Source organism: Acanthaster planci, linkage group LG20, assembly GCF_054643075.1.
Source record: "Acanthaster planci isolate LZ-2023a linkage group LG20, COTS_SCS, whole genome shotgun sequence".
Classification (NCBI taxonomy): Eukaryota; Metazoa; Echinodermata; class Asteroidea; order Valvatida; family Acanthasteridae; genus Acanthaster; species Acanthaster planci.
In genome coordinates, this window is record NC_141796.1 from 7,859,246 (window position 1) to 7,986,308 (window position 127,063).

The 127,063-nt window shown below is 42.5% G+C and overlaps 5 protein-coding genes and 9 non-coding genes across 16 annotated transcripts in view; 6 read left to right on the forward strand and 8 right to left on the reverse strand.

The window, feature by feature from the left end:
- Positions 1-5,515: 5,515 nt before the first annotated feature.
- Positions 5,516-15,151, forward strand: LOC110974886 (uncharacterized). The gene is made up of 6 exons (XM_022226818.2): positions 5,516-6,043; positions 6,967-7,709; positions 11,219-11,719; positions 12,201-12,382; positions 12,686-12,814; positions 13,753-15,151. The coding sequence occupies exons 2-6, from the start codon at positions 6,983-6,985 to the stop codon at positions 14,023-14,025; spliced, it is 1,812 nt and encodes a 603-aa protein (XP_022082510.2). The 5' UTR covers positions 5,516-6,043; positions 6,967-6,982; the 3' UTR covers positions 14,026-15,151.
- On the reverse strand, positions 14,517-14,588 carry Trnaq-cug (transfer RNA glutamine (anticodon CUG)). The gene has a single exon. It is a non-coding gene; the product is annotated as a tRNA-Gln (tRNA).
- On the reverse strand, positions 14,955-15,026 carry Trnaq-uug (transfer RNA glutamine (anticodon UUG)). The gene has a single exon. It is a non-coding gene; the product is annotated as a tRNA-Gln (tRNA).
- A 732-nt stretch (positions 15,152-15,883) lies between the features above and the next one.
- Positions 15,884-15,956, forward strand: Trnar-ucg (transfer RNA arginine (anticodon UCG)). The gene has a single exon. It is a non-coding gene; the product is annotated as a tRNA-Arg (tRNA).
- A 1,162-nt stretch (positions 15,957-17,118) lies between these two features.
- On the forward strand, positions 17,119-17,191 carry Trnar-ucg (transfer RNA arginine (anticodon UCG)). The gene has a single exon. It is a non-coding gene; the product is annotated as a tRNA-Arg (tRNA).
- Positions 17,192-17,719: 528 nt separating this feature from the next.
- On the reverse strand, positions 17,720-17,791 carry Trnaq-cug (transfer RNA glutamine (anticodon CUG)). The gene has a single exon. It is a non-coding gene; the product is annotated as a tRNA-Gln (tRNA).
- A 584-nt stretch (positions 17,792-18,375) lies between these two features.
- Positions 18,376-18,447, reverse strand: Trnaq-uug (transfer RNA glutamine (anticodon UUG)). Its single transcript has one exon. It is a non-coding gene; the product is annotated as a tRNA-Gln (tRNA).
- Positions 18,448-19,028: 581 nt separating this feature from the next.
- Positions 19,029-19,100, reverse strand: Trnaq-cug (transfer RNA glutamine (anticodon CUG)). The gene has a single exon. It is a non-coding gene; the product is annotated as a tRNA-Gln (tRNA).
- Positions 19,101-20,055: 955 nt separating this feature from the next.
- Trnar-ucg (transfer RNA arginine (anticodon UCG)) lies at positions 20,056-20,128 on the forward strand. Its single transcript has one exon. It is a non-coding gene; the product is annotated as a tRNA-Arg (tRNA).
- A 401-nt stretch (positions 20,129-20,529) lies between these two features.
- On the reverse strand, positions 20,530-20,601 carry Trnaq-cug (transfer RNA glutamine (anticodon CUG)). Its single transcript has one exon. It is a non-coding gene; the product is annotated as a tRNA-Gln (tRNA).
- A 2,162-nt stretch (positions 20,602-22,763) lies between these two features.
- Positions 22,764-54,163, forward strand: hps5 (HPS5 biogenesis of lysosomal organelles complex 2 subunit 2). Of its 2 annotated transcripts, XM_022226852.2 has the most exons (28): positions 22,764-22,857; positions 24,718-24,856; positions 25,222-25,332; positions 30,904-30,965; positions 31,262-31,445; positions 31,689-31,819; positions 32,229-32,261; positions 33,043-33,133; positions 33,461-33,543; positions 34,449-34,532; positions 35,383-35,474; positions 36,357-37,273; positions 37,816-37,839; positions 39,920-40,508; positions 41,512-41,709; positions 42,024-42,408; positions 43,209-43,589; positions 43,708-44,564; positions 44,755-44,863; positions 45,666-45,833; positions 46,324-46,446; positions 46,617-46,724; positions 47,689-47,792; positions 48,076-48,517; positions 49,152-49,305; positions 49,875-49,963; positions 50,352-50,428; positions 50,603-54,163. In XM_022226852.2, exons 2-28 carry the CDS (start codon positions 24,734-24,736, stop codon positions 50,680-50,682), a joined length of 5,799 nt encoding a protein of 1,932 aa, XP_022082544.2. In that variant the 5' UTR covers positions 22,764-22,857; positions 24,718-24,733; the 3' UTR covers positions 50,683-54,163. The 2 variants fall into 2 exon arrangements, with proteins under 2 accessions (XP_022082544.2, XP_086986333.1); XM_087130207.1 differs by lacking the exon at positions 37,816-37,839.
- A 123-nt stretch (positions 54,164-54,286) lies between these two features.
- Positions 54,287-61,175, reverse strand: pdhx (pyruvate dehydrogenase complex component X). The gene is made up of 11 exons (XM_022226947.2): positions 61,016-61,175; positions 60,111-60,194; positions 59,724-59,824; positions 59,212-59,417; positions 58,612-58,710; positions 58,229-58,370; positions 57,627-57,695; positions 57,020-57,157; positions 56,586-56,744; positions 56,291-56,355; positions 54,287-55,692 (listed from the first exon to the last, which is right to left on the reverse strand). Exons 1-11 carry the CDS (start codon positions 61,146-61,148, stop codon positions 55,452-55,454), a joined length of 1,437 nt encoding a protein of 478 aa, XP_022082639.2. The 5' UTR covers positions 61,149-61,175; the 3' UTR covers positions 54,287-55,451.
- A 70-nt stretch (positions 61,176-61,245) lies between these two features.
- LOC110974911 (methylthioribulose-1-phosphate dehydratase-like) lies at positions 61,246-94,344 on the forward strand. 2 transcript variants are annotated; one of them, XM_087130208.1, is made up of 10 exons: positions 61,248-61,403; positions 61,572-61,739; positions 63,439-63,533; positions 65,725-65,773; positions 67,284-67,401; positions 67,804-67,939; positions 82,775-82,835; positions 84,717-84,823; positions 90,962-91,092; positions 93,040-94,344. In XM_087130208.1, the coding sequence occupies exons 2-9, from the start codon at positions 61,719-61,721 to the stop codon at positions 91,065-91,067; spliced, it is 693 nt and encodes a 230-aa protein (XP_086986334.1). In that variant the 5' UTR covers positions 61,248-61,403; positions 61,572-61,718; the 3' UTR covers positions 91,068-91,092; positions 93,040-94,344. The 2 variants fall into 2 exon arrangements, with proteins under 2 accessions (XP_022082564.2, XP_086986334.1); XM_022226872.2 differs by lacking the exon at positions 90,962-91,092 and having other exon boundaries at positions 61,246-61,403.
- Positions 94,345-108,580: 14,236 nt separating this feature from the next.
- Positions 108,581-127,063, reverse strand: part of LOC110974938 (uncharacterized) — a 22,977-nt gene continuing 4,494 nt past the window's right edge. The window contains exon 2 of the mRNA XM_022226927.2: positions 108,581-111,519. The gene's annotated coding sequence lies outside the window, so the exon portion shown is untranslated. The remainder of the gene's footprint in view (positions 111,520-127,063) is intronic.

The window sequence follows — 127,063 nt, forward strand, 5'->3', positions numbered from 1 at the left end:
CATTGGTCGACAGATTTCGCGCGCTGTGATTGGCCAACGCGTTGCAAACTCTTGGTGGCGCACTATATTGTGAAACATTGCACAGTTACATGTTGCTCTCTTGGAAATTTCCCTTTACTTAATGACTTGTTTTTCAAATATCGCACCGCAAAAGTAATAGTTGAATGTTTAATGAAAGTTTAATGTTTGATTAAAGCAACCTTTTTAAACAGGATATTGACTGAATGGGATCACATGCCCAAAATGGCAGCTTTGCGAAATAAAGGTACAGATTTCAAAAACGCACCAGCTTATACAGTGCAAATGTGCGTGATTGAGTAACGTGTCACCTGTCCAACTGTCGAGTTCACCGTTTTACCTGTGCCGTGTTTGTTAATAGTAAGTCTGTTAATTAGAGATACACCGGTATGCGCAAATTTGTAGATTCTAACCGGGGGCAACGGATGCAAGAAGTACATGTAGGTCCAGAAATCCTGCTCCTTCTCTATTTTTCTCATTTGTTATCAAGTGGTTATTTGATGATTCTGTAGAAAACAAGATTACCGTGATGTGCTTGTAAGTTTGCGTTCTACCCCCCCCCCCGTCCGTACATGACAAATCACTTAATCTCCTTCTGGATCAATGCTAAATCTGCCACTGACGTGATTACGTCTACTAAGAGACAGATGTGGACCCAAAGAGAGACTGTACGTCATGCCTGAACTTTCAAAACGCCTCTGCGCATGTGAATTTCAAACGCGGCGCACGCCCGTAGCCGGGCATGTGCCTTTGCCTACATTCAAAGACAGCACAGATTGGCATCTTCAAAAATAGCACCATGACATTTCCCTGTCGCAATTTACTCACCGTTTCTGTTAGGCTAAACACACCGGATACTCCTATCTGCCGAATCGCACATGTCTATTTGAAGTAGGCCTATATATTTAGATTCATGTGTAACTGTAAGTATCGGCCCAATACCGTATGATTAAATAGGCTTGTAATATCGCGCAGTGTAATCGTTATTTGTAACAACGTTGTCAATATGATTATTATCCGCAGTGACGAAAGGCTGCTGTGTTTTTTCGATTTTTTTCAACGGTAATTGACTCAGATGGGAAACGTGTAAGTCAGTGGAAGGAATGCTGCAGTAATTTTTTTATACCCTTTATTCAGCAAATCTTGTAAAATCACCGCCAAAAAATGGTGTAACCTCTCTTTAAGATTAATGTGCTTGACGGCAAATCAATTAGGAGGGAGGACGCGGACTAGAGGGACAGCACAAGCAGGTAACAAACTGACACCATTGTTGCTTCTGGTTTTTAATACTTATTATGCATTCAATGGTTACTGCCATGCATGACATTCGTTTTATTGAAGTACTATTGTGATGTAGGCGTACACTGAAGACGGGGGTTGCCTTTCATCTACTGCATGGTAAGTTGTTTACAAGAAACGATCTCACGCACCTAGAGTTTGGAACGGAACTTTTTGGGGTGCGTTCGCGCGGTTACCCCTTTAACACCAGTAGGATGCGTGTGTATTACCGTAACTCGGGTCGGCAGGGGACTATACTCTTCCTCTAGCGAGAGCGACTATCTCGTTGACCCGCCGGTCCGTACTTCAGCCGTTCGAGCGCTCAGGAGTATACTCGTATTTACACGAGTAGCTGGCTCGAACGCCGACGGGTAATCACCCTACAGTTATGGGGGAACAATACGACAAAGAACACAATGTAGCCATATCGCTGCCAACGCAGCCGATCGAGAAAGGCTTGCATTCGGCCTGTTTTGTTTCACGCGGATCCGGACCCCGATCAGTGATGTGTTTCCCTGACACTAGAACCCGCTAAAAAAATGGCGAGAACCAGCTCTACAGGATCACTGATCGCGACCCATGCAGGCCGTGTGAAACAATCAGGTCCATTTGAAGAACGCCCACACAAGCACGCTTTGAGATCAACACAAGTAGGTTAGAAATCCATTCTTACGCCAGGCATCCAGTGTTCAATTCATCTTGTACTCGAAGCACTAAAGGAGGATATCAAATATTGGATCCAGAAGATGTTTGGAATGGCAAACCTAATTAACAATAGGACTTGTTTTCAACTTACTATCCCAAGCTTCCCTTCCTATAAAAAAAGGTCCTTTCTGAACTCAATCCAGTATCCCAATCACCATCCACAACAGTCTTAGATCTACCACAAGATGCTACTTCCAACGCACCTCCTTTTTTGTATCTTATTTGAAAACTACTGTCAGTTTTGACAATTTATTCCAAAGCTCCTTTTTTCACCCCGTTCTATACTCGCTGTATACGAGGATGAAAAGCAAAACAATATAATCAGAAAATGCCGATCGTGTAAATTAACATAAAAGCTTCCTCAATGTGAACAAGAACAAAAGTTTCATTTTTGAGAAACGTGGGCGAAGTAACATAGACTTTGAGCAATTTTGAAAAGTCTGCCAATTTCTGCATCTTGAACACTGCGCACGCTGTACGTCCATCACCTATTCACAGAGAGAGCTTTTGAATACATTATTAGGCCTATCCATATCTGTGGATTCTTTTGTCTCGCCGGTACGATGTTTTTGAAAGTCATTTTCCAAAACACAAACTGTTATTGCTTGGCCGCCGAAGGGTGCAGACGATATGCCCTTATGAAGTGCTCAACCGGGCTAATTCTCATTAATAAACCCCAACTTTATTGCCAATGCGAGAACATTTTAGTGTGCACAGCGCTCTAATGGCGAATTCTTCTGTTATTAAAAAACGCTGATATTTAATAACTGCGATATCGCCGGCTCGACCATGCCCGGCCGGCTCAAATTGGTGCCCGTAGCGTATCCTTTAATGAGCGTCCTGAAGTACACGCATCAAATTAAAAGTCAATTGCTTGTAGATTGGTATCAGTTGAATGTGTGCATAGGTCGAGCGGGATCCCATTCATTGTTGTTGTAACATGCAGCTGGTGGTCGTCGTCAAAAAAATCAAGTACCGATGTTCATCGCATATAACACATAACATGACACATAAAAAATATACGCGTATTATCATATGCTTCAAGATGGTTCAATCTCAAAACTCCTTTCTCAAAATGGGGTCTAAAAGCCTTTCTACCTTGAAATAACAGCAGCGTTAACAAGCAAGAGGAAGGCCGGCCAAAATGGATACAAGAAGTTTCAAATACTTCAGTGGCGAGTGAGGAAATTAAAGTGTTGTCAATGAGTAACTTTATTCCATCATTTCGCTCTGCTCACACCACAGTTGGCAATGAGACACCCTTATGACAGGTCCAGGGATGGGGCAAATGAAACGTTTGCCTCCTTCACAGGAACAGAAGGTGGAGTTAGGGCTATTTTATTGTCTTTTCCCCAAATTATGTAAGAAAGTCTAAATTAGTTCAGCCCGTAGAGATTACATAAATATCATCTAACTTTTGCTTCCCCCCCCAAAAAAAAGGTTCTGGGTCCGTCCTGTTTGTATCTAAGTTGAAGAGATGAAAAACGTAAAAACTTGTTAAAGAAATAATAAAACGTAAAGTTGTTTATTACCGTATCACACAAGTGCGAGTGGTAGAGTACCGAAGTGAATGCATGTACTTCACGCGCACAATTAGTGTGTAAAAGGCATTAGCGCGAGAACCAGCGCGTGAACCAACACGCGCGCGTACTCGATTCGTTTGCACTGCACTTTCTGGTTCACAGTGACGTCACACTTCGGTACTCTATACGGGACACAGACGCACAACATTAGTCTGTGTTCTACGAGCGCGATCGTGATAACGAATTTGTCCTCAAACAAACTTGACGCGCAGTAAAGATGTAATTTTTGCAGATGTGCGTTTTGCTTTTAGCGTAGAAATAGCGCAATGCGTTGAGTTCGAACAGCCCATTACGCGGGGTATGATATGAACAGTGCAATACAGTGTCACACTGTTGAGTTGCCATGGATCGACCAATCAGATCTGAGAATTCAAATTTGCCTGAAGAAGATGAAAGTGTGTATGCATATATTTTGATATGGTACATGGACGAAAATGCAAAAGTTTATCCTTACTCAACAAAGACTTAGAATAACTCGTGAGATGATTCGTAAGAATTCAAGCAGTTGTTTTCCCCTCTATACCTTTTTGGAAACGATATTTCACGTCCCACCTCCCAGGGATTTCACAGCTGTGGAGAACAACCGGCACGTAACGTCGTTTCCACCAATCTGCTCTTCGTCCTTTAAAACATCGGCTTTGTGGTCCCGTAACTCGAAAAAAACCTCTTTCCCCCTGTTACGAGGTCAAACTCCGTCGAATCAGGGCAAATGCACGGACTTCAAAAGCACCACCGACTTCATGCGGACGACTTTAATGATGTGCCAAACAGGGACGCACATAGATCAATATTTGTCCTGCGGATCGCGATCCCTAATACATAGCTAAGCGATACACACATGGCGCTGTACCGCTACCCAGCTGTGTGGTTCATTAATGTAATTGAAGACAATACGGAGTCTATTTCATTCATCAAGTATCACGCGCAACGAGACTAATTAGGAATTTATTAAATCCGGTCTAGTAATTAATTTTTGGTCAGGGGAACGACGGGCATCGACAGGAACATTGTAACATTTTCAAGGGCGCATAATAACTTAGACGAGTTTGGATGGCAACTCATGCGGGGGGGGACACGAGGAAGCAGTAACCCTGACCCAGTGCGCAGATGACTCAGTGCACATGTCAATGGAATAAATGAGGCTTACACTCTAAACCCCCCGGGTCAGATTGACCCAGAATTGGGTCCCATTCGGCGTGACTCTTTTCTCAGTAAAAATATGATCCTCTTTCCGATCATATTTGACCCTTTCTGGGTCATTTTTAACCCTTTCTGGGTCACATTTGATCCGTTCTGTGTCATATTTGACCTGGAAAAGGGTCATGCCGAATGGGACTCAATTCTGGATCAATCTGACACGGGGACTTTTCAGAGTGTATAATCCATAAGGCATAAAGAGTCAAGATTTCATGGGGGGGGTCACAGTTTCATAAGACACCGACTTTTCTAGGGTTTCGGCTGCGGGGAGTTGCTATTGGGACATCTTGGCAAACCTTTTTTTTCGCGTTACACCGAAACCTTAATTCGTATTTTAGATATATATAGGGGTGGAGATTTCGTATCGAACGTGAAAATAATCGATGGGATGAACCACAAGATCGCATGCAACATAAAGTATCAAGACAAAAATTGCACTGTCGCTCAGCCATCGTCCCTGGTTCGACGTGAAGTGCCGCGCGCCATTCTAAACGCTCTCCCTTTTTGAAAATATTTTCCCGTTAAAATATAAGCAATGAATATGTTTTCTCTGAAGCAAGAAAGGGTTGAGCAGGCTCCAAATATATAAACAACGCTGCTTCTCACCTTTCAGTCCAGTTTCCCTCTTCAGACTTGAGGAAAAAAAACAGAAGCGATATTTTCAACGGCTAGACGTCAGCGTTGCTACTCCGAGCCAATGGAATTCCCGATAACGCACCCTCTTTTCAATCACGCGCTATCGCCTCGTCGTGTTTGCACAGCTCGTTATAAGCCTCTCTCCTATTGGCTTACTCACCCTCCTTCTTATCGCCGCTTGTTCGTTAAGTCACTTACATCGAGCTACTTTATTACTAGTTTACATAAAGCAAACATTGTTTCCGCTGCACTCGTTTGCTGCTATCATGCCGTGTTGTTTGAAGACAAGCACCCCGCATTTATGGTGCGGTGGTCGCAATAAAAATTGGCAATTTCTTTTGTCCATAAAAACGGGGTAACACTTGAGATTTGAAAGTGCCTTTTGGAGGAAGGTGATTTAGTATTTAACCCGCTGTCTGTGTTGACTGGTCCGCACAAAACCACACGTGCAGCGCTGGTAGGTCCGTACGCACCGCTGTACACCGTACCTGAAAGCGTACGGAATAATTATACCAAGATAATAAAGCTGAAATAAATTGTAACTTCGACGTTAGAGTTCAGCATCTTTTGAGAGGTCAGCTCATTGTTTGGCAACATTAAACTACCTCTGATTAAAGACAAACCAGGTGAGATTTTCGTTATTTCTTTTTTCTCAACAAAATAATGTGTACCGCAGTCAACTGTTCAAAGAATAGACGAGATTATTAGTTATGGAGACCTGTGTGTCGCCCGCCTCGCAGTTTTACTAGGTCGCAGAACGGAAGACGAAGAGATGACAGCGGCAGCCCTGCTGAAAGTTTGGCAACTGGAAGAGGTTACTGAGAGTCGGCAAGGAATGATCAATGATGGCTTTTAAGCCGTTTCTAACTTCACGTGGAAACGCGCAGTGTGCTGTACGCCTCATGGTCGTAAGGCAATCGAAGAAATCACGATGCCGGTGTGTCCGAAAGTAACAGAAGTGCCGTAAATACTGGCCACTCTTGCATCTTTTGAAAAAGCTTAATAACTCAGTGCGTAAACACCTAAACTAGTATGTAAGAACAACGTGGTCGTACCAAGTCAATGCTGTCGATGGTACACGCTGAATTTCATCCATACATCTGCTCTACAGTTTATCGTGGGTTAACGATATTTACTTTGGTGTCATTAACGCACGTCATTTCATCGACCATTAAAGAAAATTAAAAACACATGGCTTGATACACTTTCTTGGGTGGTTTACCCCCCAAGTGTCAGTGACCAACTGGTGATGGTAGCGGGGGAGTCCCTTCCCTCTCCCTAAAGTAAACAAAGTCCGCTATGCCCCGTAATCAGAAAGTGGGTGTATTTAAGTTGCGAACCGCATGCACCTTAATCACACTCCTTCCGAAATTTTTATTTGGTGTCATTTTGATGCCAGACCGAAATTTTAAAATTAAAGTTCTGAAAATCAGCCATCTATTCCGCATTTAACACAACACACAGCGTACAAAGTGTCTCTTTGAATAACCAACAAGAATTTTATTGAGCTTACTTTTCCAGCATTTATCGTTTGGTATATTAATTTCAGGTATCTGCCTGCCCTCATGGCGACCACCTGTTGCACGTGGTGCGTCCAATCGCCGCTTCTCAAACACTCCATTCGATCGATCCTTGGGGACAGCTTTTCTGGACCTGAGGGCTCCAAAGCTATCGAAAAATCTTTGACTGCTACAGATTCTGAGGAGAGAAAATACGCCACGGGGCCTTACGAAGGTCCTCCGTCCGCGTGTGTGAATCCGCCCCACACTGCCAGTAGTAGGCATATGAGCCAAGTCGGCAATCCGTCAACTCCTGATGAGGAGTCTGCGCTAAATTACCACGGACAGTCCGCTGCTCACCGTGGCGAGAGCGACGACCCCGCGGAGGACGGGGCAGTTAGCCAGGCCGAGCCCACCGAGGGGGCGTCTGCTCACCCGTCCGCCCCAGCGGGTGAAAACCAACCCTGTAAGGCGTCGTCAGTCCCGGGCGTTGAGCTCGGCTTGCTTGTTGATAAGGTCCCAATCGCCCACCTCCCGGGACCGTGCCGCCAACAACCCGTGTTTCTGAGAGATTTCTCCGGGTGGTATCGGCACTTTGGGCCCGTCCCACTCGCCACTGGCGGCTGGTCCTCGCTAGTGCACCCCGGACATGGGTGCGTAACACCTGCCTATCAATCGTTGGGTCTGACCGGACGGTGCGTCAGGCCAGGCGGGGAAATCCTGATTCATCCGGAAGCCTTCATTGCCGACAGACGGGTTGACTTTGCGCAAACGGAGGGAATCCGAGATTCAGGTAAGTTTATTCTTTTAATTTTCCATTTAAATTAATCAAAGTAAAAAAGGCTTTACACGGGAGAAGCAGGAACGAAGATGATTATAACTTATTCGAAAAATGAAACTTTCCACTTTCTGGACAAAATCCTTTTGAAAACGATTCATGATTCACACTTTTACATTAAACATTGATGTTAGAAAATCTCAAAAATAATATTTCCCCTTGTTTAACAGTTTCAGCATTGAATTGATGGAGGTTTAGAAAGCCACAATTTGATTTAAGAAAAAAGAACGATTGTTTTAATCGCTAAAATTAATAAGTAATTCAGCGTGTACCCGGTAATTGCGTGTTATTTATCACAGTGAAGCATCTTGAACAATTTTTGTCGAATTTATCTTTGTCAACTCTGTCATCTTTCAATCAATCCAGGGTTTTTTGCGCGACTTTCCACAGAAGGCCCCAACATTAATCTTTCGATTTATCCCAACTGCGAATTTGATGTGCATCCGTTTCCAGAACAAATGATGCTCCCTCAATTGCCAGGTAGTAATTACATTGCCCTTGGACGTTCGAGAGTAAAGACCACAATTAGTCTGTTCCCAAGCCTTTCTGCTTGAAGTGCATGCATATTGCCACTTGGAGTACCTTGGCTACACGGCGCGCCCACGCTATCACTACTTAGTCTCGACATCAGCTCATACTCACTGATAGCATTGACTTTTAATAACGGCAAGATGAAGGATTAGCCTCGACGATTTTGCCATGTTTCAAACTACTTGAGCGCAGCGTTGAACAGCGTCTACTTGATACCACTCTTGAAAGATACTAATATACCATAATATCATAAAAGGCATAGAATCGTTGCTACCCTGAAAAAAGTGAAATACTTCAGAATGTACTCTTTTTTGGTCTTCAAAACATTGTTAGTCTTCAAAACGTTGTTTTCATTAAGTATGTACATTAAAAAGGTTGATTTAATTATTAATACTCTCGAAGAGGAACAGGACGCGGCTATGACTCGTCAATTGAAATTAAATAAGTATATAATTTGTGGGCCATTTTCGATCAAAATGTTTCAAAGAGGGCATTAAAGACACGGAATATTTGAATTAATGATGCAAATTAGCACTGCGCGGAAAAAATAAATGGTTCAATGTTTCCTTCTCACTGGCAGTGGGTAAGGGCAGTGTGAGACAACAAACATGAAGGTATTGCTTCTTTAAAAGGCCCCAGAAACAGTGACCGGTTCGTAGGTCACATCTTTTTGCTTCCCGCTTGAATAAGTAACATACTGACGTTAGTGCGGGTGCAGAGGGCCAAACATGGCCCGGGAAATTGGTTTCTTCTAAGAGATTGGTGCAGCTATTGAATCATCTCCCCATACTTAGCAAAATTAAGACAGGTTGTGAAGAATTTTCCGGACTTCCCAACCACCAATATGTATTCAATAACACTCACAAGGGGGAATAATCAAAAACAAGCAATAAATACATCTGTATGAACATCGCCCCTACATAGTGCCACATGGTGTCAGCACCCCCCCCCCCCTATTAAATTTGCATGGCTGTACAAGTCAACCCCCCCCCCCAAGTCCCTAACTGCACCCCCATTTCCTGCTCAAAATATACGCCACTGGCTTCCAGACGTAGTCTTTTTCTTAGGGTTTCATCCAAAATCACGTTCGATCCGCAGCAATTGGTACCCACGCATGATATGTTTTTCTGCCCTTGTAACCAGGGAAAATCTATCAGTACTATAGCCACTGATCGATTTTGAGTTTGACCAAAGTCGTAGCGAAACCTCTAAACTTGAACGGAAAGTGCGAGATGACGAATCCTCCTTTGTGTTGGCAGGTGTCGTTTCTGTGACCCAATGGCCACCACGGTCAATCACAAGAGCGTTAACTTCTCATGAAAAAGAAATATTTTTTAAAACATTAAATCAATGCCTACGGCTTCGGGAGTTTTGCGCGAAGCCAGCAATCCTTACACCGACAACCGGCATGACGCTATCGCTGCAGGTGTCTTTTCGCGTGAGTACCGATTTGTTTGCTCAGCGGAGTTTACAAGCTTTTCCCATAGCCTTCTAAGCCCCATTGACACATCGAAAATACCAACACAAAAAAGCAAGGCCGCCTTTATTGACTCGCTCTTCTTTACGCGGTTTGTTTTATAATTCTGACACTTAGCGCTTATTAGTTTATAGCGGTATTTCCATTCGCGGGCAGGTTGTAAACTGAATTGTTGGAAAATGTAAACAAGATCACGAATTACCCCAATGGGGTGATGTCTCCCGGGCGTAGATCGACCTGTTTTTAAGAGGAGAATAAAGTGGTAGATGTACAGTTGGTGGTACATGTATAGACGCTTTGTGTGGTAGCCATCTTGCAGGGCAGTTGTTTTGTTCCACAGGGCGACCTCCTTTGTGTATTCCACATGGAACAACAGCACTGGCCTGCAAGATGGCAGCCATGGAAACCCCCCCCCAAGGCAACGAAAGAAAAGTGTGTTTTCATTGAAAATTGAATACGCTTGTGATGGGTATAAATAGAGAATTCAAATGATTGAAACTTCACAGCACTGCAGAGGGGCACGATGGTCCAACTTAGAGTTAATGCTGGAATCGGTTATTCCCGGGACGGAAACAGTTTCTTTATTGGCCAGGGTCAAACATTGTAGGGAGGCTTGAATTCACCGGAAAGGGAGCAACGTCGTCCGATATATTCTACCTTGATTGCCACAGCTACCTAGCAACATTAATGGCCGCGCTCTCTATTGGCGGTCAATGGGGGGAAATTGTGCCGAGTCAATAAGGGTCCATGCTGGGGACCAGCGAATCCATCAAAGTCGGCGCCTCATAATTGCAGCAAACATGGAAGATGTTTCACCAAGGTAACCAGGTGAGGCCGTCAATTTACTGCCGGCTGTAACAGCGCTGTAAAAAAAGTTTCCCTCGGCTCTCGCCGTCCAAATTACATCCAGTCTGTGGCTCGCCTGATCGGCTAATACGCTTCCACCCCCTTTTAGGAGGAATGACATGGTTTATTGTTTTATAACTGTGCCGTAATTATGCCAGCCGCTAAGTCGATAAATGGCGTATAAAGTAATTAAACTGGGCCATAAATAACTGGGGCTAATAATAAGTCAGGGGCGGCAGCTTTGGGCCACTCCAACCTCGCCCTAGCAACCAGTTTTTCTCTTTAATGTCAACTGAAATTCTCCAACCAGCCCGGCTGTGGACATAGTTGGTGGTCGCTCATGAGTTGTAAACGTTTTGCGCCTATCGTGCGCACTGAATTAATTGGGGTTGTTTGCAGTGATAAATTGATCTGCCGTCAAAAAAACAGCTACAAAGGAACATGCCAGTCAGTAGTTTAATTAATTTGTCAAGATAACCATGTAAATAAATACTGTGTTCTTCGCTGATTTCTATGTGTCCGAGTACTTTGCTAGGCACGACGTTTGGGTGGAAAGGAAACTTTAGGGGAAAGTCTTACGTCAATGGGCTCTTTGTTTTGTTGACCTTAGATCAGAGCAAGAAGATGGCACTTTGCTCAGAATCAGCGACACGTGTACCGTCTCGATCACCCAAAGTACCAAGGCATTCACGACGCCCTTGCCCCAAACGTAAAGCGACGAGGGCACCCCCGACTGGCCAGACGCCACCTTCTTCTCCACGGTCGCCCCCCTTGACTGGCACCGCCCCTCGGTCCGCAAAAGTTTGGAGTCCAGGTAAAGGAAACGACACTGTTGGCCGCGACGTTTCCCAGCCACAGGAACTTCGCAGTCACGAGGACCGCCAGGCTTCTCACGGAGGCCGTCCTGACCACCACCTGGTCGAAGGGAAAACACGTGATGAGTCGCAATGGAAACGGGGCGTAAGAATCGACGACGTGAAGAAGGAAACCAGCGTTGCAGGAGAGCTTGCACCGCGCGACGATGGCTGTTTAGTGTCGAAAAATCAACGGAACCTGGAAGTTACAGCTAGAAAGCGGGGTGGCAGCGACTCCGTCCGTCTCAGCTCACCAGGTAAGTAAACAGCATCGACATCATTATGACTAATACCAACATTAACACTCCAACAGTACTATTACCAGTACTATTTCCACGAAGGCCCCCATAAATCTGAGCATACACCACGGGCGTCGTATAAAAACATCTACCAGACTCGCAATGCCTTTGAACCGACTGAAGCCCCCGGCGGCCATTTTACTGTGCCGAATTCAAAGTTGGTTGACTCACTTGCAGTTGATACTGTTGATGTTATGAACGAATTTGGTTAAGAATCAGCGAGCAAACCTTTGTATTACCTCTGTATTCGACACGGTCAGATGTCCGTTTATTTTAAACGCGCTGGTTTACGGACACCAAAGGTCGCCTAATGGATGGTGTGAGCCAGCGTTAGGATCACTGATCAAAATCCAGACTCTGCGAAACAAGCATGCCTTGATAACGGATCCCGATTTTTTTAATATGAAGTCCGTGGCGCATGGTATACGCCCGTTTTCAGTTTCAGACGAGTCCCCGTCGGACGAGAAGAGCCCCACCAAGCGACAGCGCAGGATCCGCACCACCTTCACCCCGGAGCAGCTGCGGGAGCTCGAGTGCGTTTTCCAGATGACGCATTACCCGGATGTTCAAACACGGGACATTTTAGCCGCCAAAACCTGCCTTGGAGAGCAGAGAATCCAGGTGAGGAATATTACTGCACATCTTGGAGTCCCGTGCATCGTGAGTGAACGCCTTGTGTACCGACTATTCCTTCAGAACTATCATTTCTTTGACCACAATTTTGAGTAACTGAGAATATTATGGTTGTCTTGACCATATTCAACTTAATAACTGACGTCAATCTCTCCAGAAATCGCGTGAGGTGATCCCTTCCATTTTTGCTTTTTGGTTTAGCATTGTCCCACAAAATATTAACTGTTGAAGCAACCACGCCAGCCTGTTATTATTACTGTTATTATTTCTCTTGCTTTCTACCTCAAACAGATCTGGTTTCAGAACAGACGTGCCAAATGGCGGAAGTACGAGCGACTGGGCAACTTTGGTGGGCTGCAAGACCTCAAGATTACGCACATTGTCCCAGCACCCAAATCTCTACCACGCATCGACTTTGCGGTACGTGTCTAGTTCCTTAACGAGTCGAACTGGTGGGTACGGAGCTCTGGAAGTGCCATCCGGCTTGTAGAGATCGTGACACATTTTTCTCGGGATGACAACATAATAAAGGCAAGATGTCGACATCCTAAAAGTTGGATAATGACATCCTGAGATAATCATTAGCTCATGATGTCATCATCCAGAGACATCCACCAAGTGTGATGTCTACTTCATTACTCGTAACAGGTGATGAGACATCATGACGTGTTATCATTCTAATTAAAATCATGAATGGCAACAGGAGAACAGTGCTTTGAAAAACACTACCAACTCAGACCACCTGTTTTCACGGTGGTTTGTCACGGCAGCCATTGACAAATAATGTCATCATACCACTTCTACGTCATCCCATTACAAATTAACTCAGGATGTCGTCATCCAACTTTTAGGACATCGTCATCCCATGATAAATTAATTATATCGGGTTGTTGTCATCTCCATTCCAGGCTGTCTTCATCTTGTGATAAGACATCTCATGATGTCGCTACATTGCCCGTAATATGTCGTCATCCTGAGATAAAATATGTCAGGATCTTGACAAGTAGGATGGCACTTCCAGAGCTCCGTAGGAAGGTCCTTGTCCTCGGAATTGTATCTCCACCGGGATGTGCTAATGCCTTTTACATTTGTTTGTGTAGAAAGTAAAGACGAAGCAAGCATTGTGGGGTCGCTACAATTCAGTGCATGTAGATTCAGCGAGCACATGTAATGTGCATAAGAGTGTTGATTTGTTTCGTTCCGACAAATCTGTTTGGTGAAGCTCGAAAAAATATATAGGTCACAAAATTGCACGTTCCTATCATCATGTCGGTGGGAATGAGTGAATCAAGGGGGGCTTGGAGCGCACAGAAACCTCTGTGACGGTTTTCTGTCTGTGGTACCACTCTCTATTTCAGAAACGTGACCCAAGTGTCCACTCATTTGCCGAGTGCTCATTAGCCGGCGAATTCTCCTCCATCAGTGGACTGCCAACGTCACCTTTTCCAATTCTCCAATCAGCGGCCGGCATCGCCATACCGGCCCCGCCCATCATCCCCTCTCTGTCGCCCATTGGTCCGATGCCTGGCCTCAATCCAAAGATCACGGGAGAGGATCGGAAGTGCTCGAGCATAGCGAGTCTACGGCTCAAGGCCCAACGGCACGGAATGGAGTCCGTGGTCTCCTACTGAAATTAAAGGACTGGATGAACCGCAGAAACTATTACACCTCTTGAATCAGCTGGCTTTACTTAGTCCACCAAGTACCACTTACCGTACTCCACTATCGTTGGAGTGGGGGGGGAGTATTGAGAAACGCATTGATTTCGCACACTCCCGATTTACCCCACCCGCTACATTTTCTCCGATATCATTACAGTATATGATAAAATTATTAGATCATGCCGAGCCTTGAGTTTTCCACAGATTTCTTGTGGTCATATTGAAATACAATTGTATGAAACTCGGACGCAGTTATTTTGTCCTCGGAACATATCCGTTTTTTCCAAGACACGACGGCCCACTGAAAGCAAAAACCTATGTCTAACGAAACTGACTTTGTAGTGGTTGTCTCTTCGTTCATGCCAAGTCTCACGAGGATTGCAGCTACGGCAGTGGTCAGAGCGCCTCAAGAGCAAAAGTCATTATCAGTTGGTCAAAAAAAGAATGTAGAAATGCAATCTAGGTCCCACCGAGATTTGAACTCGGATCGCGAGATTCAGAGTCTCGAGTGCTAACCATTACACCATGGGACCCTCGTTGATGTTCTAAAAAATTAATGCATTTTGTAACGTTTGCTTGCTCTCGCCACTGATGTAAATACTGAATGAAAGAGTTGTACATCCGTCCAGTAACTGTGTATTTTGTCTTTGTTTGAATAAATAAATAAAAGAAATTTTACCAAGGTGTCGCTCATCCTGTAGCCGGCATGGTCACTGTAGCAAAACTGGACTAATCTGTGTATGTCTCGTTTCGTTATTTTTCTGTGAATGTACAAATAAAATGTTCCGAATGGGAATAATACGGACCTCAAATGGTACGGAAAAAAATGTGAATAAACAATTCATTCATGTCCCATCACATTCGGATATTTCGCATTATAGATGAAGAAAAAAAAAACCAGGTCCCACCGAGATTTGAACTCGGATCGCGAGATTCAAAGTCTCGAGTGCTAACCATTACACCATGGGACCTTCTGATTGATGAGAATTTGCTCTAAACCTCGGGAGTAATTCATGTATTTAATTTTGGAAATTGATTTGACATACATTTAGGATTTAAAGTTTATTTCTAAATTAAAACTAAAAAAACTGAACAATGCAGTATGAGGTATCTGCTGGTGTAACGTGTCTCTGTGATAGAAACACCCCCCCCCGCCAACAAGTCATCAGTATTTACACCAACATGATATCCCCATTGACTGGTTAGCCGCAATCTAGGAAGCAGAGAAATATAGCAGACAGCATCAGGCAGAAACGAAGTTGGAAAACAGTTTAAGATAAAGTGTGATGGAATGCCAATATGCATGTTTACAACTCTGATTAGCCCCAGTAGGCCGATGGGGGATACGTCGCTGTCGCTCAAAGTCTTAGCATAAGACAGCGTTAATGACGACAAAGCTTGCATTTCACAAACATCGCATTTAAGTAGATCTCTTCAATTAGGTCAGGTAGGTTCTTCGGTGAAAAATCGATCGTTTCCTCAAATTCTGGTGTGCCAGAAATATTGAAAACAACATCGAAAAAAAGAGGTCCCACCTAGGTATGAACTTGGACTTCAGAATTCAGATTCTCAAGTGCTGACCATATGGGACCGTCGCCGACAATGAAAAATTTCTACTAGTCATCATGCCAAATCATTCTGTTTTGACAAGACAAAAATATGACATGGATTTCTGATATCCTACCTTTCAGCAATTAGCAGATAAATTTATGGACCACAGCGATGGAACTCCTGGCACAGTATTGTACCTTACAAAGTTACAATGAAGTCAGTTGAAAGCCGATGGTGCTCACGCACGTTTTCCATTTTCAAATGAAAATTGCTTGTCGGCCGCGTGGCCTAATGGATAAGGCGTCCGACTTCGGATCGGAAGATTGAGGGTTCGAATCCCTTCGTGGTCACCTTACTTTTTGTAAAAGACGGGTAACTCAAAAATCCAGGAACATAGGCAGCCCACATGCCCGAATATGGAGAGACTATTGTTGCGATTATTAGTAAATAACACTGCTTTTTCAATGTAAAAAAAAATTGGGATTGATAAGCATCAGCGTTTTAGGTCTCGAGACCTGGTCTCCGTCTCGAGACCATTTTTGTGGTCTCGATCTGAATAATAATAATGATGATAACAATTGAAAATTTATAATGCGCCGTTTCCATAAAAATGATCAACGGCACAGTACAAGTTAACTTAAAAATAAGTAATTTAAGAAATGAAAGGATAAGGATAAATGAATGAATGTCACCGCGCTCGTTCCCAAACCTCAGTATGGGGATACGTCTGCCCCGTCAACAGGGAGAACCTAACCCTGCTGGCATCGGTGATGTCTCGATCTTTTCCGGGGACAGACGCCTCTAACCCTACCTACGATAACATAAAAGTAATTATACCAGACACGGTGACACTAAAATAATTAAGTCTCGGTCTTGGAAGGGTTCGTCTCCGTCTTGAAAGTGCTGGTCTCGGTCTTTGTCTCGGATGTCAAAGTCTAGGGCCTCCCCATCGAGACCTGTCGAGACCACAGCAAAATGTTCCCCTAGCTACCACTCATGAACGCACTCGCCAGCTGTCATATATTTCTGTTGAAATTAAATGAAAATAGGCTGGGGAATTCATGGTTATAGGCCTAAGTAAACCATACGCCTGATATTGGTATTGAAATATCAAAGTCTGCAGCTCATCGCAACTAGGAGAGAAAGAGAAAGTGTCAAGTCTCGAAGAAATATTTAATCTATTATGTTTGGTGTGTAACATGTATTATTTTTTCATTTCACATGATCAGTATAATTATGTACCTTTTCCTTGTTTACCTTCGTATAAAAAGTATACATTTCTAAAGATTGGTCTCGGTCTCGGTCTCGACCTGCAAAAGTCTCGCTCCAGAAGTCTTGGTCTCGGTCTTGAAGGACTGTGTCTCGGTCTTGGTTTCGAATGCCTTTGTCTCGGACCTCGAGGTCATGCCTGTTAACTCTAGGGTGTTCAAAAAAGGAAAGCGGATCTCATTGAGATCTGAACTTGGACCACTATACCACAAATCGAGGCAACTCCGTCCATACTTCGTCCGAGACCGCGTGGCCTAATGGATAAGGCGTCCGACTTCGGATCGGAAGATTGAGGGTTCGAATCCCTTCGTGGTCGAATGATTTCAAGATGTATTTTTTTTTGTCACTCTCTTGTTATCAGTGATCGAAGTTTTTACCTATTGTGCCGTGTGGATAATACAATAAATTGTAAAATCAAGTGGACACTAATGCGTTGCGCCAGTGAAATCATCAAAACGTTCAATCGAAGCGTGGCACCTTACTTTTCCCCGCATTATGAGGAAATATTATATACCGTGCTTTTATATGATAAAATGTAGACAAATAAACATTCACGACAGGTAATAAATGTGGTTGAATAGATGAAGCAAAGGCAGCAGAAGATTTGCGTGGTAGCCATTTTGTAGGGCATTTCTTTTGTTCCAGATAGAAACCCTCCTTTGTGCATTCCCTGTAGAACAAAAGCACTGGCCTGCAAGATGGCAGCTCCGCAAACCTCTCATACTGTAAACTACAGACATATTGCGCGTAAAATAACTTACCCAGTGTAAATTATTGTCAGAGTTATACCTCAAAAGCGAAAGTCATTATCACTAGGTCAAAAAAGAAAATAAAAATGCGAGTCAGGTCCCACCGAGATTTGAACTCGGATCGCGAGATTCAGAGTCTCGAGTGCTAACCATTACACCATGGGACCTTCGTTTACGTTCTTACAAATTAATGGATTTTGTGACAATTGCTTGTTTTGATTACTAAATACCGAAGAAAAAGAGCTCATATCCGTTCAGTAACGGTTTTATTTTTGCGTTTGTTTGAAAACAATAACATGAAAACAAAGGTGTCGGTCGGCCTTATGTTGTCTGCTTCGTAACTGTAGCAACAAATAAATAAATAAACTGAAATGCGCCTGTCTCGTTTCATAATTTTCAGTGGATGCAACGTTAACCATCAAATCTTCCATCCGGGAATAAAATAATATTGATTAAAACTAGCACTGGAACAGAAAGTTTAAAACACATATCCATGTTATAATTTCGCATAAGGCGTACTCAAAAGATGAAACAAAACTATAGGTCCCACCGAGATTTGAACGAGATTTGAGTAGCAAAACTGGACTAATCTGTGTATGTCTCGTTTCGTTATTTTTCTGTGAATGTACAAATAAAATGTTCCGAATGGGAATAATACGGACCTCAAATGGTACGGAAAAAATGTGAATAAAAAATTCATTCATGTCCCATCACATTCGGATATTTCGCATTATAGATGAAGAAAAAAAAAAGGTCCCACCGAGATTTGAACTCGGATCGCGAGATTCAAAGTCTCGAGTGCTAACCATTACACCATGGGACCCTCCGAGGGGTTATAATTTGCATAAAATTTTAGATTATTATTTGACAGGAGAAATGAATTGACACACATTTGGGATTTATTTTTTTATTTCTAAAACCCAAAACGGCACAATTCATTTTATAAGGTATTTTTATAGACAAAATTAAAAATTATAAAATTTATAAGGTGCCTGGGAAGTGTAAAGTGTCTCTCTGATAAAAGACAACCCGCTCCGCCAACATCAATATTAACACCAACATGATATCCCCACTGACTGGTCAGCCGTCATCTAGAAAGCAGAGAAACTTTGCAGATAGCATTGAGGCAGAAACGAAGTTGGAAAACGGTTTCAGATGCAGTCCGATGGAATGTCCAAGTTGACACCTCCTAGGAAGCGGATGGGGAACAGGTTAATATCGCTCAAGGTCTTAGCAAAAGAAAAGGTGAAGTGCGACAGAGCTCGTGCATCTCGTACACATTGCATTCAGGTAGATCTCTTGTCCGGCAGTTGTTTTTTTTTTTTATGAAACACTGGATTAAAAAAGCAATCATGCATTCACGATCTGTTAATGCAAAAACATTTTTAAGTACACACAAAAAAGAGGTCCCACCGAGATTTGAACTCGGATTGCGAGATTCAGAGTCTCGAGTGCTAACCATTACACCATGGGACCGTCGGTTATATTGAACAATTTTCTTGGTCATCATGCAAAAATCGTACTATTTTGATAAGACAAAAATATGATGAGGCTTTCTGATATACTACCTTTTAAAAATTAGCAGATAAATTATGGAACCAACAATGGAATTCCTTGCACAATATTGAACCTTATAAAGAAGTCAGTGAAAATCCTGCAGTGCTCACGCACCTTCTCAGTTCTTAAAGGGTGAGTGGTTGTCGGACGCGTGCCTAATAGATAAGGCGTCGGAGTCCGGATCGGAGGATTGAGGGTAAGTATGACGACTTTCGTGGTCGTCTTACTTTTTTAAAGTGGTAACTCACAAATCCAGGAACATATTGAAAGCAGCCCCCATAGGCCCTAATAAGGAGAAGCCATTGTGGCGATTACTGGTTACCACTGCTTTCTCTATGTATATAAAATAGATTGATACGCATTGGCTGTTAGAAGTGAAAGATCTTTTGACATGGACAGCAGTGTTCTTGATCGAGGAGCCGTCATCGACCAGTCAAATGAGGGTTTGCATGGCTGCCATCTTTAATACGCGCCAGTGCTTTTGTTTCACAATGTACGCACAAAGAACTAGGAGGTTTCTCTGTGGAATAAGAGAACTACCCTGCGAAATGGCTACCACGCAAGGCCTCTATTGCAAGTAGCTGTCAGAATGCGTCCGCCCCTCAGATTTAATACATTTCACACGTACTCTTCCATCGTTCAAAACTGTCGTGTGCTTAGAGTGCACAACACAAATAAAAAATTACAATAATATTCATGAAATTAAACGCACTGTATTTGAAGTCTGTTCATTTTAGAAAGCTTTTTTTGTCAAACACAACAATTCATTCATTTTAACTCTAGGGTGTTCAAAACAGGAAAGCAGGTCGCATCGAGGTCTGAACTTGGACCACTATACCACAGATGGAGGCAACTCCGTCCGTAGGTCGTCGGAGACCGCGTGGCCTAATGGATAAGGCGTCCGACTTCGGATCGGAAGATTGAGGGTTCGAATCCCTTCGTGGTCGATGGTTTCAAGATTTTTTTGCCCCCCTCTTGATATCAGCCATCAAAGTTGCCACTGTTGTGCCGTGTGGATAATACAATAAGTTAAAAAACAAATAAACATTCACGACAGGTAATAAATATGGTGGAATAGATGAAGCAAGGGCAGCAGAAGATTTGCGTGGTAGCCATTTTGTAGGGCATTTCTTTTGTTCCAGAGAGAAACCCTCCTTTGTGCATTCCCTGTGGAGCAAAAGCACTGGCCTGCAAGATGGCAGCTCCGCAAACCTCTTATACTGTAAACTACATACATATTGCGCGTAAAATAACATACCCAGACTACAGTGCAAATTATTGTAAACGTTTTACCTCAAAAGAAAAAGTCATTATCAGTTGGTCAAAAAAGAAAATAAAAATGCAAGCCAGGTCCCACCGAGATTTGAACTCGGATCGCGAGATTCAGAGTCTCGAGTGCTAACCATTACACCATGGGACCCTGGTTTACGTTCTTACAAATTGATGGATTTGTGACATTATGCTTGTTCCGGTCACTAAATACTGAATGAGAAAGAGTTGTATATCCACCCAGTGATTGCGAATGTTCCCTTTGTTAAAAAAGAAACAATGAAATTAAATCGAGGTGTCGGTCGGCTCTATGATAGTCTATTTGATAAGTTTGGCAAGAGAAACTGAATTTAAACGTGTCTGTCTCGTTTCATTAGTTTTCCATGAAATTTCCAACATCAAATGTTCCAAATGGGAATAAAATAATAATCATGGATTCCAAATGGAACTGAAAAAGAAAAAAATCAGAGTCTTGAAAGCTAACCGTTACATCATGGGACCCTTTTCCATGCAAGTCTCGTGTCAAAGTCGCGGTACAGTAGCAGGAAAAGCTGATGTATCTTTCTTGATATCCTAACTTCTAAAAATTAGCTCATTACCCAAGCAACGGAATTCACTGTAGTGTTTTCAACCGTACAACGAAGTCAACCGAGAGCCTGTGTGTTAAGACGGACGTTACCCTCAGTGCATTCTCAAATGAAAATCAAGCTTTGGATCGGGAGATTCAGGTTTGAATCCCTTCGCAGTCGAATGATTTTGAGAAGTATTTTTGTTTTTCCCTGTCGATTTCAGCAATCAAAGCTGTTACCTATTATGTCGTTGCAATATCAAGCAAACACCTGCGCTGCAACAATTTAGTCTTCAACAACCAATACCTTGAATTGAGGCGTGGCAGTTTATTTTTTCCGCGTTTAAAACCAGTTGTCGCTGGATGACGTGTAAACACACACACAAATTGTCCTTATTTGTTCCACGGAGGACGCGTAGGCCTACACTTCTTTAAGAATTCCTTTTTTTCATGTTTGTGTTTGACGTATTAACGCGTTGTTTTTGGTTGGGCCAAAAGTGCAGAAGACAATCCTACACGCGGAGTTTTTAAAGACCTCCATTTTTTTGGGGGGGGGGCGATTTGCTAGGGAGCCAAACCACACTTACAAAAGAGATAAAAACTAGGTAGGTTTGCGGTAGCACCATGGATATATCTCTTTTTTGAGTATGAAAAAAAAAACGGTGGCACTCAACGTTTCGGACAGTATGCTCTGTCCATCGTCAGGAGACTGCAGAGGGTCCAGTGATGAGGGCAGTGAAGTGTGGAGAGGATGTTAACTCAGGATGCAACTGGTGGCTTGGGGGGGGGGAGTGTGGGGGAAGGTAGCCAAGGGTGTAGGGGACCAATAGCCTGGAAATGTCCTGTAGGTATAGGGGACGCATTGGACTTGGATGTGAGGATGGGACGCCAGATGTCGCTGATGTGGAAACCGATGTCTTACAAGTGTGAGTATGTTGTTCTCAGTGATTTCGATACTTCTCTGATGCGGCGTGGGTACCAGTGCTTGATGCTGGTGAGGAGTTCGGCTTTGCTCCAGTCGATCTTGTGATCTTCGATGTGGGACTGCTTGATGATGGCAGACTTGTCGTATTCTCCTTTTTTGCAATGGGCTTTGCATTCATTGAGTCTGGTAGGGAGGTCCTCGCCGGTGGGAACGTCTGGACACGCGCCACAACTTTTACTAGAGCATTTGAAAAACGGCTGAACGTAAAAACTCGGGGGGGGGGGAGAATGAAAATCCTGTTGCCTAAACTCAAGAGTTGTGCTTCCCTAAACATTTTATGGGCACCGGAAATAAAAGTTGAAGAATATGCGCAAAAAACCCACCCCAGCTGCTTTTTTTCGGGGAAGAAAACCCAACCGTTAACTGGCCAGCCCAGACGTTATATACATAAATGACAGAATGCACGCAAATAAACATTGGCACAAGCAATAATTATTTATGCGGTTGAATACATGAAGCAAGGGCAATATAGGCTTTGTGTGGAGTGGTAGTCATTTTGAAGGGCATTTCCTTTAGTTCCACTGGGAATCCTCCTTTGTGATACCCTGTAGAACAAATGAACAGCTGGGCCTGCAAGATGGCAGCCATGCAAACCCTCCATCGTTCCTTTCAAAACTAACCGTCAGTTCTCTGCGCCTGAAATGACGGTTAGTAAAAGTGGTACGTGCCTAGGCTTAATCGTACGCTGGCGGCTTCAGCCCGATAATTAATTTGATTGGCGGTGTGCCGTCAAAAGAGGGCGTGCTTCGGTACATCATGTGATTATCAGTTAGTATGGTACACTCAACCAGTCAACACCCGAACTCCTCGTGAGGCGTCGAAAGATGTTGACGAAAAATCGTCTTTTTCGCAAGGTTTGTTCTTAGTTTTCAGTCAGCTGAATATGTTTTGACATGTTTTAGGAGAGTTGGCTAATTCAGGGACAGTCGCACAGTGATCGGCGTGATTGGTGAACTTCGAGTACAGGCCTAAACTAAACAAATGGAGGTGGGCGTACGTACACGTACGGTAGGCCTGGCTCAGCCCCAAACGCATCTACATGTACGCAAAACATGCTGGCCTAGGCTGTGTATTCTGTGTACTGAGCGGAGCGGTAGTATATCTCTTTTCGAATTTTGTACTGGATCATGACCGCTCCAGAACAAAATTCGAAAGAGTGCAGCCCAGCTGCTTTGTACGGTACATGTTGTACCTGTACAGTGTAGGTTATGTATGTGTTGTTGACTTGACTGGTGGTACGCACAACTTGTTTTCTTGACTGGTCATCAGGGATCGTGCAAAGATCAGCCGATTGCGCCCAGTATGGCGTAATCGGTTGATCTTTGCATGATCAGTCCATCTTACTGCACGATCATGACGATCCTCAACAGTAGTTGTGAAAGACTAGGCCTAGGCCCTAGATTGTTTCCGAAAATGGAAGTACATGTAGGCCTACATCATGGGGGTACATGTACATGTAGGTCTAGGCCCAAAGTCTAAAAATCTAACCTCCGTGGCTTGTGAATTTGCAGTTGCAAGGTCCTTAATTTCACCACTTACTGTGAAAGTCTGGTTGGTTTTCACAGTAAATGGTGAAAGTTCAGGACCTGGCTGTTTTTAGTTTGAGGTACTTCCATGTTCCCGTTCCAGAACTGTAATGTTTATACAAACCTTTTAGATAGCAATGTACAAATGTGCTTCAACACAGTTTTGGCTGTTTCGATTGTGCCAACTTACTCTGCCGTCACAGCTTCAGTATTTGAGCAACTAAATTTCATACATCCCTTTTTGGTGAGGTTAGATGTCTGCTTGGGAGGTTTATTCACCTTATTGCAATAATGAAAGTTGTATTTTGCCCATCCACACCACAGAAAATCAGCAGCATGTACATGTACATTGCAACACAGCTCCTGTCTTTTCCTTGTTTCCTGTCACCCTCTTGATGAAAGCTGCGCTATGAATAGAAGCAAATTGGGTCAATTAAAGCTGGTGCTTTACGGTATACCTTACCTTACTTTTCTGGAAGTAGAAATGTAGTTACTACATGTAGGTCTACAGCACAGTGTTGACCAAAAGCACATCACGATTGGGCGATCATGCAGACCGATCGGGCCCATCGTGTAAATACATGTACACTGTATGCTGTACCCATGGAAGTAATGCTGTCGTCAGATGGACCAACTCATCAGGCCTACCGTACACACTCTGCTCATGCGTGTAATTTGAGTTCGCTTACATGTACAGTACATACATGTATGCTTCAACCCAATCAGTCGATCAGTATAATGGATTATCAGTGTCTGCAATCAATTCTAGATTGATCTCAGTTCCGACCGACCCCTTATTTTTGGCTCCAAACAAGGAAAAAACCCTTTCTTATTGACACCAACCCTGCCTGAAATTTCTCACCGAGAAACAAAGATCTGAGCTTTAGAACATCTTGGAACGAGCAAATCATTTTTTTAACCTCCCTTTTTCCCCCAACCGACCAAACCTCCCTCAAGGTAAAAAAAGGAAAGAAATCTTCTGATTTCTGAAAAGTCAGAAGACTGCCCTGCTTGTAGCTGTGAAAATAATTTGAGTGTAAAGTCTGAAAGTGTATGTGAGTACATACATGTATATAGGCTTTGAAAAGTTTAAAACCAAGAGCGAGTGAAATGAACTAATGTTCTTGTACCGGTAGGTGTCTTATTGTAATAATTGATGCCCTTGTATTTGTCATTCCCCGTTGACAGATGAAGCTGTGCTGACATGACTGAGCATTTGCCCGGTGCAAGTGGCACCATGGCCCATCCGGATGGGTTCCACATTCTGGCCGAGCTGACGTCAGCCGAAAGCTTGACCGCGCCTATCAAAGCGTCCGGCCGAATCAAGGTGAGGAGTGTTTGCCGTCAAGCCGCAGATCATTTTCCGCAATCCAGAGGCAGTTTTAGGGGCCATGGGCCATTTCCTCGAAATCAAAGTACATTCAGGTTCAAAGTGTACTTAACCTTGAACGATGGCTTGACGACATCATGCAACGTCACCAGGACACACCGAAAGTGACAGTGGTTTAACAATTAAACCGACCGAACGGCTGAACCATTGTTGATGTTCGACTCGATGCTGATGTCAACACTTTGCTCACTAAACTGCCGGTATCTAAAATGTCCCCCCCCCCGAAAAAAAGGCAGCAAAGACATTGTTGCAGACTGTCAGTTAACAGGTTAAAATTTTGTAAATCCTTTTTTTCTGCACAGTACACTTGCATAGCTGTGTCCAAGAATTACATCGGTCTGGGCGCTTCGTCGGGGAGTCTTTACATCTTCCATCGCAGCTCATTCAAGTACCTTCAGGTTTTTTCCAACACGGTGAGCCACATTTCACGCTGAGAATGTGCCATGTTGTATAGGACCAACCATTTTTCTGTCTGTGGAGTAGAGAAATTCGCATGCTCCAGCTTGGTAAAAAAAAAAAAGTCCAGGGCATTGAAATTGACTTGAAATCCGGAAGCAAAGTCTGCATTGTGTGAACAAAAAAGAAACAAAACCTCAACTAGGTCATCCTTTTAACATGTTTAAAGACAAATTTGGATGGTGTCACTGAAGTACTATACATGTACGTTAAAAAACAAAGCTTGAGTGATTTGACTTTCCCTTTTCAGTTGTGACGAACAACAATGACAGTGTATGCAAAATTTGTGAAACTGAAAGAAACTTGAAAAGAAAAATCTCTTTTTGGAAATGAAGGCGTGCTTAGCAAAAACAGCTTGGGAAAGTCACGGGTAACACGAATGAGCAGTTAAACACAGATTCTTTGTTTTTTGGTTTGCAATTCCAGAAATTAGGGGTCCAAAAATGTGACCTGTTTGCGTCCCGGTTACATCTGACCTCTGTTATTTGACATGGAAATATCACTGGAATTGATTTCAAACTAGTACTCTTTGTTTGGCAGGTACTTTGCATTGATTCATCACTCTTGGAAATTAGAAAATGTGTTCTGAACTTACAAAATCATATGTCAGATGTGACAGGGACACAAAAAGAACATGGACCCCTAATTTCTGGAATTCCCCCTACATGTATGTGCCTTCTCTTCATGGTCATTGTGGGGACAAGTGCATTTGTATTCAGTTGGAGATTTTGAGTATTATCTTAAGCACAGTTTTAAGTTTTAATTAATGTGGAAACGGATGTATCACAACTTGTTTATCGTTTTTATTTTATTCAATAGGATTATTTATTGATTGGTGCCATAAATTGTCTTTCCAAATATACGAATCCCCAAAACACCCTCTAATGTAATTGACAAATTTGAAACCAGTGCCAGAAACTGTCATAATGGACTGAAGAAATGGTACTTGCAGAATGTGGCAAATTTTAGTCCAATTCCCTGCACAATCATTCATTGCAATACAGAAAAAAACATACCAACAAACAAACAAACAACCCAACACACTAACAAACAAAGTTAATTAGTTTACATTCTTGATCATGACTAAGCATGATGCAGAGAAGTTTGGAACTACAACCCTATTTGTTAAATCTCTTCTGATGTACCGTACACATGCATTGGAGCCCATTGCTCTTTACTGTTAAATTCGTGAGAAACCACAGTGGCAAATGGTACATGTAACCATTGTGTTAAAAACACACTGATTAGTAGGCTTATTGAAGTAACTCCTGACCTTTTCAAGCAGAAAACCCAATGTACAGGTACTTGTAGTGTACAGTCTGATTTTTCCTGATCTCCTTAGTGTCTGTATTGTCTTTATCTTTGTGCAATGTGTGGAGGCCAGAGTCCAGCTCTCCCAATAGAAACATGACTTGAAACAGCAACTAGGCCGTCTGATATTATGCTGTTATAAAGAGATAAGCAGAATTAAACACAGACACAGTAAAGGGGGCCATGCAGGTTAGCTGTGTTGACAGGGTTGAGTCTGTGGTTGTAAATTTCTGGAAATGTTTCAACACCCACAGACATTTTACACAAGTTTGTGAATAAGCATGCAAGCTCTAGTCTGAGTGGTACAGTAGGTCATTTTACTAGAATGAATTTTCTTACAAGGTTTTTGTTGCCGTTCGCAGTAAAAAAAAATAAAAATGACAGGCCAGATTGACCAACTGGTTTACCAAAATGATGCTTGAGTTGAATTTTGAAACAGAAATCGCTCTCCAGTCTCAAGCCAGTTACAGCTTCTGCATCCATACACACAGAGAATATCACAGAAGCCTCAAGGCATGACAAAAAAGTCAGACTTATCAAGGAAATCCTGCTGATGTGATGGTACAATGTGCAGCTTACTGGCCCCTTTTTGCTGTGTTTCGTGACATTTATGTCTTGCAATCAGTTTCCCTTCGGAATCAATACTACATGTAGATGAGTCCAAAATTTCTGAGAAAAAATGTGGGTCATTCTACATGTTCTATAAATTTGAGGTCCAGAGTGTGACATTTTTCCGTCCCTGTTACCTCTGACATGTACATGTATACCATCTGACATGTTTGACAAAGGATATACATGTATCACTGAAAATGATTTCAAACTACATGTATTTGTATTTGTTTGGCAGGTAATTTGCAGTACTTATTTAGTTTTTGAAATTAAAGAATGGGTTCTAAACACTAAAAGAAAATCACATGCCAAACGTAACAGAGATGGGAAAGTGGACCCCAAATTTATAGAATGACCCATGTCATTGGGATATTCATGTGTATCTTTGTCCATTCCCTATTTGTTTAAATGATGCACGGTACGTGTACAGTTCAAAAACCAACCAGCACTTTGTTCGCCTTTTTTATTTTAACCCTAACGGTCCTTCACATATTTGGCTTACATGACTCAGTACTATCAAATACTACTGTACATAGTACTCTGAGCCTAAAGGACCTAGCGCTACAAATTACTAATTTTGGCTAGGGCGCTCTCCATTGTTACTCGTACAGAGAACAATGAAGTCATTCATTCATAGTTTCACAGTACTGTATAGTACATTGTCTTATCTCTTGTATTTTATGGCTTCAGAGAACAATAAGGTCAAGTCCTCTGACATGTATAAGCGACAGCACCGTATACTATGTTTTACTACTAAGCAGTAATTTTTATTATTAATGAGCCAGTTCGGTATTCCAACAGCGCATGCTCAGTACGAGGCTATTCGGGAACAGTGTACATGCGTGCTTGATAGTCTGTGATATCAGCGTAGACATACGCTGACTTACACACGCACTTTGTTCCCGAAAGACCGTGACTTTGTAAAACACCGAATTGGCTCATTCATACAAAGAAGACATTAACAGCGTGCCTGACATCAGTGACCAGCTTTAAAGCAAGTTGTTTAAAAGAAAATCAGCAAATAGAACGACTGTACTTGTACATGTACTTGTATACTCAAGTAATAACTTTGACACTCTCAAAGGTTAAATCTACCCGGTACATGTAGCAAACTGTGTTCATGTACATGTACGCACATGTACAGTTGTACATATACATCGAGTATCTGCGATGCTACATGTATGTACATGTACAATGTACATGGACCTTAATTAAACATGTAAAAAGTTCTGAAAATAAAGTGTACTCTCTTCACCAACATAAAAACCCCAACCTGCAGTTTACAATTTCAGTTTCTTGAAATCTTGCTGGTTTAAGCATGGTAGAGAGATTCAGCATTAATATGCGTATCTCACCTATACCCATGAATGTGTTTGCTTGTTTTTGCCTGAAAAATGGAATGAATTGTTAAATTCTACCGGTGTTTGATGTGACTACTCTTTTAAACATGCTTCTACAGTACAGTAGTTGTTCACAGAGTCATTGGAAAGACTTTTTTTCACAGGACCGGCCATATTGAATTTGAAAGCGAGGTTAACTCTTTCTTTCTGAATATTGAGTCTACAAATTTATGAAAGTAATAAAATGAAAGTTCATGACAATTTTGCACCTGCTGATGAACAATTTCAGTTCATGATTAATCACACGGATTTGTACCTTCTTTAGATTCTGAAAATTGTTGAAAGGGAGGCTTGGAACTCATCACGGAAATGATGAACAGTCTGGTGCCATTCTAATCGACAGTTTGCAATATGTGAAACAGATTTGGGGAATAAGATAAAAAATGGCCATTGTGTGAGTAAGGTCTATTACCCCTCATTGGCCTGAGCCAAATCTTCCCCAGATCCCAGCACAGAGTTTGCATCAGATTTACAGTATTGACTTGGAATGATGTGCCCCTCAGCCGCTGAAATGGACATTCAGGGCTACGGCTCTGTCTTTTATCAGCATGTTATCACTTACATGTACAGGTACTCACTTGCCCAAAATTTGCTAAAACTGAGGCTTTGGTCTCAAAGTACATGTATGACACACCCGATATCTGATAATTTTTCACACTTGTAAACACCATACATGTACATGCTTCATACATGTACTGTACTAACACCAAGAATGCTGCATCGGTTTTCCTACAAACGGTGTTATATTACCCAGGCGGATGTACATGTACGGGGTAGGATGTTACCGAGCAAAAAGTCAAGGGAGCCCAAAATTCCCAGGGTTGTCAGTGTGTTTGGAGCACATCAAGAATCCAATTGCAGGAAGTTCATTGATGTTGATTATCCTGGACTGCTCCGGTTTTGCTTTTGTTAGATGAATTCCCAGGCAGATAGAAACTTGTTGTGTAACCAAAGTAGCTCAGGTAATGCAAGACAAACGGTCACAAGGAATACACTGAATCCATGACAACCTGGTAACCAGTGTTGTATTTGGGTCCATCACAAGTCTCTGTAAGCCCATCACAAGTCATTCAGACTTAAGCCAGGGGCCAATTTCACAGAGCTGCTTAACCACAGAATTTGCTTAAGCACAAAAAAACCTTGCTCAACAAAGGTTACCAGCTCAAACTCTATGTGATTGTCATGCTAACCAAAAGACAGGTAAATACCATTCCAAAGCAATATACATTACAAGAAGTTTTGGCTGGTAACCTGATTTGTCAAGCAAGGTTTTTTCACGTTTAAACTTTTTTTGCTTAAGCAGCGCAATGAAATTGGCCAAGTTCATAAGCTATTTACATGTAAATGAGCTGTTACTTATGACTGGCCTTGTGACTGGCCTTGTGAAGGGACTTGTGAAAGGACTCGTGATGGACTTGAACACAACACTGCCGGTAATCTCACCGAAGAAACTGCACAGAGTTGAAGTGAACCCTTACCCCCAGCAACAAGACAGGCTAGTGCATGGACATGACCAGGGGGGAGAAGGCAAACATTTTTTTACCAAGGGGGGGCAGTTTCCAAGGGGGGTGTACAAAGTACTCAAAAGCAAACTGATAGACCAATAACATTGGAAGAAAGTCAGTTTTGAAGTTTTTTAAGCAAAGTGGGGATTTTCATCTTTTTCTATTTTTTTCTTTTATTTTTTTCCTCTTGATTTTTCTTGTTTGTTCTTCATTTTTGTTTCCGGGTTGGGAGATAAATGTCCCCCTTGCCTCGCCTTGGGACACCCGTGAGCTAGTGGGAAGTTTACAATTTTGTTATGATTTGTAAGTGTAGAACACATTCTTTATTTTCCAAGAATGATTAAATAATGCAAATAACAGTTCCTGGCAAACGGATGAAAACAGTTTGAAATCACTTTCTGATGTATTCCATTTCGAATGTACAGTTCATAAGTCAGGTGTAGCGGACACCAAAAATGTCACACTTAAGGGGCCTTAAGTGTGACATACTCCCCAATTTGATATAGAACGGAATGAGTCGCAAACATGTAAAACATTTCTGTAGAATTAATTTCAAATTCAAATCCACCTTTAATTTGCTCGTCACTGACGCACTGCGGTGCTTGTGCTGTATGTACAATACACATTGTGAATTTTGTTAGATGTTTTAGTACAGTTGTAGTAACGCTTATGCTTTGTTTTTCCTTTTTCCTCAACATTCCAGGAAGGGGCCCTTACGAGGGTTACGTTTGCACCTGATGATAACTTGGTTGGCCTGGCAACAAGGTACATGTACATGGAAATTGCATCTTTTGAGAGGTTTCTTCAGATTTTCTTAGCTGTTTTGCCAAAATTGATGAAAATAATGTCAAGAACTTGATTCTTGTGTTAATACCTTGCCCAGATTTTTCCAGCAGAGAACAGCACTACGTATGCATAAATATTTAAGAAAGTGCCAAGTTGCGTCATTTTCAAACCATAAAATGAAAGAGCTAAAGTTTATTTTTAAAGAAGGCTTTTAGAACTAATTGTTTTCATTGCGACAACAATTATTAATATCTGGCTGTTTATTGCATATCTAGCCAAGGTGTAGTCATCACGTGGGAGCTGAACATTGAAAGACGGACCAAGTCGGAGCGTCTTGCTGTGTCATCGGCACACCGCAATGGCGTCGTGACGGCCATGATATGGGACACGGCCAGCGAGCGGCTCTTCTCAGGTGACAGCCACGGCCGTGTCACCTTCCTGAACGTCTACCATCGAAAGGTACGCAAACGGGCAAACGTGCGTGGATTCATTGGTCTCGTGCGTGAAGTCCCAGATGGTGCTGTGTACGTCATGTGCGTCACCGGGTACATGCAGCAGCTTTTGTGTTGCACATGTACGCGTTTGTTTGACTGGAGAATACCGAGGGTGAAGTATGCTAGTGGGGGTGGAGCTGGATTGTTACAGAGTTCAGAGCTGCAAAGGAGTATTTTGTTCTTTTGCGAATCTTTTTTGTGCTTGTAGATGGCCGGCCTTTTCAAGTTACCCACCGAGTTGGTAATGGATGCGGACTCGGCCATTGTTCAGCTTGACTACTGCGATGACAAATTGCTCACCTCCACAGCAACCAAGTGCTTCATTTGCGACACAAAAAAGTAAGTAAAGGAGGCAAAGTTGAAAAAAACGATGCCTCGTTGTGGAATGATGGCGTGACTAGTTTTCATTTTCAATATACATTTAAGCATTGTTTTAATGAAAATGCACCTGTATGCAGATCATAGGGAAAAGCTTGCTGCAACTGAGCAGAACCTCTTTACAAAGAACCTGTTTATTTATAAGTATTTACATGTATTTTGATTAACATTGAATTATTTTGATTAATGATTTTTTTTTTCACATTGATATGCACCACTTGGCTTCAACTGATAGAAAGTCAACGGCTGAGCCTATTGTCATGCGTGTCGTTAACTTCCCTTAAGCCAGCCTCCCTCTTGTTGACACTATCAGAAGATTTTGCAAGACACAATCTAACAAAATTTCTTTTGATTTATTAATCACTTACAGGAAACAAGCCTATGTAGTGGGAACTAAGCTCAGGTACAAAAACAAAGGTTTGACTGCAGCTATACCACATTAACTTTGTTGTAGTTGAGACCGTGACAAGACCAGACACAATACCATTTGTGAGACCAGACCCGAGACCAGTCACAAATAATAGGGTTGACAGTGACCCAAGAATCCTCGTCTTACAGTTCTTCTGAAAAAGCTTGTGAATTGACCTCAGAGTGGAGGGCTTTCGGTGGTCGTGTAATGGTCTTGTGGAGTGTTGTTGTGATGGTCTTATGGAGTCTTCTGATGGTGTTGTAGAGTGTTGTGATGGTCTTATGGAGTCTTGTGATGGTGTTGTAGAGTGTTGTGATGGTCTTATGGAGTCTTGTGATGGTGTTGTAGAGTGTTGTGATGGTCTTATGGAGTCTTCTGATGGTGTTGTAGAGTGTTGTGATGGTCTTATGGAGTCTTGGGATGGTGTTGTGTGATCATGTGATGACTCTAAGAGGCAGCTGAGTTTTTTAGACCCACATTGGCCACCACAATTACTACCGTTACCCACTAATCTTAGGAGGTGCCATTTTTTCGCCATGGCAACACACACATACGAATGGCGCTCACTCCCAGAAACTTGATGAAACTTTTCTAATTACCGTGGATATTGATCCTGTGCATATGACCTGCCCGTGAATGCGGCAACCATGCTGAAGCCATGTGGCTTCCAATTCTGGCCATCCCGAATCTGATCTCGGGTGCCCTGGTGAAATTCACCCTCCAAGAGGAGAACCTTCATCTTTGAACCTAAACTTCTAGAAATTTTTGGTTTCAGGGATGGGCAGTTTGGGGCATGCTTTCTGCAGAAGGCGACCAAGGAATTCCCGCTGGTGTACTCGGCTCGCCCCAGCAGCAGAATTTGGGAGGTAATGAGTTTGCTTTGTATTTGGCGTGGACCAGTTAGGCTCACAGGGGCCTGTTCGCCGATATTTATCTGACTGCATAAACACTAACTTTTTGTTAGCTACACTGAAATAAACGTAATCTTTTTTTTCTCGATTGTCGTCAGTCAAATAAGATCCACCGATACGTTTACATTGGTGTACAAACCGTTACTCACGAATGTGTGCTGAAGAGTTTGTAGTGTATAACCTGTCTTTTTTTTATTGCAAAGTTAGCATCTTTGATAAAATTAGGGGTTTTGTACGAATTGTTTGACATCAGTGTTGCAACTAGTTTTTTTTTTCTTTCAGGGCAACATTGTAGGCCAAGTTCTTGCCACTCACCAGTTCAAACATCTGCTGGCTGTGCCGTCACTACCTGTGGTGGGACCAGGGTAAATTTTGACGATGTTTGAATTAAACAATTAAATACCTTTTTGTTTTAGGACGAATCAAATAATTTCATGCACTTATTGAACTAGATGTCAAACAGTGTTGCCATCATTTTCTGTTGTCAGTCATTAGTTGGTGTCAAGGTCATTTTAAAGAACTTGGAAATCAGGGCTGAAGTCCGGGGTATCTTAACCCTAACCCCCTAGGCTCTTGCACTAGGAAGCATACTGAACCTCACAAAATCCAACGGGTTCATGTACTTGTCTATGTACTTGTACATGCAGGTTTACTGCACCAAACCTGATAAACTCCAACAGAATGAGCCCGTTGGAGTTTGAGTGATATGGTATGGATGGGTCTATGCAGTATAGGATGACTTGCATTGAACAGTACCAAACCTGACAAAATCAAGCATAGTCCAACAATTGGTACAGCAAGTCAGACACTGCACACAATGACTCCTGTGTGTCCCAACTCACACAGAATCCAACACCATCTCCCTGGGCCTTTCATCCCAAGTCTCACAAAATTCAACAGCAGGTTCCTACGGTACGGTACCAAACCTGCCCAAACCTGCCAAAACCTGCTGTTGGAGTATGGCAGGTTTTGGGCAGTTAGGGTTAAGGAAAATAATGAGCACATTACAATGGAATACTTTTTGGAATTTACACGTTAATAGCTTGCGAGTTGCCATCAGATGAGCTGGATGGCCTATGATGGACATGTGATGGACTCGCAGGGAATTGTGATTGGCTCTACTACAGCCCTGATAAAAATTGTGAGAGGCTGTAGCCCATTAGCTAGTGAGCCCTCTTTTGTTGTTCATTTGTGATTACCATGGTTACATGGTAGTTGAGTTGGATCCAAAGCCCAAGTTGAAATGGCCTTTGATTTTTCCCTTCTCCAGACGCACTCCTGTTTTTCCCAGCGCAGATCACATTCAGAAGCCTCAATCTCTCAACTTTTCCCAACTCCTGACATTTGGTCATGGGTAAGTTACCGAATCCCACGATGATAAAAGCAAGATTACATGCCTTTTCGTGAACGTAATTAGCTCATTTAAGAGCATACTGGATGTTGAGTGGTGGGAAGCAGCTTAACACACATGAATATTCATTTCCAAGCCTACATGTACAATCATATGTGCTGAAGCTAAGCCTCAGGCCTTGTCCAACTGAGCTTGCTGTGGCTAGTATTAATTGACATGTCTGTGAAGCAGCAGCAGCCGTAAAATTTAGACAATAAATAGCCTGAGAGTGGCCAGCACACTTGTCTTAATGGTCCTCTGAGGTACATGTACATGTAGGTCCCACAATTTCTAACCGTCTACATGTACAGTATGCAAATGGGTGGACATCTGTACTCTGAAAAATGGACGAATCAATACACAGCGGTCCAGGATTATTACCATAGTTGGACGGGCCATTATTGGACTTCACTCCTTTAGTACATTCTGGCAAATCACAAAGCCTCTTCTAGCAGCCCACAAAGGATTATGGGTATATCCACGGCACAGCGTGCTTTTCTTTAATAACCTCTGGAGCATTTGGAGCAAAAAGCCTGACCGAAATGTACCGTTCATAAAAATTTGATTTGCTGTTATGTTCTAAACCTCACGTCCACTGATGCAGTAAGATATTTGTCATTGCCAACTCATTTTGCACACACAGAGACATGTCAAGTCTCCAGCCTATCAGTCACACTGCTGTTGCTATGTGCTGTCCAATCAGCATGGAAGATTCGCGTTTGCTCGACGATAATGCACAGTTCTCCTACTCAGTAATCACGATCTTGGCCCATATCTTGATTGGGGTTTTTGCACTTGTAACATGTATATCCAGACATAACCTACTGCTGACATGGAATGCTGAGGCCATCTATGTGTTCGACCCTACCCACATCAAGGTCATATTGTGGTCCATGGATTTTAAAGGTTTGTTCATAATCCGATATTTTCTCATTTTCCTCTCTTCTCACAGCTAAAGATGAATTTTTTTCAAATGATACAGGAATTACTTAAGAAATTCTTTTTAAGGGTCCACAAGTTTGCATTTAACTTATGATGAAATTGCTATCTTTTGGAGACTGACTCCTAAACATGACCAGTAAACATCAGACACGACAGACGCTCATGTACAGAGGAATAAGTTGCACTTAAAAAAATTTGGAAAATAAAAGTTAAGAACAGTCCTTTGAGTGAATAAAGTTATTTCCAGGAGCAGTGAACTTGAATGCCTAAATTTGTTAAATACATGTACTAGTGAATCCCTAGTTATCCAAGTTCTGTGGAACCTGAATTTCCTCCGTGCATTTAGGGCCGGTGACTATTAAGACACAGGTTTGAAAAGGCCCCCCCCCGCCCCGGTAAGCTCGCCCTGTTGCAAAAACCTCTTTCATACCGACCTGGCTATCGGCCTGGGATGCTGGACTGGTTGTTGATCTCGAACTTCTCCATCGTGGGGTCTATTGTTTGCAAGTACTGGTACATGTAGTCTATCCCAGAAGGAACCTGCTTGTGGTTTTTAATCCTTCAGCTCTATACAATGTTTACACTAATCCGCTTAGACCCCTATTCATCCCTGGAAGCATGGTGGGGGAAGCCTTTCATCATGGACTTTGAAATGCCAATGTGCAGACAGGCCTGATACCGCGTGGAGTAGCCTGAATACCGGGCAGGCATTATACTGGGTGGGCTACCGGGGGGTGCCCTTTTCAAACCGGGTCTAAATGGTCGCCGTCCCTTAAATAATGTACCTTGGAAAATATGCAGTTTCTGAACAACTGTTTAGTTCTTGTTTTTGTACTTGTTTTGTAGATATCCTCTGGGCATGTGTTTACAAGTCCAGAGTGTACTGTCTCCATCCCAATTCCCAAGTCAGGTGCTATATGCTTCTCAGCGCTGAGCGCTGCGTCTCCAAGCTCTATGCCCTCAGCCTTTGGGAGCAGAGCGCCCAAGTGGCGGTCCACTTCGCCGAGCGGATCAAGCAGGGTGCAGCCCGCCGCTACGTGCCCAGCAGCCTGGTTCGGGAAGTCAACTACCAGCTGCTGGACGGCCAAGCAGACTTGGCACTGATGGGGAAGATGGAGGAGTTGCTCGGCATCCTGGAGGAGGATGGGCTGTCGACTCCTGGCAGCAGCCGGCGCAGCAGCCTTGAGTCATTTGAGGGGATGCGGCTGGACTCAGGCATCTACCTGGTGCGGAACCGAGCTGCCAGTGAGGATTCGGTGGAGGATTTCTCCTATCAGAACCTCCAGCCGGCAGTCGTTGATAGGGAGACCCAGATGGATGGTAGGATTGAGGGCTACGATCCCAAGAACAACGGCAAATCTGACACCAATGATGAGCAGGATGTTGCATGGGAGTCCTCAGAGTTCCCTAATTATGAAACAACACCTCTCACAACCTACGAACCATCGGAGATGAATTACGGAATAGGAAAATTAAGCCTGAGGCATTCTTCCCAGTGCGACTTCGAGGATAACCAGGCCGCGCCGGTGCCTCCAAACGAGGGAGCCCAAGCGGAGCGGTTTGGACGAACTGCTGATGTGGCAGAGAGCTTTGGAGATTTCGATGAGGAGGTGGAGGTGGCCAGCGGGTTCCATTTTGCAGAAGACGAAGAGGTGGAAGGACCGGGGGAGCTGGGCAACGGCCCGGCGGGCATCAACTGGGGCTTCGGCCAAGGCAGGTTGGGACTGCGCCGACAGAGCTCACTCATGGAAGAGATTGCTGAGGTGAGTGATAACACTGACTCGAATGCTATGTCGATCAGGGAGCATCTTTTTATGTCTGTGGCTATATTCATGAACTCTACTGGGCTTATAACTCTTGCCGCCAGGCAAAACATCAAGTAACATGCATTTGTGGAAATACAAGTCTTTTGGAGGTTCCAGGGGTTTAGAGGGCTGATACTTGTGTCAAACATGCAAAGTACAAGTCACACCATGCGTCTTTTGTTCTTTGCTTCAGAGAATGCTACTTTTCGCAGAAACCCCAGTTTCCAAACTGTTCACCAAGCGGGAAAATTCTGGAGGTTATTTACCTGAATGCTCCAGGCTATTCCCAATCTCCGTGCCAAAACAAAGAATGGCACACATGTATTTAGGATATGAAACACTGTGTGCATTGTACAATATAAATTCTGACACCTGTCATACATGTAGATATTAGGATACTGGTACATGTATCTATATTGGCATTTCCTGAAATGTTCATGTACACATATGTATCGTATAATTACATTTCCATATTTCTGTTTTGCTCATTTCTGCAACAGAAACCCTCTGAAGGCAATACACGTGTATGTATCCATCATTTTTGCCCCCTCCTTGCATGGCATGTGGTTTCATTCTGTCTGTCCCACTAGTTGAGTGCATGCAAATCGCCAACTAAAGTTTTACTTGAAACACCCATTCACGTGTACTAACTTCAAGGAGCAAAGTTGTCATGACAGTAGTGTACAGCATACACCGTTGACAAGAACGTCACATACGCCCACGTACCGTACATTATACTTACGGGCAGTTGATCGCACATGGGTCCTGTGCACAGATTATTCAAACCACTGATGTGATTCATGTACATTGATGTGCGGTACATTGGGTACTTTAATTGTTCAATTTAAGCCCTGCCAGAGGTAGCATCATGAAACAGGTGCTAACAGCTTGGTGCACTTTGTTTGCACTAGGCAATCAAGAGCAGCCCATCAAACTGCCCATGTTTGGTCAATGACGGCTTTGTGTAATGTACCAGTACAGATAGTCCCACTGAACAGTGCCACTATACATGTAGATGGTTTACATGGCTGCCATCTTGTACCATAGGGCAGTGCTTTTGTTCCACAGGGTATGCACTAAGGAGGCTTCCTGTGGAACAAACCAACTGCCCTTCAAGATAGCTGCCATGCAAAGCCTTTGTTGGATCCTGTGGTGGCAACCGTAGACTCCCAGGCTGTTTGGCCTTGGGGATGATCAACCTGTTGGATCTTGTGGCACTGCCTGGCAAGCCACTTTGATAAATGATGCCAACTTCTGCGTCTGGCAGGGTTTCTAACCAAAATACCCGGAAAGGTTAGGATCAGCGGTGATGGCCGCACATGAGCCAACTCACAAATTTACACTACAGTAATGGGACAGGATTATTACCATAACAGTAATTCTAATTTCCACCTCTTCCACATTCACATCTAGAATAAACTCACAATAATAACAAAAAGTCACATTCTGTTATCACAGTGTTAATTGCCAAGTGTTACTCTTAGACGATAATTTTGGGAAATTAAGTTTCCTGTAACCACGCCTTAAAATCCTCCAAAGTTTTACTGTCTTCTGTATGTTCATCCAGAGAGCATTTGTGCACCTGAGGAAGTGTTGAACAGTGTTGTATTGGGGTCCGTTAGAAGTCCTTTCACTAGTCCCGTCACAAGACTAGTCATTTAAGTTACAGGGTGAATAATGACAGAGGAAAAATTGTCACAGTTCATTTAAACAGGTTGTAAATTGACTTAAGACAGGATGTATACCTTGTTTCCCCAACAAGTCCAATCCCTATATACACACTCTAGCTTAATGTCACTTGACACATCCCCCTTAGATGTCTGAAAAGAATTCCTGAGATACATTGTGCCAGTGTAACAATGACCAACACAAAGGCGGGGAGGGGCATCTTTCTGTCCCATACATGTAGTTTGCTTCATATGACAGGATGACCCACGATGGACTTGTCATGGACTCAAGTTGTACAACACTCGTGTAAAACATTTGCATGTACATAGCGTGTGCCACATTGACTGCGCACATACATGTATTGCTGTGAAAGCATTAAAAAAAATATGATTACCTTTGCCTACATCTAGAAGTCTAGTCTAGTTTTCCTCTTGGTTTTAGTTTTACACGGCAGATGTTCATGCTCAAAATTGTAGTACCTGTAGATATACCTCTCACCTGTGCCCAGCGATAAAAGACAGTTGGTAGAATACTGTAACAGTGTATTAATTTACGTTGGGCAAGATACATGTACATGTAGCGATAGGCCATTGTATCGTGTATATTTTACATTTAAAGTTAACAAGTGTACATGTGTCATTAATGCTACTACATGTACATGTATGTATTAAAGTCACTGTTGAGTATCAGAACGCTTCACACCCATTTGTGTGCATGTGATAACTGTGGCTTCGTAGATATTGAGAGGAGTGAAAACTTCCATGAATGCCTGCAGCATCAGTTTGAACGCTGTTTGGACGCTCTCAGCATATTGGCAACAGTTGGTTCAGCAACTTGGCTTACATGTAAGTCACAAATGTAGAGTGATGTTCATCATGCATGTGTTCAAAAATGACTGTTGTCTTCTTGTGTTTTGTTTTACATTATCACTTGTAGGCATTAGTCAAAGACGGAGAACTAGACTCCAGCATAGCAGAGTCCCTCAATTCCACCAGCAAGAATCCTGTGACAAATCTGTCAACGGGCCCCCGGATGGAAAACCTTCAGGACAGTCCATCAACCAAAGCCGACGAAAGGAAGAGAGCGGGCAGTGACCCTAGCAGCCCAGGGGACTCAGCCAATCCGTGCAAGGCTAGTTCTGATGACACGTCCTCGAACACTTCAGTCTCTCGTCCACATGGTACCACAGCCAGAGATGCTGTGAAGATGCATAATAACGCGTCGTCACAGTGCAGTTATTCCGTTGCGACGGACACCCAATCTTCAGAGAAATGTCATTCCCAAAATAGTATGCCATCCCCTTCCCAGCCGGACCATTCAGGAATGGGCCATGCACAAGATCAGCAATTAACCGATTCGGGTAGATTTACCACAGATGTTAGCTCAGAAATCACACAACATGATCATTCTCAGATGGGCCACATGGTTCCGAGTGAGACACACCCAACATTGCTAACCCCACAACAGAGGCCAAGGCTAACTCATTTGCCACTTGAGTCAATAGCAGCTGCCTGTGACCTCAAAGGTAAGCAGACGGGTTGGTAAGGAATAATTGCAAGCATGTCAAGTGCCCAATGTCAAGCGATGTTGAAAATATCACATTATTCTAGGTGTTCCGTTCATACCGGTATATTGCACAATTTCTCATTACACAAAATCAGTCAATACTTTGGCATTTTGGGGGTAAGCTCGAGCAGTGACCATTTGTCAACCGTGGGTCGATTTTCCCTGGTAACCTGTGCACAAAATGTATCCAGGGTACCGTACATGTACATATACATGTACCTGGCACAATCCATTGTGCATAACAAATCGCTGCTCGAACTTGCAAGTGTTGCAAGTTCAAGTGTTGGCAAGTTGTTATAAGGAACTCACATTGGTTGGATGATCGCTTTTTTTTTGTTACAAGTTTTGCATTTTACCATTAGGTTTTGTCTTTTGGAAGTTAAGAATTTGGATGTTTTTGTACCGATATATGCATGTAGTTTTCAGTAACTGTGAAAAAGGGTCACCCAAAGATTAGGCGTTTTCAACCGTGAAAATGCAATTGCGATTATAAATATTTAGTATTGGTCTGCAGGTCTTCATGCACCTTCATTATCCCTAACCCTCCTCAATCCTCCAATATCTTTCAGGCTGTTTTGGAGGATATTGGAGGATTGAAGGTGAATGGCAAAAGTGCATGGCTGATTATGAGGGATGCCACGAGTGAAGGCCGTGGATTAGACCTGGTGTTGTTCTTGCGCAGTCAGGCATAAATTCAGCCCGATATTTCTTTTGAATCAACCGCACTGCTCAAAAATGCCATTCGCACTGCCTCAACATAATGACAGGAATTGCCAGAGGATTTTGAAGGACTGAGGCAGCCACCCCCAAATTGGAGGATTGAGGAGGGTCTCCAGCCAAAAGGGCCGGGGGGGTTATGGTTATTGGACAAGATAAAGATTAGAAGCGAATTGCCCTGGTTAGGTTTTTTTTTTTTCACTGTTCTTTGGTGCGGCCCATCACTTTTCTGTTTTCCACTGTAGATACGGATCTCAAAAGTGCGCCTTTGATAGAAGAGGCAGCAGGCACTCAGGAAGATTGTCCAGCCATCCGGCGGACCATGTCCCTGCCCATGGTCGATCGGATGATTGGCCCAGACAGGGACGGACGTCGAGCCCGGAAGCAGTTCTACTCAGCCAAGGACAAGAAGCGCTCAAAGAAGAGCCGCATCATTGACTTTGGTGAGAGGGACTAGGGCATCGTGAGATGGAGGTTGACTCAATCTGACATGGTCTTATTGTTATGGTCATTTGAATGTCAAGGCCACACACATATAGTCTGATGTCATTTTGTGCCAAGAGAATACAGTGCAAATGAATTGGGTGCGGGCGAGTTGGTTCACGCGCTGGTTCTTGCACTGATGCCTTTTACCCGCTAATTGTGCATGTGACGTATTCACTTCTGTGCTCTGTACTGGTGGGCCTGTATGTAACAAGCATGTCTGTGGAAATGCACACTGTTTTGCTGACCCATTTTTTTTTTAAATTCACCGTAGATAAACCTCAGGTCTCTTCCAAACCTGACCACCCTCCAAAGATTGATTCCGTCTCCGCGGTGCCAGTGTCGCCCAAGGCCATGCCAAAACTGCCCGTCAGAAGCCCAGTGACGAGCACCCCTATCAAACGATCCCAGAGTTTCTCCTCTCAGCCCGCCTCCCAACTGTCCCCAACCCCCACCCCCACCAAGCGGTCAAGCCAGCTGGACCAGGGAGCAGATTCTCCACAATTAAACAGCTTCGGCAGCGAGTCCATGGTCGGAACCGGACTGTTCGATCCCGGCGAAGATATGTTCTGGGGTGGGTCGTCCATGATGTTTACCATGACGGGACCCAAGCTCGCCGCCCAGTTTCTGGGCCCATCTCTGTCTGCAGTGAAAGAGAGGTATTGGCAGAAATGTGACCGTGTTCCAATCAGTGGGCTGCGGTAAAGAGTACAAACACCTAGGGCCTATTCGAAACCCCATTCTCATGGGACTCACGAACAGTGTTCTTTCTTGGGTTGTTGATCCTAAAGGCTGAAGTGCAAAAGGAGTGCAGTTGCACTGAAGGTCGAGATAGGAGTCGCCATTTTGACACCAAATGAAAAGATGGCATGACATTTACCATCTCACATAAATTAATATCAACAAATATCCATATTAAGTGGTCAGGGTAAAGCCTCTCCGATAGCCATGAGTATTTGCTCTGGGTTTTATTTTCCTTATGAGGAGTGTTTTCTATTTTATGTAACAAAACCAACATTAAGTTACGGTGTGTGCCTGTATCCGCCATCTTTGCTCTTGGTGTTCTCCCTCCACTCCCCAGAAAGTGAGGAGTGAGAATCTTGTTCGCGAACAATGTTTGCTTGTTGATTCTCCCCGTTCGAAACCCCGTTCTCGTGTTCTTCTAACACGAGAATGGGGTTTCGAATACGCCCCTTAAGGCCAGTTCATACTGAAGTATGAACCAGGCTTTTGGAAAGAGGTTGTGGCTGCTCGCCACCTTTCATAGGCACACGCCTTATTTCTAGCGGTAGCTGCGACGTTTTAGTGAGGAGCGAAAGGTTGAACACTGTTTTTTCAATGAAGTAGCAATCTACATTCACAAAAACCACCTTGGTTATTAAAAGAACTTAATTACATTTTGAAAACTTTTCAAGGTCCAACATTAAATATGTTTTTCCCCTATTTGTTGGTGGGACAGTTTATCGTCCAAGTTGGTCAAAACCAAGACGTTTCTGAGACAGATGAGCAGCGAGCCAGAGATTGGCAGTCCAGAAAAAGACCTGATTACCACGGTGACGCCAGCAGAGAGGCAACCTCTGACCACCCCTGAAGACCCCAGCCCGGAACCCACCGCACCCCACCGTCGGTCTCGTACGGACTCCTCGCACAACACTCTCATGCCGTCTGCCAGTTCGGAGCACCGGCAATTGCAGTCGGCTGTGCCCAGAGCTACCTCGTTTGACCCACCGGCCAGATCTTTTGACCTCGTCGTCAATACAGAGAAGGAAAAGTTGGAATATTGTAAAGGGCTGGTAGACGATGCAGTCAGGAAGTTGGCCCAAGCAACCTTCGAAGCCAAGTGAGTACATGTAGTTGGATCATCAAGCTTATAAATGTAACTGCGGGGTTGATACAAGTTAAATCAAGTTTACGGACCAAGAATCGGTGGTCAGTTTCACTTGTTATTTCTTCTGTAGGCAAAGCTTGCAAGATCCCAAGTTGTCCCTGAGCGTTAATGATTGCTGTGATGTCCTGGAGAAATGGTTACACGTACTCCAGAAAGCATTAGCACCTAAGAACCACCATCTGCAGACAGAATCCTTTGAAGAGATCAAGGGAGCAATGCCAATGGACCGGCAGCCGGGAACTTGTGGAGATGAAGAAAAGAATCCATTTGTTGGTGAAGACGGCTCAGTCTCATCAAATCAGGATTTACCCTACCCCAAAAAGGAAGTTGGTGAAACGGATGCACTGACAAGGGACATCTTGAATTTCTCTGCGCCAAGTCGCAGTAGAAGCAGATGGCAGTTGTCCGACCCCTTGGGTCTTCCAGAGAAAGTCCTGCAAGACATGTCTGACCTTGCCTTACTTTGTTTTGAGATGGGTGTGTTTGGGTCCGATGCCACTCCAACCAATACGACCATCCAGTCAGATACTGAGAGGAGTGGCTCATTCCAAGGTGAATCCTCATCCCCAGAGACTGACCAATCCCACCCTCTCTTAGACCCAAACATGAACACCCGCTACCCCAGAACCTTTGTAGCACAGTCCCTAATTGGCCAATTTCCCCCAAATGTTCAAAGTGTGACTCGGACTAGCCGATCCATCACACCATCTCATGGCGCGTCACAACTTAATGTGACAGACTGCAGCAGTCAAGGATACGTATCCATGGAAGCAGATAACACAACAATGGATGAGCGAGACAAGAGATCTGCCAACTTTGTGGCTTCCTTCTTCTTTCTGCTGGATGTTGATAGAGTCCGAGACGTCCTGAAGTGGAGAGAGGGCTGGCGAATACAAACAATGGCCTCCGTTTTGGATTGCATGCAAGGTAGTAAAAGTTTGTATAAAACCTTCAAAAGATAAAGAACGAACAGAACTTTCTGGACTACACTTTTAGTTTAGAAGTTGGACTTGGAGAATACTTTATATAATAAGCTTTGCTTACAGAAAAGATAACTCATGAAAGTACAGAAAGTGCACTGCTGTAAATTCTTTGTTCCTACCCTGCATCTTTTCAGCGAGTGACTCGGAGGATGACTACCAAATAGGAGGCATCAGCAGACTTGCCCAAGTCATCAAGACGGAAAAGCAGAAAGGAAATTGTGTCAATATCTCCCACATAAACAGGTAAAGGGGGTCAGCCAAATCAGGCTTGTATTTGTGCACGCTGTGCTTGTCTAATTCCCTTGATTCACAGTGTACCAATGTGCTGTTGGAAGCATACCAATCCAGCTTCAGCCTACGGTGTATGCACCTCTGTCTTGGAAAAAAACACAACATTCATTGGTGGACATCTGCCATGTGGCATCCGTGGACATGTTCAAAGAATTACGTGCCTTGACTGTAAGATCTGATGGTTTCTAAACACAGCCGTTCAAGTCGAGTCTGTACATTGTATCAACTCACAACCATTAGTTCATAGGTCACAAACAGCCAATCAAATCCATATCAACTCACATCCATTGGTTCAGAGGTCAGTTTAATGAACAGAGTTATGTGAAATTACCAGAGCGCTACGGTAACTCATCATCCCTTGCACTGAGAAACTCTAAAGCTGTCGTCAGCGTAGGCACTTTGAATTCATGTGCGTGTTTGTAGAACGGGAAACAAGATGGTATAGTGTTAGAATGATGCATCCTCAATATATGCAACACACAAGTTCAACACGTGCAAATGACATAATGTACATTGTAGTTTCTACCATTAGTATGACGCATCAGAAAGCCGCAGCAAATTTCATCTGCAGCACAGCTCCATGGTTTAAAAACACAAGAATTAAATAATTGAAAGCAAGCTCAGCTTTCCTGTGGCACGAAAAACACACGCTGGAAAATGTCCACAGATTGGATGAAATTTTGTGTCGCTAATGTCACTTGCTAATAGTATGGAAGCACAGATGAAACCACCTTTATCCCTTCCCTCTCGGCAGGCTGTTGCAGCAAGGTGAGACAGAGACAGCCCTGGACGTCATGGTGGGGGCATTCCCGGACCTGGCCCCATGGGAGGTCATGCACCTAACCCAGGCAGACACTGTCCCCCGTGGCTGCTTTCTGGACTACGCCACCACATTGCTGGAATCTGTGGAAGCCATGGATAGGTGAATGACTTCTACGTTGTTAACTCTTACCCTAATAGATCCTTAAAATTTATCTTGACGTTTTGAAGGTTGTTGTCGGGATTAAAGCTCAGCCACTGCAACTTGATGCTGCTTGATGGCCCTTGAAAGTTGAAGTACGAAAAATGTGCCGCTGTAATCCTTCAATATGGCAGATTTTAGGTTCCTTCAAAAGGCTTCTTTCAAACCACTGTAACTTTTGATCCGTAAACCATAAAATTATTATAGACAGCATCCCAACTGTGGATCAAATGGCTCAAGAATGGTATGTGCCAAATTCTTTATGAGAAGCTCATATGATATCTTGATACATGTAGTTACGGCTGTTTTTATTTGAAGTGCTGGCTCTGTTTTTAATGCTGATTACTTTGTATGTCTGTGATCCTCATTCATCATTGATACCAGAATTTTCATTTTGAATCTTTAAGGTACTTGAAGAATGCGATGATGTCAAATTTGTTTTCTTAAACAGAGATTCTATGCTGGCGTCCATCTGCAGTGACCAAGAGGTCATTTGTCGTCTGTTGACCTGTGCCCTTTCCCAGGGTGCACCTGGTACAGCTGATCTGTTCTGCGCTTGTGGAAATATGCCGAGGTACAGAGAAATAATTCGAAAAAAGACATAATATCTCTGATCATGAAAGGAATTCTGAAAATAAACAAATTCACTTTTCAGAGCCTTCTTGTGGCTTTGTTGTCAAGGTGTCCGACTTGTTTTCAGAAAATGTTATGAATGTGAAATTGCCATTTCTGATTTTGTTAAAGGCCTGGATCCCACATGCAGGAATGGCAGTATGGTACCCTGGCTGATGAAATACTGTCCCTACCTGCCACATGCAAGGACAGACTACTGAATGCATGCATTCAACATGGGTGAGGATACTTGAATTGGCTATTTGACAATACATGCATCTAGCAAGCAGGTAGTGTGTCCTGTTACAGGCTTGCCAAAGTGCATCATTGCCTCCATCTTCACCTTGAGGCTCTGACTTATACTTCAAACTCATTGGCTACAGAGGTTGGGGACTCCTACATATTCATAAGTGCATAAAATCATATTAGGCCAGCGTTTGGAAGATTTGACATTAAAAGCTTTGGATACATGCATTTAACCACTTGCTGCTGGGGAGCCCGGTTTCGGGCACGTAGTCTTCATATGCACAACCGGGGTGTCCGAAATTGGACAAAGGGAACTGGGCCTTGTAACAAAAGACTGTACTCGTAACAAAAGACCAGGCTGCTGGAAATTACCAACATTTTTTTCACTGTCAATAGTGACGATAATCCAGCATTGTTTTGAAACAATATACCATGGTTTGGGTCATTCAGTGCAAGCAGATTACCACTGGGGACAAAAACGCTCCACCACCGCAGCGATGAGCCACATTGTACCACTGCACGCTAATCCGGCCCCTATTGAAAAGACGTCTGCAGCGCACTGTGCCAGTTTGTGGAACAAAAGAAAATTACATAACACCGTACAATCTGGGCTCTTTTTACAAGGCGGCAGGTCTGGCTGGAATACCTTGGCGTCAATAGATGCAGCTCAGTCTTTTGTTCCTGGTAAGGTCTTTGTTATAAGGTCCAGCTCCTTTTACCGATTTCGGGCATCCCCGGCTATGCATATAAACCTGAGGTCTCCAGTACCGGGAACCCCAGCACGAAGTGGTGAAGGCTTCCATGTCAAAGCGTCCACTTGATACTAGAGCGGAGATGAGCGGAAGCCACTGACGAATCTGGGAGTTGGTAAACCTGCTTTGACTAGAATAATCAATCAAGTGACGGCACATTTGTGCATTTCTGTTTGTGTAAGTTGTTGCTTGTCTTTTCCTTGCAGCTTTTGGCAGGGTGCATTGAGATTGTGCTTGGATCTCCAGCAGCGCCAGCGAGCACTGAGAGTGGCCTTGCAACTTGCTGATGTGAAATTTTTCTCAGAAGAAGGTATTTTTCCAGATCCTCCATGTCCAAATCTGAACTTACAGTTTACAGTCCCTTGTTTTTGAATGAGAATCTGCAAATTTTCTCAAAAGAAGGCAAAATTAATGTTTTCTCAGATCTACATGTATATGGCAAAATTGGAGTTTGCATTTAAAGTGCATTGTCTTCCAAATGAACCATCAGTTATCAGTTATCAGCCAGATCAAGTTCTTAACTTTAGGCTCATTGGTAGTGGTCAGTGTTACCTTACATGTGATCATTTCTTATTCTGAATTCCTTTTTTTAGCCGAAGGAGTCTTGCCCCAAAACATGGATGAGTGGATCCTGCTGCTCAATCTGATGGGCAAATCACAGTCTGTTTCCAAAAGCATCTGCTGTCTGTCCTGCAGTGCTTTGCTCCTGACTGAGCAGGACGGCCATTGGTTGATGGCTCCGGCAACCGCCAAACCCTCATCAGACGATGCCTGCGACTGGTCAGGCCAGGACCCGTCCTCCAAGCCCGAATGCGACTGGGGCATGGACTGCAAGAATGCCCAGCAAGGCATCCGTCTCCCATCCGATTGGTCGCCCTCTGTCACATGGGAGAGAATCAGCACGCTATTGGTCAAAAGCATGGGCCCGGGATTGGCGACTAGGATGCTGACAGACACGAGCATACCTTCTGGAGAGCTTTCCAGAGACTTCTACAGGAACTGCATCTTGATCAGCATGATAGAAAAACACGAAGGGTAAGAAATAGCCAAACTGCCAATCTATTGGGCCCAGCATTAAAAGGGAATTAAAACAATATGTTTGAATATAACTTAATGTAGTTGTATATTTTTCTTGACTATTTTAATATTGTTAGATGGCTCTTTGAAAACCATCTGTTTTTAGGTGACATGGCTACCATCTGTAAATAAAGCTTATTATTGTTATTATTATAATATCGTTTGCTAACTAACTAGAATGACCTAAATTATTAATGTATAAATTTACTGTCCATCAAAGACCAATGGCAGAATAATCTGCACTGTTAGCGTAATTCAAATGTCAGCAGGGAAGTTCTGCTTAACTTGCATTGAGAACTGTTATAAAACAAAACAAAGTGAAAAACTGTGCTATATAACATGGAAGCTGATGTTTCAGTCTGTCTAGCAGAATCTTTCTCCAAAGCTCAGAGATCCTTCTGTAATTGAAACATCAGTAATCTCTTAATTATCTTGTCCTGTCTTTTGTTTAACTGGGCCTGTCCATTTTGCTGGGCTAGCTTCAGCACTTTGATCCCTCTCTGTCTAATCAACAGAAGAACAAGCGTCAACAGCACTTGTGCTTGAAATATTTCTCGGAAATTTGTTTGAGATTTTGAAACAATTTTTCTAGGGATGCTTGCTTGGGTTTGTTGGAGGGAACGGATACGTACCTGTGGTCCAAGCGCAACAACACGATGGCACCGCCAATTTATCACCAGATGATACAGGAACGCACCAGGATGACGAGTCACGACGAAGCAGATCCAGAACTGTTCGTCTCTAAGGTACAAAATACATACGCAAAACAGTGTGAGAAAACTGTCAGGATTTCCTTCAGAATTTCATATTATTGATCATGATTTCATATAATATGAAAATAATATTTGAATTATTTGTGGAGTTGCAGTTTTTACATTTTATGATTTTTGGTACTTGAACATCAGAGGCTAGAACAGAGGACTTGACCTGTATGGCGTTAGGCTTGACCTTAATGATGTGAGGACTTGACCATAGTGACTTGAACCGTGACCTGAGTGGACTTAAACCTAGACAAAAGCTATGTGGGAAAGTGACCAGTTTGGCTTAATACCAGACCACAGTGGCATAAAGACCAGACTAGAGTGACTTGAGGCATGGCCAAAGGGACAAGAGGACGTGGCCAGCATGGTTCAAGACCCGGCGAGAGTTTTGTGAGGACCTGACCCGATGACCTGAGACCCGGCCAAAGTTTTGTAAGGACAGTGACCAGAGTAGCAAAGACGGACTTACGGCTTGCTTACATTATCTTGAGGCTTGAGCAGGGCCACCTGTTAACCAGAAGTCTCCACACCATGTTGTATACTTGACCATGTAGATACCTGAACCCGATGCCGTCTCCCCACATTCTTACCTCTTCATTGAAGACCACGACTGCCACTGGGGAACCAACGTTCTCTTGAACAGGTGAGCTTGCCACCCCACAATAGATTCCGACAATAGTAGTTGCTAGTTACCTGTAGAGAAACAGACATATCTTGGGGATATGCCTGTAGCTGACATACGGTCCCATCAATCTATGAGAAAGTTTCCTTCTAAACTGTTTCCAATACCCTCAGTCTGGCCACACGTACCTCGCCAGAAAAGGGAGAGTTTTAGCCGCTCCAAATGTGAAGAAATTCTAAAGGATTTTGGAAACAGGTGTAAAATTTTGCTCACCATTTTTTCAAGAGTTTAGCAACAAGAAGAGGGCTCAGAAGTCAGCTGTGTTCTCAACGATTAATTTCTGTGCAGATTTACTCACTCTAGATATTCAAGTGAGATCATTAGCCTGTCCGATCTGTCCCTTATGCAGCGATTGTGAAATCTGCGGTCATGCACTGTCCACATCTGTTTCTGCACGGACGACTGGACTGCTGGCTTTCCCCTGTGGTAAGTAGAGAAATGAAAAGTAACGATAAAACTGTGCAATGTCAGTCACTGTGAAAGAACTGGGAATTGGAACTTGTGAGCGTTAGCTTCATGCATCTTTGTGCAGATGTGTACGCCATAGGTCGGGCTTCAGGATGTGTTGAAATGGTGTGTACTTTTTTCCCTGCCTTTTAGGCCACGCTTTCCACTCTGCCTGTGTCGTTGAGAAAACATGCGTACTGTGCTACGAGCAGAAATGCCAGAATCTGCAGTGACAATCTGCAAGGTGTGATAACACAAAGGAAAGCCAGCAATAACCCAGTGGATTTTCTCCAACATGGCGTTAGAGGTGCCATGTGTATGTAGTGGTGCTGAACCATTGACCCATTTGCCTTTCTACCTGTCCAAACCACCGTGCCTGTCACTCCCTGCACACACAGACCCAGTCATGTTACGTATCTCGTGTGAGCTTTCAGGAAAGTTGTCATTTTAAAGAAAGCAATGACAGAAGGCAGTCCTACAGATGCATTTTTGGAAATGACTGTTGCAGTTCCTATTTCAGTGTTCAAACGATGCACAGGTGCACGCGATTACTACGATCCATCAGTTCAGTGCGCAACATCGCGGAGCTGCAATTGGCTGAATGCGACAGTGTCCCTGGCGCTGAATTAGGGCACAATTCAACACATCTACATGTATCTGCATCTTTTGATATGAATTGAGATTCTAGAATATTGCTATTCTCACAATATACAGCATTCACTGAGTTCAAACTGAAGGTTAGTTGTAAATTACCCATCTTTATATTTTGAGCACTTTTGTAGCCTCAGATGAATATTAATGCATGAATGACGACTGACGGACTCTATCTTTAAAGTATCAAAACAAAAACAAACAACCCCTCAAAAATCTGTCTGTCCACAGTAGACCTTTTTCATCCATGTGACTGGATTGCGCTAAATGTAAACAATACCACCACGTGTGGATTGCCGTGGCCACGGTGATCACACGATATATCCCTGGGGCAACTTCAACCACGTATAAGTGCACGTGCGAACGCTGCATGCTGACTAGATTACCTTGAATAGGTAGATTACCATCACAACACATCATAGACCAGCACGATTGGGACATCACAGGAAAGAGGCCCATAGCCTATACTGCCCTCAGTGGACCCCATGAGTGGCACAGTTGGCTAGTGTGTAATTTATTCACCTGCCTTCCCCTGTGACCCGGGTCCAATTCCTGACCTGGCCTGTATGAGAGTCCAGTTGTTCGTTTCTCTCTCTCTGTGTCTTGTGCCAGGGGGGGGTTTCACCAGGGTCTCTGATTCTCCTCCCTCGTCAAAAATCAACCTTTCTGATCTCTGCCAGTGCTGTGTGGTTTTAAATAAGGGCCACCCAGTGCCCAGCTTGAGGGGCTGTACGTGCCTTGAGCTCGATCACTATGTTGCTGTCGCCTTCATAACGCAGGAGTATTAGGCCCCTCCCCCGAAAATTAAATAGGATGTCCTCCTTGTTGGAGTGGCTCGCTTTAAAAGCGACAAACCGTCTCAAGAGGATTGCTGTTGTCAAGCTACGTGAAACATTTATGTGAAGTTCTGTTTCAAGCACTCTTTTAAAACATGACTTTGGGAAATCTGGCATATTCTTACACAGGAATAACTGCCTAATAACACTATATAAAGGTTTTCAGGTATGTCACTTTTTCTAATTAGTTTTGTCAACCCAAGAAGTTGTAAAAATTTGGAAATATCGTAATCATTGTAATTTGCAGGAACGAATTTTATTATATTCTCTACTACATTTTTACAACAATTTGCAAGTTGCTAAAGGATCTTTTGGATGCAATATTAAAAGAAAGATTTGTTCATAATATTTTATAAAAATTCAATGCAATAATACTTAAATGTAGTGCTAAATAAATGATGAAATCATGTGACAAAATTTTTTTTGACAAATTTTGGACCAGTCGATTCTCATCAACTCTCCAAAAGTTTGAGTTCACATGCTGGAGGGAGTTTTTTAATACCAAATTCCAGTTGGGGCAAAAAGTTTACTTACACTTGGTAGAAAAACAAGTTTTCCTCAGTTGCTGTTTGAAATAGTTTTGCCAACTTTTTTCAATGAGGTCTTACAGATTGTATCTCAACTTAATGTTAATAGTGTGTATGTTTATTGAGACATTTATTATGATTCAAAACATCAACATTTCTGAAAAATCTTTTTGTGAAAAATGTAAATTGACCCCCTTATTGTGGTTCAAAAACACCTCAGAAAGTGGTCCACTGCGACTATGACATGTGACCAAACATACAGAGAGTAATACTGAATAATAGGGTTGCGAGAACATAAAATTTTTATTTCTTGTAAATATAAATATGAACCATAAATATGTCTCTTGATGTTTTTACTTGACGCATACACCATGCACATTAAGTAGAGAACCATCTTGTCTGTCCTCATGAAAAGAAAAGTTGATAAAAAAGGGCGAAGTAGTGAAATTCGAGGAAAACTGGTTTTGTTCGACCAGATGTATGTAAACTGCCCCAACTGTATAATATCTGCTTTTGAGTGATGATCGTTTGCTAATAAGCATGGAAATGTTATGACTGCTTATGTTTTTGTGCATGCTCGATGGATGTTTGCGAGTGTGGACATGAATGACACTGTTTGCAGCCCTTTATTTGTGGAACCATGCAGTACCTTAAGAATGCAACCTTGTTGGACCTTGGTGTTGAAATCGAGTCCTTCATAACTCCCTGTAAGTCCACCACATGTCATCCAAGTCAACAAGCCAAGTCAAACACTCTTCAAATGAATCGTAACAAAAGTATTCCTTTGTTCTACCCGTTACTTATGACTGGTCTCGTGAAAGGACTTGTGAAAGGACCCATGATGGACTTGACTACAACTTGGTGAACCTTTCTCTGTTTGTTGAACAGCTGAAGTACTATTCATGCATATTTCTAGAACTAGGGAATATTTTATTTTGTATAATAAAAGTAACTGTGGTACCAATATCAATTGGCAAAAGTACTTAAATAACTATTGTCATGTGGAAATAACACTTTCTAGTACTCACAGCATTTTGTGTATATAATAGCTATTTGGTGCCTTTTCCAATGACTAACATACTCAGCCAAGGTAAAAGAATGTGTTATCTGTCTGTGTATGCATTGTACATGTACGCAGCATAGGCCTTCTCATTACAAACAGTAACATTTTGGTAGAGGTTATATTGGCATTGTATTTTCATTTTTGGTTCCATTTACTGAGATAAATTTCTGTTCCAGTATTTTGAGTGGGTCATGCCCCATTTTCTTTTTTGACTGATGAAACCATCATATTTAACTAACAGATTGTGGCCTGAAGTGGCTGAATTTTGAGGTACTTCAGGGACAGAGGCAGTGTTGAAATGTTCAGTGCCCAGAGAGTGATTGTTTGACTTGAATATCTCATAAAGGTATTATTTTTTTTACTAATAATCTGTTTTTCTTCACTAAAAATCTGGGTGCATATATCTATGACATTAGTTTCTCAACCTCCAGTGAGTCATTATGAAATGTTGAGATTCCTTCCAAAGCCTGAAAGTATGTATACACGGGTTGTGATTTTGATTTTTTGGGGGTGATATATGATAAAGATGGGAATGTAATCAGATTAATTTAGCACAGCTAACTTAAGAAATGATATAATTGTCTATTTTCGTCTGTACATTTTATATATCTAAATAAAAAAGTCGCGTTTAAAACAATTCTCTTCTCGCGGCAGTTTAATTGTTGAGTTACTGTTCTCAGTTGATATTTGTGTCTTCAATATTGATTTTCTGTTGACTGGGGCAGAGACATATCCAAATAACCATATCCAAATACATGTATTCATTCCAAATAAAGTTTATTTACTGTACAACGCATCATTTTGGGTAAATCGTAATGTTAATTCTGCATAAGCAACAGCAGTCACTCACTAAATAAATATTTTTCTCGCATGTGAACAATATGGACTTTCAAAACAATACAATGACGTGCTCCCGGTGCTGTCAGTATTTCCTTGGGACCATGCAGGGCTTCATTGAATTTTACAAAGTAAATTCTTCCAGCTTGTGCACAGGCACATTGGCGTGTGGTGTTTGATCACGGGACCCCTGTTAATAGCAGAGGAAATGTGCTGGATATTGTACAAAATGACTTGCCCTATTATCAGCCGGTCTTGCAAAACCCGCCCGATGGTCTTGGGATTCTAAGTCGAAGTTTTATTATGTATTGGAGGTGAAGAACTTGGTTTTGAGTAATGGAAGTTTTAAACCTGCAGATGTAATTGAGGCAATTAAAAAAAAAAATTGCGGATAATGGTCACAAATGGTCTGTACATTCAAAGAGGGTTTGAGATGTTCGGTGGTGGCAAACTTAACAGCCCTTTCGGTTTGTGTCATGTTTGAGATAATGTGCGTTTTCTAAATCTGACACAACAAACAAGGACTGTCATATTTGCCCCCATCAAGCCTCTCTCGAGTTTCTCATGGGAAGGAGTCTGGGACAAATTTCATTTCAACAGTAATTAAACTACAGATACCAGCCTTAGCGTGGTAGCCATCTAGCAGGGCAATTCTTTTGTTCCACAGGGAAACCTCCTTTCGACATACCCTTTTGAACAAAGCTGTCCTTTAAGATGGCTACCATGCAAAGCCTCTCTGACTTTACCCACTCATTGAATCAGAATTAATTGAAAAAGTAGCTTCATAACACACCATTGTAATGCAGTCCACACTTTGAGCCGTAGTACTAGGATTATGAGCCTGCTCGGGTGTTTACAACACCTCCGCAGGCTTGCAAGGTTAAATTCTGACCTTTAGTCCCACTGCAGTGCAAAGTTCCAAACAGGTTCAGGTCTTAACAATGCAGGTCACATTCGCAAAGAAACGTTCTCGCTACAAGTACCAAACCTCCATTAAAACATTGTCCTCTAGTTTTTAAAGTCCAGTTTACAATTGTTCTTTTCCTATGCAATGCAGAAATTTTAAAACTCTCTTCTTAAATATCAAATCATAAAATTCCCAATCGGAGAGGGTTCTCGAGGTTCTTCTTGAAGGACCGCAGGAACGTGGCCGCCAGGGCGTCATCCACTACCCGGCCGTCGCTTGACAGCATGACGGTGGTCATGACCTGTGGCTTCAGGGATTTGCTGAGGGTCATCCGGGCCGTGCCCACCGCCAGGATGCAGGCCTGGGGCGGGTTGATGACGGCGGTGAATTCACTGATGCCGAACATGCCCAGATTGGAAATACTGGAAGGACCCAAAGGAAAGTGCAAATCTTAATTGGCACACGAAGGTGATAGAAACCCAGGCTTGTGATGATGAACATCAAAATATGGAGAGAGCACAGCGACAGCCATCATACTGACAAAGATTTTAAGGGCCATTTAGTTTGGACAACAGCTCCATCAAAAGCGGCCTTGCACGAGTCAAGTGCCCTTGACTCATGCTCAGTAAAACTTAAATATGAGTCTAGGGTGCTCATGAGTGAAGGTCACTCAGTGGGTACTGAGGAAGGGCTCTCAAAGTGTACGAGTCAAAGATACCCACTGACTCTGAGCGAGGATAAACAAGTATAAGGCAAGGGTACTTAAAACAAATCAAGGACACTCAGAAAGCAGGAGTAGAGAATACTCACTGAGTATGCATCAAGGGTACTCGGTGAGTGGGAATGAAGGACACTCAATGAGTATGAGTCAAGGACAATTGGTGAGCGTGAGTTCAGGGCATTTTACAGGCATGGAGCTGCATGTTTATTGGTTAACATTTGGGAATAAAAACCGAGACACATACAAGTATAATTATGACATTATCAGCATCTACATGTACACAGTGATCCTGCCCTTACCTGAATGATCCGCCTTGGAACTCATGGAGCTGTAGTTTGCCTTCTCTTGCCCTAGCTGCTAAGTCCTACAAGACCAACACACCAAGAGGGATCTCAATGCAAACCCCTCATACAAGATGTACAAAAATTCCAATCGAGGGCGCTGTGTTTTAAGCGCGTGAATTGCTGTTGGCTGTTGCCCCATGTATATTGTCTTTCTACACCAAACCACTTTTAGGAAGAAATGCTCGACTGGGCTACGGTACGTGCTGATGGGACGACTATTCTGCCTGTGACCTCAGCTTGGCTAGCTTACCTTCACGTTCTTCGAGATTTCCACCAGACCTTTCCCGATAGCGTTCTTGACAATAGGGGTGATGAGTCCTTTGTTGGTTGCAACGGCAACTGATATGTCAATATCCGGCAGCCGCTGAGGTTCTTTCCCCGACCAGGAGGCATTGACATCTGGCAGTTCCTGTTGATCGGGTGCGTCAATAAGTAAAATTGATCCCAAGCTTTTCACATACAATTTTTTTTTTCAGTTCCGTTTGAATCAATTTAATGTCGGTGAAAAAACTCACTTAAACCAGAAACTATGTTTGTGATATTTGGCTGACCGTTCGTTATTCCGGTACAGTGGCAACTTCAAAGGCCTGAAACATCATTCATACACGTTTCTTGCCAACTTGGTCATTTTGCAGATCTTATCTGACGGTTAAAAACCTCCTAGCACAAACCAACCAATCCTACCTTGAGTGCCACAGCAGCGGCCTTGATAATGAAGTCATTGACAGATACCTTGATGCCTTCCTGCTGCAGATCTTTCCTGATTTTCATGACATGATCCATGTTGCACTCGGTACTGGCATAGCTGTGGGGTATAGTCCTCTGCCAAAGAAATAAATAAATTCAAAGAAAATGGTAACTACAGTGTATATATATAAAAATTAAGTTATAAATGAAGAATCGATGAAAAACTATTTACTGGCGCATCCAACAGATTTTTTCTTTGTGGATAGATGATCTGGAGCTTAATCGTTAGCAAATCTTAGTTCTAAGCCTGACTTGATAACAAATGTAGGATTTGTCTTGATGGTCACTGTGAAGCATTTGGGAAGCCATCAATTTCCCAAGAAAGCTATGTATTGTTCTCGACTTTTTGGAGAAGAACTGCAATAGACAGAACTAGCAGGTCGGTACTCTTTTCCTTTCAAGTCTGAACATGAAAAGTTGGGAATCAGAAGTTCCAACACCAAACCAATCTGGCAAAGGGTCTTCTGTGCTTGGAAAGCATGGACTCGTATTTGGAGCAATGATACACAGAAGCAGGGACTTCCGTTGATTGTTCTCCATTTACCTTGGATTCTGTCAACCTCTTGGCAATCACTTTCCTGATGTTGGTCAGTTCAATATCTGTATAGGTGGCCTGGGGTGGAGGAGGAGATAACGAAACAGCACGACCTCATTTTCAAGATGTATTTTTGCGTTGGGGAGATGTTAATTATATATAACGGTTTTGCCTTTACCCAACGTATATTAAGCACGACCTCAGTCAGTGTGTGCGCAGCTTGTTACGCGGTGGATACAATTACAGCAAATGACAAGGGGAAGGGACTTGTGCATCTGGCTGATTCACATGTCAATAGTGCTTCACTTGCAGTTTGTACTGTCAAGAAATACGGCAGTGAATGACCACGCAATGCGGCCTAAGTCTGTGTTCAAAACAGACTTCCAGAAGTAAAGCAATGTGTCTATTGTCTGTTGGTATCCATGTATTCATAACCGGCAAAGAGCTAGGCGTGGTTCCAGACACAAGATTCAACCTACGGTCCTAGAGTCCCTCTAGCAGTGGATGTGCATAGTTTCATTGACACAGGGCAACAAACTGCACGTGACTCAGGGACAAGAAGATTATGTTTCCTGTTCTGTTTTGGTTCGTTGTTCTCAGGACAACAATACCTGTTGTTGGAGCTGCGTTGCAGGCGGCACAAATTTAGGTGCAGGGGTTGCTGTCTGAGTTTGCGGCGTGGGTTCTGGCACTTTGGCTTCAACGGAGGGGGATTTCTTGGCTCCACCTTCTTGAATGTACTGAAGAACATCACTGCCAGGAGACAATCAAAGCTTCAACTTCTTCATACGTCTTAAATTGAAATTGTCAAACCAATCAAAACACAAGACCAAATTTTGATTCATTTTGACCCAATGCACTTTTCAAGGTCAACAATAATTTTGAAGAAAGTTGCAGAAAGACATATGTGACATTTTGCAACACGGCCATGCACACTATTAATCAGAGTTTCCTCTGAGGTTTTGAAGCAGATGAATTTTTCCCTGAACCTTACCCCTTGAGCAATCGTCCGTGGGGCCCGCTGGGTAGGATGTCTCCGGCGCTGAGTTGATGCGTGTCGAGGAGCTGTCGCACGGCGGGAGATAACACACCACTATATAAAAGAAAAGTACAGCACCACCTTAAAGCTACCGTGGTCTGAGAAGGATTCCACCGATGCCATCTATGCAAAACCAGCATGGCTTCGGTACTGCCCCGAGTTCATCCAAGGCTGCAATTGGGAAGGGATCTGTGACGTGAAACGGAAACTCCCCGTCTGTTCTGGAAGCAAAAGACTGCATCACCACTGAACAGATCGAGAATGACGCCAAAGTATGGCAAATGGAGTGATGAATGCTCCCAATCCATGATAGGGATATGCAAGAGAGGAACCATGATTAAAATTTCCATGTCCCCCCAAAAAAAACTACACCAGGCCAACGTCCAGTGACGGTGGGTCCTTAGCAAAAAGGGTCTAGGGGGTTAAAGGGTTAAAGCACACAAAACCCAAGTGCTTTGGTAGGTTTACAACCAAAGTTCCATTTGTACATAGACCATACACGTACACGGTTTGGGTGTAATGGTACGTGTTGTTCCATTTTGGAATAGCACCAACCTGTCTTTTCCCACAGCGTGTCTCATGCTGGAAAACTGCACCGTGTCAGACACCCCATGGATCTGTCCCTCCGATACTGTCGCGTCTCCTGGTGGTGGACCAGCATCGGCGTCTGCTGGCATTTCAACAGCCTTGTAATCCTCCCCCTCTGCGACGAGAAGGGCAATCAAGGAGCTGATCTTCACCCCAGACGTGCCTTCAGGAACCTGGAGAAAAAGACAAATTTCAACAACATTGATTTTTTTTGGGGGGGGGAAATCCCGGAAAAGAACTTTAAGAATAAAACTATTTCAAAACTTGTGCTATAAAACCAAAAGCACTCTCTGTGAATTCCTATGGGCACGCATGGACTACGGCAATATTGAGGACATGTGACCAATTGTCAACGGAATGTGCACAAAGTAAATCGACAGCATCTTACGGTGGAAGAAATGAAACATGGCACTCAATCATTTTTCAATGTTCTGCTGTTGTCTGCCATTTGAGGAAAGGCACAGGCTTCCCAATCTCACCAGAATCTTGGCAAGCACTCCATCGTCGTCTGCATCCAACGTCAGAGTGGCCTTGTCTGTCTCAATCTCACACAGAGCGTCCCCGGCTGCTATTACATCACCTGGAAAAACAACGAAACATTTTTGCCTATCGGCTGACACACGTTCATGCACATGTAGGTTTCAGGTTTTCATTAAATGTTATGCACACTGGCTTCGTTAAATGGATTACAATTTCCAGCCATGCACACCAGCCTTTGCACTGAGGTTCTTGAGCTCAAGTTGGAAACATGACAAAATGGAAGTCTCATCAAATGACCCCAAACTCAGAACAGAAGACAAAGTCATGAAAGTGGACAAGATGCAAACGAAACCTGGAATTTAAGACACACGTATCTGCATTTGTACCTTCTCGTTTGAGCCATTTGAGAATGGTCCCTTCCTCCATTGTTGGTGAGAGAGCAGGCATCAGGAGTTTAGTTCCTTCCACTCCTGGCAAAATGAAGTAATAGAAAAATATCAGCAGCAATCCAACACGGTACATTATGCACATGTACATTAGCCTTTTTGAAGCATGGCAGACACAACAGGTGGACACCATTTGAAGTCGGCAAATTTGGAGAAACTCGAAAGATTTTACCTGAACACAATGGTGCCGCACCATAGTGTCCACTATCCATAATACAGGCTAACGTACACCCCTGGTCGTATATGTAAATGTGCATGTACACATGTACTGTACATTGCAAATTTGCACATGTACAGTACATGTACATCTACTTGTACATGTACGTGCAGCTTTAAATGAAATAGTTCACACCCCTTTTAATGAATGGAATAGGCTTACAGGCCATTGTATGCACATCACACGCAAGCCCCTGGTGCGTGCGTACGTCACCATGGTCGCTGTTCTCAACGGCGCAGTACGTGTCATTTTGCTGCCCCATAGCGTTCTTTTTCCGTACATCTTCTCTTTTATTTAGTTTCCTATGTCTTCTGGTGGTAGGATGATCTGTAACTATTTTATATGTTGTTGGCCAGAGGAAAGATGACACAGGAAACTAAATAAAAGAGAAGGATAGAAAAAGAATGCTGTGCATGGGCATGATGGGGGGGGAAATCAATAAATAAACAATATACATGTAAACATGGTAGCCCTAGCCTGACTTTGTACTATTATATCACGTACAATTACATGTAGGATTAAGTGTAGGGTAGGCTATATCATTCGGCATGTCCGGATATTGGGCAAAGTTATCCTGGAATTAAACCACTAATTTGCTACACACGTGTTATTTACAACTCTTTCAAACCTGCAAGAAAATTGCTTCTGGTGATGTTTCGCACATTGCACCGTCTTGGGAAAGGTTTTCTGAGCTGAATCAAAGGCGGCATGGATTTGAAAAACCATCGTCGCGATGCGGTAAATCCAATGGAGGCCGCCATTTTGAATGAGGTATCGATTCTTTAGGTTTCGAAACATTTAAACTGACCGTGAATTCAAGGCTATTATCCTGCAACACACAGCAAACATCGGCATCGATAGTAAATTATCTTCATCACTTCCCGTGATACCGCGCGGTGTAGGGTGATATGATTCATTACACAACTGCGGGATTTTATAAGCACCTGTTTTTGCCCTCCCTAGACGAGCTGTGTTGTGACAACGTGGCAGCCGTTACTTGGTTGAAGAAAACCAGGGTAAACCGTAGGCCAAGGAGGCCTGCATGTTTTTTGTTTTTCCTCCATCGATACCGTCCATCATTGATATTCCACGTTCCATGTCCTTCATCATGTTCATGGGTCAAGCATTGTGTCAACAAGCTGACATTCACATGACAAGCTACATGTATTTTTGATTGTATCTAGGGGCCATAGTCAGATAGGTTCATTAGCAAGTGCCAGTGCCTGATTGATGAGGGTACATCAGAATCAGATCTAGAAGCGACGAAACTTGGACTTGAAAGAAGGAAGTCTGCCAAACAGTTTGAACATTACAGCATAGGTCTACTCACCATGGATCCATCATACGAAAAGGCAAGTCGAACATGTCGAATTGAAATAGGGCCTAGGCCTATATACATGTAGGCGTAGATGCCTTGTATGAATTGCCATGATCATCAGGTGATGATTAACATGATAAATGTAGAAAATATTGTAATTGTATGTCCTATGTACGTGTACCGGTGCATGTACAAAGGGGACACGGTCATACAATGTACCTTCTTCCATGATCGTACAAACAATGCCGAACATGCATGTACACGTCAGGTACATTATACCAGTATGTCACTTTCCATATTCATTGAGGCGTACTAAATTTTATTACATAAATGTACATGTACCTCCGAGTCCAATGCTACCAGTACATGTAAAACCAGACTTTCATGACAATAAGGCCTATAAACCTTTTTGACATTTGCAATACATTATGGGTTAGGGCTGTGCCAAATACATGTAGGCCTAGGCTACATGTACATGTATCTGAATATTTGCATATTCAATCCATCATTAGGCTACCCAATATGCGATCATTACTTTTTGGATTTCCTTTTTTGAATGATAAAAATCTCAGTACGGAGGCTTGTTCTTCCAAGCAGATTCCAGACACTAAGGCAGCTACATGTAATATGGAAATGACTTTTTAACAGAAAAGTTTAATGCGCCAAGATAGTTTTCTTTGTGATAATGATGATGTTTTGATGTACCGGTACATGTAAACTTTGTTGAAATAAAAATACAACGAAACATTCATGACAATATTTCAACTTGAAATAAAAGTGAAAAGCTATTTTAGTAATTATAATGTGAAATTGTGTGTGTTATCGCGACTGATTTTGTAGGTTTTGCTCATCAACAATCCACCATCCTGTGCGATCGAATATTCAAATATTCAATTGAACTGAAGGTCGGGTATTCAAATAGCCAATTATTGATGGGGGCTTGAATAAACAAGCCATGCATTTTATGCATAAACCTACATTTACATGAATGCCATGGGGCAAATGATCCAGTCAGGAAAATCATTTAACAGTTTTTTCCAGAATATTTCTATGTATCTGCTCGTCACCTGGCATATGCATGCGTATTCCCACAAGTAGACAAGAAACATTTTTCATATAACAAATAATTTTTCAAATGTTTGTAAGAGGAAGAAATCACCCTTACTTGAATGTTTTCAGTACACCAGTCACTCTACAGGCTGAAAATAAAGGTGACTCGTCAATGCGGGATGGGCTACGAGTCGTGATTTTGATTGACAATACTAGAGCATCATAATATTCACAATCTAAGTCAAACTACAGTCCATGACAAAAACTTGTGTACGTTTTAAAGGTTTCCTCAAATTTTCCTTTTCTGCCAAGCTTTAAACTTTGAAGTTTTTGAATATTTTCATCCCAAATCAATAATGCAACACGGTGTCAGAAGGGGATGGCTTGAATTGGAGTGTAAAATAAAATGGAAACAGATTAACATTTTGGAGGTACACTTCTCCCGTAGGGTTGTGCATAAAATGTATCGCTTGTTTGTCATCCAAACCCATCATGCTTTGCGAACGTCAAAAAGGTTTATTGGCTGCAGTGCATGTTCAGACATACATGTACATGTATGTCAGACGTTGCATGAGTTACAGAACTTGTTTCTAAATTCTTAGTACATTTGTTTCTCAAGCACCAATCAAATTCTTAAGTGACATTCGAATGACAAATTATCGTACCGTTTTTCTTGGTGGCAGGATCATCCTAGGAATCTAATCCCCGAATTGTTGAGGCAGTTCTATCATCTTGGCTGGGCAACGGGAACAGGGGGCGGCATCAGCATCAAAAAGGAGTAAGTAGGCCTACATGGACATGGACATGTCTGCAGTATTTCAGATACATGTAGGTTACTTGAGGATGCCAAAAACACCAGGAACCAATTTCATAGTGCTGCTTACATGAAAGCGAAAAATTTGTTTTAAGCGTGAAAAAACCTTGCTTGACAAATCAAGTTACATGTACTAGCCAAAACTTCTTAAGTGATGTGTATTGCTTTGGAATGGTACAGTGTATGTACCTGTCTTTTGGTTAGCATGACAATCACATAGAGTTTGAGCTGGTAACCTTTGTTTATTAAGCAAGGTTTTTTTGTGCTTAAGCAGTTCTATGAAATTGGCCCCTGATTGGGCAAGGAAATTGATGGTCTGACCCCACAGCAGCAACGAAGTTCCCCTAAAATTTGTACGTATACATGTGATATGAACAAGTTTATGTATGTCATACACTGTGTATGGTATTTCACTGGCCAAGTTTTTTCACCTTCCAAGATTCATTCACTATGGCTTGGAGCGGGCACGGATTAAGGGGGGGTCACCGGGCCCCTATTCCTATACGAAAAGAAAAGTAAATAAAAAATGAAATAACAATCATGACAGTGTGGGCGTTTTACAATAGTGCACCTCCGAGAGTTTGTGACACATCAACCAATCACAATGTCTGAAATCTGTTGACCATTTCCAAAAGCACATCTGATCGACAGGTTTCATTGCGATAGATGTACGTGTAGGTCAGTGTGTTGCAAACTGTAGGAGGCGCACTAATGTGAATCGCCTGTATTACTGGCATAGAAGGCTAAAACAAGAATTGGAAAAAAAAGAGGCATTCTGTAAGGTTTATCCGGGATTTGTGCACGGCCTTATGTATTAGCTAAGACTTGAATCGTTGCTCTTCCCTCTTAGCCATCCCTTAAGCTGGTATGCTCTGTACATACACACGATTGTTGCGCTCGGCCCGGCAGCTCGCGTAATCCCTAAAAGGCGCCCTCATTATTTACTGTACAACATGTGCCATACATGTACATGTAGGCCACCAGTCAGTTCGTCCGACTCGATGGACAAGCCAATCGGACCCCCCGTCGGTGATATGTACATGTACATGTACATGTAGTTATTCATAATCGCATAGGAACGGCATGATCTTGCATAATGTATACTGAATTTCCACCGATCAAAGTAGTCAGACTTGTAGACCAGCTCATTCATTATAGTGCATGTATGAACGACGTAAAACAAGTCCGGCAATGTGATTGGCTGCTATCATTTTTGGTAGATGAGTCATTCGCTGTGTACAAACGATTGGCAGATTCGTCAAGTCGGGATTTCTGAACTGAACTCATAGCAATGAGTGGACACAAGAGGGCGCGAAGCAAGTAACGGCACGCGGTCTCGATACGTATCCAGTGCAGAAACAAAAGCGTTAGAGAGATCCCAACTTGAGTCAAGTCTAGTATACATGTACATGTAGCTCTGTCACGTGTTTGCCTCTCCGCAAAAATAGGACGTAAACAAATCTGACGGGCCTGATTGAACCTCCCCCCCCCCAGAAAATTCCTGAATCCACCCCTGCAGTTGTTAGCTTATTGTCAAACTAGTACAAGTAGCCTTGGAAATGTATTCAAATTTACGTTTGACAAAAAAATAAATTTTATTAGTTGAATTTACACTGGACAGCAAAAGAAACTTGCCACTTCTGTCAGAGGCCACTCGTAAAAATTCACTCCATAGAAATAAGCAATTTTAGTACACAGGTATGCTGCAATACCCCTTACTAATCACGTGCCCCAAAGCAAGTGATTATCTTTATAACAGAAGAAAATTGACATGCACAGCAACTTGGTGACTGAATCAAAAGTCACACACAAAAGCACTCTCCACCAGGAAAAAATGACCCATGAATGGACAACGGTTTAAACAACCAATGACAAAGTGAACACCTGTTTTGTCAAAATGATGAGCATGAGTGGTTTCTACATGTACATGTATAGGGATGCCATCCTTACTGACTATGCATACACATTATTGAAAAGTAATGATTGTGACTTCTTTATTTTGTCCTGTGACATTGATTTCTGCGTAAAACTTAAGGCTCATTCTATTACATTCTGTGACTTTTGATTCAGTAACCAAGTTGCTGTCCAGTGTATTTTCATGTCATGTACATGTATTTTAACATTATTTTTTCTCTTCCTAATCTGCACATCACAGCAATGAAATCTACATAGCACCCTCTGGAGTCCAGAAGGAGAGAGTCCAGGTATGACCAATTGTGACATTCTGTGAAAAAGGGCATTAAGGGACTCTGTGCTCTTTCACACTGAGGGCTTTTGTGTGTGGACAGGGTGATTTTTTACTTCTTGGTTTATTGGCTTCTATTCAGAAACCTAACTACTGTGGGTGTTAAGAGACCTCCTTCTTGGCTGATTTCTTTTTCCACATCCTGTGTTTAAAGGTCTTTATCTCTGAAAGCAATTCTGTTAATGTGTATGAAATAACACTGCAAAAATTAGTATATCTCCAGATTGCAATATGCCACAGGGTTCAAACCTACACCAATTGAAAGCTTATAGTGTGACCAATTCAAACGTGTCTGTAACTCATTTTGAAAAAAGACCCATAATACCCATTTTTGCGGAGCTGGTCACAATTAAACTGTGAGCATTTTGTGGCTGTCTCAGAAAGTTGTGGCTTTGGCTAGAAATAACATTTCTTCCTATGGAAGCCACTATCTTTTGACTGTGGCTGTCTCCTAATACACAGTGTTACATCTACAGCCATATGAGACACAGTCTACTTTGATCGTCTCCGTGGGGCGATACAGCTGCTTGGAAATGAACCAGTTTGGTTCATTCCAACAGCGCATGCCCCAAAAAACAAGTTTGGACCCCCTTCCCCCCAAAAAGGGGGTTGCGGATCCGCCCTTTGGACTGGACTGCAACACAGGACACCACAAGTTTGTAAAACCCCCTATTGTTGGGTGTGTGTTAGTTAGAACTTTGATAATGCTGAATATTACTCCGTGTATGTCCCTGGCAAACAAATTATAGGTAGGTCACAGGGTCGTGCTATAAATTTGGATTCTAAAACTGACATTTCTGAGTCCCTTGTGCACCCGACCTGTGTAATTTGACATTGCAGTATCACTGAAATTGACGTCAAGATATACTCGTTAGGTTCCCCCCTTAGTTAGCCTATGGTTCTTCTCTACCCTTGGCGCCCAGCTTTTCACTCTCCCACTGCAAACCCCAACTGACACACTTGAGTAAGCACACACTCAGGTCATGCAGTACCAGGATCCAGCGCAGCATCCATTGTTCCCGCCTTCACTGTTCCCGCCTCAACGCTTCACCGAGCTAATTCCTATATCTGAATCCCTCTCTACATCATATAAGCTCCACTCCCAGTCAGAATCCTGCAGTCTCCTGAAGACGGACAGAGTACACTTTTCAAAATGTTGAGTTATTCCCCGGTTCTTCTCAGAACCACACATATTCAAGAAAGAGATTGATCCATGGTGTAACCACAAGCATTTTACTCATATACTTGTTTGTTCGGCAAGTTACCTAAGCACTCTTGGGTAGTAAAAAAGTATTCTCAACTTACAAAATCAGTTCTCAGCATTGACAGAAGCAGATGTGACAGGGACATTAAAAAACATGGACCCCAAATTTATAGTATGACCCGATACTGTTTCAGAACACTCTGCTTTTAAATTTTTAAATTAAACTCTATTTAAAATTTAATTTTGGATGATTCCGTTTTTCCAGCCGGAAGATCTTTACGTGATGACAATAGATGAAGAAGATCTGGATGGGCCACCGCCTCATAAGAAGTTCAAAAAGAGCGAGTGCACGCCGCTTTTCATGAATGCTTACACCTTGAGAGGTAAGCCACTAAGTTGTTGTTTTTTGAGCCATTTTAAAAGCAATTAAAATGCTTGTTAGACAAGTGCTTTTTTCCAGCTCAAATTGACTTTTGTTCCATTTGCAATAACATGCAAGTTCCATTCCAAAGTGCAAGTTCCATTCCAAAGTGCAAGTTCCATTCGAATTGTAAGGAAACCTAGCAAACATAAAAAAATCCCATAAAAGTGAAGAAAAACATTCTGGTTCATCTTGAATGAGAGAGCAGTTTAGATGTTAGTGGGGAATATTTGTGAACAAAATTTCATTTGAATTTGTCAAAATGTTTTTCTTACAAAACATTCAAAGTCAGGGCAAGACATAGCCGGCATTTAAGTTCTTGTTTTCCACAAAATGAAGAACTTTGGGCCTGTTTCCCCCTTAGATGCCGGTGCTGTCCTACACAGTCATTCCAAGAACGCTGTACTGGCCACGCTGTTGTTTCCCGGTAATGAGTTCCGGATAACGCACATGGAAATGATCAAGGGGATATCCAAGGACAGAACGGGCGGCAACAATCGGTAAGCGCCCACAACCATTCTGTCTTTAACGAGTCTCATTGGGCCTTTCTTGCAGGGCCAATTACGCATGTACATGTTTGTGTTTAGGCCCCTTCCTGGTTTCACGGTTTCCACTGCGCCTTGAGTCCTGTCACTGACGTTTTAGCTAATTGTACATGTAAATGTGTCACAAATGCAACGTAATTTACTCTCTAGCGACCATGCAGAAATGCTATTGCATCACCTGTTAAATGTAAATGTATTTTGGGGGTGATTGGCTGGTCAGTGCAATCATGGCATTGCAATAAGCCAGTTTCAGATCCTATGTAAAATCTCTGACTCTACGTCTCTTTTTTGAAACAGTCTTCTATAGAGTACAAAAGTGTGACATCATCACTGTGTTGGTTCACGCACTGATCCTGGCGCTAATGCCTTTTACACACTAATTGTGCGCGTGACGTATTCACTTCGGTACTCTACAGTAGCGAATATGAAAGTCGAGGTGATTGGCTCGTGTCAAACCGTGGAATAAGATCCACAGATCAAAGCGCAAATATCAAGCAGTGGTACATATCGACTGATCGCACCCCACATACATGTACATGGTACATGTATTTGTACCAGTGTATTTACTTTGCTCAAGTTGATGACCTACGAGCCATTCTGTATTAAAGGATTAGCTGCCTTGAGCAGAAGCACTCCCTCGTCAGTTGAAAAGAGCCTCGTTGATGGGGAGTGTTTATTTTGTTGACCAGTAGCAACACGATTTTAACCACTTGCCGCCGGGTGCTCTGGGCTCTTTTGACAAGGCTTTGGGCCTGGCTGAAACGCCCGGGCATCAATGAAGGTCACCTGTCAACTTACATGTAGAGTAGTGCCTGAAGATTACTTCATGTGGGTATAAACGTCCGTTAAATGAAATGATGAATTTTTGAAGAATTTTCAAAACAGAAAAAATGATAAATATCCCGGCCCAGCAGCATCAACATTGATAACTAACCCTGGTGCGAAGTGGTTAACACATGCATTTTCATAGTCATTTGTGAACCAGTGAAGAGCAGTTCTTACTGCAGGAGCCTCCATTGCTAGAAAAATTGCTCACTTTCTGGGTCCAGCGGGGGGCTGATATACACATGTACATGTAGATATGTTGTACATTTGAACACCTTTATTACACTGTTTCAAATTTGAGACGACATCTAACAAAATGAGTCTTATTCCTGTTTGAACTGATTTTGTTTTACCATACACTGTAGTTACCATAGTTTTACCATAGTTACCATAGTTTTACCATAGTTTGCAGTAAAAAGAGCCAACCAGGCTCTTTCTTTAGACTTTTCATTCGATTTGACATCCTCATGAAAGTGAATCTAGCAAGTGTGTGAGTGACAGACATAAAGTAGAATTCCTGTTGATATGTGTCATTGTGCTAAAGTTTTCAAGAGGCCTTCAACTCAATAGTGGCACCAGTGACTTGGGACTGATTTTGCTGCAATTGGTCACCTTGGTGAATGCACAAGGGACACCAAGGAAAGTGGGATTTTGCCAACGAGTGCAGGTTCCCTGTTCCCCTGCCAGTATTCTGGACGTTGACCGGTAGGAGATGGAAATCGGTCCTGGAATAGGTTCCCATTGTGATGTCACTTTTAACCCAAGAGTAGCTCCGGTGACTTCTGACTCATTTTAGGCTGGGTCACAATTATTTAAATAAAAGGAAGAATAAATTGATACCCATCTGAATAACCTCGGCCTGAATTCCCCTTTAAGTTACATGTAGTTTTATAGAGAATCAGGTATTTTTTCCACAGGGTATTTTTTTTGAGGTTGCTGAAAATCGCATCATGGTTTTACCACTTGCCACCAGATGATGTGTAAACATAGTTTGCCTTATTTTTTCCACGGAGGATGTGCATGCTCATTTGAGATTTTTTTTTTTTTCATTTCCATGGTTGAGTAAAGTATGAAGAGCATTGTGCTCGGTTGGGCCAGATTTGCAAACAAAACCCGCCCCGGGGAGCTTTTCGGAGAAGAAAACCCAACATAAACAGGTTAACGGTGTTTTTCCCTTGTCCCGTTTCACAGATCAGTGTAACTTACCGGTACTGTATAAAGTGAAACGTCATTAACAGGCAGGAGGCATACCGGTATGTCAACATTTGCCAACTATTGCCACTGAGAAGGGTGAATCGGGCAAATGTGGCATTTTATCAAATTGGCTGATGAGTGACGCCCGCCCAACGTCCGTAAGAGTGTGTATGCATGATACAGATCAAGCAAGCCCCGGGGGGTTACGGTATGCTATTTTGTCCCCCGGGGAGCTTTGTGGGTAAATGTGCCAATTAGGAGTGTGCCCTGTTTATTCAGAAATGCTGGTTGTCTCTCCCAGAGTCCCAAACCCCTTCCCTTTGCTGGGTTGACTCAGTGGACACGGCGCCCTCCGCCGGCCGGCCACAAGGAAACTGTTCCACCTCATTTACCAGATAAATCACGGCAAATGGCTCTTTAAACCGTGACAGGGTTTGTGTGGGGACGCCACCCTCCCTCCTCCCACGTCATGGTCTTGGAATTGTGGTTGTCATGACTCAGTCTAGAAATTTTCCGACACGTCGAATAGAGTTCTTTTAATTTTTTGTGTGAGACGGCAGGACGATTTGTAAAAATGCTTCAACGGCTCTATGATGCCTGCACACCATTTTGGTCTAATTAATCAATTTCTGTTCTACAAAATGACGTTTCAGTCAGCGTAATTTGTGTAATTACTAATAAAATGCACACCCACATGCTCAATACACAGAAATGCACGGTGCATGTGAGATTTGTAAGTGTACATGTAGGATCGCTGAGTTACATTTACATGTAACTGAACTCCGAGGTTTTGATTTGCAAAGAAAAAAAAGCCAAAGTGATGCAGGGTTCCAGCGGAGGAATTTTACCCAGAAGCCAAAGTTTCAACGAAATGCACATTTGTTTGGAGCCGCTCACTATAGTTGTTTAGTTTGATTTTTTGGATTAATTTTTTTCATTTTTTTTGGTGGGGCGGGAGGAAATGTTGAATGAATACAACTTTGGTGGTGTCATTTGTTCAGGATTACATGCGTGGCCAAAGTTTGTAACTATAGTACATGCACCGGCACATGCGTGAACCACTTGGCAGCAGAGGCAATTGTTCATTTTAAAAAAAACATCAAAAACACCAAATCTACATGTACCCGGTACATACAAGTACATGTACATGTAATGTGTGCACCGTGTTCATTTTGCAAGTACCAGCTGGAGGACAGTGTACCCATTTTAGACTGAAGCAAATTATGGATCTCCCACAGGATCTCCAAACACCAGCCGCTCTGTGAAAGCAAATGGGAGCAGATACCAACCGGTTATTACATGTACAGTAGTTTTTGCCCTTGCGGATTGGATTTTTTTCTCTCGGCTACTTGTACCAAGAAATGAGAACCATAGAGAATAACTGTGGGTGCCCTATTGTTTAGTTATGATCATGTCGCAATACTGCAATAAATTTATGAAAGCTGTTGACTCAAAGTGAAGTCTGAAAGGTGGAGAGGCAAACACTCCGCTTCTCCCATGTCACAAATAGCTCCACAATGGAAGTGCCTAGACTGGGGGGGGGCAGCTTGGTTTGCCTTGGATGTGCTTGTCATAACCGGCCCTCGTTGATGAGCGGTGGTGATTCACTGCCTGACAGGAGGGCATTTGCTGATGTTCGGAAGTGGCCAGCTGGAATGTAAGCCAGATTGGTTTGAATCATCTCTTTGAAAGTGGCCGCATGAGTCTTACCACTGTGGAAAAAGCTACTGATACGACGTCATTTATGCTGCATGTATTTAAGGGCTATTGTTTGTCCTGTGTGATCGAAGTACATGTACCATGCATTAGATACGTACGTACACATTTCAAAGTTACATGTAGTTTCCAAGTTGAGAATGACATCATTTTATTGCTCTGTACATGTAAAATTGTTCATTCTGTAGGAAATTGATTTAACAACCAAAATTTGTTCATGCTTCTTTTAGAACTGGACCTTATGTATACATATATGTACTATACATCACAGACATCTGCCGCTACTTGTGTATTATACATGTAAAATGTCCCCATGCTTCTTAAATACGGTAGCATAATGCAACCAGTGTAACAGCAGCGTGGTCACATGACCAAAGATGGGACCAAACAGGTCAGATTGTCCGTTGATTGCTTGATCACAGGGCTGCAATTAATCTTGTATAATGCCGGCCACATAATCCCGTCCAATCATGTACACGTACCAATAAGGACTGACACTGAATCCGAGCTTTCGATCTCCACCACACAAAACAATGAAGTCCTCAGGGAACCAATTTTTGCAACCGGTAAAATTGTCACTGTTGCAGCAATTAATCTTCCTCGTAGACTGTACCAGTTGGTGGGTCAAAAAAAAAATCAATTAATTTACATGTCATGTATGACAACCAGAGAATGGCTTTCGAGATGATTAAGAACGATTGCAGAATTTATGCAGTCAACAAGGGCAGAAATTTTCCCCACAGTATGTACATGTACATGGTGTACAGTGTACGGCAGGTGCATCGATACAATGCAAACTGCCACCCTTTCATTTAAAATGTGGATGTGTACTCATTGATAATCCGTTCTCATTCACAAGTTGGAAGTTCTTACAAGGCAAACTGTAAACGGCCATTCCCGTTGGTCGAGAGCCCTCCACATACATGTGCATGTAAGGCCAGTCTTACTGCAGTTGATAGGCACTAGCTCGTCGATAAAAATACCTTTTCCAGGGTTGATGTAGTACAGGGGTGAGATTTCTCAGCTTTTTAGCTGATTTTAGTTTTTTGTTGTTGTGGATTTCAGCTTTTTTTCCTCACTGGCTGAGTACCTTCTCCAAGGCAAGCAGATTCTGCTTGCCTTGGAGAAGGTACTCAGTTACCGAAAGCTCAGAAATCACGTATTTCAGAGCACTGATTTAGTATTATATTCTTGTCGATATTCTGATCACGGTGCTACGCAGCTCTTCCATCATGTCCATATTTCTATAGATATTCACAGTTCAGCTTCTTTCTGCCTTTTTTTTAGCTGGTTTCAGCTATTTTATCATTGGTCAATCTCACCCCTGGTAGTAGCTCCTGCATGTATATGAAATCTGGTCCAGTTTTCCTCGTATCGTTTGCTGGTTCATCATCTTCACTTGTGCACAATACTACCGGGTACCTGTACATATCCATATTTTTGAGAGTTTACCAGTTTCACGCTGCGTTAGCTCATTGTGTTCTGTTCACACACTGGCGCTCCATGCGTGCGCCAGTCTACAAGGAGAACTAATTGTTCATGACTGCTCATAAGAGGCACAAAACCATTTATATCCTGAATATGGCAAGAAGGGGTTTAATGAAAAGAAGCCAAATTGTCAAACTAAATTATTTGGAAACTTATTTTTACTTTCTGACTCAAACGGTGCAAATGAGAACAAATACCATACTGGTACAGTACTCTACGTATGAATATGCTTGCTGGATGCTGATGATACCCCGGGCCTTTGGCTTAGGCCACCGTCAGCATCCGTTTGCCTGATCCAACCTGACATGTACATGTGCTGTGCTTGTAAATGTTCATTTCAGATCAGCCCAGCAAATACACTGTACATGTAAACACACATGCCTAATTACATGTGATATACTGGACATTGTGTGTGAAATGTTTGGCATGCATACGGCGATGGAACGTGTAGGCAACTTGACATTTATTGCCCTTTGCCGTGCTTCCTGCTCATCCAGTCTGCACGATAGACCCCGAGAGTCAATTGTGAGCGGCCTATTGTGGAAAGCAGCTCAGAAGTAGCCTATGCACGCTCGTCATACCGGTACACCGCTCCTCACTCGCATGCATGCCAGTAAATGAGTGATAGGGACGTGTGCTGCTATCGCTCTCTGGGGGAATCATTCCTCGGCTGATTGGATTGCGGGGACGCCCTGATTGCCGGAGCGCTTCCACTTTTATGGGATTTCGGGGGGTCGTCCGTGGCTAGGCGCGAGCTCACGACATTGGCCCTTCAGGCATGCAAACACATGCACAGCATACACGGATACATGTACTGGTACAAATATACATTATGCTGGGTTCTGGCTACTTATCAGTAGCCGTCTATATGACAAACTTTCTTAGAGCTCTCTGTTACATGTACATGTACCGTCATACACCATATTGGCCAGGAACTTTACACATACTGTAGGGTCAACAGGGGTAAAAAAGTCCACTTTTTCAGTTTTGTGGTTTTTGTTTGCGGTTATATGCAATACATATGTCCTCTTTTCCATACAAATATAATCATCAAAATGACATTGATGAGAAGAAAATTCCCTCTTCTTTTTAGAAGATGTACATGTATGGCGGGTGTTTTTATCCTGGTCTCGGGGTAAAAATGCTCGCCCATGGTTTTTTTTTTTATAGAATATGGGCATTCTGGAGGTTTTCCTGCAGTATTGTCACATTTCTTATTGATTTACGTGTACTTACTGACCACACTAAATCAACCACAAAATAAATTGTTCAAATACAGTTGACACGTACCGCTACTGGTAGTTAAATGTATAACCATGGGTGTTTTTACCCCTTGGGTGTTTTTACCCCATTGGGCGTTTTTACCCCATGGGCGTTTTTACCCCTTGGGTGTTTTCACCCCATTGGGCGTTTTTACCCCATGGGCGTTTTTACCCCTTGGGTGTTTTCACCCCTTGGGTGTTTTCACCCCTTGGGTGTTTTTACCCCATGGGCGTTTTTACCCCTTGGGTGTTTTCACCCCTTGGGTGTTTTTACCCCATGGGTGTTTTTACCCCTTGGGTGTTTTCACCCCTTGGGTGTTTTTACCCCATGGCCGTTTTTATCCCATGGGCATTTTATCCCAGTTTTACCCTACGTGTTGACTGATGTAATATAGACATTGCTAAATTACATCCATCACTATACCCACCTCTAACAGAGACCTACATGTACCTCATCACTTGAAAAGAGCCCTATTGGTCAGCTAGGAGTGTTCGTTTTGTTGGTAGTGATGCGACCATAATGCATTCATTTCTTAGTCGTTCATGGACCAACGGAGTTTCTTTTCTGATTAAAGGAGCATCCATTGCTAAGAAAATTGATCCAGCTTGAGGCTTGTAGTGTCCTCACATTTCCTCACTTAATTCACAGCATACTCAATCCATTGGTCCTCACAGTACACAGTGTACGTCCCCACATTGCAGTCTCTTCACATTTTAATGTGTGTCACAAGTCCTCATGTACATGTACATACATATATGTACAGTGCACATGTACATGTACTGTACTGTAGTCATCTACTGGTACATTATACATGTACTGCAAAGATACTCATGCCAAACATTTTAAATACATGCAGTGTCATGCATGTATCGGTACTGTACATGGACATGTACAGTACATGTACTTGTGCATGTAGGCATTCATGTACAGTATACATGTTCCTTGACCACTCTCATTTTACCTACAATTTGTATGGGCGGCCAAAGTTGGCAGAAAAATCAGCCTTTGTTCAAATGGTCAGTACATACATGTACATGTACATGTAATTTGCCCAGTAATGTTGAAGAGGGTTGTACATGTATTTTCATTTGGGAGGCCCATTTTTTTCAGCAGCACATTATCTGGTATTTCTTTTGATACCGGTAGCTACGCTGAATTTTTAAAACTTTAATTTTAAAACTTCACTTTTGTACTGCGGACCAGCAGGCATATACCATATTTTCTTGTATACATGTAGGTATACGTGCACAGCCATATAGTTCCTTATATACATCTACGTATGTACAGCCATATAGTTTCTTGTACGTCATGTACATAGGAAAAACAAGACTGTGACGTACATGTACAATGAGCAGACCCACATGGACATGTACTGTACCAGTACCATGCTTGTGTGAATATTCATCCAAATACCAGTACAAAAATCTTCAAAATACAGCATAATACACATGTAATGGCCTCAAATAGGCTTGTAAAGGTCACCATTAACACGTTGTTTAGCATAATAATGTTCACAATAATGTAGAAATGATGTACATGTACATGTACATGTACATGTACAGTACCGGTACAGTACATGTTCATGTACTTAGTGTACATGTATCGGCAGGTTACATGTATATTCTGTTCCACTGGTTTGAAACCTGCATGCGTCGCATTGTTCTTCACTTAAGGGTCTGGACGTACATGTACGTGTTCATATATAAATCTTCGGGCAGCTGCAGGTTTTCAGACTGTTTTCAGGTTTCACATGCAATTAATGCAGAGAACAACAAGTACTGAACATTTTAATTTGTCTAATTGCATGTACTGGCATGACTGGCAAGGGATTATTAGAAGGTCCTTCTACAACATGTGCACATGTACCAGCATGTACATGTACAATGTACCGGTAACTTTTCAGAGCATATTACGTTGGAGGGAGTCCACTTAGGCTTGCCAGCAGCCGTCCAAAAACTAGTTCATTCGTGTTGGGAAAAATGAACACCAGATCAGTGTCCACAAGCCAATCCAAAATTGCGATTCTGTATATTGTACCGTACCTACCGGTACATGTACTTCAGAAATTATCCCTTCCCTACATGTACACATATATTTTCTTCAAGAGCAGCTTGTGCATTGGTTTTGAGCACAGTGAAGACTTTCCAGTCTTCTGATAAAAATATAGAACAGTGTATGCTTCCTGTTTTCTGATGCAACAGCGGCAATGTCCAGTCGGTCTACCGCGTAGTATCTCCTATCAAATTAAGTCCAGTGGTCAGGTGGTGTGCATACTGGTACATGTATACATGTATGTGCCAATATGATTAATTTTGAGCCATGGGTTTTACACCACGTTGCAGCTGATAGTTTTTTCTTGAAATGCGGTACTATCCTCTGTTAGATGATCAAAGTCAATCGAAGGGAGATGCCCTGAACACATACACAGTTACACACCGGTAATTGTTCAGTGCGGAATTGGCTGATCTGTTCTTGCATGTCAGCCAGTTGAGCATTGCTGCGTACATGTGAACAAGAAGGAAGTGTTTTTTTCCTAACAATGATCAGTTCCTTTGGTTGACACATTAATAGTGTGAATTGTTTGTTCGTACACGCCTGGTATCTAGACAGATCTGCGGCAGTCACTAAGCCATTACTGTGCGGCTATCGTGTTGACACACAGGCGGCGGGTGCGCGTGGAATGCCTCCTCCACCAAGAGGCAGTAGTCAATTGCCGAAGTGCGCGTGTGCGCTCAGGTTGAGACGGCTGAAGCTGAGTGAACATGTACGTGGCCTCTCGGAATGGCGTCTTATCATTTTTTGTCCTGCACGTACATGTACATGTATGTACATGTACTTTTGCATACATGTACGGATACATGTACATGTACACTGTAGCATCACATTTTGAATATCTATAAACCACCAAGGATGGATACATATTGCATTGCGTATGGTCTACCGGTATTCAAACCCGAAAATATTCATACATTTTATAATGACATCGTTGAGCAATTTACAATGTAGTAAGAGCCACCACTGATATCCATTTTTTATTAGTTTCCTGCAAGTTGAAATGTTAGAAACATTATACATGTATGGTAAGCAGAGGCGTAGCTAGGATTCCGATGGTGGGGGGGGGCACACAGGGACACCAGCATCTTATGGGAGAGGGGCAAGTCAGTGGTGTGTTTTTGGGGGCAAGTTTTTGTTAGCCTTGTTCAATATCCATTCCTGCGTTTTTTACAGTAGGGGGCACCTGGGGGGCACGGAAAGTTTTTTGGGGGGGCATGTGGCGTGCCCCTGTCCCTCCCCCCTGGTGCTACGCCACTGCAGGTAAGTCAGTGTAAGTGGTATTGGTGCATAATGCATTTACATGTACATGTATGTACAGTGATTAATCTGAAACCTGTAGTTATCGTGTAGACCCAGCCACTAGCACAAGTTGGGAGTCCTCCCACGGCCTCTGTACCAAATCACCATGAGGGGAACGGCTTTTTACTGGTAATTAAAGCACAGTGCAGCTTTTGTGATGTCCAGCTTAACATGTGACGTACCTGTACTTACTGTTTCAAATGTCTGCATTGTCTCTAAAAACTTGCACTATCACTATGTATACATGTACGAGTATGCATGGCAAGTAAAATGTGGCGATCTGACAACCGTTTGGGTCAGTAGCTTTGAGCTGATCCTGTGGGCTATTAATTTCTAAATTCCTGATTGCAAACTGCTGATGCGCACAGCCTGTTCCACCTGGAATTCTGCGCGAGCTTCAAACGGACCAAGACCTCCAGGGTCAATTACCGAAAACATTGACCCAGCAGCACTCATCAGTTGCCTGTTTTTCGGTTACAACTCAGTACATAAATGTACGTGTACTACTTTACATGTACTCTAAAGAGGACTTTTGATGTAGTCAAAAGGTTTGTTAATTTGTCCAAAGTTGCATTAGTCCAAAGTTTGTCTTACATGACTGAAACCTGCTGGCTTCAATAATCCAAAGGCTGGCAATTATCTGCCCCGAGCTGAAGTGCACCCCCAATCGGTGAATGGAAAGACAGGTGGTTACCAGTGGGTTCTTGCACATATTCTGCGTGTTTTTGCAAGACCGTACATGCCAGAGTAAATTATAGTTATGCGTACTCAGTGAGCTCCGCATCAAACAGGCATATACTTGTGCGCCTCATGGCATGCCTTTGTGGTGAGTACCAAAAAACACGCCCTCTTTTATTCCGCTCGGAGCAGATAGCCCCAAAGTAGATTAAGAGCAATCATAAAATTCCATGGTCAGAATCAACAATACAAGTATATGTACATGTAGGTTCGGTTTGAATCCAAATTTAATGGCCAACAGAGGGATTTCACATTAGCGCCGTCTACGCACATCTGCATCGAAACCGAGGCTCTCTGTGTTGAACTTCGTCACGCGCCCGCAGAGTCCACACAGTACATAGGGTATTCGGTTCGTAAGTGTGACGCCACTTCAGTTTAAACCACGCCCACTGCACGAGATACACGACCATCGCAAGTACGTTAGTTCGCAGTCAATTGTCGTTATTTTTCTTTTGATTTTACGTGTCGAATCATCCTGAAAGACTCTTCCACAAAAATGTTCAGCCTGAAAAGTCTGAATTTAACATACCTTTATGTATTTTTTGTCTTGACTCCTTACTTTTAATCGTCTGATCGTATCAAGAATTGAAGCTGACACATACAGCTTCATTTTCAAACGCGGAAGTGCGCAGATCGACGCTAAAAACGTCGAATTGGGATCCCTCTATTGTTTAAAAAGACAAAGCATGTTACCTGTAAATTGAGAGCGAAGGTCAAATGTGAACTTCAAACTGTGGGTGCTCTTCGGATATTAAATCTTTGAACTCGATTTTATTTCAGATTTTCAGACCTTCGGCTGATTTATGTACACAATGTACCGGCACATGTACATTCAGATCATGGCCACTTCCCGAGACCAAACGAACCTTTGGATATGTCGCATTGTCAAATATTTTGATACTGAATCTTTGGTTTAACAAATCTGATCACTGCAAGTATTCCAGCTGATAAACCGTGTTTCAGTTTTGGACCAACAAACCCCCTTTTTGTACATCTGCAAATGGAACATTACGACTGCGCAACGGAACCCACTTTTTCACTATCACAGATGTTGTAGTGTGGATCGCATTGGTTAATTTATCGTCTGTTGAACCAACAGTGCGTGTTGTGTGACCACTCTTTGAGGTTGATGCTCCTGAAGTACCATCTCAAGTGCTGCATCTCAAAATGGGCCCATTTTACTGCTATGCTTTGAAGAGTACCATACACTGTACATGTAATCATTATATACATGCCTGTGTGGACAGTAAGCCCACTCAGCCGGATCAAAACAAAATTCATTGTTCGCTGCTGATGAAACTCAAAACCCGTTTAACATGTTTCCCATGCCAACAGTAAAGAAGACGGTTTGTGGCTGGCTTACACTTGTGACCGGAGGTGCACAGACCTTTAATGGATTTGGTCTACTGTGGACCCAACATTTGATGGCGAATGGTGCACAAATTTAAGAAATTACCACACGCGGCAGTTTATTCTCTGCCTTTCAAATTTTACAATCATGCGACATAAATTTCCTGGCTGGAGTAACTACCTTATTTTTAGACATTTTTGAATACATTTCCTCTGGCAGAAATTAACAAGCATGAGTGTAGACGAAAGTACTGATACTTTGAGTACATGTTTGGGATGCGCATTACTGTGAACAAGCGCCGAATACTCGACTGATGATGTCAGGAAACTGCAGTTCAAAATTATGAAACAGAGTGCCCATAATCACTCATGCAACTCATGGAGTTAAGTACTGATAAAACAAAGGTTTGAATAGGTTTTTTTTGGGGGGGGGTTTAGAGTAAAAATCAGGTGACATCAAATGTCATTTTACTTTTGGGTACACCCGCATGTCCAGAGGTTGGTGCTCCAATTTTTGAGTGCTGTGTATGCATTGCTTCATTTTGGCACAGTAGTGCCTCTTGAAAAGAAAAAAAAAAAGAAACCAAAAGTCCGTACACCACCAAGTGCATATCATATCAGCTTAAAGCTTTTGATTACAGGAGACCTTGACTGAGGTCTGTGTACATTGATCTTTGTCAACAACCGGTCTCACACATGACATCACCTGTGATTGGTTGGCCAAACATTGCTGCGAAGGCCTCAACAATTACAGAATAAGGAAGGGAGGCGGGTGACTCACTGCTGTTTCGATGGTGATGTTTGTGGACAAATTAGTGACAAATGAGAAGCCATTAATTCAATTAGTATTTTCCGTTGAAAGCAGCGGGTGCACACATGTACGTGCGCATGAATACACGTTGGATCAGGAGATGCAAAAAAAGCTTATGTGAATGCGTATGAATTAAGACGAGAACAGATGTTGGCATCTCTTCTTACTTGTTCTGTTTAGTGAAACTAAACTTGTCTGCAGACAGTCCCGTCTCATTTTTTTCTCTCCCTTTTTTTTTCAGAACGTGGCAATTAAACGGACTCCTTTTGTTTCTTGGTTTGTTTTTGAGAGAGAGGGCAAGCAATCAAAGTCATGGCTGATTTAAAAAGTCAAAAACGTTGCTCAAGAGAATGGTTGAAGTGGCCATCAACGTTATCAAGATGTGGAGAATGTTTTCAACAAAAAAAATGCCCAGGTCGAGTTACATTAAATGGACAACTTCTGGTGTAATACTGAGCTTTCGTGCAATCAGAAATTCTGCTCTTGGTCACCCCAAAAAAAAAAGGAAAAACCACAACCAACCAAAATGATGACACCCCAAACAACAAACATTGCTGCTTGTGTGAATTGTGCTCAAGACCAGAAAGTCTGTCCCTACATGTAAAACAGCTCGTGGAGGGCATGGGGACCCTAGGGCAAATCTGAAGGCAATTTAATGGAAAGAATTAAGTCAGGGAACACCACACAGCCCAGCCCACAAAGTGTCCAAATATACATGTACACTGTATCCTCATCTTAGGCCGTGTCTGAAACGGGCTTCCAGAGCTACGGCTAGGCCTATTGTCTACGCGTCTCCACGCATTTCCAATGGAACGAAGACCTAGACCTAGCTCTAGACAAGAGATTCGGATGCAGCCTTAATCATCAGTCACCACTGCCGTTGTTATAAAACTGATGTCATTGTCTTCATTCCTCATCCGTCTCTCCTTTTTACTATCACGTTTATGATTTACTACACGCATCATCATCATTAATCAGCACTCTCCATCACCTGCTATCCAGAAAGAGGTGAACATGTATGTAAGAAGCATGCATGCACACCATGTACATGTTCTGAACATTAATCTTTCTACGTATGTACATGTACATGTACATGTATGCGGTGCAGTTGCGTACATGTACATGTTATCCCCAAGTCGTGACGATGGACAGTTTCCGACTCAGGCAACTGGACCAACCTTACTGCGCTAACATGAAGTGAACATGGAGTGTAGGTTGAAAATTGTGTAATTATAAGGGGGGAAAAACCTTTTGTTATCCTTTGCTACATGTGTATATTTTACCCAGAAAGGGTTGTCGTGATTTCCGGGTGTGCCCACTCAGCTACACATGTATTATGTGTACATGTACTGTACCTCTGGAGTCATACTGTCTGTTGTCTAAAAGAAAAGAAATACAAATTACCGGTAGAACTGTAGTTATTGGAGGCCAAACAGCCTAGGGGAATATTTTATATCTGACATTCTGTTTTGATCGAGCAGATGTTAAGTGGTTTGATCTTACATTCTGTTCCACCCACGAGTTGATGAATTTCCTTAAAAGTGAAGTGAAATCACGTTGTTCTTTGGAATCGCCCGTTCATTATCTGAATCTCTAAAATGGTGGTTTGAATCCAGACAGGACCCCATGCACGATGTCTGGTTCCTCCTTTTAGTCTCATTTTTTTAGTTTTTACAGGAGGAGGCTTAATGTAATTCTTCCACTTCGCACGTGTTTGAACTTCATATGTAGAGGCTGAGTTTCTTTTTTGTTAATGATGTTCGAATCCAGCTGCAGGATCACAATGCTTTGTTTAGTTCCTGTCAGACTTCTGTGTAAAATGTGGGTTCAAATCCAGTACATGTACATGTACCTTACCGAGTGCCAACTTAGAAAAAGCAGTTTCGTTCAAAAGTGAAATTTCGTTCCGTGTTTACATGCACATGGACTGGTACATGCACCGGTTCACGTATGTGCAGCATGATAAAAGAAAGTACCCCTTACTTAAACAAAACCACATTACCTCTGAGTAATTTCTTTACGTCGGTTAATCTTCTGTTATTACCCTGCAGGTATGACGAGGAACTTGTTGTGCCAATTGTTGAAAACACTCCTTTTGAAAAAGACCTCAAAGTGAGTATGAACACGATCAATGAAAAAAAGTATTGTTTTGTTGTCAGTAGATTTCCAAGTCAAGTTATACATTGTATCACGAAGCCTTTTTAGTCTCCACACGTGTATGCATTTGCCTCACATTATTTAAGACAAATCCTAAGACACCTCCCGGTATTATGAAATGTCTGAATAACAAAATATTGAAATTATTTCTGTGTTTTGTTTCAGATGAAAATAGTTTTTAAGTGATGACAGCATTGTAGTAGATGAATCACGGCTTTGTGGGGAAATTTCATACCGTTAACTCACGTTGACGACTCAGTTCTGTGTGTACAGGCATCTGGATTGACTTGATAACATGGAGGCATTAGCACTCTCAAATATGCTGTGAATTGTGAGCAGGCTCCAGTTTGACGCTACCTGTTGCCGAGCGCCAATAAGACCCAAGAGTCTTGTTCACTGCTGTGTACATGTACTGGTATTCCATGCGCAACTTTCAATACAATCTCCCTTATAAATGTTTTTACTTGGTTCAAACGAGGAGAAGTATTGATGCTGTAGCGCCAGGATGCTTCATTAACAGTGCACACAGCACAGCTCTCTTAAAATGGCCATAAAATTAGACTATCAGTACATGTCGCCTGCATATGTGTCTCAAGATCAACTGGTACTGTCATGTTCAACGAGAAGTAGAGTGCATGCACTGTACATAAGATTACATACAATGTACATACACGAACATGTACATGTACCGGGTACATGCCTACAACTACCATGACAACCAGTACAGATGCATGTACATGGTTGTTACATTTATGCAGTTCAGACATGGTCCTACGGTACAAATTGCAATGTACTGCAGTACTTGGCATAAAAGCTATCTGTTTTTGCACGTGAAATCTGTGACTAACGACATTTACACGTGCTGCAAATTTGAGTGGTGAGGTATCTCAGTACAAATTTTAAGACATGTAGAGGTTTTTGACATAGCATCACTTGAGCGGCAAAGGCAGTTCAAGAAGCATTCCAAGTCTGCAGTGGTGTGTGCATTTTGAAATCTGCATCTCTCAGTTGGCAACTTAACCCTAACACTCCTCAGTCCTCCAACAGGTGAAGGATTGAGGAGTGTTAGGGTTAATGTACCTGGTATGTCAGAGTGCTGAGAGACTTTGAACGTGCACGCATTTCCGCACACATCTCTCATGTCTGTGTACATGTACGTATATAAATCATGTACATGTACATGTATACAAATCTATAGATGGGTCGTTCCATGAGGTTGAGGCACACTTTGTGATGGTGTCACTTGTTACATGGTTCCGTAAAAATGAACAGCTATTTCCCTGCAAAGATGGATTCCAAACTGACATTGTTATACATCTTGCAAGGCTGAATACAGAGGTGTGTAAATGACCTACATGTACTGTACAGGTCATGACAGGTGGTAAAAGTTACCGATGTAACAAGGACACCGTCACAAGTTCGCCCCAACCTCATAGAATGATCCAGATACATCTCTTTGTTTATGTATGAATCTGGTATGCTGGTATATCCAAGACAGAATCTATGGATTTGTATCTGTGTATATTGAACATTGACAATTGAATATCATGTGACCGAGAAACCTCTATACCTCTTCGTTGTAACAGCAAAATGGTGATCTGATCCGCTCCTCTTCTTTGTTGGTTTCTTTATTTTTTATATTTTTTTCATTTCTTTCAGTGGGGGGGGAGGAGGAAACTTCCCCCGCTCCATGCTCGTGGCCCATGATGTAAATTTTGCATTGCCATTCACTTGAATAATTTTGCCAAAATATCTGATTCTGAACCATCCTCGTACATGCACAGTACACGTACGTGCACCCAGTAGATACATGTGGTTCTTTTGCTTTCTGTGCAGGATCGCATGGTCAGAGCAATGGAGGAGTACCCAGATACCTGTGCGGTGTTGGTCAGGCGGCATGGCATATACGTGTGGGGAAAAACATGGCAGAGAGCCAAGGCCATGTGAGTTTACTGCATATTCTTTTGACAATAGAAATGCTATCATCACTCAGCATTTTTAAGGTTCACAGTAGGCCTATTTAACAGTACATACATGTATGTACATTTGTATAGATTTGAAAGTGCTGATCTGTAAGTTGTTTTATTTTTATTTCTGTCCCTGCTTCCTGGGCTCACAATGTTGGAACACTCCTGGGACCGTCTCAGCTCCCTGGGGAGGGAGCTTACTAGCCTGGTGCTGCAATTTCAGGCACAAATTAATAGCTAAACACAAGTACATGTATCTGCCCCCCACGGATATCCATGTTCTTCATGGTAGAGTCAGGCGTATTAATTTGGGCAATACTCACCTGGTAACTGCAACTCATCTGAAAAGTAAGTTGCAAGTTCCCAGTGGCATTTTTGAGTTCAAGATTTTAAATAAGTCTTGCACATACATGTATGAGTAAATCGATTGCGGTTACACCAAGGATCAATCTCTTTCTCGAGTATGTGTGGTGACATACTCAAGAAAGAGATTGATCCGTGGTATGGTGTAACCGCAATCGATTTACTCATATGGTTCTTTCACCATAAAAACCTTCAAGTCTTACAAGTCTTGCCTATTTGGGGATAAATAGGAGCGATTGTTTTCATCCATGCACAGTATAAACAGTGAGAAATCAAAAGAAAGAATATTCCCGTCACAGTTAAATGTGAAAAGCGGATTGAGGAAAATGGCCTCAAGACTCATTTGGTGGGATTTAGTCTCATATTGGTAAGTGATATACCAGTTCATGTACAAAAATACAAGCATGGCTGAGGAGACGATATACTCCACTTTCTGTAGTCTGAAGTCTCTTTGTCAGGGTTTGTTTATCATCCTTCACCCGCTACCAAACAGAGAGCTTCGAATTGTTTACTGGTATCCAGTGTTATTACCAAGTCCATCACTACTCGTAGTCGCAGCAAATCCACCACAGATTTTATCAAGTTGGAGAACAGCGTAATGTGTACAATTTTGTTCGTCTTGTTGCTTCTGACGTTGTGATCTTACAAAAGAATTTGTGGGTGGACTTTTAAAAGCATTTTTATCGGACTCGACTACATGTGCTTCAGTACAGCTGTGCTGATGGGGGGGAGAATTAATGGCTTGAGATGAGAAAATTAAAATTGATGAATGAATTCTGTCCTTTCATGTACATATACTGTATGTAGGGGGTAGATTGAATTCTGTCAACTTTCCAACATGTCCAATGCTCTGCATATATGTACACAACATGAACATGTACAGTGTACTTGTTCATGTGCATTTGCATGTATACACATCTACAGGTGTGGACATGCAACATATGTTATGGGCTTGGTTTCAACAGAGTTGAGTCCATCGCCTCTAAAGGTCCCTGCAGAATCTATCACAAGGCATCCAGTCTTAAGCCAATTCACAAGCTAAATGTATTCAAATGAACTTTGACAGAAGCATTCTTTTGTCACTGTTCACCTCATTACTTACATGTACATGTATGGCTGCTCTTGCGAGGGGACTCGTGGCTGCTTATATGAAGGGGGTTGTGAAAGAACTTGTGAAGAGACTTGTGACTGGTCTTGGGAAAGGCTTTGTGACTGTACATGTACGTGTGAAGGGTCTTGTGAAGGGACCTGTAACTGGAATTGCAAATGGTCTTGTGAAGGGACTTGCGACTGCACTTGTGAAGGGTCTTGTGACTGGACTTGTGAAGGGCCTTGAAACTGGACTTGTGAAGGGTTTTGAGAAAGGTCTTGTGACTGGACTTGTGAAAGGCCTTGTTCAGGGACTCGTAACTGGAATTGTAAAGGGCCTTGTGAAGGGTCTTGTGACTGGACTCGAGAAGGGCCTTGGGACTGGACTTGTGAAGGGTTTTGTGAAGGGCCCTGTGAAGGGACTTGTGACTGGACTGAAGGGACTCAACTACACGTGTAACACTGTTCATCAATGCATAGAGTTTGGTTTATTAAAAACACGAGGTCTGTCAGCAGTCACAGATGTCTGGAATACACAGTTTCCTGTACGCCTGTAGCTCTTGTGTTCAATTTTATCCTTTATGCTCTGCAGGGACAGCACTCCTGGCATTTCTTTCCACAAGTCCAGTTCCGTCCCATGGCACATGTACCGGTAGTTTGGTCTCAAACCCGGACATGGGTAGAATGGTACATCATCTAAGATCCTGCCTCTGATGGGACGACTGGGACTTGGTACTAGGTACAGATTCTGGAACAAATTATTCAACCTTGTTACAGTGTACATGTCCTTCAGCACTTTGAAAGGAAGGTTTAAAATATGAACTATTTAAACACCCAGCCCATTTAAAGCAATTTAGTTGTAGTGGTTATTTTGCAGTTGGACACTGACGCCTGCACTAAGTGATGCACATGTAACATAAGGTCAGCTGTCGTAATCGTAATGAAGCCCCTAGTGGCCATCGTGGGGCACAACACCAGCACTCCCTCACCAGATAGCTGGAAGCTGAGGCTGTGGGTGGCTCCTTAGGGGGACTGCACTGTCCCACTCTTCTACCCCACACTGGAACAAGACCGGATTCAGGTGGTGTAATTGATCCCCAAAGGGCTCAATGAGATCAGTCTTCAGGTTTTGAAGGTGACAAAGGGGAGTCCCGGAGCTGCCATCAGACCCTACTAGAGCTGAAGGATCAAGCGGTGTCACTGATGATTTGGTGGAAATGTCACGAATTGTGTGTCATGAGCAGGGGACTTGCAGGGCTTGTGCATGTACCCCTGAACTGTATAGGGGCTGTACAGTTGGAACTGCATGGGCTAACCGATTACCCAAGCAATGTTCAGTGTCAGGAACCTACCCATGCCGGTGTAAACCACCTAGACAAATTACTCAGGATCTTTTTCAAGGGAAAACGGGGTTTGGAAGTTTTGGTTGGGTAGGGATATCGAAAACTAAAGCCAGGATACGTTGAGAGTTTAAACAGATTTCACAGTCATGTGCTTACATGTAGATGTACATATACATGTACATGTAGGTTGTTGGTAAATGTTTAGGTAATTTGCAACTCAAATGCATTTCCAAGTTTGCTTTCCCGGGATTTTTGGGATAGCAAGTATGTACTTGGGTAAAACCGTGTTCATTTCATCAGGGTACCTGATTTCCTTCCCACCCTTAAAAACTCATCACTGTGTGTGAGGAACTTCTCTAGCTACGGTTGTTCTTAGAGTTTAGAGGGTTACACGTACATGTGTGATTTCAGAACCATGCCAAAAAAATACAAAATAAGCGTATTAAAGACAACCATGCGATTCACTGTGTGAGTGGAATCGACAGGATACCCTCCTTTGCGACCTTTGTTTCCCTTTGGCAACAGCCTTTGACAGTCTGATAACCAGGTGTACAATATTTGTTCACTTGGGAATTGGCCCCGAGGGTTTGTTGCTGGATCAAATCGGAAAAAAAACCCCCGGGCCAGTTGTTTTCCTGAAAAATCACTGTCTACAAAATGACAGGACCTCATAAGACTGTGAAGAGTAATACCGTGTACATGTTATGAACAGTTGACTCTCGATAATAAAGAACACTGTCATGATTAAATACTGTCATAAAGAATAAATTTTGAGAATCTCAATTTCTTGGAATTTGGTTTCTTCTTTATTTTCTTCATTCCAATTTGTCTGTCTCCATTAAATCTATGACTTTACAAGTACATTACATGTATGTACAGATGTAGTATACAGCATCAGTTGCAAATTGCTTAAATATTTAATGAGAGGATTTATGTCCTTCATTAATTTCAGCCAGGCGCCGTGCCGTAGTATTTTTATAAATCAAGGAATCAGTAAAGAAGAGATGCCATTGAACACAGTTCAATGCAGCCATGTTTCCACCTGAAACACACTTTCCATCGACCCTTTAAAGTCCTCCTGCACTTTTGAGGCATAATCCTGTTTTGACAAATTCTCTCTCCTGCTGGTTTAATGTGTGTAGGCTGATCCACAACAGTTTGTCTGTCCAGCCATCCCCTGGAGAGACTCATGCAGGGTCTCTCATTTAAACAGCGCCATTATTAATTTATGTCATCAATCTGATGGGTAGGCGGTTCAGCACTTACCGCCATGTCCAGAACTGATGTGTATCTGTATGGCCTAGTGTTATTGTTGACGGTGATACAGGAAAGTGTATGATGTGTGTGATGTGCAAGGAAGTGGGGAATACTTCTTGATGTCCTAAAGAATTGGTCTCGGGGGACACATAACAAGCCATCAATTGTCAAACATAAAGCTATCCATGCAGTCATGGGTTGTGTCAGATGGTTTGGCTATGGCTAGACATTTCCACCTCTGTCTATGGCAATGTGGTACCCTTTAACCAGTGGCTGCAGCCACTTTCCATAGACACCAGTGTTTCAGTCCTAGCCCGAGCCAGTTGATTCAGACAGAGCCCCATTATAATTTTTGTTTTTCTTGTATGGCATTGTTTGCTAATGGTGAGAAAGACCTTCTTAGTTAAAGACTACCCTGTACATGTAGTTCTTGTACAGCTTCCCTTGCTGTAACTTGGAGTGCAGACCGTTGAAAAGCAAAAATGATGATACCAATAAGCCTTCCTGCTGATACCACATAAGTGATTTTGCACAGTGGTAGAAAGGCATTATGGGAAGGAACAAGGAGCAAACATTGCCCCCTTTTCCTTCCCCCAATGCCTTTCAAAATAACCCATGCGGTATTGGCAGTAAGGCTTGTAACAGTGAAACAGTATTGTGAAAATGTAATTCCTGTACATCTCAAACAGCTGCACAGTTATCAGTGCATTTGTAATTATTTCATTGTGCATCGCAAGATCAGTTAACAGAAATAAAAAAAATTAAAGCACATCCATATGTACTAATCCTTGAAAAATGAAGCGATTAGTTTTAAGATTTGGCTCTTTTTTTACCTGCACTTACATGTACTCGTGCTGCTTTTGTGCAATCAAAAAAATGGAAATGTTTGCTTAAAAGTTGCGTCATAAAACATTATAAAACTTGGTACAGCCAAACAATTAATGGAAGTTTGTACTTGTTTCACAATAAGGAACACTCTTCCATTTCATTGGTCAGTTGGTTCCCACCACAATTTTGCATGCATACTGTCTGCCAGTAGACTCTTTTCACGTTGAGGCCATTTTTGATCTTACATTTATTCCTCAAATCTGTTTTACATATTACAAAGTGTTTGTTAGGATGGCACCAGACTGTTTTATAATTTCGTGTGTTCCAAGCCTGCCTCTAAAAAGTTTTCAGAATCTTGCATGGTACAATTCTGTGTACTCGATCATGAATTTGAAATTATCCATCAGAGAAGACAGGTGCAATTTTGCATGAAATTTCATTTTATTGCGTTTATTTGTACTCTAGTATTCCAAAATAAAGAGTTAACCTTGCATTTGAATTCAATATTGCTGGCCCAGTAAATAAGGTCTAGAGTATGTTGTTTCACCATCGCAGTTATTGGACTGCTTGCTTACGTCTATGTCTGCTCCTGTGTGTTGTACAGACCTGCCACCGGTACATGTACAGTACTGTATGTTGCTTGCATCTGAACAAACTTTTGCTTCCTGCTGGCAAATTTCCACATGTTGATGGCTCGATTAACAGTCTTGAAAAATCTAATGTATACACTTTCAATTAATTTACTGACTGCCCCAATCCCCAAGTCTTTAAAAAAAAAAAAGACAGTAAAATGGATGTCAGCATGTTGTGTTATGCTTCTCTGTGATGTACAGTGTACCAGTAACTTTGGAAGAGTAAAACCCGTCATAATGGAATTTACATTTCCCCGACCCCAAACTCCCCTGAAAGTTAAGTTTGGATTTGTTCATACATGTACGCAGACTCTGTACATTGTGGATTGACACAATTTCAAACTCGGGTGGAAACAAATCCAGAATGCTGTATTCATCACAAAGATCAAAATGATGACTTTGTGTTACATTGCTCTTCATTTGGCCATTAAAAAGCAAACAGATAATAAAATTAAAGACCTCTTACATGGCAGAAGAGACACAGGTGGTTTGCATAATGACTACAGTTAACAGCTTCCCGTGCCTGTATGTGCTATGTTTCTGTTGTGCCTCTAACCATCATGCATGTTTTATTTATTTTTCTTTCCGGTCCCGGTATGTAGGTGCGAATGCTATGACTATCTCTTTGATGTTGCCGTCCAAATGAGGAAGCTTGGCATGGACCCCACTCAGAGACCCACACAGAGCACCGAAAACGGCATTCAGTGACTCGGCCGGGCAAACCTGCCACAAGGCATGAACAAACACTTTTGCTTCTTTGGCAGTACTTCTCGTGTCTTGAGTGACTTTAACCACATTATGAGCAGTACATGCACTCTTTCTGTGTCCACCATCTTTAACAACATCCATCCTGGCATACTATCATTGGCACTAACAGTTTTACATGTACAGTACTTGTATGTCTGACGCAATCTTAACAGATATATAAGTACCCGTATACATGTAGCTTTGATTGGCCTCATTGAAAGCATACACGTAAGTATAGAGTAACTCGGCTGCCTTAACTAGAAGCCATATTGTGGAGGCTTTGCATGGTCGCCATCTTGAGGGAAAGTTGTTTAGTTCTACAGTGAAACTTCCTCTGTGCATACCCTGCAGAACTAAAACACTGTCCTGCAAGATGGCAGCCGTGCATTTCAGTGATCCGATGCTTGTATTGATTTCACACATCCTCAAGTACTAGAGCATTTTCTAGAGCCACTCTTCAATTTTTGTTGTGATATAAAATTTCTCTTTGCAGTGGAATGATGCCTCCCATTTTGAGGGTACCTCTTGTATTGTATCCTATTTCCAGAGAACCTGCTAGCATCCCCTTTGTGGAGTACCTCCTGCATATACTTAAAGTGTGCCTCATTCGTCCTCTTTCCACAGCAAAACCTTGCCCCCCATTTCCAGAGCATCCAATTTTTTTTTAGTGTAGTCTGCATTCCCTTTCTAGAACACCTTCTTTATCACCTGTCCAGAATGCCTCTTTCATCACCTTTCCCAAAGTGCCTCCTGCAAGCTCCTTTGAGGGTACATGTACCTCTTGCACCCCCTTTCCAGGGTGCCGCCCGCACCCACTTTCCAGAGTGCCTCCAGTAACCCCTTTCCAGAGTACATGTACCTGCTGCACCCCCTTCCCAAGTTACCTCCCGCACCCCCTTTCCAGACATGCCAGAATGCCTCCTACAACCCCTTTCCAGAGTGCCCCCCCCCCGTACACCCACTTTCCAGAGTTCCTCCTGTATTTCATTTCCAGATTACATGTAGCTCCCACACCCCCTTTGCAGAGTACTTCTTGCACCAACTTTCCAGAGTGCCTCCAGCAAACCCTTTCCAGAGGACCTACACCCACTTTCCAGAATGCCTCCTGCAACCCCTTTCCAGAGTGCCCCCCCTACACCCACTTTCCAGAGTGCCTCCTGTATTTCATTTCCAGATTACATGCAGCTCCCACACCCCCTTTGCAAAATGCAGAGTACTTCTTGCACCAACTTTCCAGAGTGCCTCCAGCAAACCCTTTCCAGAGGACCTGCACCCACTTTCCAGAATGCCTCCTGCAACCCCTTTCCAGATTGCCTCCTGCACCTCTTTCCAGAGTATCTCATGCATTCCATTTCTTTAGCACCTCCCGCAGCCCATTTCTAGAGGACTTCATTTCGGGAGAAGGTTGAGTTTTTCAAGAAATATCTTGCATCCCTCTCCCAGATACCTTGTGCAACCTACTTCAAGATTACGCCAGTAGCATCCATTTTTCACAGTAACTTACAAGTAGGGTTTGCTTGGTGTAACCCCTCATACAATACCAGTACGGGGCACGTCTTACGACCCAGTCCTGAAATATCTTTTCATCTGTTTTTTTTTTCACAACCACCCGATTGATCAAACAACAAATAAGCCTTCATTGTATCATTGCCGCAAACTAGAGGCAGTAGTGCTACATAACTTGTCCTTTTTTTTACCCTGTCACAAATCCGAAAGTGTTTGCTGGAATGATAGCCATCACATCATAACTAATAATGTTTTCATGTGAACACTTCTTTTTCCCCTCATTTCACAACATTCATGCGATAAATAACGCTGTTAAACACCAATCTATTTCACCTTCAAACCAACTGAGCCCATCCTCACCTGACAAACCAACCTAGTTGATAGGATTCTCATTTGATGATTATATCGTCTTTCAACTTTTTTTCAGGTGTGAGTGCTACGACTACCTTTTCGAAATTGCTTCCTCCATGATTCAGCTGGGGATGGACCCAAGTGTTAAGCCCCTAGAGCACTGAACTCTTTGATTGAAACCATCTGTTAATACCAATGAATTGCCAACACGGAGCTCGCTACTCAAGGCTAAAACAATTAAAGAAATCACAAACAGCGGTGTTGGGAGTACCAGGAATCTCAGCATGGTCTGCGGCGGGCAATCACTCGCCCCGAATCTTGAAAAGCGTCGTTTTCTTTAAAAATGAGATCATCACAGTTTCCCTGCAAAAAGCGTCTTGTTTATACTGCAGGACGAGGTGTGAATCTTCACAGGGTTGTATTTTCATAGGCTGCACACTATAGGGAAAGAGATTCCTGTGTCAGTGTCAGCAAAAGAAATTGGCATTTTCTGCATTCAAAGTCAGAATGTGAACACACATTATTACCTTAATATTTTTATTTCTGTCCATGGCATACATTTTTTAATGTCTCATCATGCGTAATGTACCTAGTGGGTGCCGGTAAATGGTAGATTTAATTTAATAGTTATTTTTATTCTGTAAGATTTAATGCACATTCTGTTGGGAGTATTATAAGTTTACTGCTGTGCGTCTGCTGTACATGTACGACAGTATTCACGTGACTGTGCTGACTGCAGCTAAAATTTACAGATTCGCAGTTATAAAAAATAGTAAAATGGAGGCACAGTCTGCATTGAACACGGGCGATTTACAATAGTGCGCCTCCAAGAGTTTGCAACGCGATGGCCAATCACGACCCGCGAAATCTGTCGTCCCTTTCTAAACGTGCATTGGGTCGACAGATTTCGCGTGTCGTGATTGGCCAACGCGTTGCAAACTCTTGGAGGGGCACTATTGTGAATCGCCCGTATTGCCTGGAGTATCCTTGGTGAATAAAGTACTACTTGTCAATCAACGTCGGGATACACTATAACAAATCGCATCATTGCACGAGTGCAGCGTCCACGGCGGTGCTTCTCTTGGTGCTATGTAGTTTGCTTGAAGTTTGAGGAATCTATTATCTTTTGGCGGGCTTGGTGTATGTGTATATCTTATCCAGCAGCATATTTACTCATGGCAGATTTGCAGTTGAATTTTTTGTCATCAAAATTTTACACTCTTTACTCGGAGCACTGACTTACGCGAAAGACCGTAATGCGTCAGGTTTTGGTTGTCATTAGGTGTCTATAGGAGTATTATCATTATAATTGGTTTGGGATTTTGATCTACATTTAAGTTTCCGATATTTGTAAGAATACATCATTGTCGATTTAAAGGAACTTTGCCAAGAGTATAGTGTCATGTTTTAAAAACCATACCTAATCGTTCTTCTCCAGTTCACCCTTCTCGAATGCCTAGGCATAGCATGTAACAATTTGACAGAATGCCAGTGTCTACACACCAGCTTGCAACTTTTGAATTGTTAATAAGAGGGATGGCCTTCTTTACGTTTTCTATATTTGATGGTGGACGGCAAATGGCGTCCACTCTTTATCGTCTTGAGAGTTAATCAGACCATCCTGTATTATTCATTGAGAATGAGTTTGGCTCAAACGCTTGATCACACGTACTCTAAACGGACGACAAAAATACGAAGTTACACTGGACAGGTATACAGGAATCGGGGCTGCAGTTATGAAGTCGATACACTGATAAACCACATGTTTGGACGTGATTGGCCAAGTTTTGGGAGAAAGCCGACAATGACCAACCAGATGGTTGGACGTGACTTGCGGCAGTTCAGATCCAGTGGGATCGTGGAGAGATTAAACAACGGGATGAAAGCCGGTTGTACAGGAAGACTGACCTGGGGTTCTTTGAACCGCCAGCACAAATCGCGTGCAGGTAGCCCATCATTGTGAAGTAAACATCCGCTTTCTTCCTTCTCTTTATGGCTGACATTTTAAAAGTGAAACAGCGATTTCCAAACAACATCGTAGGCACGCGGATGTAAGTAATGTCAATAACTCCAGTGATGATAGTAACGATAAGCGTGGCTGTGATTACTATTAATGCGGAGCCACGTCTGTGACCGTCGCTCCTTGCATGTACAAAAGCTAACAATGCTTTCCGCCATAAAAGAGGGCCATTGGTAGTTTCCAGTGAAACGTGGCGAAGTTGTCCGTTAGATCCACAGTGGCCCATAAGCCCCCTCCCCCATCTTGTTCTGGATCCGCCCTTGATGGTACTCCGAAGATTACAATTATTTGGATGATTTTGGAGGGTCTTGTAAGATTCTTGATATCACTCACGTAAGATCTGACTATATCAAAGAGAGTCTTGCACAACATTAACATCGTATCAACGCGAACGGAATAATATTGTCGGGTTCAAGCTGCATTAATGAATTATGACGTTCATAGTACCAAATTTAAAGACGTAAAATCTGTCTCACAAATCCAAAATTAAAGGGACCCAATCCGCTACTAGTGTTAGGGATAACTAAATTATAAAAACGACGGGGGTATTGGGAAAAAGTGTGTCACGGAAAATTAGCCTTTGCTTTCCCTGAAAGTAGCAGTTGTAGGCCTACACGTTAAAACATTTCGGTGCCGCGTTGTGGTATCTGAATTGTGAAGTTTAATCATTTGAATCGTTGCCAATTTCTCTATCGGTGTCAATAGAACTTGTGATACTTTGGAATTCGGGGAAACGCGAATATTTTAGGAAGGTTGTCTGGAATGATAAATTGTCCGTAAAATGTCGTGGGCGAATTACGACAGATTAGACCTCCGAAAAAATGAAATCCTGTTTTGTGGCACTCGTGATTCGGTTTACTGAACTTTTTTAATCCCCATACTTGACGTGATTACAGGGGAATTATCAACAAATCTCCCGAAATCAGCAAAGCCTAATTTCATGTGGATTTTCAATTCAAAGTCAACGTTCCGGTGTTCCCTTTCAGGAGCCCGAGTGGCAAGCGGGACAAATGTCTTGAAATGCAATCTGAGCGTAGCTGTGGCTCGATGAATAGGGGCCGGCCGGCCCGTGCGTCGGGTAATCACATCATCGGAGTGGTGCTTGGAGTTTTGTTGGCAGAGGAAGAAACAACATCGGCAATCCGAAGGAATCCGGTTACCACTTAGACCCACGCGAAATCAAATTTGTCAATTTGGCAGCAGCCGCGCGCGCTCGTGAGTGGAGGCTTATGCAGCGGCTGAGGACCCGTCGTTTGGCCGGCCCGGCGCTGGAAAGGCTTTCCCCTCGCGTTCTTCGGTGCGAGAGACCCGCAGCATCGTGAGATGGTGCTTGGGCCTGAGTGATTCATGTCCAGTTTTATTGGATGACTTAATTAGGCTGCTTATGGGCGCTAAAATCATGCAAGCAGGCATGGGAATTCGCCAAGCCATGTTCTCCTCCACATAGAATCGTAGTGTGGGTAGCAATACATGCAAATCTTGAAGTATCTGTCGACACGTGTGTATAATATGCTTGTCTATCTACCATAACCTAAATTTAGATGGTTGGAAGTGTGTCGTAGTTTGACGTCTGTTGACCGCAGTGTCAATATAGCTCAGCTATGAAAGTTGTCGGGTGAGCCGATTAAAAAGGACAATAATGATGTGTATGCGAAGGTACTTGAACAACTGGACAAAATCATACCAATCTTGGCTCTAAGCAGGTTTGTCTAAAGAATGCAGTTTTCAAAAAAATGGGAAATTAAAATTTTCACTGAAAAAGCAGCAGTGTTTGCATGGTGTCCTACTCCGAATGCATTATGGTGACAATTGAGAGGTCAAAAGTGCAAATTACCAGAGTTTTCACTATACTATTCTAACAGGTGAATAGGCATTTGAAGTCCCTGAAATTGATTTACACGTCACAGTTTCATACTTCTGAAAAAGAAGGACACGGTTTTACAACTGCATAAAAAGTAATGAAAAGAACCAATATCTTTAGACAAACAAGATGTAAAATACTTTTTTTTTTCATTGGCACGAAGGTGGTATAGTTTTTCCATGCTTCCTTTCGTCAGTAGTTTTTAGAGGGCGCTATTTAAATATAGTACCGGATAAGCCAATCTTTCGCTCCCCACTGTGTACCACCTTCCTGGTGTGTGTATGTTTGTTTGCACACTCGCTAGTGTTCTTGCAAACTTGCTTGAAGTCCGTCAGTTCTGTAGTACATACCCAACCGAAAACAGAACACCGTTCTCCTTTCTGTTCGTCGCTCGGTAAAATATATACGAAGAGATCTTTGGGCGAAAGGAGATGTGTCCGGTCCATTTCTTTCCCTTGGTTCTAAAACTTTAATCTGCCCTCTTTCTGTCATTTGATAGTATCCGTTCATGACAAGATCATCTGGCTTTACTGTCGGCCAGGTACACTGAAAAATCACTCATTTCAAACCCCCACATCGTTTTTTTTTAATCGTACACCTGTGATGAGGTAAGAGTGCCTGGGGGATATAGCAGAGCCTATTTCTATTCCTCCCTCTCGCTGAGTTCTATAGAGGGGCCCTTAATTAAAGTTCATTTGCTCCAAGATGAAGGTCTAGTAAGAGCTGCAAAATCTCGACACGGCCATTTTTTTCTTTTCACCAATAAGTTTTTCAGTTCCTCGTCACAAGCATTGACATTTGCATTAACTACAACCAAACTGACTCTCTCAGTCTCTCGCCTGCAGTCCTAGACTGAAATGTTGGCCGTCTACGGATACCCACTTGCCTCCGGCGCACCGTTTTCCCGTTTCTCCAGACGTCACCCGCTTGGCGGAAATATCAGCCCGCGTGCGGAGTGTTTCGCCTGTCAGTCGGTTCCGGATCGCACGGCGCAGTCTGAAACGCACCTGGGCTGGACAGCCGCGTCTAAGGTCGGGTGGCGTGGATGTCTGGAGAGAGGCTGACTACGGGGAATCCTCCCGTCGCTATGCGGACATCGTAGCCAAGAATCGTGCGGAATGGGGGCTGGGATGTATTACTGGGCCACTCCCCTCAGTAAAGAGACCTTTTTACGGTAGAGAACTTCATTTTGAAGTTTCTCCAAAGGCTACCCCACAACCTAAACGATACATCTTCAAAGGACAGCAAAGAACGCATGAAAACACTTTGGACGGTCCCATTTTTGTACCCTCTCCCAAAGTGAATCTGCTCATCTGATTTCAAGAGCTTAACTTTTTGGACTATTTCACAGCCGAGAAAGGCGGATTCTGCCCCGCAAGATATCAGCTGTCAGAGACCGATCCTTTGAGCAATTTAGCACACGTATAAAGACGCTCGTTGTAAGTACATCCCCAGCTCCAGTGTAATCTGGCATTGAGTGTTGCTCAGCGTATAAACCAGCGCCCATTAAAATTCAAACACCTTTTTTCGGAAATAAACGTGCTTCGGTACTCAGAAAGTGTTATCACCCGACAAAGATGTTTTTGTGTCTTGTTATTAACACCCACATGTGTCGTGTCTAAATTTATTAACACATCAGCACGTATTTGTTTAAGAAACCAACACCTTGACGTGTTTAACTTTGGATTATAAACATCACAACACGTTCGTAAAGCGTTAACAGTTTTAATTAGCTAATTGCTTTGTAGTTACACAGCAAAGCATCACCAAAGAAAATATTTAAATTTCGGAAATGTTTGCTTTGTTGGTGCTGAAACATCCGTAACATACAATTTTTTGAAACTCGGAATGACGTCATATTCTGTTCACAAATATAGCATAAAACCAAAACGGCACCAAAATTTCTCTCCCAGAATAACACAACCCCCCCAAAAAAAAGAAGAAGAAAGGCTCATGGACAACGTTGTGACTACACTGTAGGGCAATTTTACATTGTTGGATTATGGATGCTTTCAAGGTTCTTGACGCGTGGAATATTATGGTTGACAGTGAACAAGTAGAAAGGACAAAGCTGAGTCAGCATACGTAGCCTAAAGTACATAGGGTTCCGTGGCATACAATGTAGGAACTGATGTGTTTTGTTTGATATCAGAACACACACTGCTAACCACAGAACAAAGTTACGTAATGTGCTATCAAATATAGAACTAAGTTTTGCCATAAAGGACGGACAGTCTTGGTGGGATCCTGAGCTATGCTTAATAAGTATAGTAATTACTGCATGCGTACACCACTATTTAAGCTACAAAAGTAATCAGTAATTCCCACTAGCACTTATCTGCTGTGATTAATGCCAGTCATTTATCCTTGAAACAGCTTAATTCACCCATTCAAAGGGTTGGCTTTCGCCGAAAAATACCTTTTAAAAACCATTCTGTGGACCCCCAGACGGCTATACGGATTTTGGGGCCATTATGTCGTAATGTTCGTAAATGTACGTACGAGGCTGACGTTATTAGGCGTGGTTATTTCGTAAATCCTCTCATTAGGTTATAGAGTCAAAGCGAGCCTCGGAGGAAGAGTGTTCCCGGTGTTATATGCATTTCTTATAGGCGTAGACATTATGCAGTGTTTATGACAATGGTGCCAATAGATCTCTCTCCCTCTCGCTTTCTGTTTTACCGTCCTCATTCATCGACAGCAAATCAATCCCTTTTTAATTTTCATCTTGGCTCACGCTGTTTCTGTGATAAAGAAGAAAGGGCACTTCAAAGTTCCAATGGTAAAAGTGTAAGGTATTGTACTTAAATTCTGATCAATTTTCACTGACATTGTTAAAAGAGAATAGGGAAGCCTATATCCTTCAAACGGAATACTTTGGGGTATAAAGATTGAACGGGAGGGAGACTATTAGAAAACGGGTACATGTAATACTGTTGGGTTATGAAATGAACATGAGGGGAAATTGAGAAAAAAATGATTTTACTTTTCTGGTGGATTTTGTTTTCTATCACTTGTGGAAACTGTAGTTTGCACCCAGGCCTACAAGTGAAGATTCCCCTGCATCTTTGACATGATTTTCTACCCCTGCCTATGTCATGCGTCATCTCCACCCTAAATTTGGGGTAAGGCTAATGGTTTGTTGGTAATATGCCAGATGCACGTTCCTTTTAGAAAGAAAATTACCGCCATAACTCTTCAACTAACAGGTACAGCCTTTCTTATAATGTGGCTCCTCGATCAAATGCAAAAACCTGTTTTATCTCCCAGAACTCAGCCACCTTTCCCTCAGTTTTCAGTGCAATGGATCAAACCCCAAAGGAACTGTTTTGAAATTACTGTCCATCATGCAAGTTACAAAGACTTTACCTGGAATATTATACATAATGTGACCCCCACACGGCTACAGTGGGCGCTTCAATTTCTTTCCAGTGCGACGAAATAATGCGGTTTAGCCTCAAGAAATAAACTTAGTCAGCGTTGAGATTCTTAACCTTGTGTTTTGTTATGCCGTTCGCTTTTCGGAGCAGGGTGTTTTGAGACCCCCGCTAATCATTTTCATTATTTCATTTCATGAAGGATCAAAACACATATTCGCGAGGGTTTATTAAAATAAAAGATGCCTTGTGATGTGGTAGCATTTTAGAGTGCCTATCTCTGAATATGTTGACCTCTAGCTGGTGAAAATGTACAGGCGATAGTTCGCCTGTGCGTCAGTTATAGCATTACACAGCCCACACAAATTTTAGGTACGAGAGCATCCACGTACGTTAATTACCTCATTTCTTTTTCAGTAAATTCGGGGCTCAGAAAAATTCTCTGTGACGCGGTATGTAGAATGTGCAGAGTCTTAACAAAATCGTAATGGAAAAGTGAACAAACAAAATAATTAAATCAACGAAACAAACACCGGTTTTAAGTGGCTTCTAGAAAAGGTATCAAGGTGAAGTCACTACGGGTCACTATACTGACCCAACTAATGGCTTCGACCACTTTTCTTGCCTTACCCAAAGAAGAAGCCATTTTCTTTCTAACACTCTCTGTTTTACAATTCTGAATTCCTTGTGGCTGCCTCTTGCTTTTTACATGAAAATTCAGAAGCTACGTAGTGTTTCCATTTATAACAGTGGCAATTCCATTGTTATAAACGGCAATTAAAGATATTTTGCTCATTTAAACTTTGTTCCATAACACTGCCAACATCCAGAAGGACCACGTTGCTCCAACGGAAATACCACAAACATGTACTCAGTGTCATTCTAGCAGCACTCGGTATTAATTTTTGCAGCATGTCACGTGTCGATCCACCACCATACGGTACGGTTAGTTTAACACTGCAGTTTTTGCGGTGTTCTTTCACAGTAGATAACGTCGCATCGTATACTTGCGTTGCAACATGGCCCCCAAATCCTTTTCTACAATGAACTCTGTGGTATTAAATGCGCATTTTGGAAAATGAATACGCCATTTTATTACAGGGCCCCTCCCCCAAAATTGTTTTGAGCGCTCGGAAGACGAGTTTAAGAGTTTGGTTGGATTAAGAGCTCCGTCGAACGTGACAGACGATGAGCCATCGTGCGGAAAATTCGCACGCAAGGTTAAGGATTCAGCTGCCCTCGCACTCTGTTTCATTTTGTCGTGCGTTTTACGATACTCGTAGAAACCCTATATACTGGCGACATCTTTTACTCGTATTGATCAATTCTTGATTTGCGTCGTGTGCTGTAGCCTATCGCTTCTCAATCTGCTAGGGGATGCAATATCCTCCACCAGTCGATGCCTATGGCCCAGGCATGACGCTATAATCACATATACTGTAAGAAAAGTAATGGAAGTACATGCATACCACCACTTGTATCTGATACAGCGGAACGGAAATAGCATGAAATGATTTAGTTATTGATTGATTGATTGATTGATTGATTGATTGATTGATTGATATTTGTTTGTTTGTTTGATATACATGTATTATCATTGTTACATGTACAGTATGAAACAGGCCATATAGTAAAAACCCGTTTGATTGCTCACTTGAAAACACTTGCATTGACCAATTCTTGATTGACTGACCAATTAACTGTAGCTACATAATAGTGAAATTAATTGTTGAGATTTTACTGAGAGGGACTAGGCAAGTATATCCAGGTAATTAAAATGTCAGTCGGTGTCATGGAAGGGCTTAGACAGGGTGTTATGAAACCCTCCCCCATTGTAAATGCAGAACATAGGCAAAACAGGACTCTTTCTGAAACACTCAAGTGGGAGAAGAACTCTGACGCTCACAAATTAGACGCCTTCAGGTTGTAGAGACGAGGAAGTATAATAGGCGTGGTGGGTCTGTGTAGTTGGATGTAGGATGCGGTTCTTGGATTTGAAAGTTCCTTTTTTGTTTTCAGCTTGAGTCGTGAAGAAATTGAAACCGTTACAAAGGGGACTGATTTCAACCAGTGCAGAAAGACGTGACCTGTTTAAATCTGCATGACAGTCATCCAATTTCATTTGAGTTGAATAGGACATATCTATCACGAGGTTTCCGTGAATTCGTGTTGGAGACTCCTACTTTTTGCCTTTGCCGAGAATATTACTTTATGCTAATATTTTTGAAATGCCGTTTCGTTTGCATCAAGAATGTAGCTTTCCCTAACATCGGAAATAGGCCCGCATACCAGGTGGAATACAAAAACCGTTTTCCATCAAAATTTTGTTCACAGTAGGGTTTCTGATAGGCAGAAAGTGCAATGAAATTGGGCAGATCATTGTGGTGCTGAACAGCTGCGTTCCAGAATCCCTCACATTGAGCGAAGTTTTCCTTCAGTAAAAATAAAGACTGAAACCTTCAATGGTGCACGTGGGATACACGTCCAAACTGATCCAACTTTTAGGAAAAACATGAGAAAAATTTTTGCGATACATGCATCCCATTGACACTCGAAATACCATACAAACGACTATCACGCCCTCCCGGCTCCCGACAGAATGGACCAACAGCATTCAACCAAAAAGTCAATAAAAGAAAAAAAAAAGTCTGTTGAGACAAATGGCGTCCAATCTGATGAGAAAATTAATTTGCCGTTGATGGAAATGCCCAACGCGGCCACTTACATTAGCTCAGCGTTCCTTTGTTTTGTTTCTGGGCAGAAATCAATGCGAACAACGAGCATGCACATCACAGGTAAACGGCACTGACTTGCCTCGGAAGATATTACACAAGCCATCAGCGACCGGACGGCTAAGTGGCTACATCACCGTCACTGACTGAATTCTCTCCGTTAATTTGGTTTCGAGACTCGTGTTTACAGACTAAAAATCAAGTTAACATTAGGTTTGCAGTCTTCTAAAAAATTGACCATGATTCCCTCGAGGGCTGTTATAGGGGTGTCTTGTTTTTCAACGTAGGCCTAAAATGGAATATTTAGGTATTGCAATTTTGTACTGCCGGGCTTAAGGATAGTGGCCTTTCTAGTACAAGTCTCAGTTTGCTTTCTCCATGTCAGACGACAATCCTTGCATGATTATAACTGTGGTATCTTACATTATCGTGGTATCTTACATTGTGATAACTGCTCTGTAAATCTCATGCAACTACTGTCAAACGCTTAATTAAAAATGTGAAAACGTTAGGTATCAGATACAATATGTTTTAGCTGAAAACTCCCGTAGTTTGTGGAGGGGTTCCTCTCCGGTATACCGTGACATTTTAGTTCTACGCCAATCGTTCTGATAAGGAGATTTAGTCCTGCACAAGACTTGCGACCCACCATTCCAAAGCCAGGCTGAAGTGGGTCATTTTGATGTTGGGCCATTCCTCTCCCCACTATATTAAATTTCGTACTCTGAAGTTATCCATTGTGCAAATTGTGAAAATACTGCTAATTACGGACGGTGAAAGTTGTGGGATTCGTATTGTTTGTGTGTTTACTTGTGTCGTTTTCCAGATACACTTAAAAAGCCTTCAGCCTTGTTTTGGAATGGCGGGGCACTTATCTCAGAGATCCTCAAGCATCTCACACCACCCTTCAGTACAGAATATCTTAAATCAAAATACATTAGGGCGATGTGAAAGCGTGCACAATGTTATATTTCTCATGAAGCAGTGACTTTGTGGGATTCGAAAAACTTGTCAGGCTAAAAAGAGACTCCAGTTTCTGGTCATGGGCATGGTCCAGAAGTGGTGCGGTGACGCATGTGTTTTCCTGCTCTTTTTTTCCCTTAGAAGTGATGTACATGCATATATACTTTAGAGCACGTGGCCTTGTTACTAATAAAAAGACCATAAATTGGGGAAACGTATTGGGGGAAAAATTCAGCTCAGGAAATAAAGTCTCGTCTCACTCTAATCTGCCTTTGTTCTTGGCAAGTGACGATGTATGAGTTGTTACATGTATGGTTATCAAAACGCGATATCCATCGCCACTGCATGCGCTGCATGCTTATACATGTATTCCGCCACTGCCTCGCCGACACTGAAGTAGACGAGGCCCTCACGATTTGTCCCTCAAATGCGTTTTCAATATGTTTACTTACGCAGGCCGTAAGACCACTTCGTTTGTCTGGTTCACAGACGTACATGGGAACGGGTCCGAATCAATTGGCTACGGCCGGAAATTAAACCGAGTATTTGGCAGCATCCACGGATAGTTCCCATAGAATCATGCATGATATCAAGCCGCAGCCAAATTATTCGGACACGACCCTCGTGTAAAGATACATGACTGACTTCATCTGATAAAAGTGCCCTACTGAAATGTGTGGAGACCTAGGGGATTCCGTTACCGTACAGTATTGCACAACCCAACCCATCAAAAACACGTTAAAGTTATGCGGTAGCAGAATTCTTGGCAGCTTTCGGAAATCGTTTTTACAAAATAAAAAATAATTTATTATGCCGACGCGCGGGTCTACGGCGACTCGCGCGGTGACCAGAAACCTGAAACTTTTTTGGCCTTAGGTCAGTGTTTTACACAAAATATGTAAAGCCAATGCAGGCAACGTGTTGCTTTACGAAACTTTCGTATCTGCCTCAAGAAGCCGTTTTGATATGATCTTTTAAGTGACAGTTGTCAGACAACTTAATACAGCTAAGACTTGTCACAGTAAACTGAACCGGCCCATCCTAATCTGACTCAACCCATCAAAACCCAACTCGACTAATTGATAGACACCATGCATGAATTGATAACGTCGGATATTACACATCATATTAATACCCAGTGGTTTCGTCATACCCGATAACTAGTCACGGAATAGAAACAGCGTTAGTCAGAGCAAATGTGTGCAAAAGATATACACTCTCTAAATCGGAGAGTTAAATTAGGGACAAGACGTTTTAGAGTGAAAACCACTCTGAATTTAGACTGAAAAAGGCTGAAAAAGCACCTTCCAGCGGAAGCTCGAGTGAGATTTCAATCTTTTGGGGTGAAGAAATTTCACTCCAATTCGTCTGGTCCTTAATTTCAATCTGAGGAATTGAATTTTCACTTCAATAGAGTGAATTTTCACTCTTTGGAATACAGGCAAAACTGAAGTAGTTCTCTGTTTCAACTTCATTGTTCAAATATCCGTGGAAACCTTTTGGCTTATACAAGCGTACGTATAGGCGGGACCTGGATACCTATGATTTATTAAGCGACACACCTTTTGTTTTTAGTTTCGCTCCGAGGTTTGTTGTGAATACGTCGGCGTTGATTCACAGCTTGGTTTAGTGTCTTCTTCGATATTTTATTTCCTTTTGGATAAATTCCTTTCCACCCTCTAGATATTGGGAGTACCAGCTCGCCTCAGTTGAAATATGTTTCCTGAATTAGTGCAGCTGGCTCAACTTTCACTGTGACCAGTGTATGAGGAAACCCGACGTGCACGTGCAGATTATTTCCGAAACCATCTTCACTTGTCCTAATGAGCCATCCTGCGAAATGTCGTGTTCACGTCAGGTCATGAATACAGATATTCTACGGAGTCGCCCCAAACAAGGCACATTCCAGTCATGAAGTGAAAACAACTTAGCTACAGGGTTGTTACAATCTGCATTCTGGTCGTGAAAAATGTCACACATCCTTCTTGGGGGCTCGTTCATACTTCAGTTGAATGCGAAAGCGGAACAAATTTGACGTCACAAAATTTTGCAACGACATTCGCTTGAGTTGAAGTGTGTTTAACTTTTGCGAATATGCCGCACGAGTATTTTGGGCTGACGCCATTGAATTGCGTCCGTGTGTTCGTCTTCACTTTCCCACGAATTATGCATCGGCCTAAACCCTTATAATGCGATCCATCTTACAAAAAGGCTTTGAAATTTTCGCACTTCTAAAAACCATTTTTTTTCTGGAAGAAACGCAGCGTGCGTAACGCGCGGCAACGTATCATAAGTAATTCAGGAGATCACGGCCCAGCAAGAAATGTAGAGGAAGAAGACAAGAAATCCCGGTCGAAGGGTTTAGTGATTTCCAAGCCGGTCTGCTGGGAATTACCAGCACTGTCAAAACCAGCACTAATGCTGCAGGCGATAGGCATCCAGTATATGGAAAGAAAACACCGGCCAACATCGCCTGATTGATTTATGATAGGAGCGAAGTGGCTGGAAACTCTAATCTAATCGTCTGCATTGACCAAGTCACGTCGGTGCGTCACACCGAGTCGCAGGTCAGGCGAGAAAAAACGCAGGATTGTGACAGAAGTGGATCAGGGATAAAACCGGTCATATGCCACTGCCCCTCCCCTTGCCCACTACAGTCCATTTTGACGGCCCTAAAAAATATGCACTGGCCAAATTCGGCGACAGAAGGCCACCCGGTGTGTGAGTTACTGCAGAAAAATAAAACAATTCTGAGGATCCAGAATGCAGTAAAAAAAAAATCCAATCCTTTAGCTGCTGTTTTCATCATTCGGGGAAACTGTTACTTCTTATTTGGTAAATGAACACAAGCACATTTTTTTCACTGTCATTTGTCATTGATTAAGAAGGACTGACAGTTCATTTCACAAGCTGTCAGAATCGATGTCAAACGCAGATCCCAAAGGACTTCGGAAAAGATTCAGCTGGGATCGAGAAACGTCAGGCCAGCCTGAAACATCTTAAGCACTGTTATTTTATTAGCAAGTCTTACGATAGGGTCAACGTGGCATCCTCCTGACCCCCCCCCACAACCTTCTCACCCCCCACGATGGAGACACCGTGTAAATTGCATCTCAGTGCACATGAAAACAATTCATCTGTACTTTCATGACCTTAGAGATGCGTTTGAGTCGCAAATGAACGGCTTGGCTTTTTAAACAATTACTGGTCTAACAGCCAAACCAGAATCTAAAATAATTTGCCTTTCAAGATAAAAAGGCGCGATTTAAGCGTCCTCTTTTATTTTATTTTATTTTAGCAATAAAGCTCATTGGTCTTTATTGTCCTTCGATCTATTTCATCGTCTGCACCTGGGAAAACTGTGATAGACCTCAATATTCTTGGACGTACTCCCACATCTTACTTTCCAGATGTAGATAGATGCATTAGCCATTCTTGTGGTAGAAAGAAACGGGACAAAAGAATCCCTGGTATTTCAGTGGTGTCACTTCTTCCCGGCTTTTGTTTATCATTGAAGCGCTCTGCCCAGTTGATCATTCCATAGAGCAAGGATAAAGATTATTCTAAGAAGGCTCGGTTGAGATTCGACTTGTTCGGCTAGCGGCCAAGCCCTTTGTTCACCGAGGAATGATGCATGTATATGTTATTGATTGCGATTTTGGCGGAGAGCAAGAGATTTTACATAATATACACCAGTCTCCTGGTAACAAAGAAATCTCGGCCAATTCAGGCAAAAGAATTCATGGCATTTGTCGAAAGGCAGTCTGTCTTTTTGTTCAGCTGAGAACTATAGGCGCGGCCACAACCTCCTGATTTCTCGCGGGAGAGTATGACAACGACGGCAGACGCCAGGTGGGGTTTTTAAAGTAAACAATTGCCGCCGTAGAGCATACACAGTGTATTTCATGCATATTTTCTATATTAGTACTAACAAAGACCGAAACTGTGGGGATTACACATAGGTGGTTATAGAGCAGTGGCCTTTTCACAACCTTTCCAATCTCGATAAGGGCATTAACGCAAAGAGAGGAGAGATAATTTTCACGTTGCTTTATTGGAATATCTACCGCATTGATGTCAAACAGATTCGTCATGGGACACGATGCCGAACTTAATCTTACCCACTGATTTGTTAATTGCTGAATGACATATTTTTTTTAATTTGAATTCACCCGAGTAAAAAGCAGTTGTGCTGTGTCACGTGACATAAAAAAGCTCTTTCGTGGTTAAGTTTGTGAACACTCGCCCGAACTTTCGTGGTTAAGTTCGTGAACACTCGTCCGAACTTTCCTAAAAGAAATTGTCCCCTTGTTGCGGGAATAGACCACCCACAATCACATCTGCGGGACATGTGACCATTCCGGACGTGTTGTAATGCATGATTTGTTGAAGCATTATTTTCGAAAAATAGGTTTTTATGTAACGCTGACTAAAATGTGATTGTAATCGGAGATCTGGCAACAGGTACGCATTGCTTTTCAAATGCCGTCTGGATGTCGGGGCGGCAAGTCGCAGGTAAGCTAATGTGTTTTGCCTTTTTTGCATTGTTCTTGCGATTTTGCTTTGGTGCTTAAGTAACAACTATCTGAGTTTATGTGGCCGGTAACTTGTTTCATAAACGTCAAGTTCAATATACAATACCCAACAAAATTATTTCACAGATGTAACTGTCGACGTAATATTTTATTAGAATTTTTTCATTCGACCAGTACACTCTTGGATTTTTTTAACAGCGTCACATTTTGAAAAATATAATTGTATGCAAGCTAGTACACAACTACGCAGACATCTAGGCTAACTAATCGTGAGATAAGGAAAAATTGTTTTCTTAAAATAAGCGTTACAAGCAGTTTATCTTTAAACATATTAAGAATGTACCTTTGAATATACTTTTTATTAAAACGTGTCATAAGTTGGGGGCAAATTGTGAGCCACGTAAGAATGAAGTCAATAAACTACACTATTCGTGGTGAGTGCTCAGGCATGTTGTTGGTGCTTATTTTGTTTCCTAAAAATGCTCTGGAGCGGGACCAAGTACCAACCATGAGGGACCGTTGCCTTTAAGGGAATACGACTCTCTACTCGGAATACCATCTAATCATACATTTCAGAGCGTTAAAAACTGAAACAACCTGCATCTTACGTCATAAAAAAATGTCAAACTCTTCAACTCCATGGGCCTCGTTCAGGGTTATACCATCACAGTGTGCGTGTGTGTGCAAGCGTGGCTTACACGTAGATTTTAAAAGCAAAATCGGGACGCCAACAAAACAAAATCATCTTGATGAAAAAGTTTGTTTTGCAATGGCAAAAAAGCCCTAGTTGTGCACCTATCAGCAAGCACAAAACAAGAAAGACTCTTGTAGTTGAAGTCTTTACCTACCAAAATAACAACATAATATTAATCTTTATAAGATATTTTAATAACTACCAGTTTGCTTGAATAGCAAAATGTGGGCGAAGCGGAAGTTATGTCGTTTCAGAGAAACGTCTGTTTTAGAAACGACAACTCAAATAGACATTTTATTTTAATCCACTCCTACCAAGTATGTAGTTGAATGGAGGCCTTTAAACAAATCCACCTTGTGGGATACTTTTCTTTCGAGGGTTTTCACTGACCCTTTTCTTACTGTCCCCGATTCTGTGGGTGGGCCGAGTTATCAAAAATTTACCATTGGTTGATGGTACAGGCTTTGTTACAATCCTGAGCGGATCTAGTAGTGTTTATTATAGAACTGCGAATTGATCTTTTTTAATACTGACACTCGGTCATATTTTAACCGCATAGGTTGCCAAAATCTACCACTGTGAAGTAGCAAGAGAAAGGTCCGACACCAGTTGTCAGTTTCTACCACCATGCTTTAACAAAGCCAAATTTTAGAGATACCAAATGAGTCAGTCACTACCCCTAAAGGGCGAGGAATGACAGCTTTCGGCTGATTTTATGAGTATGTACTAAAAGGGCTTGTCACTATTACTGTAGAGAGACATTCATCTGGAGTGAGGAATTCTACAACAGGAGACAACATTACAAGTATATTTACAATGAGATGAACATTAAAGGCAAATTTATTCCAACTGACATAATTTTGACACATTTCACAGTACGTTTCTGTCGACGTTTTCTTTGCTCATGCAAAGTTCATACAAGAGACATGATTTGTACACGCTGGGCGTTTACACTTTTCAAGGATGTGTGGGTTGACTGATATCTTTAAAAGTGTCTTCCTGCGTAACATGTACTGGTCAACAGCTTTCAGCAGATTCTGCGCACATATTTTAAACATACTCCATTATACATGGATGTGAAAAAGAACTTTCTGGCTTTGAGAGGGGAAGTGATAATGTCACGTAACACCAAGTGCAACAACTCCTTGAAGTGTCAAAAGTAGACATTACTTAATATGTAACCTTGGGCTATTTCCTTTTAATAATAGTAATCAAATAAACTTCGTGGATAACCGCATCACAGTGCCACTTATATAACGCGCTCCGTGTTCTGACTGTTGTGAAGTGCCTGCGCAAACGGTTTGACTAGATCCATGCAGTTACGCATTGGTTTGCTCGCTGGAGCGAATGAATTTCTGAGTTCCACCGTCGCGTACGGTATGCCCCATCAATGCAATTATATTAGTATGTCACGCACAATCTCCTCGTCACGGAGCACATTTCAGGCGAGTGACACCGTATCAATAGAGGTACATCCCTATTTCTTCCCGTTTTTAACATTTTTCTCCATCTGTAATTTGTTCCAGTGAGTTTGACCGTTTGAACGATCTGATAAGGCGATTGATTATAAACCGACTGCATGATACATGATGGAACTAATCAACCCGAGGAAAGATTTTAGAAACCCCGTAACACAACACATATATAACTTGGCTTTGATTTTGAAGGAAATGGCACTGGAGTGATCACATTACCAAAGGGGGGGTTAAGATAAATAGCTCAAAGCCCAGCTAGCATGGATCAAGTTTGTAAAGCCATTTAGTCCTCTCAGTTTGTACTACATGTATATCAGAATGAGTGTGCCAAATATTCAATGCGATGTGGCTTTTCAAACACCTCTGCTAGAAATTACACTCTCCATATTCCATTAAATTTTTGAATAGCTCATCTAATAGATATCACGGCATTGTATTACAGTACTGTAAGTCTTTAAAAGACAGATTAAGACAAATGTCTTAATACAAAAATAACAGGAAAACAATAACTACGTAGCGCAGGCAACAAGCAATACTGAAATGCGTATTGTGTCCAAGACGTGTCCATTTAGGTCATTTTGTTTGAGCGGTTGGCTTCAACTAAATATATATTATGAATCGTGACTGACACTCGTGCAAAGCGAACAGGATGTAACAAATAACATTCTCTGAGTAAATATTATACAGTAACTGGCTCTCGTTTCCTTATCGGATTAATCTAATTTCAATTTCAAATTTGTCTTTTTTAAACTCCGAGTATGTCGCGTATGTGCGCACTTTGGGCAATTTCTTGACGTATGTGCGTGATCAGCACATGTATGGCCCCTCGCTCCTGAATGATACAAATATGGCTTCGTTTGTCGTCACAGTTACGTCTCAGCTTCCTAGATGTTTGTGTCCTGCAGAAATGAGGGGGGGGGGAGAAAAGAAAAAGTATTAACAAGTGCGAGTTATTTTCTAAATTTATTTTGCAAAATTAAAAGAATGAGTGTTACAGTCTTTTTTTAACTTATGAAACTGGCTTTCGACATTGGCAGGCTGCTGTTTCCCCCCGGGGGGTGTAATGAAAACGCTATCTTCTGGGTTATTATTATTAATAGTTTATTAAAATCGCTTCATCGCTGCCAGGGGCAGAACTGTGAATTCGATTTACATGAAATAAAAATTACATAAGTTACAAATAATGTTTAAAACTGTCAAATAATATACACATCAAAATAACGTCAATCTATGCACTTCAAAAAATTAAGAAACGCAGAAAAAAACAAAAATTAAAGGGAAACCTGTACTCAATACATGTTCAAAATCAAATACAAAACGCACAAATTACATGGTTGGTATTTGCATTACACTTTTTTATATGCAGCGCACGACCAGCAGCAAAGACTTTGACACGGGTGCCGACTGGGCTCACTTATTCACGGACTAACATAACGTCCATAAAGAGATAACACCATGGCGTTTGTCACCCCAGTTGTACTCCGCTATCTAAACGACCTCACCCTATCGCGACCGCTGGACTTCCGGTTTAAGTCCTAAAATGAACGTCTACTTCTGATATCGACTCACAATAAATATAAAACAACTAATCGCTGATCTCCGTGAATTGACATGTATCAGTGCCTCTGTGGAGTATGAAATTAAACTTCAACTCAGGATGTTTGAAAAAACAGAAGATCCTGACTCGTCCAGGTTTTAGTGTTATAGTGTTGTGGCCTTTAGCGTGATGACAACACCTGTGAATTATTGGTAACCTCTCAGGGTACCATTAGGTATTGTGTATGTCTGGCGACTGCGAGGCTCCCATGCTGGTTTGGGCTTGCATTGTAATTTGCTAAAAAAGAATATCCTCGCTTTCCGGCTCTAGGAAAGTCTGGCCAGGTTTCAAATCCGCACCGAAAGGGTAAATATGCGTCGACACTCGAGATCGACGGAGCGCGCTGTCCTCAAAAGGACACCGCCGTCGCGTACGGAAAATACCGATGAGTTGCGGCTCCACGGCATATAGGAATTAATAAAGATGAAGCGATCAGCATTTCCCGCCATCAACAATCACGCACCACAAAGTGCGGCCCCGGGTCACCCGATGTCTGGCCAAAGTATTCGCAGCTTTACTCAACATGCGAGAGATTAATAATGAAAACCCCATTAATTTGTATAATGACGACTCGGGGTTGGGCTTGTTTATAATTGTACAAAAGTCATCCTTTTCAGTGTTGTGAATCATTTGCATTTACCAAGAGAAACCATTCCCCCTCGTCTCAAAACGTTGGCTGAGTTTTGGGAAGCTATTGACCAGATAAAGGGCAATATAACAAAGTTAATAATTTTATTTTTGAGCAAGGCGCCGAATGCACTACCTGAATACATAATGAGAAGCATTATTGCATTTGCAACCTTGCCATTTAATGTAATGCCATTAAGCTTAATCGTTTACTGTCAGTGTCTACCGAGCGCTTTTGTTATCCTTAAAATGAAAAAGGGGCTTGCTTAAGAAAAGATTAATTTAGGGAAAATTCGAGCGACGACTATAATCGTTAACTATTGTTCGACTAACACCACCCGAACGACGGACGGTTTTGACTATCTATCGCTGGTTATCAATAACTGATTTTATTTTTCATTACTGAGGGAACCATTCACATGAAAACAATTGTACGAGATTTCAATGACCGTGTACGCTGTGAGAATCGCAACCAACGGTGAAATGTGAGTAATGATGAGCTGGAAAAAATAGGCCAACTAGGGTCATTCGAGTGAGACTGAATTGCGCATGCGCATTGTTAAAAAGCAACTGACTACTGGTCGAAACTACAGTTCGCGCCCAAACTTGCACTTAGCTGCAGTTCACATCCTTGAAACAAAATGTATCACATGCTTCGACTGGTTTCAAGCTGCTCGCTTCACAAAGTGCAGTTCTGTAAGGAATGAAAAGGAGCCGAGTCCGGACCTAGTCCAATCAGCCCTTGGTATCTCACACAGTAACGAAGCATGAACTTCCAAAACTTAACGCCTTCTATGCAAACAATAAAGTATGACATTTCCACACGTAGTCTATAAACAGCAACTGCCGAACTCAAAAAACCGAACGAATGTCAACTATAAAAGCAAACGGGGGGAGGTAAAAAACACAACAGTAAATAAACTGGCCCGTGAGACCGACTTACAGACTTCGGTTCTGTACCAAGAGTAGGGAAAGATCAACATTGGTGTTCCATCGTTTGTTACTTTAAGGTACGGGGCGTACAAAAAGTACATAATCTAGAATCCATCCAAGTGACACATTTTGTGTAGCTCAAACAACGTTTGAGCACAAGATCAACAGCTTATTGTAGACATTTCAACGGATAATTTATTTCTGGTGCCAATCTGTCCGGCAGAGAAAAAAAATCAACCATTCTCAAAATGCCGCTTTTGGGAAATGCGGGGGGAAACGGGGGAGGAACAGGGCAAAGCTTCACGTCCCTCGATGCGGTCTGACCGACACTAGTGAAGGCCCTGCTGGGAACTGCCTCCGTTTCGCCGCTGCACTTAATGAGGTGTGTCGCGGCTTCCCGAGACGATTAGCCAGGTATTTTCCTTCCGCCAGCGGCGAGTCTACCTACCCAAGCCGAATGCTTCTCTCGCTTTACCGGCCACCAAAAGCATCGCCTCGACACCTTCCACTGTGTCAGTGCTCGCTTGGACCTGTGCAGAACTTACCTCCAGGCAAAATGCGCATGCATGGGAGGTTTTTCTCAACCTCTCCCCTCTGAATATTTCTATGATATGCCTTTTCCAAACCAACTATGGTGTGGCACTATGCGTTTTTCAAGCATGTTATATTCATGAAGCATATTCCAAGCGTGTACTGGTATGGTGTCTTATTTCATGTTGTTCATAGATCTGCTCGAATGAACCAAACTAGTTCTACTTAAATTTTGTGGTTGATTTTTTAATATTTAACAAAGTTTGGCAATGCCTGGTCTTTGACATCCGCCTCATTTACCCGTTTATACAACAATTTTGAATTTGCTCACACGCCCTTTTTTCATAGACTGCATCGACACTTTTTGGTGTTATCAGATGACCACACCACAGGGTGTTACTTTAACACTGCAAATGTTACTTTAGACACCTATAAGTGTTACAATGCATCGGATTGTGTTAAAAGTAACACGAAATAACACCAAAATTTCAACACCAGTGAAAAGTGTTGATGTAGTCCTCTGATAACACCGGGGGTGTTGAATTGAACACCCCAGTTATTGCAGTGTAATCAAGGAGTTTTTGAAAAAAACTGAGACTTTGCTCTTCAACAAGTTTTACACTGTTCATAATAGCCCCACCCAAGTCGCGGTAGAACCACGCATAGGCTAAATGTGCTACGCGTGTCATCCGTAAAACGGCAAACCCAGCACAGTCCAACTCCTGCACACCGCACCCAACAACCACTAATTGCGCATTGGAGATGCACGGTCATGGGTCGGGCCCCAGACTAAATACCGAGCCCATTCCAGCCCGTTTACTCTGTGTCCGAATGCGCGCGAAACTGTTTGCTTTCCCCTGAACATGATAGCGCACCATCATTCCACGCCTAGCTAATAACTTGTAAAGGCACGGTTCAGTGACTGCACTTCTTCGCAAAGAACAGGAATTCTTTTTTTAGATAAAATGCATATCACCAAGCGCCTACAATTACGACGGTCGATGAGATATCGGATATTTTGCGAATCCGGCACGTGATATGGAAACAGCGAAATCCAAACAACCTTTTGGCGGTGAATGCAAAGAGCAACTTCAGGTTGCTATGTGACAACCAGTCTAGATGCATTCGTCGGCAATGACGGGCATAAAATTGAATGTACTAATTGCGATAATTAACATAGCTCAGTCTACCAAGACGAGGCTGTTTGCAGTTGATGTATTCCATTCCACATCTTCCCGTCCTCTCCAAAATCGAATTGTGTTTTTGCAACTCTCATAAATTTTGGCAAAGTTCTTATAAATCCACGCTTTCTTCTTCATTTTGAGGTTGCCAAAGGAAAAGCTCATAGGGTTTTTGCTTGTTAGATGGGTATCGTCTCGTCAAATTTTAAGCTGGTTGTACGCACTTCATTACCTGTAAAATTACGTTTTGTTTAAAGGACGCATGTTTGAATAATGACAGCCCAATTCCGCGCAAAAACTGATGGTGCAGCCAACTCCAGCTAATCGTAATTTTTTTCACGCTCATCTTAACTTCCAAATAATATAAATCTTCTTTAAGCACTTCCACAAATCCATCTCTAACGTTGAACTCAAAATAACTGCTGTCTGATTACTGCGTTCAGCCCTCGGCAGTAATTCGCAATTATTGGCGCTTGACTAGCCGAACATGTTGGTGGTAATTCCGGTGCCAGCGTCGGCTCTGACTGCCCGATAAAACGGGAGATGAAGAACAACAAACAAAAACCAATTAATGTGACAAGTGTCTTCTCCTGACTTTCAGCAACCACTGGCAGCATCAGGCCGGAAGCTAACCCCGGGGGAACCCATGGACATCCCTCTTTTAGTTTAGGAACATGAGTGTTTCCCATCTTGCGCGTAAATCACTTAACAATGTATACTCCTTACGATTTGCTGGCTGTCAGCTGGAATACTGCAACAAATAAACCTTTTATTTGGTGAGCCGAATTTTCTCCTAAATATAAACTGAATTATTAAGATAATCTTTCTTCCCTGCATGCACGCTTGAGGGATTCAAAGTGGCAGCTTGGTAATGAAATTACGAGGTCTAATGCAGCCTTAAAAGGTAATGTTTAAGTCAACACGCTACCCAAGGATAAACACAAAAGTTAGGAGCGCAAGCGCTGTGCTCACATCATCCATGCTTCAGCACTCCGTATGCCATTCTGTGCCTCTTCCCAAATCATTTTCCCCCTTTTTTCTCTTATTGCATTTGCCATCCGTTGTAAGATCCCTTACGTAATATTTGATGTTTGTGTATGGTTCAGGTACTAAAGTTTCTGCGGCAGGGGTAAGAAAGGAAACTACAAATGGTGTTAAAAACACAAATCTAACATTTGTAAAATGTGATGCGGCCGTACCGATGACTATCAGAGTACATGACTCACGATTGCACTGTAAGAGCTCAGCTAAAAAAGTAACGTTATTCACGTAGACATTTGTTACAACAATGATCCCTTTTCCGATTAATCATAAACGTGATTGATTCCACTGCTAACGAATGACACAGAAAAACCAACTACCGTTGAGATGACACATGTCCACGCCGTCAGGGCCATTTTCGAACTTCACCAATTAAATCATGTCCAGTGGATGTTTCTATAGCGTTTACGAGACTAAACCAGCCACAAGACATCCCATTAAGGCAAGACTATAAAGGCGCCGACGGCTTCGCATTGACTTTCCCTCCAAATGAGGGTAATTGAAGGCACGAATTGATGCAGTGAGACTGGAACCAGACAGGAAGCTCCTCCGAACGGTACGCGGTCAGGGTGATGAGCGCGCTGATGATTATTATCATCAGCAGTCTTGTAGTCAGTCAATCACAAGTCCTTTCACGGACTTAAATCCGTTCATACGACCAACCACGAGACCCGACAAAGATCATGTGGTACGTTGACAACTAATTCTTTTGTGACAGTTCATTTAAACAACTTGTGAGTTGGCTACGACTGGATGGACTGGATCGACTTTGATGGACTAGACTTACATCACTGACCACTAGAGCTTCTGCTCGACATTCTGGGTTGCATGGATTTCAACTCAACACAGAATATTCGACAGTTATTGAGTGTTGATTCTGACCAATTATCAGGGCTAATGTAATGCAAACAGAATTTGCCGGTTTTTATGGAATATTACCAGAACCATGGAGAACTACGGTCTATGGTCAGCTCTTTTATGCTCTGGAATATGAAACACCATTACCTAATTTGCAATCATACAAGAGACAAAACGGAAATGTGTCATTTCTCAAATCACAAAAATTAATCTTGACTCACTGACAGTGTCAGAACTGTGAAAATGAAAACAGTACACTGCCAATACGGGCGTTTCACAAAAGTGCGTCCCTAAGAATTTGCAACACGTTGGCCAATCACAATATGCAAATCTGTCGACCCAATGCGCGTTTGGAAAGGGTTGACAGCTTCGCACGTTTTGACCGGCTAACGCGTTACAAACTCTTGGTGGCGCACTCTTGTGAATCGCCTGTATAGTGTAGTTCGTCCACCAGAATTAGAAGCCATTACTTTGGTGGCACAACGCTCGTGAACAGGTGGTACGCGCGCGTTACACGCCTCTTCGACCAATAGGGTGTTGTGATTTGCCAAATGTACGCGTGCGTCAAGCTGAAGAAAGTGCTTGTGAGTGCGGTGCAACCGCAGTTAGGGCGTCTTATCGGATTAGTCTATTGATGTATATACATCTGATGCCAAGGAAGACGTTGGCTATAGGCTACTGCAGGTTGCCTTTTGTGGTCCCTTTTTATACTCAATAATAATTCAACAATTATCAATTCTGTCAGCACAGAAATTCTGTAACCTACAAGGAGTAACTTTATTTTAATGTTCAGATCATACCTGAAAATACGAGAGAGATGAAGTGATATGAGAATAACGGGGCCTTTGCTTTCAAGTGTCTCGCTTGTGTGTTACTCTGTTGACCGAAGATGTACAGAAACTGCGCAAAGGCTGTAAGTTCCACCACATCTGACGTCATCCGACGCAAAGATTTATCTTTATTAGTTGCACAACTGTATTACATTTTATAAGATCTACCGCTGTAAAGCAACTGCGCGGGGAAAGAATTATAGGATGAAGTCTATTTGGTTTTCCCACCAAATCCCACACCTAATCACAAAATAGATATTTCTGTAGGCCTACAAGGTCTTTGCACAGGCTTTGGCTTCATCCACTATGGCAAACTTTCAACTGTCGTCCCTTTTGATGTGTGTGTGTGACGGTTTGTGTGATTTTAACTCCAGTTAGCAGTGACCTACAGGACAAGATTCTGCCCCACGGCGAGGCCATTTTTGGCGATATATCAAAGCGCGTTGCAAAAACGAATCCTCCTTTTTACGCGGGTGGATGAGATGGGATAGTGTACGTACGTGCATGTACGAATCACAGAAACCTAATAAAACGCCATCACCAACTTCGTCAAGCAGGTTTTTCCTTCCTCCATGATTAATGCAGGGGGCACATCAGAAATACAGTGAACTTTTCCAAGCACATCATTTGTTATGAACACCGCCCCACAGTGGAATTGCCTGGAAAACTATACCATGGAATCCCATTGTCGTGTTCAAGTACCTTGAGATAAGATGAGAATTTGACCATGATAAGCCACACGTTTGGGAATGCTAGGCCCCGGATTAAAATGCATTGAAAAGTGTTTTACTATTCACTCTTGAGGCGCTTGCTTGAAAAATAAGGCTCACGCCGGTCTAGTACCAACAATAAACAACCCCATAAAAATCGGCCTTGAAAAGGCCGTATTTCCCCAGAGGCACGTTAGATTTCCCTGCCTCCAGCCACTGACCCAGCAGATGATGCGCGTCGGCTTTTTCAAAAGAAACTGGTACTTGGTCATTCATGACATGCATCTGTTAGCCCCGATTTCGGTAGAAATATGTTAGCCCATATTCCCACACCCTGTCCGGTCGTTTCTCCTGACCATTGGACCGGTGATTATTTCTGCGCATCTCGCCTGGAACGTTCAATAGGGGAGTTTGTTTTCGTTAGAGGGAATAAGCTTTTAACCAATTACTTTGCCCGACTGAGTAATGGGGAGTTCATATTCATAATGTTTCCCTCCTCTGTGTTTACAACATGATACCTCCCTGGCGGGAATCAGCCAGGGAAGAAGCGGAAACACCCGGTTTATGTACCGGGTTTTTATGGTGATATTTTGCCCGGTAAAGATCAATAAATCTTCCCGGTCGTACCTCAAGCGTATAATCTTTCATTGCACGCGGCGTGAAATTTTTGAGTAGGCCTGCCGCGGATGGAGAGCTATTCATTGTGATTTATTTTGCATTTGAGCTTGAAAAGTGTGGTTCTGAAATAATAATTGATGATATGAGAACCGTTACAATTCTTAACTGCTCTTCATAGTAAAGCATTATTAAATTTGCGCAGTGAGCCTCCTTCGTCTGTAATGTTTACAGTCTCCTGCTGTGCGTCGAAAGCAACGTCAAGTTTGGTCCCGCACTTAGCTTAAATTAGCTTTCGAATCTCTCGTTTGTGGCTACACGCTTCTTGCTGCAAGCATTTGAATCGAATCCATCCAATTCATTTTGACCAGTGATGTTGCCAGTGATGTTGGAACCAGCAAAATATGGGTTGACACACATGGCCAAAAATTTTAGTATCTCAATTTTTAAGGGGGACCGAAAGCTCCAATCAATGTTTTTGAATACAAACCTGTAAAATGCATCTTTGTGCCTCAGTAAACGTTATTTTCAAATTTGGCTTCACTATTTCTAAGGGTGTTTTAATGCCTTTTTGATTGTTATGCTAATGATAATTTCCATATTCATGATAAAGCTGTGATGTCATCTCAGAAAGAAGCTTCAATGTTACGTTGGTTTGTACACAAAACGTCTTGTGTTTTGTAGATTTTCCTGGACCAAGTTTTCTCTTCTTTGCTGATTGTTGTTGTTTGTGTGCATAGCAATAAGAAGCCAGCAACCCCTCTCTCAGAAACATTTTCAGGTAGTAAATTCTGGGTTCACAATTTGAACAGAAATACCTGTGCACTGAACCATGTCTTCCCCAGATTGACTACACAGCAACAGCGCCCTCAGTTGTATGAGAACGCATGGATAATTTTGATTGTTAAAAGCGTGCACTTTTGAATGCATTTAACCAAATAGGAGTGTGTAAGAGTTTTCATACATTTGAGAAAAGTAAAAAAATTCAGAAAAATTGCGTCGAAGAAAAATTCATTGCAGCTACATTCTGGGTGGTGCAAATTCAGAGAGGGACACTTGAACGCTCTTTGCGCTACAAGGCGCCCTTTTCGCCAGTTTTAATCACAGTTCTGATAACAGCCTATGGCTAAGGGGTGAAGGGTGTTAAAATCAAGTACTACCTGGTGAACGTCACTCCTTTCATGGAATATTACTGACCAAACATCTTGAAATAGGAGTGTCTTTGGCAAGTGGGAAATTACAGTTTTTGTGGGGGGAGGGCACTCACATTTGGGGGGGGGGTTACATACCCACCTACCTACCCCACCCTCTTGGATACGCCATTGTTTTTAACACTTAGTTTAGGTCTAGCGGAAGTGTACCATTCACAAGAATAATCTGCCCCTTTTCATCTCTGCCAAACCTGTTCTGAGGTCCATTTGGGGTGTGATTCCGACTTCCAATATTTCTGGTCAGCGGCTGGAAATAAACGTTAACCCACAACACATCACGTCCCATTGTGACGCACTCTGATTTGATGTGGTTTCGAACATTAAGAAAAAATCGATACACTGTCTTCAGTAATGGAATCAGATGTCAAAAGTGTGCATGTTGTTCACCGCCACCGAGGTCTTGTATCGATATTTTCTGTATGATTTGTTCTTTATAGTCAAACCTGTCCGAAAAGCGCGCGTTATTACCAACAGGAAGCACGAAAGAAATGGAAAGTGTGTGTGTGCCGTTCTTTTTCTTCACACAGAAAACTGAAGTAATGGGCAATTTCCACACACATCCCGCAATATGCTGGCGGGTACTCTCAACCATTAAAGCCCATTACACAGATGGGTTGTCCCCCGACTACTGGATTGAAGACGCCCCTAAAGGGTACGTTGAGAAAAAGAATCCCCCAGCCCCGACGCCTGCTACATTAAAAGGGATGGGGGGGGGGGATTCAACGTGATTGAAACATGTACGTTGTCTCCACTGTCAACGCACAGATAAAGCTTCCGGTTCAGAGCGAGACTGGACTACGGGTGCCTGTTTGAATGAAAAATGACGCCAATCGGCAGTTTAGAAAACGTACATGTTTAAGAAAAATTGGCCAATTTCACAACCAGACGTTATTGATGTGCATAGTATTCAGACCCTCGAGCAGAGGCATTCCTTCAAATGTCAAATCAGCCGCTATGCCGTTCCCTTCAAAGAGGATCGTGTGATCCTGATGGGTATTAAACCTGTATCGCTGCGCCAACTAATGCCCCCAAAACGAGATGCGCGTGGCTTGAACTGAAACCAGAAGTTTGGAGGTGTTCAGAAGAAAAAGATCAGTTTGCTGGCCAAATGCAGAGGGATACGTAGGGACACCTGGCACTCTTGCGTGACACGAGTACATTGTAATCTGCAGTTAATGTAGCAGCCAATCCTGCGTAAGCACGTAGGCCTATCAATCGATATCACAGTCATCCAGTCAAGTTACATGTAAAGACGCTCCTCCTCCTCATCAAAATAATTATACGGACTTAATTGGACAGCCTCCTTGGCCGCAAATCCAAATAGGAGATGCCAATATCAGTGGTTTCCCTGCTCTTTTGTTGTTTTGTTTTTTTTGTAAATTGTAATCGCAAGTTCGTTTGGGGTGAAGAAAATTTGTATTAACAGATAAAACGGAGGCTCCAGCGTAGCGCTGAAGTTTGAATTCTTGAATGTAAGGTCTTAGGGTCATATTAGATTCTTTTCATTTACAATGATGTATGAAACGTTCCTCGTGTTGACAAGATACGTCACCATAACGATAATTATGGGCCCCCACAACCTAGACCATGAAACCGTCAATATGGCGGCGACAGAAAAACCACTTTTTCGCTGGTTGCCCAGTGCCCAAACAGGGCGCTGGGAAGGGCTGATGGCTTTGCAAAGTGATTGGCTACTATACATGTGTACGACCTCCGACCGCGAGGTTAGTACTTCTTGTTAGCGAAGCGCTTTTATTTTAAGTTTGGTTGGCCAATGGCAATTCTTTGCCCACAGACCATAGTTTCGGCTTATAATAAAAACACGCCCTCGGTACAATCACGGTCATTTATCTTCTTAACTAAGTATCACTGATTACGTGTCTTTTGGCAAAACATCTCATATCATTGCTTATCTTGATCAATTTTGGATGAACTAATAAAACGTAGTGAGAATATTTTCACTCTCAGCAGTGAGGAAGAAAAAGAAAAAAATAACCGGAGCGATCGAGGCTACGCGCCTGGTAGAAATATACCCACAGTGCTCTGTGCGTCGTAAGCTGTGACCCCGCGTGACGTATTTCCTTCACTAAAATCAGTGCAAGGCCATCAGCCCTTCCCCAGCGCCCAGCGGAAACCACTTGCTCATTAGATTTCGAGTAATATGCCATTTGAAAGTAATTCATAAAACACGATGGCTCCATTGTCTCACGTTACGGCTAATTCAGTGCCAATGAACGCCAGGTAATTATCCAAACAAAAATAGGATAGTTACCAAACGCCAATCTTTAGGCATCCCTGCCAATGCATCGGAAGAACTTTCCTTGCGAGACTGTATTCATTATACGAGGTATGGGTCTATAAGGTGTCCTATGAGCCAGAGGCAACGGAGTAAAATGACTTCACCCAGGGCAAACTCTATCCCACGGTGAGCGAAAGTTTTAATTTCGTCAAAATCACGGTGAAGGTTACCATTTGATAGGCTCCATGAAATTAACTGGAAAGTGGGAATTCCTCAGCTCAGTGTAGAAATACAGTTCTCAAACGTTGTGTTCTACAATCTTAAAAAAAAACAAAAATAGTGAGATATCTCCATAAACCGAATGATGTCGGCAATAAGAACAAAGTTACTTAATTTTTATTCACAAGAACGTCATATCCCAACATACATCGAATCATCTAAGTTGCCATGGAAACAAGCCAACGAATTCCAAATAAAGACACATGATGTTAGCCAATTTCACGAAGCGTTACGTAATGGTGTAACCTCACTCACGCCACATTTTATTGCACACATTGCACAGCGATTTCACGAAACTACAGGCACTGCGCAAGTCCGCAACTTATGAAACAAATTATGGCGTAACTTTCGCAGTCATTTTGGTGGCGTAAGTTGCGCCAAACAAAGCGAATATGAACGATATGACTGGCTGCATGTTTGGTTAAGCCTCATCATGGGTTATTTCCCATATTCTGACAGCACAACATGAGTAAATAACAGTAATAATTACAGCAGGTAATAAAAATGACATCCTGCAAGGACTTTTACCGGTATTTGTACATGTATATCTGTAACGATGTAATGTATTGCCTACCGGTAGGTGTCAACCTGTCTGCGACAATTGGACACTAAAAAAATCTCACAGGCCCGACCCCCCCCGGAAAAATTCTTGCATCCGCCCCTGAAGTAAGTTCAATTTTGGCGCCTTTGAAACATTTCTAACGTGCATGCAGTTGTCAGGACTAAAGACAGAATTGCGGGGATGATGGTGTTTATCTTGCTCGGCCAAAAGCTTGGCCTAATTCGTGCGCTGGAGTGGAACAAGTCCTAAATCGTGACGTTTGTAATCACCACGGAAAATGAAATCGAGCATTTAAGGGCGTTCGCTGTAGGGAGCAAAGTTGCATATTTAGGATGCTGGCTCTGCCCCAGCCTTTAGCTTGGAGTGCATTTTGTTAATTGGTAGGACTGAACGAACTGCATCGACTTTGTGCTAGCTGCATCCTTGACTGTGGCTCTGTGCTTCAACCACTTCCAAATAGGTTTTCGTTCGCTTCTATACAACCTAGTCAAAATGTTGACTGATTTCCTAGTTGTTTAAAGTTGACTACGGATTCAGTCAAACACCCACGTTAACGTTGGCAAATCATGCATTCTGACAAGATTCCTATTCGATGCCTTTGAAATATCAATGAACTGACTAAAACAATCTAGTCAGACTGACTCATTTCCAGCTGCACCCAGCTGACCCTGAAGAGTTAGTCAAATTTTAATGAATTCTAGTCAAATTTGACTGATCCTTTTTAGTGTGTAAGCATGTGTGAACTGGCCAAAATGACGCCAGAATTCGCAAGGAAGAACCTGGACGGCGAGGCTGCATACAGAAGACAAGCTGGTGTTTTACGATTGGCTCCAAGCCTCTGAGAATTATAAACCGTAGCAATTAGCAAAGCTAAAATTGGAATGTGGCAACCTTTATCAACAGAGTGTCGCATTCGTAACACAACTTCATTTTAAAATTCAGCACATAATTGGATTTTGTCCTCTGGCGTTCCTGGTAAAATGGTGTGACAAAATATAGCCTTAATTAACAGCCCCCCCCAGACGCTCTCTTAACTTACTCCCGGACTAAAAAGGCACCACCGCTCGTGAGAGATGTAACACATATAAATAGTCGGATCCGGGATTTTCGCTGGGGATGGGTTGGTTGGGGTTACTGTGCGTAGTTGTTGATGTAGCCATGTTTTAGTGCAGGACAATTTAGCAATGACGACTGGAGTCTCGTGGGTCCAGGGGCCCGCTTAGGGGCACTCTATCACATTTTCAGTGAGTTTTTCTTTCCAAATTGATTAAGAATTCATTTGTTTGTTTTTATTCTTCCAGGTACAAATATGAAATTTACAGAGTGACCATTTTTCTGGGATTTTAAAGGATTTTTGTGCCGGTCGGCGGGCTGTTTCATCAAGCTTAGTGCCTGGCGGTAGAACGGTGTGGTGGAGATCCCCGACCGGCGCCGACCTGCGTAGCTATTTATCCCTTTGTTTTGTACTTGTTTACACACACAAAAGAAGATCCCTGTGTGGTTTGTGCCTTTTATGGCGTCTTCCAACCTGCGGACGTAGAGACCTCCAGAACCCTTCTGGATTCGTACCTTGAAGGTAACAACGATGCCCCTTGAAACCCTTTATTAAGATGGGACTTTTAAGTATTGCCATTTACAGCCGCAATACAGTTGTGGATCAGGAGGTGTCTTATTAACTCTAATAACAATTCTCAAAAGGGTCTTGACAGCGATTATTTGTGTCAACTCGCCGCACTTCTGACCTCAATTTAACTCAACTGCCGAAAAAGGGCACCATATATGTCGCTCACTTTGTCTCTGCACTTCGGTCCCTTGGCCGCACGATATCAAGTAAGCATACTGTCCATGCAAATAAAATTCATTAGACTGCGACGGCGACATTAAAGCGATGCTATGGAGTGCCGTTGTTCTGCAAATAGACACCGGGGAGCACTCCTTTTGACACCATCGACAGCCAGGGGCGGACTCAATTCTCAGTGTGGAAAGTTTGATGATTCCTTTAAGTAATCGGTTTCGGCCTTAAGGTGTGAGGCAAGATATGAATCTCTTTTTACGGGTTTTGGGGAGGAATGGTAATGAATATACGGTTCCTGAATCGTTCTTCTTTCCTCACGTTATTTTAATCACCCAAAATGCATCGCGGGAGAAGGCATGGCTCTGTTTGCCCCCTTCACTCTTTAATTGAACCAAGAGCCAAAGGCGGATTTCAGGTGTATATTTAGCTCAGTGCAAACGTGGCTTAGACTGAACGCATTAAAGATGGTCAGTCTTCTTTGAGTCAACAAGCCTAAATTACACCCAACCAATGGCTCGAAAACGAAAAAGGAAAACAAACTAGTAAATCGTTCGTGTATTAAATGAGACTCCTCCAGAGTCTGCATTCCACTTCGGGGAATGGTTGGTAATGGCGTAGCAGAGCTGTATATATAGAGGGTAACGGCAACCTCAGACCTTGGAACCAAAATGGCTGTTAATGTGTATACTGCATGTATGTAGCTGTTGTGTGCTAATTGTCCATATACACTGAAGCATAATCCACCATTTTGATTCCAACAATCGAGACACTCATGTCGCAACTCTCTGTATGAACAGCTGTGTGGCTTAGCGGCAACCGATGCGTAGTCAAAGAAATCACTGGCGTGTAGAGAGAGAGAGAGTGCTTTTGTCCTTATGGACATGGGTGAAATCGAGACAGCGTGTGGTATACATACGAAGCAAAAAAACAACCGAACAAAATGCAGAATGTAAACCTATGCAGTAATAACAACCACTGATACCAACCTAAGTGTTTGCTTGAAATTGCCCTCACAATCCTTGACGGATAAAAGGTTAAAATAATGTCCAGGAAAACGAAATCATATACTCCAAGCCGACATGGAAGTACCACTGGCAGTGATGGCACTGCCCTGCAGGTAATGTAGACAAAAAATGGTTCATGAAAAGTAGCTTTGCAGTGGGTAATTCAGATAACGTTTTTGAGGACTCAATACCACACGCGATATGTCAAATGGCAATCGATACTCGATGTTAGACAGCAAAACACACCAGAGCTCTTGAGTCAATATTGTTTGTAATGCAAATAAACCACCTGAAACATAAAAAATATACCCACTGTCACTTGATGTGTTTTCACTGCCCTGAAATCCCACTCTCGAGAGACAAAATAAAAGAACAAACATCGATGGTGGATAAACAAAGCACTGCGACAGCGCGTAAAATAAAAAAGCCG

Bases quoted from the DNA above. Each gene is read 5' to 3' on its own strand.
- LOC110974886 (XM_022226818.2), top strand. From the start codon at position 6,983: ATGGCGACCACCTGTTGCACGTGGTGCGTCCAATCGCCGCTTCTCAAA. The intron at 7,710-11,218 runs GTAAGTTTATTC...TGTTGACCTTAG, and splicing joins GGAGGGAATCCGAGATTCAG to ATCAGAGCAAGAAGATGGCA. The intron at 12,815-13,752 runs GTACGTGTCTAG...TCTCTATTTCAG, and splicing joins TACCACGCATCGACTTTGCG to AAACGTGACCCAAGTGTCCA.
- hps5 (XM_022226852.2), top strand. From the start codon at position 24,734: ATGACTGAGCATTTGCCCGGTGCAAGTGGCACCATGGCCCATCCGGAT. The intron at 24,857-25,221 runs GTGAGGAGTGTT...TTTTCTGCACAG, and splicing joins AAGCGTCCGGCCGAATCAAG to TACACTTGCATAGCTGTGTC. The intron at 32,262-33,042 runs GTACAAAAACAA...TTTTGGTTTCAG, and splicing joins GTAGTGGGAACTAAGCTCAG to GGATGGGCAGTTTGGGGCAT.
- pdhx (XM_022226947.2), bottom strand. From the start codon at position 61,148: ATGGCGGCCTCCATTGGATTTACCGCATCGCGACGATGGTTTTTCAAA. The intron at 60,195-61,015 runs GTTTGAAAGAGT...TCATTTTGCCAG, and splicing joins CAGAAGCAATTTTCTTGCAG to GAGTGGAAGGAACTAAACTC. The intron at 58,711-59,211 runs GTTGGTGCTATT...TCTTTTATATAG, and splicing joins CACGCTGTGGGAAAAGACAG to TGGTGTGTTATCTCCCGCCG.
- LOC110974911 (XM_087130208.1), top strand. From the start codon at position 61,719: ATGGATCCATCATACGAAAAG. The intron at 65,774-67,283 runs GTATGACCAATT...CCGTTTTTCCAG, and splicing joins TCCAGAAGGAGAGAGTCCAG to CCGGAAGATCTTTACGTGAT. The intron at 84,824-90,961 runs GTGAGTTTACTG...CCCGGTATGTAG, and splicing joins TGGCAGAGAGCCAAGGCCAT to GTGCGAATGCTATGACTATC.